Source organism: Pezoporus occidentalis, unplaced genomic scaffold (genome assembly GCF_034315485.1).
Source record: "Pezoporus occidentalis ecotype Australia unplaced genomic scaffold, CSIRO_AGI_Poc_V1 ctg9, whole genome shotgun sequence".
In the NCBI taxonomy this organism is placed as follows: Eukaryota; Metazoa; Chordata; class Aves; order Psittaciformes; family Psittacidae; genus Pezoporus; species Pezoporus occidentalis.
In genome coordinates this window covers 6,070,105-6,214,283 of record NW_026916262.1, presented here as the reverse complement: position 1 = coordinate 6,214,283, position 144,179 = coordinate 6,070,105, and the positions used below count along the sequence as shown (strand labels likewise).

General features: G+C 38.8%; 2 protein-coding genes across 5 annotated transcripts; one reads left to right on the top strand and one right to left on the bottom strand.

Annotated features, from left to right (window-relative positions):
- Positions 1-30,541: 30,541 nt before the first annotated feature.
- HEPACAM2 (HEPACAM family member 2) lies at positions 30,542-53,818 on the bottom strand. Of its 3 annotated transcripts, XM_062605064.1 has the most exons (10): positions 51,103-53,815; positions 47,887-48,237; positions 46,657-46,941; positions 40,576-40,872; positions 38,061-38,186; positions 37,951-37,975; positions 37,790-37,827; positions 36,424-36,497; positions 34,503-34,615; positions 30,542-31,246 (listed from the first exon to the last, which is right to left on the bottom strand). In XM_062605064.1, exons 1-10 carry the CDS (start codon positions 51,170-51,172, stop codon positions 31,237-31,239), a joined length of 1,389 nt encoding a protein of 462 aa, XP_062461048.1. In that variant the 5' UTR covers positions 51,173-53,815; the 3' UTR covers positions 30,542-31,236. The 3 variants fall into 3 exon arrangements, with proteins under 3 accessions (XP_062461048.1, XP_062461049.1, XP_062461050.1); XM_062605065.1 differs by lacking the exon at positions 30,542-31,246 and having other exon boundaries at positions 34,499-34,615; positions 51,103-53,816; XM_062605066.1 differs by lacking the exons at positions 30,542-31,246; positions 34,503-34,615 and adding an exon at positions 35,658-35,744 and having other exon boundaries at positions 51,103-53,818.
- A 144-nt stretch (positions 53,819-53,962) lies between these two features.
- Positions 53,963-143,740, top strand: VPS50 (VPS50 subunit of EARP/GARPII complex). 2 transcript variants are annotated; one of them, XM_062605062.1, is made up of 29 exons: positions 53,963-54,148; positions 56,391-56,459; positions 67,075-67,197; positions 67,798-67,869; positions 69,359-69,412; positions 71,387-71,457; positions 71,881-71,998; positions 72,091-72,126; positions 74,334-74,416; positions 79,571-79,613; positions 83,331-83,429; positions 83,696-83,836; positions 87,042-87,177; positions 93,805-93,902; positions 94,787-94,881; positions 95,515-95,613; positions 99,102-99,192; positions 100,994-101,170; positions 105,846-105,964; positions 107,457-107,563; positions 115,808-115,929; positions 116,899-116,955; positions 119,773-119,853; positions 131,821-131,969; positions 132,944-133,040; positions 133,209-133,367; positions 135,661-135,782; positions 138,126-138,315; positions 142,981-143,740. In XM_062605062.1, exons 1-29 carry the CDS (start codon positions 54,116-54,118, stop codon positions 143,098-143,100), a joined length of 2,961 nt encoding a protein of 986 aa, XP_062461046.1. In that variant the 5' UTR covers positions 53,963-54,115; the 3' UTR covers positions 143,101-143,740. The 2 variants fall into 2 exon arrangements, with proteins under 2 accessions (XP_062461046.1, XP_062461047.1); XM_062605063.1 differs by lacking the exon at positions 116,899-116,955 and having other exon boundaries at positions 53,965-54,148.
- Positions 143,741-144,179: the final 439 nt, after the last annotated feature.

Here is a 144,179-nt window from a genome sequence, read left to right as displayed (position 1 = left end):
TCCCAACCAGTGCTTGAGGAAGGCATTTGATATGCACTGTGAATCCTTGTTAATAGTGACAGTAGACAGTTCAGATGTGTTCAGGCTGTGCTGGATGAAAGAGAAATAAGATGCATGAACACATAGCTAGCTCCTTTTGTTCAATGGATGCACATTTAACCTTGCAGCTTAAATGTGCTTCAAAACAAAAGAGCAATGCCAAATCTGTTCTGTCTAGTAGTACAGCTGTGACTTCCCCTCACAGGTCCCCAGTGTTTCTTTTCTCTTATGAAGCACTAACATAGGCAGTTGCTGAATTGTGAGAGGAGAAATTTTTATTAAATAAAACCAGTAAATTTCTTCTGACACAGAAGACAAAAAAACATATTCTGACCGCATGACAAGGTCTGAGTTTGTGAGCAGGGTACAAGGCTAGCTGTCCTAGTAGGATGGATATATAGGAGTCATAAAGAGATGTCTGCCAGATCAGTTCTACACAAGGGAATGTAGTGATAGGACAAGGGGGAATGTCTTTAAGCTGACAGAGGGGAGATTTAGATTAGATATTAGGAAGAAGTTCTTTAGTGTGAGGGTGGTGGGACACTGACACAAATTGTCCAGAGAAGTTGTGGCTGCCCCATGCCTGGCAGTGTTCAAAGCCAGGTTGGATGTGGCTTTGAGTAACCGGGTTTAGTGGAAGGTGTCCCTGCCCATGGCAGGAGGGTCGAAACTAGATGATCTTTAAGGTCCCTTCCAACCCAAACCATTCTATGGTTCTGTGGTTCTATGATTCTACAATTCTATATTCCAGTCTAATAGGCATTATTTTCTCTTTATGCTTGTATAATCTGGATACAAGCTGTCCCACATGTACCTGTCTCTTTTAATGCTTCCATTTTACTGATTCCTTGTTTTAATCTTGGTTCATATATACTGTTCATGTACAAATAAAATGGTGTATTGCTTCTCTTGTAGAAGTGCTGGTATTACAGCTGTAATAGGAAATCACACCAAAATATCACATCTGTGCATGTTGTATAATCAGTATATTAGTCATGAATCATATACAGATGTAAGGCATGATAAAACTGGAATTTTTCTATTGGTGTGCTGCAGCCTTACATGAAAACTTTTGCCTTGATTTTGACTGTCCAGATGGAACTTCTTGAAGATGTATGGAAAGAAAAGAAAGCACATAGGGATTAAAGACTTTAAAAGAGGTGGAAGTGCTGAATTGTATTTTGTTTTTCAAACATTAAAAGTACTGTGTGCTGCACTCTTCCAATAACATGAAAAGAGGGAAGTTTCAAGGAACTGTCAAAGTTCCAGTAACACAAATGTCAAAAAATCCTGAAATAAACTATTACTAAACTATTACAGGGGTATGATATAATAGGCATCACAGAAACATGGTGGGATGGCTCCTATGACTGGAGTGTTGGAATGGAAGGTTACAGGCTCTTTAGAAAAGACAGGGCTGGCAGGCGGGGAGAGGGAGTTACCCTTTATGTTAGGGATAGGCTGGAGAGTATGGAACTCTGTCTGGGGACAGGAGAGCAGTCCACAGAGAGTTTGTGGGTCAGGGTTAAAGGGAGAACAGCTATGGGAGACATTACTGTGGGGATGTGTTACAGACCGCCTGATCAAGGAGAACCTGCGGATGAAGCACTCCATAGACAGATAGGAAAAGCCTCATGCTCGCAGGCCCTTGTTCTCATGGGTGACTTCAACCACCCTGACATCTGTTGGAAGGACGGTACAGCCCGGCACAAGCAATCCAGGAGGTTCCTCAATTGTGTGGAAAACAACTTCCTTCTGCAAGTAATAGAGGAGCCGACAAGGAGAGGTGCCATGCTTGACCTTGTGCTCACCAACAGAGAAGGGCTAGTTGGAAATGTGACGCTCCAGGGCAGCCTTGGATGCAGCGATCATGAGATGCTCGAATTTGAGATCCTCAGGACAGTGAGAAGAGTGTGCAGCAAGCTCACTGCCCTGGACTACAAGAGAGCAGACTTTGGCCTCTTCAGGAACCTGCTTAGTAAGGTTCCATGGGATACAGCCCTAGAGGGCAGGGGGGCCCAATACTCTTGGCTGATATTCAAGGATCACCTGCTACAAGCTCAGGAGTGTTGCATCCCAACTAGAAGGAAGTGCAGCAGGAGGGCCAGGAGACCTCCTTGGATGGATAAGGAGCTGGTGAGGAAACTCTGAAAAAAAAAAGAGGCTTATAAAAGGTGGAAGCGAGGAGAGGCAGCCTGGGAAGAATATAGGGATGTTGTCTGGGAAGCTAGGGACCAGGTTAGGAAAACTAAGGCCCAGTTAGAATTTAAACTGGCTGGGGATGTGAAAGATAACAGGAGAAGATTCTATAGGTATATCGTAAATAAAAGACAGACTAGGGACAAGGTGGGTCCTCTCCAGAACCTATCAGGAGAACTGGCTATCCCAGTTTTGGAGAAGGCTGAGATTCTTAATGACTTCTTTGCCTCAGTCTTCACTGGCAAAGGCTCTGACCAAACCACCCAAGTCTTGGAAGGCAGATGCAGGGACTGTGAGAATGAAGACCTTGGGCCCACTGTAGGAGAGGATCTGATTCGAGACCATCTTAAGAACTTGCGTGTGCACAAGTCCATGGGACCTGATGAAATCCATCCATGGGTCCTGAAGGAGCTGGCGAATGAAGTTGCTAAGCCACTGGCCATCATATTTGAAAAATCATGGCAGTCAGGTGAAGTTCCTTATGACTGGAAAAAAGGAAATATAACCCCCATTTTCAAGAAGGGGAAAATGGATGACCCAGGGAACTACAGAGCAGTCAGTCTCGCCTCTGTGCCTGGCAAAATCTTGGAGCAGATTCTCCTGCAAGGCATGCTAAGGCACATGAAAATCAACAAGGTGCTTGGTGACAGCCAGCATGGCTGCACTGAGGGGAAATCCTGCCTGACCAATTTGGTGGCCTTCTATGATGGGGCTACAGAGCTGATGGACAGGGGTAGAGCAATTGATGTCATCTACCTGGACTTGTGCAAAGCATTTGACACTGTCCTGCATGACACCCTTGTCTCTAAATTGGAGAGACATCAGTTTGATGGATGGACGACTCAGTGGATAAAGAACTGGCTGGATGGCCACACACAAAGAGTTGTGGTCAATGGCTCAATGTCCAGCTGGAGACCAGTAACGAGTGGTGTCCCTCAGGGATCGGTGTTGGGACCGGTCTTGTTCAACATCTTTGTTGGTGACATGGACAGTGGGATTGAGTGCACCCTCAGCAAGTTTGCCGATGACACCAAGCTGTGTGGTTTGGTTGATACACTGGAGGGAAGGATTGCCATCCAGAGGGACCTTGACACACTTGTGAGGTGGGCTGATGACAGCCTCATGAAGTTTAACCATGACAAGTGCAAGGTCCTACACCTGGGTCGGAGCAATCCCAGGCACAGCTACAGGTTGGGCAGAGAAGAGATTCAAAGCAGCCCTGCAGAGAAGGACTTGGGGGTGTTGATCGATGAGAAAATGAACATGAGCCGGCTTCAGTGTGTGCTCGCAGCCCAGAAAGCCAACCGTATCCTGGGCTGCATCAAAAGGAGCGTGACCAGCAGGTCGAAGGAGGTGATCCTGCCCCTCTACTCTGCTCTTGTGAGACCTCACTTGGAGCAGTGTGTGCAGTTCTGGTGTCCTCAACATAAAAAGGACATGGAACTGTTGGAACAAGTCCAGAGGAGGGCCACGAGGATGATCAGGGGACTGGAGCACCTCCTGTATGAAGACAGACTGAAGAAGGTGGGGATGTTCAGCCTGGAGAAGAGAAGACTGTGTGGAGTCCCTGTGTGGGACTCTTCATTAGGGACTGTAGTGATAGGACAAGGGGTAATGGGTTAAAACTTGAACAGGGGAAGTTTAGATTGGGTATAAGGAGGAAGTTCTTTACTGTGAGGATGGTGAAGCACTGGAATGGGTTGCCCAGGGAATTTGGGAATGCTCCATCCCTGGCAGCATTCAAGGCCAGGCTGGACAGAGCCTTGGGTGACATGGTTTAGTGTGAGGTGTCCCTGCCTGTAGCAGGGGGGTTGCAACTAGATGATCTTAAGGTCCTTTCCAACCCTAACTATTCTATGTTTCTATGATTAATACAGGTGAAGTCCCCATGCCACAGTGGACCAGAAAGACAGCTTTCCATTTTTCTTCCTATATAGACAACACCTCCCAGACTTTGAAATCTCAGCTGGGATATACATGAAATAATGTTTTTCCCCTTGTGATTTCACTCAGGGCTCTGTTTCAGGCTCTCAGTAATGCACAGTACTTCAGCAAGTCACAGTGTATGCAACTGAACAGAATGAAAGTCACAACATCACATGCAGTCTAAGAAAGATAGCATCTGGGTTACGAGTCTGTGGCCATGCCAAGCAACATAAGGTTCATGAGTAGTCCCAATATATAGTGATAATGAGGTTTGTGTAGAAGTCATAAGGCAGAGGCAGATACAAAAAAAAGGAATTATGTTGCCGCAGCCACATGCAAGCTGAAATAGCTGTAGTATTTTCACTTCACTTTGAGCAAGCCTCACTCAGGACTGCTGCAGAGAAAGGATTCCAAGAACCCAAGCACCCGTTGGCAGAAGAAGTGGGAAGTTTAGCTTGTCAACAGAGGATCTAGCTTGCTTTTTCTGTTCTTCTAGCATGCACTAGTGGAAGGACTTTGGCAGCACTGTGTATCAGTGTAAAACAGCACAGTACCTGACGCTACACATTTACAACAACCTGTCTAGATGCTGTTTCCTTATCACTCCTGGCTAAAAAGCTTTGGACCTTTTAGATATATGTGTGGAGAAAATCATCATCACTTTGTTGCTGAATATCTGAAAAAAGGAAGAAAATTGTACTAGAAGTACAGGGTGAATGCAATTTGTTAGTGGCCAGGTTTTTAAACAACCTGTAAGTGAGCTGAAAATCAGACCTCATTATGGTAGTGCTGTTGCTCCAACCTGGAAAAAGTGAAGTTTTTTTCTGGCAAAAGTTTTTGATCCTCCAATTGAAAAAGCCCTACCAAAACAAAACAAAAAACCCCTAACAACCAAAAACCCCACCAACTTAAATTCAGAGCAGGGGAAAGAAAAGGTGACAAACAAAAGGAGAAAAGAAAACTGAGGGAAGAATCAAAGGAATTGAAGATATAACAATAAGATGAGAAAGAAAAATAACTTCAGAAAAATTGAGTCAGAAGATAAGGAGGGGAATACTGAGCAAAGGGAGCAGAGAAGAGAACAGAACTGAAAGTAATATAGCATTTGTGTAATTTAAATTTGCCTTTAAATCCAAAATCTATTTAAAACTTTGCCAGATCTAGAAATATAACAGAGAGAAGTTTGTCTTTCTGAAAACAGTTTGAAAAAAATCCTGAACAACCTCAAGTAGATTTTTTGAACAAATAAGACTATATACTGCAGAAGGTAAGTAACAGGCCTTCCGAAAAGCATTTTTTTCCCCTCTGATTACAGTTGTCTAGAAAGCACACAGTACTTTATAAGAAAAGACATATTTCCTTCTCTCTTGATGTTTTTTTACTGCAAATTTTAAAATCTGCAACTGGGACAATTAAGAAGTTTGATGGAAACAGTCCAGAAGTTACTGACCCTGGGAAAGAGACAAATTCTATTAAACTAAAATCAAAGCTCCAGTATGACCAGAGAGTTTCAAATATTTTGAATATCAATGTTTTGTCTTGGTATTATCATCTCAAGTAAGTCTCTTCTGTATCTAACCTTCACTTGCACTTGTGTGATAAATTTATATATACTCCCAGTTGACTAAAAATTTCTTAATAGTAAAAAAATCTGTAAAGAAAACATAACCTTGAGACTGCATGTTACACACCACCTACTATCTATTTGAAAACAGGTGTAAAGTTCCTGACGCACAGTTGGCACTGATCACTTACTAAGTACAATTGCAAATGATTTCATGCAAATACCTTTACAGTGAGTCTGCAACGTACCTGCACCATCAATGGTGAGGTTTTCAAAGCCTTCAGTCATTCAGTATCCCCACACTAGAATGACATCCCGAAAAAGCCAGTCTGATTCTACAAACCTGGATTTCCAAAGTGATTCTTCACCAGATACTTAGAAATCCCATTCCTTAACGCTATGCTATTTCACAATTTATCCCAACACTGTTCTGATGTATGCTGCATGTTGTTCAGAAGCACACATTCTTTTAATGCATGCTGTTTTCAGGGCAATCACACTGACACAGAAAGAAACTGAACCACTTAAAACATGGTGTTAACACTGAGGTAATCAACACTGTCTGGGATTTATTATTCTCAATACAAAAACAAACTAAAAGGCAGAAATCTTGTGAACATGACTTGATAAGCATTTTGCATGTAGAATTCCCTTTGAAAAGCACCCTCTGAAAGAGGGGCTCATCTTGTCCCTTTGTGCATTAACTGGTGAAACATGTCAAAGGTGGTGACTCTCAATTAGAAATCAGTTACAAGACCACCTTAAAATTAATTGAAATATGCCTTCATGTGTAAAGAATTGCCTTGCTTTCTACAGACATCAATTGTAAAATTGCATTGAATGATCCAGTATTTCCTACAGCCATAAATTATGTGGACACTGTGTGCAAGCTGTGTAAGTGAGCCTGTAAGATTCCAGTTCAAATGCTGAAAAGAAAAGGACTCCCTGTGTTTGTGGAGGATCTCATGTAGCAACAGTCTGTATCTGACTTTCTCTCAAATGGAGAGTAGCCAAAAGTTAAACCATCTGCTGGGCCTATATTTAAGATTAAGCACTCAGCCTGTAAGCTAAGAGGCATGATTGATTCTTAGTTTTAGGACACAAAAATGCTAATGTGATATACATTTTTTGTTATGCTCTTGGTGAACATTTCCCCTTTTAACCTGAGCCCTCTTAGAACTAATGAGATCAGCATGGTTTGTTACACTTGAAGTACTTGTCCTACCTGCAGGCATCTGAGACTATTCTCCTCTATATGGCATGTTCAGAAAGAATCTTTGTGAAAAATGGAAAAATGGTGGGAATAGCATGTTTGCACAGAAGATAGAACTATCAAATAACATGCAAACCTGAGTTAGCTTCTTTTCAGGTGTAAACAGGTCCTTCTAGTGCAGCCTGACTAACATTTATGCCCAGAGGCTATTACATACCTCTCAAAGATTGCCACAGTATACTTTTCAGTTTTAGGAATATTAGAAAAATTCCACTTCTTAACCAGGCATACTATTAATCTTGTTTGCTTGGGAAAAAAAAAAACTACATATCTAATCTTTCTGTAGAATAGTCAACACCCTGTTCTAGAAACAAGTGATTCTGCAATAATAAGGGCTTTCTGTCTCTACAGAGGTACTCAGGTCCTTATTATTGCTTTTGGATAATGGTCACCTTCTGTTTGGATTTGCTGAATGCATTTATCCTGGCTGACAGGCCCTCTGATTCCCATAGAGTTGACTGCAGCATCGTGTGCGTGAAAGCACACATTGATTCTAACAAAACACCTTGTTTACATGGTCTGTCTCTAACCAGCAATGTGCTATTTTCTTTCTTTTGTTCAAACAATCACCACAATGAGCCATTAGACTAAACAACCTTACACTGCTGATAACAAACCGGCTGAAGGAGTATTGACCAGAAATACAAACCCTGATATTTGTCAGTCTCTGTGGAGCTTTCCAGAGCACGCTATTTCCTGCTACAGGAGTATCAGCTTTGCACTGATGTGACTGTGTGGAGCTGTGACTGACTCTCCCACAAGCCACCAACGACCTTGCCAAAGCCAGTGCTCAGACATCTGCTTATCACAGATTTGTGTTTTTCTTGTCATAAGCAAGAACTAGATGAGATGAGAGGAGAGGATTTAGAAGCTGATCACAGCAGGACCTTGACTGAAATGCATGTGTTGACTTCCCCTCTGAGGGAGCCTGTGTCTCTTCACTGCTCGCTAGGAAGCCCTGAGAGACCAGCCAAGTACCTAAGCAACTGGCACTGGAGAATTTAAAGTCCAACCTCCCCATCATGAGTGAGGTGGAGTACTGGGGCCTCCATCCTGCCAGCTGATTTTTGTGGGAGACTCCTGAAAAATTACTAATATTTGTCACTGTGTATGGTGATCCTGTGTAACTGAGTTCTCTATAAAACACATTTTAAAGGTGTTTTGTGCAGTTAGAACTACCACTGCCTACCTGTTACTAAAATAGCACTATAGTAATATAGGCCTCTCTGTAGGGACAGTTACTGAAGAAGAAAGCACTTCAGGCTGACTTACAGGATTAAGCAGCGATGAAGCATTTTGCATGAGAGCACAATGGAGTTTGTGTGTGTGTGTGTATTTGATTTTTTTTCCCCACACCCCAAAAGGAATGTATAAAATTAGGTATCAAAGATATCTATGCAAAGGCATGTTTTATATTCATTATTCTAAACACAGGCTACAGACTACTTTAAAATATGGTGTAAATTAACTTTCACCATTTACTTACACCTAAAACCAAGACCAGTCATAAGGATAGTTTCTAAAGATATTTGATGTGGAAATCACTACAGATAGGTACTAAAAGAATGCATGCCCTCTAAAGTTTTTAGTTCGAAAGCTCAGTTACATATATAAATGCAGATATATGTATGTATCAGGTACATATATGCCTCCATAAATATACAGAAAGAAATTATACGTTAAATAAAAAGTGGCAGTAAGGAGTTATTGAAAAGCCAGAACTCTTTGAGCAGTTTAATGCAAAGATTGAGTTCTAAAATGCAAGCAAAATTTTTGATGTGTGTTGCACAAAATGCAGAAATACTCAACAAATGTTTCTGTCCTGTATCTGGAAAGAAGCTAGATCACACATTTCTCATGCACTGATGATGGAGATTAGTAACTACAGAGGATTTTCAACAACATCTACTACAAATAAACATTTTTAAATCAGCAAGCTAGATAATTAGCCTCCAAAAGTCCCTTAAAGAACTGGTTGAGGAAATGTCTGGTATGCCAATGCTGTTTGTTAGTAAAGCCTGGAATAGTGAGGAAAGTCCAGAAGAGTAGAAATGAGCTAACATTGATTCAATATTAAAAAGAAGGACATAAAGGAAGGCCTGAGTAATTATGCTGCTATGAGATTAGGCCCAGATAGAATAATAGGAAATGGGGTATGCAATTCAGCTAAGAGAGTGAATGGATGGGAATGGAATTCATGTTTTTCAGTAAAGTTCTATGGTCTTTAAATTGAGGATTGTAAACTAAAGTGCTGTCATATTTAAATAAAATTCCAAGTTTGCTTGATGAAGGTAACTGGAGAGGTAAAACAGTATAATTCATAAGATGTTTAAGTCTCATCTAGAACTCTGCTGGGCATTGCCACTGCTCACACATTAAAAAATATGAACAAATTTACCAAGAGTTTTAAAAAGTAATTGACAAATCAGATCATTTTTCCCTAGGGACTCATTCTGTCATTTTCAAGCCTCATGCTATTCAGCAGTTTTGCAAATGATCTGGGGGTAAATATGAAACTACTTGTGCTAAAGCTATCAGGCAAAGAAATGGTTGCTGGAATAACACAGGAGAAATAAGCTGATCCCATTCCAGCAAGTCACATTTTAACACAGATAAATAGAGGACATACATGAAAGAAAAAGACACAATGACAACTTCTGACTGTGTAACAGAAAATTGTATGTGGAAAAGGTTACTTGAGTTGTCCTAATAAAAAGACAATACTTTTCCCTGTACCTTATCTTCCTGATATCCTTAACTAAACCAGGACTGCAAAACTACAGCACCTGTTCACACTGAAACACTCGAAGTTACAGGTCATGCTGCAGATGATATTTCTTATGTACACCTAGTGTGATATATACATCCTTGGCTGTATTTATCTGGAGTACTGAGCAGGACAAGATGATGGCACCTCTGTGAATTGTGATGATGTGTCCAGCATTACAGTACTACACACAGTCCTGCAATGGAATTTGTCTCACTTAATCACACACACTCACTGAGTAGACTTCTGCTTGTGTTAATCTCTAGATAGCTTTCATAATTAATGGAAACAAGTTTACTTAAGGAGATGCTCTTTTCATTGCAAAAGACGTAAAATAGCTTGGACATGGATGTCTGTGGCACACAGTAGGTGCCAGATACTTTAAAAATGTCTGAGAAACAGGGAGAGCATGCAAAGTTATGCCAAGCTGCCTGAGAATCATGTACGAGAAGACCCCGCAATTGTTTTTGTTATAAGAAGTCTAAAAACTCCTTAGAATAAGGGAGAAACAGAATAATGAAAGTATAAATTGGTGGTAGCTAAACAGGGAGTAAAATACTAAAGGGAAATGGAAAAATCTTCTGTCTGAAGAACAATCGGGTATCTTAGAATACACAGTTTAGCTGAAGACAAGATAAAGTGTAATAGCAGCGATGAACAAGAAGCAATTGCCTATGATGTATCAATTAGACTGGCTGATCTAAGGATTTCTTGCCATCTTAACCTTGATGAGACAATGAATTGTTCAGTTTAACTGCAGGAAGGATGATGTTCTGATGTAGAAATGCCCTCAGTATACAAGTGGAGGCATGCTTATTGGCAAATTAACTTAGTTAAGACAAGTTGCAAACCTGTGATTTAAAGTTTATTACAGCATTTTTCTTTCCCATAGAGTTAAATCTCACAGCTTTTTTGTTGTTCTGTTTGGTACTAAAGCTATGGCACAAACAGGGTTTTATTATGAGGTAGGGACCATATAGAAGAAAAATATATGAGTTTTTTAGAATGCAGGTGGAAGACAAGTAATAATAAAAGGCAGGTAATTCCCGCATTGGCCTGTTTTAAATAATTATGACTAGTAACCCCTTGCCTGCATCTGGAAAAGTTTGATTAAAGGTAAGCAGTCTTTTTTGTTGCGAATGCATCAAATAATGTATTACCAAGGCACAGCTTTGTCAAGTGCCCCTAGACAGCTACAGCTGTACCTCTTCAGACTTGCCTTATGATGCAGGTCAGGATGTGTATGTCCATGCAGACCTCCATACTGGGCTGAAGTCCCAGAGAGAGCTGTTAGCTCTCTGACCTTACAATGATTTGGTTGCTTTACTGCTTTAACCTCCTAAGGATCAGCTCTTTCTACAAAACTGCAGCTAGTACTATTCATACCACAGTGCTCATTAAAGTAGTAAGAAAACGTATGGTGGGTAGAAAAAAAGAGCAAACAAGATTTGTAGAAGTATGCTTGCCTTTGTTAACTTCATCACATATACATGCAGGGCCCTGTTAATGTCACAGATTAGGAAATGCATACAGAATATAGCATCAGCACAGAGTGAGCCACTTACCACTATCACTTCTTATAAATGAACAGAACTCTGGTAATAGGGAATGAACATTTCAGCAGTCAGTACAAAGACCAGAAGAAAACACTGATTTACCCTTAACTTACTGCTGCTCCTCATGTACGTCTAGTCCAGAATTCACAGCACAAATCACAACTTTTTTTTTTTACTTCTACTAAATAAACCAATCCCACTCTAAAATATGCTTGAATGTTAATGAAAGTGTTAGTCAGAAAGGAAAAGTCTCCAAAAGCAAGTCACACTGTCCTTCAGCTACTATGATTTTTTTCCCCAGCCCTCAGTCTTCTACTCTTGATTTTCTTGAATGGAGTAAGTATGCACCATTGTTTTGCTAGCTTAAGTAAACCAGCTTCATTTCTTCATTTGGTTCTCCTTCAGACCATGCCAGTCCATCTCTGAAGCTGTGCCATGTAGAATTCTTCTTTCATATGAAGGACCATGGCTCTACCCAGTATTCCTGATGTTAAGCACTTACCAAATGGAGACCTGGTCATGGGTATGATAGAGCTTACTAGCCAGGGGTGGATGTTGTACACTGTGTAGGTACACTAAGAGAGAAGCTCGTCTTCAAAGAGCTGACAATAGACAATATAGCTGAGATGGACATAAGGTGTGATGTTACCTCACTAGGGTGATGTAAGAAGCTGAGGGCTGATATTAAAAAAAACCTTAAGGGTTTCAAGTAGATTTGTAGTAAGAGTTTCAACAATGATGTAGCTGACTAGGCACTTAAATCTTGCTGATTGCACTGGAAGCTGGGTTCCTTATCTGCCAATTGCAAATCCACAGATTTAGTTTAGCAGCAACCTAAGGTTGCCTGAGGTAGCAGAATAAAGCAGTGGATTCCTCACAGTTTCTACAATTTTTAAAAGCTGCCTTGTCTCACTAGCTTGGGTATGACACAGCATTAACAGCCATACATTATAAAACAGAGGTAAGTGTAATGACAAGTGAATTAAGTCCTTAAAACATGAGCTCCTTCCTGTGAGAAAACCTCCTGAAAGCCACCATGCTGTGATGGTGCAAATTGTTGGCAAAGAGCCAGGTTCTAGGCTAAATAGTTTATTTCCTAGGTACAAATACAAGGCATTTCTCTAGAGAGAGCTATCAATACCTCCTTTCTGATGGGGTCATCTCTCAACTCCAGCAATGTTAGTTTTAAAAAACTTTACAAACCATCAAGAGCTCTCCAGGATCAAGGATACTGCTCCAGAATTTTTAGGAAAAATTGTCGTGTGATCTGGCATTTCCAAACTCCTAGTCAGGTGGGTATATATTTGAACTAGCTAAAGTAGTTTGAAAGGGATGAGAGGAAGGAAACTTCACCTTATTAATACAATGCTAACTGTTAAAAAAAAAAAGTGAGCATGCCAACTGTTAATGCAACATTTACAGAAGTGTTTGCAGGTTTTGTCCAAGCTGTATCCCTGCCCAGCTAGCGAAAATGCTGTAACCTCCCATCCAAACATGCCCCTCTAACCCTTACTAATTCCCACATTTTTCTCATTCCTCTGCTGTAATGTTACATTGCTTACTAAAGTGTGGGTACCTAACTTGAGGTCCAGCTGCTACTGTTTGTGAGCCAATCCATAGGACTGTGCATATTTTTGAAACACTGAGGCTGCTGTTTCCCTGTAGAAAGTAAAAGCATTTCCCTGATAATGCACAACCAGCTGGCTGACCAGTTTTTGCATATGTACAGTCAAGGCCTATTGTTCTTCATTTTGCAGTGTTCTGAAAGATTCACCGCTGATTAGAGTCCCAAAAGAAAACTTACCATCTCTTAATTGATTCACTCACAATTCCCAGGAACCCTTAAATTCTTCTTGCTCATCAGATCTTAAAAGAAAACAAGAGTGAAAGATGTATTGCTGTCTCACCAAAAGGTAGTAAAGACACTTTATGCAGGATTTAAAGAACTGTTGATGAAGCAAGATAAACTTTGAAAACAGCAACTTTATATGCTATAATAAATAACTATGGATAAACACTTAAGTAAAAATAAAAGCTATGAACCATGGTATGAAATGCTCCAGCTTTTGTTTAAGCTGAGTTTTAATGTCTTAAAAAGACATTTATGTTGTGGTATGTTTCCTGGACTGAACATCTATGTTATATAAAGGCCACTGACGTCCTCCCTTCCCCCTTCTGTTTATAGCCTTTTTAGTTTAGATCAGTTGCCATCCATCTGAACATGAACAGCCACTTCTGATACATTTCACTCAGTGCTTTCTCTATCAAAGCAATCAATAAAATAAATTAAAAAAAAATAAAAAGAAGAAACCAATGAAATTTTATCAAGCATGAAATGGCGTTTTAACAAAACAGGGGGATTTGCTGAAGTAATGTTTCAGTAAGGAAGGAAATACCATTGACTTTATTACAGCTGCCTAATGTTTTCCACGAACTGCAGAAAATAATTCATTGTATCTTAGTGACCTACAATAACAGCTGACTGCTTGCACTTGATGGAAATGTGATTTGTGCCTACTAAAAATTAACTACTTAACTTCTCCATATTCTTCGCTCTAGCAACACATTAGTTTCCTTTTCATTCTGTTTTGAACTTCTTCCTGAGATGGGAACACCAGTAAACACAAACAGCAATTTCTATGCACTGTTCCTCCATGAAAGAAAAAAAATAAGGGCACACTGCATGTGTGAGCTGTAAAACTCATGCTGGGCTCTAAAAGACTGCACTTAGATGAGGCCCCTTCTTTTTAACAGTCATTTTAACTCAAAGGTCAACAACATAATAAATATAAAGGAACATTTCTGACAATTGCACATGTGCAGACACATGCAGATGCACGCACGCTCAGCAGATAGTTCCAGGGTGAGAATGTTAGAGAAGATGCAAAACCTACAGTAAAATTTCAGGGTTGGTCTGGGTGAAGTGACAACAAGAAAAGAAAAGTAATAATTTGTCTAAGTTGCATGAAGAAAAGTGAGTGGGGATGAGGCAGGAAAAACAGGAACAAAATTTTTGTCTATTGAGACATTAGATCTACTCTCAGTGTTATTGCTGCCTCTGAGAAACAGGGGATGGATGCAAGCTATCCTGCTGCAACTGACTTCGCTGTAAGTTCAACAGATTTCCTATTTGCCATGTAATACTACCCCTTCACTTCACAACTTACACAATGTTTTGTCCTCACTCACTAATAGCACCAAGATATTGTACACACACCTATGATGATAATACTGTACATATACATAGTATCTCTCCACAGAGTGTAAAACTGAATGTGGGTACATCACATATACAGTATCTATAAACATATACATTTACATTGCATGCATATACAGCTGTTCGTGGACGTGCTGTTTACCAGGAAAGAAGAATTTGGCCAGGGATTGCAAGCAAATTTTACTTTAATAAAAGGTGACCTGGGATCCTTCATGTCCATTCAGAACAAACAAGGATGAACATTTCACCTTCAAATTTGACCAGTAGTGTACGCCCCCATAATTTGTGTGAAAAACAGATATGAAAAAGAGATATACCTAATTTGATTTTTATTGTATACTTGAAAAGCAGCTGTATAACTTTGAAGTGTGCTGTCTTTTCTAGACTTACTAGTTCAAATTAGGATAACTAGCATTAACCCAGGATACTTCCACTGAAGCGATGCAACTACAGACAGGTAACAGTAGCACAGGGAGACTCTGGAATCTCCATTCTATGAATCCACACTGGTGGGATTTTGTTTCATTCTTTCAAATGGGTGAATGGAAGAACCACTTCACATTACTGAAATGAAACAAGATTGTGAGCAAGGAGGTGTTAAGATACCACTGGAATTGGAGATCAGCCCTTTTAAACTGGTTGAAGAACTGTTAAGATTATTGTAGAAGCCTAGGCCTTCATTTTATATTCTAGTGAGAAAATGACATAGTGAACACTACAGTGGATCTCATCAGCAAAGAAACTGTTTTCCAACTCACTCATGCATGACGTCAGGGTACCACTCACTGAAACACGAATATCAGTTCCTTGGAAGATTATGTTTAATGTATTAAGCAGGCCTGCTTATGAGATGAGGGATCTTAATATCAGAAGGCAAGAAAACACACCTGTTATTTAATCCTACCATTTCTCTATTTCTCCCACCTGCTGTTTAAAGTACTGGACCCACGTGTCAATTCCCTCTATGCACATCAAGATGTAACTGGGCTCAAAGAATAGCTGAAATATCTAAGTAAAAAGGAACCTGGGGTTGTCAAACCAGAACAAGCTTAAATACTGAAAAGTTTAACTCTCCTGTTACTGCGATGTCATTCAAGAGAGTTCCCTGAGATTGTGCTGTATTTTTTTTTTTGGTCTTTTTATTTGTTTTATCTTTCCTGTCAAAGTGAAATGATTGGGTAATTAATTCTCAGAAGCTACAAGCAGACTTAAGGCCCCCATAAGTATCTTTATATTGAATTCACTTTTACCAGGCGAAAAGAAGCTTAGAGTCATATAGACCTACTTTTTTTCCTTTTTGGGGTTTTAAATGAATGAACAGAAAATATTTAATGTAAACCTTGATAAACAGGTTCAGACTGATGATAGCCATATACTTAGATGTAGTGAAAATCAAATTCTACAGAAGGGGAACACTCATTGAGAGCTGTGCTCTAACAGGCCTTTCAGATCAGTGCACGCCATAGCTAGCTTATGTGGTTCTTACAAACTGAAGGTGAGTGACAGACAGATTTCATCTTTCTTAACCTCACAGAAAACATCTATTTGATGCAAACAATTTTTTGAACGGTTTTATAAAAAGTACTGCAAAACTTTCTGTCTCAGTGGGTTTTCCAATAGCATGCTTTAGGCATTATGTAGAAAACATCACTCACTTATACTCATTCTTTGTTACTTATTTCACTGGATATACTTTCTGGGATATAAGAAGCAAAATACAGGTGCCTAAATTGCTTTCTCTACACCACCATTTTCTACATTTCACCTTCCCTTCTAATATCTTTTCACCCTAAACTAAATTGCCTCAATAAAATTTGGTCTGCCTTTTTGTTCAAATCTATCTCTGCTCTAGTAAGAATGAGTAAGAGACTAAAAATAAAGTTAAATTTACCATATTGTTTTTGAACTTGTGTGAACTTCACACTCAGGTTAGAGAGGTAAAACTGTTTCTACGTGGCAGTAAAATTTTACAGTAGTAGTCTCAATGTTTTTCTCAGAGTGACTTATTTTCTTGCTTGCTTTTCACTGAATGTTTAAAATGGGGCAGACTTTTTTTTTTTTTTTAAATAATACATAGGTTTTCCCATCTGATTTATAGCACATCAACATGCATAGTTTTGATTTCCTTGACTCACCTACACTGAATTCTATATGTCATCATGTTTCTACATTTTGTTATCTTCCCTTGAAATTCTTCACTAGCCTTTTGCTGTTTTACCACAACTTTTCCCTATTCTACCAACACTGGTATAGATTCATAAGACTATTTTTTTTTCTCCAAGTTAAACATCAGGAAAGGAACTCTCACTTACAGTAAGATCGTAGATAGTCCTAATCAAGTAATACCACACTACAGAATTATATATTTTATTTATATTTATTTATATTATGTTATTATTTAGAAAATGTCTTACTGTAAAAAGAAGCAGTAAGAAATCTGCATAAAGATTACTTACACCACCAGTAGATAACAGCACTCCCAGCGGCACCAATGCCATTGGGAATGGCAGCACTGAAGTAAATACAGTTACATGACACAGCTGTATCAGTGCTAAGGCAGAAAAGAATCAGTCCTGTAATCTTTGTTTAAATGTTTGCACAATATTATTTAAAGAGTGAAAAAGAATTTTATTTTTTTTTTCCTAAAGGACACCTTCCAGATGAGCATGTAGTGATATCTTGTACACTTTTTCATTCCTCTGTGTGTATACTTTGTCCAAAAATGTATTTCCTGGATCTATTGTCTTCTACGGTCAATATAATTGTTCTTCAATACAACTCAGGAGATGAGATGTTTAACTGTGCTCTTTCTCAGGTTACAGCCATTCCTAAATACAACCTGGGAAGTTGAAAGATTATCCTTCAATGAATTTACCTTTGAGCACACCAAAGCAAGTAAAAGTAAGGCATGTAAAATTAACCCCCATAGTGTTGCAGACATTTGAATGCATTTCAGTCAATGGCTGCAATTCGTGGTGTTTCAGTATCTGATACATCAACATTTTCCTACTGTTGCTTCTTGACAGAAGCTGGGGATGTTTATCTACTGGAGTTAGATGCCTGTAACTGCAGCTGTCAATTACTGTATCATGGGCGCGTATCAAAACACACCTCCAGTGCTCTGCTTGGCATGCCTTTTACGAGCTGCCAGCTTTCCAGACAAATGTAAAAGTCCAGAGGGTACTGTAGCAGAGAAATCACAGTGGAATGCTACAACGAAAGAGTTAAGATCAGAAACCTTGCAAAGTATAAAACTTCAGTGAAACTAACTGATCTTCTGTGGAAATACTAGTCTTCTCTCAAACTTGTTAAATATATCCAGACAATGAGACAGCTTGCTTGCCAGGTGAAATTGCTTTTCTTTTTTCTTTCTTTTTTTTTTTAAAAAACTTGTGGAATAGTAGAGATAAATCCATGCCTAGATCACCACACTAATTGCTGAAGAGAATGATACAAGCTCATATAAGCGAAATATTTGGTGCTGAGACAGTATTATAAGGTTTTTCAGAGGCCTTAGCTAAAAGGAACTTGAAATAGATAATAAATTGGAGTCCCTTGCAGGTTTGCCTCTCTCTGAAGTTCAGTGGATGGTGGTTTGCATGTCTGACATCAAGAAGTACCTCTGAGTTGTGTCTGTCAGGTTTACTAGGGTGCTCTGACATTTCAGACCCCTGTCAATCCATGCACTTGGTCCTTCACAATGAATACAGGCAAGTGGGACATCTCTTTTTCACATGCTACAACAAGGATGAAAAGTATGTGAAAAAGATGCTTATGCATCTTGCTGCGAGCTGGTGCAGGCAAGCAGTTTCTGGGATGGTAAGACAGCTCATCTGTAAAGCGTTTCTGCTTCAGTTCCACAGCTGCAAAACCAGCAAGCACTAGAGCCATATGAGTCCAGAGAGGAGACTTTTGCTAAAGGCTGGCCAGGAAGCCAAGCCACAGGCAGAGACACTGGTACATAAAATGCATTCCAGTGGCTGGCATCTGGGCCCTGCAGCTGCCAAGCACACCCAGTGTGTGGCCATGGGTGTTGGCTTCAATACTAGAACATTTTGAGGAGGAGGCCAACAACCAGCAACCAGAGAAGACAGTGCCAAGTTACTACAGAAATTACATTCATGTGCCAATTCGCTTGCTATTTCAAAAGACAAAATTTTATCTCATAAGCATTGTTCTGAACATACCCACATGACAGTTAACAGAAATATGCTGATATTTGCTAGTGGGGGAAGGGGTAAAATACTTAAAATAAGTGAAAAGATGCTCCTTGGGGCACTGGTTAACAAAACAAAACCATACCCATTATACTATTCCTTAATTAATGCATGAGTTTCCTTAGATACCACAGCTCTGTTGGGGGACACAAGTCTGGTGTACTTCTTTTCAAGAGAGTGTGGGGAGAACTATATACAACAAAGATAGAGGTGAAATGAAAGATACACAACAAGGCTGAGCCAGTTTCAGCTCCAAAGACAGGCTTTGTGCACTATTAATGTGTGAGCAGAGCATCATGTGAAAACAGAAAGGTTGCATTAAACCTTTAGGACACAATAGAATTGAACACATGGCTTAGAGAATAGTATATCTAATAGGATGCATCTTACCCAGCTGCAAACTGTATCAGGCTGTATATCTGGAGCTCTTTTGGCTGGAGATTATGTCACAAAGGATAATTGCATTTAATAATGTGTTCAGATATATGGTGGTGTCAATGTATAAGCAGAATCTTTGCCTCCCTCCTGGGAGAGTTACCTTTAAAAAATAAAAGCCCTTAGGTACTCAAAATACTTGAGCTGTGGCAGCAGAAACTTCATATAGGCTCATTTAGCAATCACATCCCATGTTAATTAGCCAAAGGGATTATTGTTTTAAACACAGCGTTCATTTTCCTTTGAATGAGGCATGAGCACATTGCTCCTGCATGATTTTGCAGTCCCTGTCTCCCCAAGCCTGAAAGTAATGCTGGGCTGCAGTGCTTCTCCAAAGGAGAGCTCTCTGAAAATGTGAGGGTAAGATCCCGTCTCAATGCCTCTCACAGACCTCCCACCAAATCTTCTCACTTCGCAGCATCTGCAAATTCAGTTAAGAATCTGAATGTCAATCAATGGTTTTCTCTGGCTCAGTAATCATTCACAATAATGATTTTGTTATTGAAACTTCAGCACCAGTGCTGTTGAAGATTTACAGGCCAGAATGGAATCCAGCTCTCTGGCCTTTAATTATCCTAGCTCTATAGTGCTAAAAAACCTAGAAAAAAAATATCAAAACCCACTGAATTAGGAAGACATAACTTTACAAGCTCTTGGGACATATTAATTGAGAAAGACAACATGGCAAATTGAAATAAAAAATTCTAAGTTTCTATCATATATGGACTTGAATAAATAAAAACAAAAGAAGAAACCTCAAATTGCACCAGAAACCTGTCAACAATCTACTCTAACAATTTTCATCTGAGATCTTGGCTTTTAAATGCCTATCTTATTCAGACTATAAATTAGTGGTGAACCCTTCAGCAGTTAAAATGGCAAGATGCAATAGTCATCCTAGTTAACAGGAATGTTTTCTTAACCCAGTTAAAGACTACAAAGTGAGAAACAAGCACCTTAAATCTTAGTTTAACTCAATAATTATTTTGCCTCTGAACACAGCTGCTGCATATTAAGTGCTTGATTTTAATCCCTTTGTTATAACTGAGAATTTACTCGCCAAATTACCATGTTCATGTCAATATAAAAAATATTTTATGTGTATCACAGGAAAGCCTGTGAATTCAAATGGTAATGAGATCTTTTCTTTTCTGTTTCTGTGTTACTGGACTAGATTGTGCTGTACTGGGGCTTCTTAACAGTTTGATGTCTGTGGAACAGATGGCTGAACAGAATGAGTTACTGATGCAGATGCAAAGTTGACACAGAACCATCTCCAGGCAGTGATAATAGAGATGGATGGCTCTGGGAGGGAAAGTTCACACACCGGTGTGTCTTATCAGCACACTGTAGACCCTAAAGTCCTTGGCATTTCAGCTCATTCTCAAGAAAGATTATTTCTTTTTGCATTTATGCTCATTTTGTTTCTTTTGGTACTTGCCTGTTAATGACAATTGCAGGCTGAAGAAATTTTACCATAAAGATTATTTTCATTTTCCTGTTCTGTAGAAACCCTACTTGCAAGACTTCTTACAAACAGTTTAATGAGGCAGTTTTGTTTCTCCTTTTAACAAGACTCTGATTCCTGCTCTCTCTCTCTGCTTTTCACTTGGCTTTTTTGGGGAGAGCAAGTCCGTATACCAATATGTAACTCCTAAATGATCCCTGTGGCCATGCTGATCATCCATTATCTTGAAATCTCCTATTCACTGATGCTAATAGGAGTTTTACTAAGGACTTCAGCTGTTGTTTCATATGTTCCTCTGCTGTGCAGTCCACTGATCGGTCTATCATGAGGTGGTAACTCATGCAAGACTGCATCATAGTATTGAGCATGTCTGAGGTATATTTTCTAACTCTTCCTGCGTTCTATTTTATTGGAGCATATGCATCCCATCATACGCATAAACTGGATCCATCTTGACTGCTTCAAATAAAACAGTTTGTGCTCTTTTCTCATTGCTGAGTTACAACATTTAAATACAGGAATTATCGCTGGGAAGCTAGCACGAGGACAGGTCTCATTTCTTCCCTTCTTTCTCACTTTTTCTCAATATTCTCATTAATTCATAACTGTATTCACCGGTATTGCAACTTTCTCCTCCAGTCTCCCACCTGCTATGAAGCACCTCCTATGAGTAGGAAAGTATGTGTTTTTCATTCTGAACTTTTAAGGAACATCCAGGAACAAGCAAGTGCCTACGAAGAGGAAGTCAAAAGTTGTCTTGTGACAAGCTACATAAACTGGAGTTTTGTGGTTAAAATAGGCAAAGGGAAACCAGAAGAAGCTTTCCGCAGCAAAGCGTCCTCACGTTAAAACAGTGCAGAATTGTCACAGCCAACACTCCTCTTACTGGAGGGTCGGTTGTGCTTCTAGCTGTGATCAACTCAAAGTGAGAAACTCCCTGTGGTGCTGGCTTTCCTTGGTCAATTTGGGCAAGGGTTAAGCCCCTCCAGCTGAGCCCAGCCAGCCACTCTCCTCCTGTCTTTTTCTCTCAAGATGCCTTAGCATTAAGTAAAACACAAGAAGTGTCACCTCTACATGAGGAAGAATTTCTTTCTGTTGAGGGTGGCAGAGCACTGAAACAGACTGCCCAGGGAGGTCATGGAGTCAATACCCTCTATGGAGATACCCAAAGCCCGCCTGGGTATGTTCCTGTATAAACTGCTCTACGTAGCCCTGCATTGGCAGGGGGGTTGGACTAGGTGATCTCCAGAGATCCCTTCCAAACCCAACTATTCTGCGATTCTGTGAACTCCTGCCGCCTGGATCAAGCCCTGTGTGGAGCATCCCAGCTTGGGTGTCGGGTGGTTCGACAAAGTCCAGGTCACTCACTGCAGCTCCATCAGTCTCTGGCCCAGCATCCACCATAATGTATGGCAGCAGAGGAGAGGAACTGCTACTGCGCTGACACAGGTGACACTGTCAGGCAGGCCCACTCTCAGCCCCCTCACGATGACACTGCCCGTGGTTACCCTCGTGTGGGTTCACGATGGTGTGGGGAAGACCCTGTCCCACTCGAGGTGGATTTTGCTCATTATTATTCTTGTGCAGCTTTCTGAGGCAACCTCCCCGCAGCTGTGGGACCTCCTCGCCACGCCTGGATGTCGTTTTCCCTCTCACGCAGGACGAGTCCCTTCTTGCTAAGGCCACCGAAGCGCTGCCGACAGCAGGGGAGCGGCGCAGGGCGCCGGACTCCGGCGGTTCCACACGCGGCCCACGCACAGCCCCGCCGGGCACCGAGCGAGGCCGCAGGCCCACGGGCGCGGAGCAAGAGCTCCGCCTGCTGGCCGCCGCGGGAAGCCTGAGGAACGGCGGGCAGCAGCTCACCCGGCGCTCCCGCCCTCCTGCCATTTTGTGTGTGGAGCTGGCGCGGGGGGCGAGTGCTCGTTTCTTTCAGCTTGTTCTCTACTTGGCTAAGAATTAAACACCCGTTGTCCTTTTAGTTATTTATTTGTTGGTTGATGGATTGTGGTAATACGGGTCGTTGCACGTACCAAAAGCCCCGGGTTTCATCTCATCCAGCATTCATACAGGTGAAGTGTGTGGCGGCTGCTGGACGGGATCACCCTCCTCCTCAGGGCTTTCCTCCCGCAGCCTTCCCTGGGCCGGGGGCTGCGTTAGGTCTGGCCAGCACTGGGTTCTTTTCGGGCTTTCTCTGTTTCTGCATTTCTATGTGAATCCTCTCTGTTCATCCTGCCACACAGGGACAACTGCATCGTCACCTTCCTTGTGGTCCCTCACATAGATAAACCCACCTCTCTTTTGTGAAAAAATTCCTCCTGCCTTATTTCCCCATTCCACAGATATTTTAGTTTGTTTCAGCCCTGAGTGTTTTAGGTCTCATACACAATGGTGTGAGGAAAAAAAAAACAAGAACCCAGAAATAAATGGAAGTGTATTTGTTCTGTGGAAAGCCTCAGGCCGTGTTGTTTTGATTTGAAATTAAATTGTGAAGCATGAGTAATAGAGATACGGGTCCTTCCACCAGACAGAGGCGGGAGGAGGACCATGCAGCAGAAGTGTGAAATGTTAACGTACAAAGATTAAATTACTCTTACATGTTAACTCTGAGTGCATGTGAGTGTGTTCCGTTTTACAGATGGAAATACTGACATAAAATTACTCACCTGATGTCACATGGAGACTAAATGATATACCTGAGGTTTCAGTTCAGGCGTTACCAGATAACGTGTGGTACATGTGGCTGCCCACCTCAAATTTATGAAAACAGAGGGTTTCCTACTGAATATATGTTCGTTATAGAGAAATATCAATTAAAATAATAATATATTTTTACTCATATCTTTCAGAGATATGCACCAATCTCAAAGTGGATAGCTGAAGTTAGGTGCTGTCAAGACCATCACAATGGCCTTTAAGGAGGAAAGACATGCTCGTGCTATATACTTTGACATTGAATTAGATTGTGTAGGGTGAGAAGAGGAAGTCCTTTTGATAGACACATTCTTTGCATAGGCAAAGGAGGGGAGTGTGCCAATAAAGCTCCCTAATCTTTATCTTTGGATATCTAGGGATGGGACTATGGCATCAGCAGGACTTGGCAGAATTGCAGAGAAGAGAACCACCAAAATAGTTTTCAGCTTTGCCTCTAAGGGGTGATTGGAATCTCCTTTGATGTTGAGCATCTAGGAGATGTCCTCTGTGGATGCTTTTCTGGTCTATCTCAGTACATTACTTTTACCGATATCACCTTCCCTCCTCATCCCTCTCCCTGGTATAGTTTGAATCTTCCCTATGGTACGTTTTTACCCTCACATCTACCTTTTTTTCTACAAAGTAAATCCTTTTAAATACCATGCCAAAGAATTCCTGGTAGAGTTGTTTAACAAGGGCGACACATACTTTTCTCTTGACCTCACACTTGGAAGCTACTGAGCACTTTGGCTTTGATCATCAGAAAATACGTCTGAGGCAGATATTTGGCATTGGAGACCTTAGTTTTCAAAATATGAGGCATAAAATATCATGGAAAATAGGAAACACTTGTAAAAAGTAATTCCGCCAGCCTTTGTGTGTGATATGTATCATCAAATGCAGTTCCACATTTAACTACTGAGTGGGGTATTGAGAAACCAAGAAGAGAAACAATTCAGTAAAACACTTAAGAAAATGCCTTCTTTCCCTTCCAACTTCACTCCAACACCTTTCCTTCCTGCTTCCTAGCCTCAATTGCACTTCTTTTCACCTCTGCTCAGACCTTTCCAATCCCCCTGCTGAGGTGACAGGCCTGCAGTGGAGAAGGTTGCTCTCCATGTGTAGTGGTTTACTTCTGCTGCCCCTTGCTTCTGATTATTCCTCTTCTCTGTTGTTCCATCCTTACTGTTTTCTCTGGCCCAGCGTGGGCCACTATGGCTGCAGTCCCTCAAGGGTGTCCCTGCCCTGGCACAGATCATCCATGCACTGCAAACCTCTGGTGGAGGTTTGGTGGGCAATAGGATGCTTGCACTGGTGCTGGAGCTGGCAGGAGCTGGCTGTGACTGGACCAGGATGGTTCATAGCCTCCTGCCACAGGGCACCCCACAGCAACCCGCCACCACACCTTACCAGATGTGCCCAAAGCGCCACTTTATACAGGTCAGCTGAGTCTGAGCACGTAAAAATACTTGCAGATCTTAGGAGATGTGTCTTAGACAAAACCTGAAGTCTTCAATTGCCATGAAGACACAGCAAATTATTTGCGGTAAGTATTTATTTGGAAGGCTAAATACTTTAGTAATCAGTAAATTATATGGTGATATCATGAGGACTAACTAGGACAAATAATGAATTATCATGAAAAGTGACCCTAGAGCATCCTACCTGTAATAAAAGTATACTGCTAGAAACAAAGTGGATACACATTAAAATGCAGTGTACATTCTCACCAAGAGAAATATATTTTGGCTAGAGTTAAAAAAGCAGTCTGGATTGTATAATAAAGCTCCTTATCCATCTTTACAACTAAAAGGAGAGCTGTACTAGAGCAGAATGGTCCGCTGGCTGCTTTCCTCTTTTTCTTTTGTTGATTAGTTTTTACTAATCTGTTGAGATGTCACTTATTTTTGCCTCCTTGCCAAACAGAAAGAGCAAAGTGTACTTGTAAGGTGATGAAAAAGCTGTCCTGCAGACCTCTTTCAGGCACTTAATTGCATTGAATCTTGGTAATTAAAATCACAATGACCAAGCTTTTAAGTGGTCAGTTACCTTATGAAAGATAACAGCAAAGAACAAGGCAAGTCAGGAGCAGTGAGAGCCATTTCATTATTACCTGTTAGACTATTTGCATGCTTTGACTGACATTTCAGAGCACAGAAGAATATGCATACAATTTCAGCTGTTGTTTGCATAGATTTTGGTAACCTGCAAATGCATGTGTTCATACAAGTATGTGGTTTTACAGCACTTCCCACTCTTTGGTCTGCCCTGGGCTAGAAAGGATCTGAAGCAACCTCACAGAAAGCTGAGCAGATCTGATCTCTCTGTAGAGTAAGCTGACATAGTGCTTCAGAGTGCTTCAGTTCCTTGGACCAGCTCACACCACACAATCATACAGTGCAAGAGAAGAGGCCAGAAATGGGGGAAGGATGATACTGCTTCAAACCCCAATGAGATCACAAGCTGCCAGGAAATGTCAGGTTAAGAGACATCAAATGGAATGAAATCTTCTAACTGTCCTAGCCTGCTGTTTAGAATAGTGATCTGGAATAACTGGAATGTTTTGTACTTTAGATACAACTTACAGATGGGACTAAGCATGACAGGCTTAAAAGGCATGGGAAGTGCTTGAAAGCCAGGTTTTGAATTGAATATGATTTGATAAATATGTAAAATAAGCAAGGTGAATTTAAAGAGGAAAGTGTAGCTGTAAGGAAAACACATGAATGACATCCAACACAATTCTGGTTTTCTCCCAGGTAACCTTTGTTTTGAATTAGCAAAACAACTTTTTCCATTTATTATTAAGATGGAAAAAAGTTATATAGAGGTTACTTTTTAGAACTACAGGAGATATAAAAGATGTACCTTGATGAAAATCTCAGTGTTGACATTAGACAGTACATTTCTAACTGAGAATACGTGTTCATTTTTTGTTGGGGTATGCTATGTTATAGAGGTGCTCTAGTTCAGAAGACCTGCCCTAACATTTCTAAATTAAATTTTATCTCAATTATGAGATCCACAGTGACCAACAGCTTTGTACTTTGCCCTGGAATGCAGCACATAGCCTGAAGAGATACATACATATTATCTTTTTAGGTGGAGCAGGATTTCCAACACACTGGTATTTGCATTGCATGTTTAACTGAACTGTGATGCAAATTTATACTTGAATGGATTATTTAGATGTCAAATCTTTTATTTGTCTTCTATGCTCCTTGTTCATTGCTTATCTACCACAGATTCTAATCAGGATGTTCCTTTGGAATTTTTTTCCTTATTATTTTAACAACACATCACAACTGCAATTTTCCATCCCAAGACTGCATCAGTTTCATTGCTTACAATGTGAGCCCATTGTGAGCCTGTGAAGTGTTTGGAAACTTTTGCTGTAGCTCTCTTACTCTCTGGAAAAGCCTTACAGGCTCCACAGCAAGGCAACGAGGGCTTTTCCTCTGTAGAAGCTGGGCTCATTTTTATACACTGAGGAGTCTTTATGAAGAACTGCCTGTTGAGCAAAATTTCTGTATAGGCTGACATGGACTGTTAAATTGTCAGCCAGTGATAAAGATTAGATCCTGCACTTTGATGTTTTCAAGGGGTGCTTATGAAGAACATCTGCAGTTTTTCATGTGTGAGTAGAGAATAGACTCAAAAATACAGCATGAATGACTTTTCAAGGACATTCTAATACAATGGCATAAAAAAAAAAAAAAAGAAGTCTTTGCTTGGCTGCAAAAATATTCCTAATACAACCATTTAGTTACCTAGAAAGTAACTGTTGTAAATCAGGAAGCCTCTTACAGCAAAAATGATTGAGGAATCAATCCCCCTTCAAATGTACAAGTCAGCTGGGACATGTTCAATTTGCATGTCTGTCAGAAAAAGTTGGTGTTTGCTGCTATAAGCTCCTTTCCCTTCTCCTTGTTCCAAGCATAGTTACCCAGAACCTCCTGCCATCTCCTGTGAGAAGCTGTTGCCCTCTAGCTCCAAGAAAGATGTATGATACAGATGCATTGATAGCAGGGTGGTGACAGATTTCCAAAGGAATTGTGCTAACACTGAAGAAAGTCCATACAGAATATGTGACTGTATTTATCTAAGGCAAAAAGAAATTAAAAAATAATTAAGCTACTTCAACGAACAGGAAAGCTTTTTAACCTATGATTATAAAATAGTGAGCTCTTTCTTTTTCAAGGTTCATCTTTCTACAGATAAAACATGGAGGTACATGTGCAGTGCTGTGCTTGTATTTTGCCTTCATATCTAGCTTGTCTGGCCATTCATGTTTCAAGGTGTAATGGAAGCATACATTCATTCTTTTTACATTAACATGAACTCATTGTGCTACAACTGCTAGTGTTGCTCTTGCTGAGACTGCCTACTAAACATCTCCCTCCCTGTGCTCACAGAATCACAGCATGGCTGTGGCTGGAAAGCACCTCTGGAGATCATCTAGTCCAACTCCTGCTCAAAGCAGGGTGTTAGGAAAATCTCATTCTCTAACTATTATACCAGTTAATCTTTATAGTATAAAATGGTATCAATTTGCTTTTAGAAATACATGTAGTTTACATTGTATACTGAATATCCAGGCTTAAGAAAACTAAAGGACCCAACTAAGGAGGACAAAGACAGCCTAGCCCCTGAGATAAGGACCTTACTTCTTGGAATCTTAAAAGCTGTCCGTGAAGGATAAAATATAGTCCTGGACAACCAAGATAACACTAGCATCCTAGCTCCTATAACCTGTCTTTGGAACCCTGACATTGTCTGTCATCATAGATAAGTAACTATAGCAAGACCAACTCCAGGACTGTCTGAACAACAGAAAAGCAGGTGACTCATGACACCATAGAAATACAGTTGCTTTGCAAAATTTTATTATGATTAGTAAACTGTAGTGTGTGTTTGTTAAGTAACAATTAATCAAATCATGTTGCACCTGAACACTTGAAATGCTTGTAGAACTACATTAAGGCTGCCCCAATTTGAATGGGACACCTTGGGAGCATGGATAAAAAAATTACTCTGTAATTCTGTGCTTTGCATCCTAGCCTCAATCCTTACTCAGTATAGATCAGTTGTGAATTTTCCTAACAAGGATCAGCTACAGCAGGTTGCCTATGACTATGTCCAGTTACAAAATCTCCAAGGGCAGAGACTCCACAGCTTCTCTGGGCAGCCAGTTTCAGTGTATAACCACCTTGAAAATAAAAAGATTTTTCTTATATTCATACAGAATGTATTGTTTCAGTTTGTGCCCATTGCCTCTTGTCCTGTCACTGGGTACTACTGAAAAGAACCTGGGTCCAACTTCTTGGAACCCCCCTCTCAGATGTTCATAAACATTGATAAGATCCAACTGAATCTTCTCTTCTTCAAGCTGAACAGTCCCAGCTTTCTCAACTCACCATTGTATGTCAGATGATTCTTCATCATCGTTGAGGGTCTTTGCTGGATTTGCTCCAGTGTGTCAATGTCTTGTACTGAGGAGCCCAGTAAAGGACCCAGCACTCCAGGTGTATCTCACCAATGCTGAGTAGAGGGGAAGGGGTCGCCAGCTGGAACACTTGCTAATGCTATTCAGCATACCATTGCCCTTCTTGATCTTGTAGTCTTAATAGGATTGTGGAATAAGATTGTAGTCTGTTGCCCTTTAAGGAGGGTTAATGTTTCAAAGCCATAATGAAGCCTAAGATAAAGCATTCTCATATGAGCAGTAGTGAATGCCTAGTGACATTCCTCAGTGTTCTTATGGATTGCCTTTAAGCTACACAGTAAGAAAAGACCAAATACTACACACCACCTTGTTGTTCGGTACAAGTGCCTAGAGTTGCTCTGACTGCATTTGCTGTCCCTACACTCTGCTTCTGGTTATGGCTTAAATTCCCTACCCTAGATCTCAAGATCCATAGCCTCACTTCAACAAAAAAAAAGCCATTCTTTATCTTCTTTGGGACAAATAAAGTGACAAAAGCCTCCCCTAAGAGAATGAGAACAAAACGTGACTGGACTCTTTCTAATTTTCTCCCACACACATTTCAAGATTTGAACATACTATATTCTCATTATCTCCACCTCAGATTTGAACAGCCTGATGTGTACATCATCTAGTTTAATGGACAAACTCTCTGTTGGATTTGGTAAGATTTGGAATAGGACTTATGTCAATAAATAAAAGCTTATAAATCTCTTGAATATAGTAGTACCTCTGAGAAAAGGGCAAGAATCCAATATGAAAAGGTTTTCTTTCTTATCCATTAAATTTCTGTGACATTTCAGAGCTGTTTATTGTTTTTATACCTCCACCAAAAGTAGCTAAATGCACCATGCAAACTTTAGAAGAACACTAAATGAGTACAGTTTGAAGAGGAATTTAAACCACTAGAATGTTTTTGTTTAACAGCTAGTAATACCCAAGACATAGTGAAACAAAAATAGATGAGAACAGTATAATATAAGCAGAAGGAAACTTGCCTGTGTTTGCTCTCTGGCCCTTGGAATAACATATTGCTATTTGCAGAGCTGGTTCTGCTGCCACAGCTAGGAGGATTATTTAAGCCTGACAGTAGGCTTTTCTTCTTTCTATAGCACAATCAGTTTCATTACCATTTGAGTTTTTGTCCATAAATTTTGGTTGTATGTGAGGAATAGGAATATGGCTGCCATGACCTGCATACACAGTCATTTCTATAGAGAGGTTGTAGGCAGATGCTGAGAGGAGGCTGAGGGCAGTGGGGGCCACGGGGTACAGTGGGGCTGGGTGTGCTTTGGCTGAACCACTGTGTGGCAGGGGAAGGAAAAAGGCCTGCAGGGAACATCTTACTTGACCTTCCCCAAAGCAACAGGCAAGATTTTTGTTCCTTATTTATAAACTTTATGGTATAGGTCCTTCCCAGTGAAAATGCATAGCCATACATAGCCCACAGAACTATCCCACATTACGCGCTGCATAAACACCATTATTTTATTAAAATATTGTACAGGTATTTTGCAGAAGTTTATAAGACTATTAGCGTGTTTTTTTGTCTTAGATTGCTAAAGTCTTCTCACATTATTGACAAATGGCTTATTTGAAATGGCTTGTTATCGAGACATGAGCACAGATTCTGAAACAAAATGTTTCAGAAGTCGTAGAATCAACTAGTTTGGAAAAGATCTTTAAGAATATCAAGTCTTTCATGGCAAATAGAAAACCAGTTCAAATGCAAAGGAAACAATTTAATGAGAACATACTATATTTGAATAATATACAAGTGTACATTTTAAAACTGTAACTGCCTGGCAGATCAGTTTCTATGTTTGTAAATTGAAAGATAATGTTACATTAAATGAATTAAAAGAATTACTCTATTTAAAATCCCAAATGTATTTTGCAATCTGATACATTGCATTTATTATGATTCCTTCATGCCAGCTATGGAGACCTTCTCTTGTAAAACTCAACCCCAGTGAAAAACACCCATACACGATTTTTGACATTTTTTAAATAAAACAAGCATGGGAAGTGTCTTGGGCCTGATTCCTCACTGTGCCTCCCACCCATTATTGTAATGAACCAAATAGGTTTTATACTGCAATTTTTAAACTGTCTCTTTATCTTTTGTATTCACAAAAAGGAAACACATGTAAGGAATGAAAAACACCATATTTTTCAATAAACTATTCATTAACAGGAAACAAGCAAAGAAAAAGTTAAAAATGGGTAATTTGAAGTACCCAAAGGAAAGGGATTATCAGTCTGAAGAGAAACTGCTGTTTGAAGAATAGCTGGCATAAGCCTTTGCCATTCTTGGAGTTGTTGGCATTTCATTTCAATATATAATAAAGAAGTCACAGTCATATTTTCAGATGCTTTGATTTCCTGTTCCTGTATCTTCATACACGTCTAGGAAAGAACACATATATATGTATTTATATATATATAAATCAGTTGTCCACAATGATGTCTTTCTTTTCTTTAAAAAACACTATTGCAAACATATAAACAAGCCAGCAGTTCTAAACACAAAAGTAGTTTTTCAGCCTGAATGACAGTTTTGGGGCATTTGACTGAATTTTTAGTATGTGTAAGAATTAGAGCTGTTACACATACGAGAGATCTTATGCATCTTGAAAAGATAGGATGGGTCTCAGCCATAAGTAATATAATGGCTAATATGCCACTCCACACTGCTGCTTTTTCAGTACAGATATTTCAAGTTGCTCATATGTTATCAGCGATAATGTACCAGAGCACCTTCTATAGGGTAACGATAGGCTGAGTCAGTGTAATACGCACTACAAAGCCCGCGCTGAAATGCCTGGCAAAGGTTTGCATCCTCATTGCTCTTCAGCAGTTGGCAGAGCAGAAATTTCTGAAATGGTTAATGCTTGAACTGAGAGAAACAGCACATATGTGAGGAGAGGGAGATGATGTAAATTTATTTTCATATGATGTGAAAATGAAACCTAAGTTACAAGCAGTTTCTGCTCACAGAAGAGTTGTAAGCTGTCAGTGGTTACGTATAAAAGCTGCCTAAACTTCTTGCTCATTAACTCTTACGGCCATTTTCAGATTTCTTTCATATGTGAAAGAGCTTGTTGCCCAGTTGCTCGTTGGATTTATATTTAGCTTAAGAAATGTGCATTAAAAAACAGCTTAGAAGAGTGTGTTTAATTAAATGGTTGAGTATGTGACAGTCGTGTAACACTCTGTGACTGTTGAGCCCAAAGATGGAGCAGAACAAAAAAAGCTGATGCTGTGTTTTCCCTTTGATTATTTGGAAGAGCAGGGGAGGCACATCTGCAAAAGACTTTTGTGAACAGGGACTCATATCACCATGCAAATGTAAAAGCGCAAATCCAGCTGTCATCTCAGCTCATTTTTTTTTTACTGCAATTAGGGTATTAGTCTGTCAAAACCAAAGAGAGTTTAAAATAGTTTCCAGCGGTATTTTTACTTTATAGAAGCTGGGCCACATCTAAAAAGTTGTAATTATTCAGAGTGTCAGAGGCATATGTGCATGTGTGGATGAATGGATAAAAAGATTGATAAAAACATAAGGGAAAGTTGAAAGGAAAAGCTATTTCCATAGTGTCAGGCATTCTCTAGTCTGTGAATTTCCTGGTACTGTCACCGGGATTTCTAACAGCAAGAGAGAGACCATTAGCTAACACTGCAGAAATTAGATTCAAAGAGAGGATCTGGAAGATTCTCAGACTTAAATCTGAGAAAGAAACTGTTTTTATTACTTTTCTTTGCACATTAATTCTAACATATTTACGACGCTAGAGCAGTTCCAGTTAGAACCACTGGGAATAAGAGTAAAGTGATCGCTTTACCAACAAACCTGTTTGGTGCCCATAATATCAATTCTTTTGGTGTTTACAAAGAGAAATTCCTGCCATAAGCAGAGTGCAGGCAAGTTCTTTATAAGTTTTCCCATGAATGTTGCTGATTACTGTACAGATGGCTGCATACCAAGCCTGTGGGATCCATCCATAAGCAATAATTACTTTGCACTATAGGAGTTTGGAATTACTTTCCCAGCTCAATTCTCAATTCTGTGGTGTTTTGTTTTTTCCTCATATGGAATGCTGAAGCATCCTGCTGCAAGTACCAGTATCGACTTAGTTGTCATTTATTTACCACTTAGAGTGCTCCTTTGTAGCACGTCAGGAATTGGAAAATTCATGAAAGTGGTCTTTCTAATCTGAGAAGTTTACCTGTTATCATGTCTAGCAGATTTTATTCATGAAAATTTTGTTCCTACATTTCTTTTTTTAACACCTTGATGTATGAAAAAAGCAGCAAAATGGGTTTATGCAAATGAGTCCTTCCCAACTACAGAATATGTTTTGCAAAGTTTGAGTCAAAATCTGAGCTGTCACAAAGTTCAAGCTACCTTTGCTTTGAATTTATTCCTTTTTTAAAGGCGTAATGTACTTGCGAGAAAGTTGAGAAAGAAGACATGTAGGAAGAAGAATAAGAAAAGTTTTACTTTATGAATGCTGTATTTTACATCTGGTTTAATAATCATCTTAAGTTTCAAAGTGAGGAACTCCAGAGCAAAAATGTCATTACTAATTCATTATTGCTTTCTCACTGATCAGTTTGCTTTTACAAGCATAGTTGCATGTTTGCACACATAATTTGGACACATAGTTGAAGATGAAACCTGCACAAAGTTTTTAATAGTGTAAGTACTGAATGCTAATGCAGTCACATAAACATTATCATTACTCAGCCAACTGATTAATATATTGGTAAGAGTGTGTGTTTTCAACCACAAAAGAATGAGAACACATCATAAAAACATGGAAAATGTAATATAAAAGGCTTGTTACCAAATAGTCTTGTGTGCTGTTCCTGATTTGTAAGAAAGGCTGTCGATATTGACAACAGGTTTATGGCAGCTGTACTGCAATTACAGAAACTTTACAGTGTATTCACTCTTCTTATGCCAAGAAGTGCTATGAAGTAGGTGATTTGAACAAAACCAGGACTACCAGACACTAAATGCATAAGCACAACGTTCTGTGGTCTTTCTGGTATTTAACTCAGCAAAAGTGCTTCTGTGGAGTTCCCAGGCAGGGTACTGCAGAACAAGAATCCTTTTCCTCTAAACCATTAGTTAAGATAGAAATGAAGACATTGCTCACTCAGGTGACTGAGCATTGTCCATTAGTATCTCAATGACCATTTTAACAACCAATGGTTACTGATCAGCTGGCCAGTTTCAGCACTACAAAAAAAGCCCTCTTACTCTACTTGCCACATGGCTGGCAGGCCTGGAAGCTGTATTGCTGATTAAGCTGCTTTGATTGATGATTTAACCTGCTCAGTGGAAAGTGCTTGATGTCTCAGTGCTGTGATATTGTAGCCTCTTAAAACATTTGGGAATTTTCATTTGAAATTGTCTGAAGATCTCAGTTTGTTTGGTTTTTTTTTTCACACATGATGAAACAACAGACTGGAGTATTGAGGAAAAAGTAGGGATTGAATAGGAAACAGTGGAGGAATTGATGTGGCTCACACCTGTTTTCCTTCTTCACTCTCCTCTCACTGGAATCAAACACCAGCTACCAAAATGTAAATTGTTCTGGTTGCAAAAGTATTTTTCTTTGAGCTACCACATAAATGCACAGAGCCTCTAACTTACTGTTGATGGTCTTGTTGCAGCTGGTCTGGAATATGCTGAATAACTTCATAAACTGTACTAAGCATATCCTGGCCTGGAACAAAGTCAGAGCCATGAACAGTTTGACTTGAAACCTAGAAGTAGCAAAGAGTATTCCTACTGTAAGTACAAATGGGAAAAGAATCAACAGAATTTAAACTCATAACTGCCTTTTTTTCTAACTTTTGCCTATGAATGCCTTGCATATGGGTTTAACAGTTCATCTGCCAGTTTACATTTAATTTTGATTAAGTTGTCATCATGTTTATAGTAACACAAGCAATAGTTTTAAATTCAATCAGGATCTTAGATTTAGGATGCAGCTCTTGCATTTAATACAGTGAGTATTTCATATTAGTGTACCAAAAGTCAAGGAAGGAACATTTAACAGAGAGAAGCAAGAAAACAGACAATAAAAAGGAGAAAATATCCAGAGAAAGGGTTCAGCATGAAACTCCTACCAACATGTCAAAGAGAGGGAAATGAAAGGAATTTCCATAAATGAAGTAACATGGAAATGTCATTGTTCAGTATGTTAAGTATACGAATCTGCTGTTATGTTAATATGAACCTCATTATATCCACTTATTATTTTTTTCTCCTTTTTCTGCTAACTGAAATGAATCAGTGGATCAATGCTGACTTTATCCGCAATGCTGTAAATCTGAGTAACAATATAAATCAGTGGAGTTTCTCCCATTTCTTGCAATTTTACTGGATTTCATTGCTTGTGCATCCATTCTGTTGTCCTTGTTACTTTTTTGTCCCTCCTAACCTACTAATGGCCTGATTATGTAATAATGTGACTTTTTGATATGACCAGCCTAAGGGGTATCACAGTGTGTTTAAGGCTGTGATGATTTAGGGCCTGATCTCCATGCTCAGTAAGCCTTCTACAGTCACAAATTTTACAGATACAGTCCACCTCCTCTGTTTTCTTGAAGCCTTTTATTTCTGCTTCTGTACAAGTATGTCCTCTCCACTAACCTTTATGATAGCACTGTAGCCCTAGAAGTTTCTATTTCAATCATCTAACCCCAGCAAAGGGTTTATTAATCTATGACTATCTTTGCTAATACATCATGTATTATGCTAGCTAATCATAATAACAAAACAGGTAAGACTGCTAATGTGACCCTGTCTGATCATATTTTAAGACCTCTTCCTTACCTGACCATATGGATGTGCTCCAAAGGTCCAAGATTGTATTGCCAGAAATTTTTCCTAGCAGAGGGAAAGTGCTAAATTTTATGGCCCTGTTTCTCATTTTTTCTTTGTCCTTTTACACACCACATCAGAATGATCTCCAACTGCTATACAGTAATGTCAGCAAAGCCACAATGCAGAGAAACAGCATATGTAGCAGGATTCTTCTGCTAGCAAAATTTGTGTGCTTAAATCCTCCCCCACAATACATGAAGCTAACAAAATAATTCTTCTGAAAAATAGCTAAGCTTTAGTTCACATGTTTTTAAAGTGAAAACTTTAAATACCCCCTTGAGGCTTTCCTCCACTGCCAGAGTTGTATGTTGCATGAGCAGCAACATTATGGTCAAGGGAGAAAATGGCATCAAAATATTTTATTTGCTTGTGTGACACAAGTGGTTCAGTGCTTCCCATCTACCCAATACTACTAATATTCTTTTAATATAGGGTAGATGAAGTGAGATTGTTGTCTTTAGAGGGTTTTTTTGTTCCTTACTGTATGATGTTGATACAAGTACTAAACTAATAACACAGTAAAGAAAGAGTAAGTACTGGGTAAACAACAGCCGTGAATACGGTGTAATAGAGACCAGCAAAAAGCAACAGAGCAAACTGACAGAAGGATTCTAGTACAGATATTTAGTACACCTTAAGAAAGAGAAATGAAACCATCAGTTTATGATGTAAAATCACCTACCCTAGAACGACTGGCAAGATCAGGAATAGCCACAAATTCATATATTCCAAAATCATCCAAAGCACTTTCATGTCCTAAAGTTAGAACAAACAAACATGAAAAAAGGTATTGAGGTTTAATATGAACGTGGAAAATCATGTCTGGCAAAGCAACTTGGCCTAATTTTTGAAACATCCAAATATTAGTTGTTTGATCTGCTTTAAACCACTTCCCTGCCAAGCTCCAAAGCTGGTGTGGATAGATTCAGGACAGCTGCACAGCAGCATGCACAGTGCTTGGCACCTTGGGCCAAATGAGGAGCCTCCTGTAACCTCAGTAACAGTTTGGTACAGCCGTTGGAACTCCCTTTGCTGGAAGGCTAAACAGACTGATTTACTTTTATTTCCCATAGAAAATAGGCATAATCCATAAGCTCAGCACCGTAGTGAGGCAGTACCACTTGAATCTTTTATAATGCTGAGACTAAAAAAAGGGGAATGTAATACTAATAGGTGCTACATTATTAAACCAGTTGACAAACTGTATCTGGGACTTCAGATACAACTTGTAGTGAGGGTGGGAGTCTCTTTCTCTACCCTCCAACTGTCCAGATCTGAGACTCTTAGCTGTCTCTTGGGCATCACTCCACAACAAAGGCTGCAACACTAAAGATGGTGCTGAGATTTCCTCCTCCAATACCACTTGCTAGAGTCAAGGAGCCTCTGTGATGAAGTGAAATTTTTACGTACCTAAGCTTCGTATACTTCCCTACCCTCTTGTATGCAGCAGCTTATGGCCTGCTCTGATGCTCTGGTAGGAAGCAATGGGAGTAAAAGTGCTACCCTTACAAAGGATGGCCGGGCTCCAGCCTCCTTGTGCAGGATCATGTGGGAAGGATTGTGGAGGGAAAAGAGGCAATGAAAAAAACACACTGGGTCCTGATAACATACAGAAATGTAGTACTGAACATGGTAGAGGCTAAAATGTATATACTGTATGGTTATATTTTTATCTTACAATTTTGATATCAGTTGGTGCCATGAACATTTAGAATTGTGATCCTCCCATGCCATATCACCTCTCACGATCCCATAGTAACACTAATTGATCTCATATTGGTGTGAAGAGTGGAATAGAAGTGATCCTAATCCCAGAATAAACAGCTAGATTTCAAGACAACCAGAGTATGTGCTGCTGTGAACTCCAGGCATGTACTAAACTCACAATGACCTGTTGCCATTTTGGTTTTATCTTAAGTAAGCTAGCACAGAAATATGCAACCCAAGTCAAAAACACACTTCCTTTTCTTTGCTTCTTGCTTTTTTATGTGGAGATGCCATTTTTCTGCAGGAATGGATTACGCTCATGCTTCTCTTATTAGCATTACCTGAAAATGTATGCGCCTTTCTGTAATCAGCCTCTGGCCTAGAAAACATAAACATGTTTTTCAGTTTGATGTCATAAGCCAAGGAAAGAAAATCAATATAAAAAAAATTGCAATTCTCTTGATATATATGACTTGACATAAGAATTATTTATTTTTTTTACCTTCTCTGCAGCTTCTGTTGTATCACTGAAAAGAAGAAAAAAAAGAACTATTATTCTTTTTGCCCAAATGGTCCAAAAGAAGAGCTGGAGCGTACTTAACTTTTACATACCTTTATGTGGCTGGTATCTTTTCCATATGAATAAAAAAGCCATAGCTAGGATCAAAAATAATGAAATTCCTGTTATTACTGCAAGAGATGACAGAGATTTTCCCTTCTGGGCCAGCTTTTCCAATCCTGTGACAGAGCAGATGAGTACTGTATTTAGTCTCTTGTTCTGTACAATGTGGTACAATGACACTGAAAAACACACCTTTTGAAATTCATCTGAACCTAGTAAACCTGCACAGAGATACAAAATAGATATACAGTTTGGGTTTGTGTGAATTGGTAATATTTCCTCCCTCCCACCATATCTCCTGAAGTGGAAGAGCAATGATACGCGTATGAGTCCAGAACTGGTTGGCACGTACAGCTAAATGAAGGTCAGTAAATGTAATCCACAAATTGCAGCATCGCAAAAAGGAGACGCATATTCTAATTTTAGGCATAGAGAAACTGAACTACCAAGAAATTAGGTGACACTTATGTGAGCAGTTTGTGCTAGATGGGAGAGAACTCCTCCTAGCTGTAGGAGCGGTAGAGTATCAGGGCATAACTGAACTACTGTGTTTTTTCTAAAGATTTTCAGATCACTGACAGTTTGGTTACTTACCAAATCCATCAGAAGTCAATAAATTATGTTTATTTGTATTCATATCTAAATATATCCAAAGTATTTTTTTCCTCTGCTCAGATAGTTATGCATTAGCAGCAGTTTTCCAGCAGGATTTACTGACAGAACACAAACACCATATGTATATAATTACATATACAAAAGCACGTGGAAAGCATTTGCGTAGAATTTGCAAATACAGCAATGTAAAAGTTAGGAAACACCAGACATATTTTCTTCTGCACCCTCAGTTTCCTCCTTTAGCTCTGAATCATGCAGAAAACCATGTAATTAAAGGCCATGTCACAATCCATACAGGTAAATTAATGTTGTGTATTTGTCAGCAGCAGCTTTATTAATCAATTCAAATATGCATTATTTAGCTGGATATGTTTCCAGTACTTGGATGAACTTCTGTGCAGAGAGCTATCATTGCTCACATCTACCTACACCTCTGTGTAATTCACCAGCAGTTTGCTGGCTGCATGTGCACCTGTTGTACCAAAGATTAAATATGTGGATTTCAAACCAGAGACATCCCAAAGGTATGGGATTTCCTGATGATTTTTAGCATTAATTAGGCTGCTGTTTATAGCATGGTATAAGTGAGTTTCAGTTCCTTAGGTGGGGGAGCTGTGTAAGGTCTTCTGAAATACCAGAGTTCCTGTTGCTGCTGACAACGGGGTTTCCAGTATTTTGAAAGGCACAGTCCAGGCTCTATATCTAGGATTATGGGGACAGGGAAAAGGGCTCTGGAATAATACACATAGTCTTTGCATTTTCTTTCACCAATAACCACAATGTTTAGTTTTAAAGTACAGTTTTCTCAATGTAAAACTGTAACTCATCTTCCTTCGAGCATAGAGTAAGCCATGGATTTGTAATGAGTCCATAAGTCAGCCTGAGTGATGGACATCTGCTCTCCTTGTTTACTTGACTAACAAATGGCTGAACTCTTTGTTCTGCACAAGTGAAATTGCTTTGTTAAATTTTATAAAAGGCAACATAGTCTATCTATCTTATTGAACATTAATAGCATACATTCCTTATCTGAAAATACTTGTATTGATCTGTATTAGCAAGAGATAGCCGACTTCCTCCATATCTTGTTCTTTGATGTACGCTTCTGGAGGCTTCCTGTAAAACTGCTCTGCTGCCGTTTAACATGATCTGATACAGGAACTAATGTTATAATTCATGAGAAATAAAGGTGTTCATTCAGTGGAACCTAGGAGTCAATTCATAGATTCATAAATACGACAGTGAAATAATTTTTATGAATAGATTGTAATAAAACTACTGCATTGTTATCATACACTAAAACTAAGGTTCTTGTAATACAGAACCATACTGGTAAAATATTAAAGACCTTCATTGCTGGTGAGTCTGCACCTGGTTATTTTAGTCAGTGATGTATGCTGAAACTATCCTGTGTACTGGTGAGCCTCAGGGCTCACAGCTCCTGAAAGCTGTGGGACTGCGAGCCTTGGACTAAATCTGCCCTGGGGAGGGAAGGCTCACCTCAGCATTCAGCAGATTTCCGCACCATCCTCTCCATTAATCTTCATCATTTTTAAAGGTAAAAAGTAAGAAAGAGAGTAAGAGACATAGCATTCTGCCATGTTACTTGATCAGATAACGTTTGCCTACCGAGAAAGTTTTTCTGCTCAAGGGATAAAGTTCCAAATGGCCAAATATATTTTAGTGTCAAACTCCCATAAAGCTTCAGCATCTTGGTGGGTCTTGTCCTAAGCCATGTCACATGGTGAGGAAAACCGAGATCCCACTGAAAGGCCAAAATCCCCTTTGCTACATTGTTGGCAAGACCTAACTTCTGATACATATTCTCTCTCTAAGAATTATTTCCTTTTTCTGGGCTTAATAGTTACAGCAATGATTTAATGTTCTTACCTACAGAAGTAACAACAACTGTGAAATGAGTTTCATCTCGTTTTCCAGTCACATTGTTGAAAGCGCGGCACATGTAATCTATTGTCTTCTGGGCCACTTTATCGGATACAACTTCCAGGTGGGGCCCGTATTTGATGACATGAGTGGTATTGTCAGCCCTTTGAATCCATGAGTAAGTATTTGGTGGGTTTGAATCTGCTGAGCAGTCGAACAGTATAACTTCTCCCATGTCCACTGTAAACACTGCCCCTATATTCAGACCTTTATCTGATTTAACCCTAAGTCCATAAGGTCCGTCTCCATTGAAAAAGGAAAGAAAAAAACATAAATAAAGAAAACACAGTGGAAAAAAATAAAATCAAAGCATATAATTTAACTTTAAATAAAAGCATATATCTAAACTTAGACTTTTTAAATTAGGCTAGCCTTTAGAATGTCTGGCATTGGATTCAAGCATTTCAATTAAAAGGCTTTCAGTTCAAGAACTTGGTCTGTACTAGGTTTATGCCAGACTACACCCACTGAATACTGATCTAATCACTGTTTAGGTAAAAAGCACAGGTCTATGCATTGTTCAGTATGATAAAAAGAACAAAACCTGAAAACAGCTGAAAAGCTGTGGAGTAAAGGAACAGGTATTCTTCAGGGGCATATTTGACCCTTTCTATTTAAATGCCAAACTTATTGGTATAAGTAATTACTTTGCACATTTAAGTGAACAAATTAGCCTTGAAATATATAAATATTCACTGTAATACTTTGCAGTATAATAACTATTTGGGGAACTATCCTGCAGGTATCCTAGATTGCGGTGGGCCTTAGAAAACTTCAGAAAAAGTTTTCTATGAATGCCTGCTAAAACAAACTTAAAACTTCCCCCCACTTTAGTAGCCTTGTACTATTTTCAACATCTAGGTCATTTCAGATCACGGAGATTTTATATCTTTACATGTTAAAATCTATTTTTACAAGAATTTAATTATAGAAATTAATGTAGCAAATATAATAATCAAAATGTGCCTTATTAAATTACCTTTTCCAGTCAAAAAAACTAATAATTTTAATGTTGCTTATTCCCTAAGGGCTTACATGCACAATCAAAAAAGCACAGACCTAATAATGACAGAAGCCAAAAGAAGAAAATATGCAGAACATCCTTTTGGTAGGATCCCTGAAGTTCAGTGAAGGGGCTGACAAATGCCTCCACAGAATGGCATTTCAAAAAGGTAAGTCAGTATTATGTCCATGGTACACAGTTCAATCAGGTAATATTTCCACCTTCCTGCAGTTGTCTGGAAGCATTAAGATAATGTAGCTGAGTTGGGATGGGAAATTCCCTGCTACATGAAGTGGCACTGTAACATTTCAGACTCTTTTTCATCAGGAAATTCAGGCTGATGTTAGACCTTCCTCTTAACACACACACTTCTATTTATTGCCTTTTTTTATGAGACTGATTTATTCTTCAGGAACACATAGGCAAACAGCATGCAGCACAAAACAGGCACTTTGTGTGTGCCTCTGGGATTTTTTTGTGAAGGCTTAGACAAGACAATGCAGACTATCACACCATGACCTCAGTTTAGTCTACCTTTAGCCAAATATCCACATTTCACAACCTAAACTTGTCAAACTTTTTTATTTTCTCTACTTACTTCTTAGCTGTAAGCTTTATGCAGTCTCATTTTAAGGAAGGCCTAACATCATACATAATATTTACTTGGGAAATGCAGTACGGAGTCACTTCAGCATGAATTAGTGCTGCTCCCACCTACACTGTGGGGGCCATTCTGAAGAACTGAGGCATCTGGGCTCCTACTTCATAGGCTCTGCAGTTCCCGAGTTATTTGCTTTACTGTATCCAAGAGCCAGCTGACCCTGTAATGAGCATTTCTGGGAACTGCAGACCTATCACCACTACTTTGCCTTGGCAGACCTCACTCAGCTGCATGTTTCAGGGGACAGGAGCCCCGCTAGAACACCAGCTTCTCTCAGGAGCTTGCCTGTCACAGGTATTTACTTCCCTTTTTTTCAGATGGGAAAGGAGAGGGATGTACTGAACTTTGACTATTTCATAACTGAAAGTAAAACCTCTCATGCACTATTTATAGGCAGAAACATGTTTTTTTTTTCTTTTCAGAGTAATTCAGTGGTTCCTCATATCCAACTTTTCTTTCTTAGAAGAATTAGCTTTTTTTTTTTTCTCACTGATAATACAACCCTTGATATAAGTGAAGAGAGATTAATGGTAAGAATAGCTGACTGGTCTCTGTGCCCTCTCACTATAGGGGAAATTTGCCCCAGCTTGCAAAAGAATCAGAACTAACTTCTGCTTTTTTATCAATATCATAACAGTGTAGCACAGATAACACTTAACACCATAACTACACTTCGTGTGAAAGCTCCAAATTGAAATAAATCATTCTAAAAACACTGAGGCACACTGGCTGGGAAAGTACATTTGAAACAAACAAACAAACAAAACAAGAGTTTTCTTAAGAAATAGTTAAATCTTAGCAAAGTCTGAAAAGTGGCATTCCTTGAGGAAATCAACACAAGCATTGGGTAAACCTTCTGCTTCGCCTGGATCTATCTTTTGCCTCTCCTGGGCATCACATACATTGGGATCCCTGACCGCTGGGTAGCTGAGGGACATACATGGCTTCAAGGATAATTCTAAAAGGCAGGTAATTAACCATTTCCTCTCTAGGACTGAATATATTCTATCTCTGAGAAGTCCCAAGGAAGGAAATTCCACTTAGTCTGCTAAATTCAACTCCATCAGCACAGCGCAACAGTTTCTGATGCAGCCTCCATGACAATAATTTGTTTCTGGGTCACGCTAATTTAATAGTCATGTTCTAGGGTGCATTATCACCACAGCTAGAGGGGAAGCAGAATAATATTAATGTGAAATGAAGAACAAAGCACTTTTGAGTCTCAGTCAAAACACAGTGACAGCCTTCATGGATCCCTTAGTTCTACTTCTCCTTTCTGGTATCATTCTCAACAGAAAGCTGCCCCTTGTCTCAGTAAAGCCAGTTAACTAAATGACTTGTAAAATAATAAATCATCTGTTCTGAGTAACAATTTACTGCTCTGTGGGAATATTTCCAATTGCTTCTATTGCCACGAGGCTGTTACTGTTTCCAAGCAGATGGCAGGTATTTACTGTGGTTGACCTTTTTTTTATCACCTCCAGTAACTCCCCCGCAGCAATGACATATGGTACATAGAGATCCCAGGGCCTGCTCTAGGTCATTATTGACAACTGGGAGCTGGGAGACAAACTACCCCTCAGGGAGAGGTTGCACTGTCTTACATGACCTCGTATAGCTCAGGAAGTAAGACTCCAACTCCCATCACCAACTTGGATATGGACAGTAGCGCAAGAGTTGCAGTCTTTCAGCATTGCATTGTTTTCTCTAAATTTTTTTTTTCCAAATTTTAAATTATGCACAAAGCAAATCCTCAGTTCTGATGAAATAAAAAGGATATTCTGAAAATGCAAATACTTTTAATGATATCTCCGCATGTGGAGAAAATCTGAGCCTCAAAGATTTTGGTACATACACAGACTTTCTGAGCTGGATATCACAATAATTCAAACAGCAAAAGGTTCCAGAAATGTGGACACTGAAGTAACTTTTAGATTTCAAAGTTCTGCTAAACAATGGCTCAAAAATAGGTTTTGAGTTTAGATCTTGGACAGATTTTTCAAATTTTCCAGAAAATGCATTCACTTGAGTGAGGGAGAAGGGAGGAAGCAGTACGGGAACTGCAGATGAAGGGCACATACTTTGTCAGAGCAAGTGTCCCAGACACCCATCTGTGGGGCCAGTCCTGTGTGGAACAGGACTGAAATGTGAATGTTGAACAGGCTGTGCCACAAACAAAAGGAGCAGTCCAAAAGGTAGCAAGAGCGGCAGATATTTTTCTAGCCTGACCTGATTTGGTTGCATTGTAAGAAGGCTGCCAGGTTGTGCTGGACAGAGTGTCCCCGAGTTTTGTGTAGGTATTCTTTGAAGAGAGAGGTGTACAAGGCCCAGTCATAGTTCAATAAAGTGAGAAAAGCAGTAGAGTCAGGGCATTCATAGACATGCAGCTTTCATTCTTAGCACTTTCAGCACCTAAGTGAGCTGAGATTGTAACTACAAAAGCAGGCATTTAAAACCCTGCTAACTTAATGTTTTGCTTTTTTTTTTCTTTTCTTTTATTACTGCAGTAATGAAAAGTTAAAGCTCCATCAGTGCCGGTAATTTCCTTGTAGAGCATTTTTTCATGATTCTTCTGTCTAATGTGATGGAAGCTCAGTTCACATCTGCCCTGTTCATGACTCTCTTCAGCAGCTTATTCACCTTCATGTCTGCATTGCTGTCAGTTATATAAGCTGCACCTAAGGGATAAGCTCTCATCTATAAATATCCTTGTTAGCCTTTGCTAATTTAGGCAGTTTTTTTCTCTTTTCCTGCTGCGGTGTAGAGACCCATACACACACTTCAAATGCAAGACACCCCCTTACCCAATTCTTACAGTTGTAATTAAAAATAAGTAGCAGAATGTATAATCAGAGGTGAAAGGGGAAGGAGGAAAACATGACATAGCAAGAGGTGTAGATTCTGAGTATACTAGTGGTGCAATCACACATCTAAGGCATGGTCTCTCTATGAGCTGCCAGCTGCCAGCACCTGGCAAAAGCAGGAGTGAGCCCCAGCCCTTGGCTGGACAGGAATCCTGTTCCAGCCCTTGCACTGTTCCATCCACACTGTGCCATTGGGTAAACTGGTTATGTCTGAACAGGGCTGGTGGCAAAGTAGGTCCTGACCTGTCTGATTCCAGCTCTCCTGAGAAGGCCAGTTTGACTTCCAAGGATTAGATTGCGGTAAGGTCATGTACATAGCACGTGCTACTTGCAAATCTTGGAGGCACTAAGAGCTGACATTACAGGAGGGGTAAGGAAGAAAATGAGGGTGCCCTCTTTAAGATTAAAGTATTATTGTTGAATGCTGATTAAGCCAATCTTCTGTTTTCTCCAACTCATTTAATTCATTAACTCAATCTACATTCACAGTTTATCAGGTGCTTTCATTTCCTGTCAAAATATATGGCTAGTTTATGGCTTACTCTTCTGCCAACATTGGCCTTTATGCAACTCTTCTTGCTCCCTCATGTTTCCCATTTGATGTGGAGAGCAAATACTCCTTTAGGCTCTGATTTTGCTAAACCAAACTGAGTTCTACGGGTCTCTTCTCCATTCCTTTCTGTTCTGTTTCTTTCCAGTTTGAAATCTGTGCTCTGGGATGTGCAGGGACTGCACGCAGTATTCTACATGTGGCCTCATCTTCTGCATGCCATTTCCTTGTTGGAAATATCTTGCCAACATGCCCTAAAGTTACGTATGTCTTTCTCATATCTTAATCACACTATCACTTAACAGACACCTTGTGACAGCTCAATCACCCAGGTTTACTACCTCAGTTATTTCCGAACCTATCTCCATCTTACCAGCAGAAGTTCACGTTTTTTATTCTCTAAATGTGGATGCCCATTTATTTTTACTAACAAATTTCATACCAGTCCTATTACAGAGTCATTCAGTCCTCCTAGTTTAATGTCACAGGTGACCTTCATTGAGATACTCCCAATCTTTATGCTGATATCATTAATGAGGTATTAAAAAAGGCTGGACTCAAAATGATCTTGAGGAAAACTATTAATAACCAGTCCTTCAGCCTGGTAGTTCCTGTACTTAGCTTTTTGACATTCTTTCCTGTCTCCATTTTTAACAATATTTCCATGTATACCCATCTGATGATTATTTTTTTTTTCCTTTGAGTCACATGTCCTCCAAATCTGAAGATATCTGTACTGTGGAATTCTCGAAGTTCCTGTTTGAATTCTGCAGTTCAGACTTTCTTCACAACTATACAACAATTAGAGCTGTTACAAACAAGCTTAATTTGAATGTAAGCTCACATATAATGTTGAATCAACTGTTTTCTTCCTGTTTCCACAGTTAGAGGCACTCTTTCCAGCCAGATCATTTATGCAAAGGTAATTATGAATATTTCATATACTCACAATATATGGTGGGTGCAATTATCTCACTTTCCATTGCACTGACAGGGTTAGATACCAGACAGCTGTAATTCCCAATGTCTTCTTTTACAACAGGAACAATTAGAAGTGTAGCATTGTTCGATGAAAAGGTGTAATTAGGGCCAGCATGGAGAGGCTTCCCATTTTTCATCCACTGGTAAACTACCCTTGTACCTTTACCCATGGTACATTTTAAGGTAATATTCCCTACATACTCCACTACTCCTGAAGATGGTTCAGTATGTACAATTGGCTTTGTGACAGGAACTGTAAAATAAAGTGATACAGAGTTGTAAAAGTGACAAGCCAGTATATTACAGTTTTCCTTGTCAAGATGATATAAATAGCAGTCAACATCCTCCCCGGAAAGTACTTGCATTTCAAATTTTATTTATTAAATGTGGTTAAAGGTTGAAAAAAGAAGGCTGAATTCTCAGCTGGTAACTGTAAGAATTGTTCTGGAATATAAATATTATAAATTTATATAATATTATATATAAATATAAAGCTAGACTGTATATACTGGTACAAGGACAAGGGCTGCAGTCAGGTGTATAGTGACCTCTAGCTCCTACCTCATAAGCAAATCCCTGAGGCCACAGAAATGAAAAGAGTGCAAAGCATGACTGCCCACAGCTCACTGTGGCTGCCCACAGCTTTGCTGACACTGGGCACTGCTGAAATACACTGTCAGTCCAGATGTGAGGATGACTGCAAACTGGGATGGGTATGGGAGTTAAATGACAGCTACAACTTTGGCATGACACCATGCAATTCTTTTCATTATTCCAAGCCCAACAGTTTCAGGGCTCCCTCTGTATAATCCATAAACTACAGTAGCCTCCTGACATTCTTTTAGATCATTCTTTTTTATTCCTCCCCTTGCTTTTTTTTTTTCCTCATGATTGGGAGCACAGCAGAGCCTTATGAAACCTTATTTTTAAGTTTCTCTAATTTCACATTGATGGTTTCTCTACCTCTTTAATTTTTTACATATGACCCAGAGACATTAGTCAATACATTAATTTTGTTTAAAGTTGACATATTTTAGCATTCCCTCCAGCAGTACTAGACGACAACATAATTGTTAGTATTTATTAATGTATGGTTGCATCAAATTATCCAGTATTGTAACTGGATACTAAGAAACAGAACTTTAAAACTATTGCTATTTTATTTTCAAAATGAAGATACTACATTTTACTAACTTACCATCAACAGCTACTTGAATCTTTTGACTGGCAGTTATTGTCCCATTTCCACGGACATTGACTTTTACAATATAATTGCCCTCATCAGTGATACGCAATGGATGGATCATCAAAGATGCATTCGGTGGTATGAGAGTAAACTTGTGCTGGAATTCCAAGTCTGGCACTACTGTTTGATTTACGGAGCCAAGCAAGTATTTTGGATTACTTTGGGGTCCCTCAAAAAGCCAAATTATCTGTATTTCAGAAGCTGTAGCATTGAAATTGTAGTCAACAGTAAGATGGAGTGGTTGCCCCTCAATACCATGGACGGTATGAGATGGAACTGTCAACTTTAAGGCTGAACAAATACCTGCATAAGAATGAAAGAACAAACAAATAAGCAAACCCAAACCACAAATGGAAACCCTGGAAAACTCAAATGAGAAACTGTCACAAAGATTTGTAAATGACTGGTTAAAAAATCTGTCCGTATCCCTATTCTTTCTGCATGACATTGCTCAATTTTGGGGTTTATTTAGCTGTCAGGAAGCAATTGTGCTGTAGAACAAGAAGCCAGTAACAGCTGCAGTATAATCATAAAATATGTATAACAAATATTTCTCACAGATGTGTTTGTGCAGAAAATTAGCAAAAACAGAGCAGGAATAGCAAGCAGTAGGATTACTGGTACTACCAGTATAGAAGGTACCACCATCATAAAGTAAGATAAAGAGAACTGTAAACTTGATTTCTTCTCAGTTAAAAACTGTAATTAACTTTGTTCCATTTGATTCATGGGGAAAAGTGGCTCCATGTAACAGCTTGGAAAGAGACTTTGTTCGGCAGTTAAGGAAATGCTTTCAGCAAAGACCAGAGGTGGTGAGGGCAGAACTAATTCTTTCCTCTGGAGTCTGTTCAGGAGTGGCTTTGGGCGACTGCAGTTTTTATCGCTTTATCTGGGTCTGCTGGGGTGATTTCGTAGGGTGCCATCAGCATGCAGGAGATCCTCCATCACATGCAGAGTGAGGGGCAAAGCAGACTGAGGCTTGAAGAAATTATTAGATAATGGTGCTCTGTCAAAGGCAAGGGTTTTACAGAAGATCTCTTGCTTTCACAGAGATCAAATCTTTTGTAGTCTGGAATGTTCTTCATCAGAAGGGTTATTCTTCACTGAAAGGGTTATCTTCTTCACTAAAAGTGTTTTGCAGCCCTGGAACAAGGTGCCCGGGGAAGTGGTGGAGTTACTACCTGTGGAGGTATTTAAAAGATGTGTAGATGTGGCACTTAGGGACACGGTATAGTGGTGGACTTGGCAGTGATGAGTGGACTTGATGATCTTAAGGGTCTTTTCCAACATAAAACATAGGTTCTATGATTCTCTTCTTCCCTAATTTTGATTTTTAATTAAAACTGAAGACTGTTGTGACTAATCTTTAATTTTAATGGTGAAATCAAGCCAATATGCCAAACTCTTACTTCATTCTCATCAGGCACAAATTAAATATAATTTAAGCCTACATCTATAGCTTTCCAAATATAATATACATTTTTCCAAGACAACAGAATTCTGAAAACTAGTTTTTGTATAATGACCATTAAAGGCTGCACCAAAATGACCTCCATTTGGAGCTCAGTGATCTTTTCTTTGCTTCCATTTTACTTTGCTATCACCAGTACTGGTAAGCAAAACAGTTGTTGTTGACATAAAACAATGACTGCAGCTTTAGTTTAAATAAGAAACTATGACATAACTTTTGAGTTTATGGCATAAACTGAAACCTGCATAGCAAGGTTTTATCATTAATTTAACAAGATCTCCTTGTCAAAGTGAATTTGGCTTCTCAACTGCTTTTCACCAGTGTTCACTCAGCTCTTCAGCTCTTCCAAAACCCCAAACTTGGTGTAAAATGTTCTAGATCAGTGACAATAGTTTTTACAATTTTTGCAAGTATATTAATTTATGCAAAAAAACCCAGACATTATGGACCAGGGAATCTGCAGTTTAAATACCCCTATTTGTACTAGGTAAGACTGAGGCATGCTCTTACCCAGTTTGGGATTTTTGTCCAAGAAAATGTTCCACAGAGTTTTGTTATTGCACCTAATTTTAGCTTCTGAGATCAATGTCTTTGGTGGGCTTGTGTCATGCCTCCAAAGCATTGATTGTTGTCATGATGTAAAGTACAAGCTGCACATTTCCCATACTAAGAAACATGCACATCTGTGTAAGGGTATACAATGAGAATTCCTGGTGAACAAACATGTACTCTAAAGCATTCTGCTTCTACAGTAGCATCTCTTGTAGGATTTTAATAACAAATGTCCAATAAAGTGTTAATGTAGATAAAGTGCATATTCACTGTGTTTTTTACCAACTGGGGGTTTAATTTTTAAAGTAATCCAATAATTTTTATATAAACCTGCAATTATTATGAAACCTAAACTCGTGATGAAGTATTTAGCTCAAAATCAAGGAAACTAGGTGACTGTATATGAAGTTCACAAAGAAGGTAAAAGAAAAATTGTCCTTACACATGAATGTATAGAGGATGCACTACTTCACAGAAACAATTAAATATAGAAAAAGTCAATTACAATAGTTTGTATAAATATGTTTATCTAACATTTGATCACAGGACATTCCTGTCAAAAACATACACTTTATCAGCCGCAAGAATAACAAATACATAACTTAGGAAAACTGCACCCAGATACCAAACAAATGTGCTATTAATGGGAAGACATTCTTCAGTTGATTGAAAGCTTCATTTAGTATCATACAAAGTACCTTTAAATGTTAACTATAAATGTTCTATATTAACTATAAGGCATCCCAATGAAGTGGAAAATAATGTTATCGGCACTGTCTCAACATAATACATTTTTAAAGAGATGTGTAACTGTTTCTATGTAAACTTTGGTTCAGAACCTGCCCAGCCTTACAAGAACACACAATGTATATATTACTCAGTAAAATGTGACAATATGTATGCAATCTATGCCCATGTTTTATAACCAGATTATGTATAGCATTCATCTTTGTCAGCTGCTAAAACTTTATAGCTCCACACATAAACCAAGGTGACACTATCTACTTAAAAGCTTTTAGGCTACTTTCTTGATATGAAACATCTGACTATACAACAGAAATATCTTGAAATTTATAAAGATAAATTTAAAAAAAAAATTTGCATTTTCACAATGACAATCAAATATATTTCATAATGTTTCTTACCTACAAGCAGAAAATACAGTTTGCATTGTAAGTCCCAAAAGAAATTGGCTAAAGGGCTCCATGAAAGCATCCTGTCCCACACAAATGCCACCTTCTCAGCAGTGCTAAGCCAGGGGTTGGACCTGCAGCTGCTCGTTTATTTGCTAGGGAAATCAGCAATGAGTTAACAGGCCCTATCCTGTCCCCTGCCTTATGTGATTTGAATATGTGTATACAAAGAACAAAGGGAGTGGAGCACCTGTTAGATGAGCACCCATCTTCATTGCCTCTGACTTTATCGTAACCCTCCCCTGGCAGTCGTAGCAAATACAACACAGAGTATAATAAATGAGGCAGAGTATACAAAGTACATTGAATTAACAAAAATAAGTGAATGCACCCAGTGTACAGGTTATATAAACATCCTTATTAACATCCTTTAGTTACAGTTTCATAAAAAATACCATACGAGTAGATGGTTCTGCTTATTTCAAGCTAGAATTAGTAGTCAGAATTTTCATCTTTTCCAGTGACAGCCTCTCCTTTTCTCTTATAAAAAATATTAATCAGCTACTAAAGAAAGAGCCTTGCTTACATATTTTTCCAGCACTTTAAAGCCTGTAACTTTCCAGTATTTTTTTTTTTTCCTTAGCATAAGCATAACTCAGCACTGCTTTTGTTCCCTATCTCTTAAATAAGATGTAACATGAAGCATCTATCAGGCATCTTCGAACAAAAAATCCTATGGCTGGAGTGGACAGCTTACTACAGTTGTTGAGTTAGCTGCTGATTACTGTTTATTCTGCATTAACTTACATTGGTTTAAATTAATACTAATGTATGATTTGGATGTTGTCCAAAGTTATCACCCACTATACAGATCAGCAGCAAACCAGGCAACCCTCCCAGTCGCATGTGCGGCAACAGTTTGCAACAGCAAATATTTGCAGCAACAGAGAGGGTTTAATTTTTTGCTATGCAACGTTCAGGCAGAGTATTACGGATTAACAAATGTCACGCTGCATCCTGCCTCATGCAGGTGGGACTGGTGGCAAGGAATTGCCTTCCCCCCTCACTGAGTGGTAGGAGCCAGGGTCCTGCAAAGCTCTAAGCCCCCACCAGAAGGGCTGAACACTCAATTTTTACTTAAGTTAGAGGAAGGTGAAAACACCTAGATCTATAAAGATCAAGTGTGAGAAGCAAGAAGGTTATTTCAGGTTAACAGAAGTACAGTGGTCCCACCAGAAATGTCACCACCTGACACAAGACAGGAGATGAAGAGAGTATTTTGCGTATTTCCAAAGACTTCTCGCATGTACTGTCCTGCCCCTCCTGAATGCTGTTGTTTATAACCTTCTTAATCCACTTAGGTGTAGGGCAGATGCATCAAATTGCAACCTTTTGTAAAACCTGAGTTAGAAATTATTATCTGCTTGGTTTCAACACATAATAAAATATTGGTCATAGGTTCCAATTATTTTCTAACTGAATGACAGGAGCCTTCACATTGGGATAAAGCCTATGTGAGCACTTCTAATGTCGTATGTGGGTGAAGACAGTAATAAAAAAGATTAGGGTAGTTATATTGTTTAAGTAACCGTGTCCTCTTATTTCCAGCATTTGCATATAAACTTGATGTCATTAATTTGCTGAAACTTTTTACACTGACTACCTCACACAGAGGAAGTGGATGCTAATAATTTGCATTCCTTTTCCCTCGGAATTCTAGCTTGTTCTGGTTGTTAAATGGCATTTGGACTCAATACAAATCAAACTTCACTCCTTCTTAATAAAAGCAACTTTATTTGCAGCATTAGTAATCTGAGCACTTTCAAGTATCTCTGAAAATGTTATTGCAAAGTAACTTTGTTATGTGCTAAACTTGTCAAAGGTTTTCCACAGAAATAATTACAGATTATCTTCCCAATGGTAGCCAGAAGTAATGAATTCCTGCTGAAGTATGCAGGGAAAGGACCGTCACTCCTGACCTTCCCTTTGCACTGTGTCAGTTCAAAGGAAGAGCAGCGTGCCTGCTTTACCTGACTACCCTGCAACAATGTACCAGCCAGCTAGGAGGCTAAATAAAGCCAGGATTAGGAAAAACACGCTGAGGTGAACTATGGGCAGATTCTGGTAACACCAAAGGGAAAGGTAACGTTTTCTCCAGGTACTGCTATGCCACAGTGGAAGTGTTGGTAGCCCTATTACTGAATGTCATCTCCTGTGAAGCAAAGATTACAGTACAAATTCTTCCATTTCCTGTCTGGATATAAAACAAATCTAAAACTCTAACAGCTTTTTTTTTTTAGTTGAGATCTAACGGCCAAATTACACAGACAAACAAGCCTGTTCTGCGGATGCAAGACTGCACATCCATGAACAGGCCAGATGCACTAGTGCGCAACACCTGAAATAACCCAAAGCAAACAGAAAATGGTCATGGACCAAGTGTATCTTCCAGTCTGTCTCTTTAGACAAAGCCTCGGTTTGTCCTCTCAGATAACTGCTTTCAAACTCTAAACTACAGTGTTCAGATACGAACATTCCCCAAGCTCCACTCGAGGTATTCACGGACACAGCCGTAACGCGGAGGCCGAGCCCGAGCACGGGCTGTTCCGACATGCGTCCAGCACCGCTTCCCGACAGCGGGCTGCCAAACAGCGAGCTCCTGCACGGCTCCGGAGGGTGCTACGGCCGTACCTGGGCCCTGCCTCCCCCGGCTGACGCGCCTCCCGCAGCCAACACGGCACCCAAACCCCCACTTCCCCTCACGGCACACCCGGTCACCCCCACGCCGCTGGAGCGCTGCCGCCTGCGGGCTACGGCGGAAGGGGCGGTCCCACCGGCTGCCTCCCTGCCGGCCTGACGGGAGCTGTAGTTGGGCTCCGCCGCTTGAGGACTACTGGTCCCAGGGAGCAGCGGGCGGGCGCTGTCAGGTGGCGTCCGATATGGCTTCCCTGTGCCTGCCGCGGAGGAAGTCTGCCGCCGAGCGGGGCTGCTGAGCGCTGACGGGGGTGGCGGCGGTAGCACGATCATGCAGAAGATCAAGTCGTTGATGACCCGTCAGGTGAGCGGCACCGGGGGTCCCCCGGGCTATTGGGGGTCCCGGGCTCTCCCCGGGGGGCGCCGCCCCTTGGCCCACGGCGAGGGGGCCTGGGCGGGTGTGTGCAGCGGTGCCCCGGCACCTTGATGGGCCTCCGGGGCGCGGGCACCGCCCGCAGCCTGCTGTGGGCAGAGGGGAGTCGTGATGTGTATCAGATATCGGTGCGAGTGCATCCAGCTTTTTTTTTGCCTCTTTAAATCAAGAAACGGAAGCACGCGTAGGTGCCAGCAGGTGGATTGTGACAGACAAACCAGTGTGCAGGCTGACACGGTGGTCTGTGCAAATTTCCCTTTCCACGTATGATTTTGGGGCGCTGGGCCAAGGCACTGTGACATAGCGTTGTCTCTGGCAAAGCTCTTGCTCAAAAGGGAGGTGAGGCTGTGGAGCGGCTGGGGAGGTGTTTGGATGGCATATACTGAATGTGTCCAGGAGCACTCCATGTGTTTCTGTTAGCCCACTTCTTTGCACCAGTGGCCTCTAGGGTTATGTAGGTCTAGTCTGTGTTTGCCCTAGTATTTCTGAGGTTGTGAGCCTTTGTAAAAGAGTGGATTAGAAGAGCATTTGAGTCATTCGTGTATACAAAGTACTTCTAAAATGAAGCCTGTCTGCCTGTGTGTCTAAATTTGAGAACTTACAAAAACCCACTGGAGTAACATCCCCCCCCCCCCCATATATTCTAGGTAGTTGTAGGAAATGATGGGAAAGTCAGAAATTGAAGTTTGGTTATTTTCCCTAACCTCTGTCCTCAGAGTTGAGATACTTATGCGGGAGGCAGGGCTTAAACAGGACACCAGCATGGAAGTTGAATTTCCAAAACTATGTTCTGCTCCCCTTCAGTGTAGGGGTAAGCGATCACTTTTTTGGCTTAACAAGAGACGTGGCAAACCTGCAGAGCGTGGAAATCGTGGTCTGAAAATGATGTGATTTATGCAGTTTTCAGCATTTGACAAGGATTAGGTCCCACTTAGCATTTGATAAGTGCAACATTTTACTGCTTCTGAAGGCAAGCTGCTAGTACTGTGGATTTTGAGAGGATGTGTGGAAGGTTTTCTGTGACGTATGAGGAATGGCAGCAGTTGCTTTGGTTGGTTGTTACTTTGAATGTCCAATGCATAGATGTGAGTCATCTTTGGTGTTGGTAACTGGGAAGCGAGGATGTTTTGAGATGATGTGCAGGGGAATCAGAATCAAAACCCAAATGAAGAACTTTTGCATCTTAGGAAGATGAAACAATTGTAAAATGTAGTTGTTATCACAAAAGTGCGGAAATCATAAAACACTGTATCAAAGGATAAATGAACATTTCCATCATAAACTCACATAGTAATTGCATGGGTCCTTTTGTTTCAAAGAAAGGGTAGGTGCCCAGGGCCTGAAAGGGGCTTAGAAGCAGTACTTTTAGTGTCAACTGCAAGAGTAGGAGGGAAGTCTGCCTGGAACTCGTGGCTCACATGAACACATTGAGGTCTCAAGGGAAGCTCAAGTCAGAACCACGTCTGAAACTTGAATGTTTGGATTCACCTCTGCCTAGGAAGTGGATAGAAAACATGCTAAGCAGCATGTTCTATGGTGTTGTGTCATAACATTGTGAATATGTTGGATATTTGGCAAATAGTGGGCTGGTTAATTGCTGCTTCGTGGACAAAGTTTCAGTCTACTAGAGCATATTCTGTTTCTGTGGCTACATGCTATTTAAAACTACATTTTGTTATTATAGAAAACATATAATGTGGATTATGCATCTTTTTCAGTTTGTTATACCATTAATGAAAACCAGTCCTAATAGTGTTATATGGTAAAGAAGAGAAATATGCCAATCCAGCAAAAATAATGCTTGTTACAGAGTAACAAGCTTTGCACTTAACTTTAATTCATTTATTTGATTCCATTAAACCATGAAGGTAGTGGAATGAAGTATGTAAGGGTCTAACTGAACCTTATGAAGGGAATGTTAGTGAGCTGTACTGAAAAGGTACATAATGCAGCATTAAGTTGGAAATGTTTTGATGTTTGAGGAGCATAATTTATACACCAATGGTCTTGTTTAAATGTTTATAGAATAAGGTCTTAGCCTTCCAGCCTCATGTCAGTGTGATTTATTGAAGTTCTTGTGGGTGTATATTCAATACCAGGTAAGACTTGTGCAATCTGATCTCAAGATACATAAAGTAATCAATCTTAACTCAGTACTGAAATTCTTTTAAAGGGTCTAAGAAGTCCTCAGGAGAGTGTTCATGACCTCAGTCCTATTGAAAGCTTTCGGATTCCTAGTAAGGTATGGTGCACTGTCCCTCCACTCCCACTCCTTTCATTTTTAGTTTTTCATTTTACAATTAGATTACATTTGTTTCTTTTTCTTTTTTTCTTTTTGAAGACTAGGTTTGCTGTTGTTCTTTTTGACAGTTTTATTTCTTGCTGAAAATCTTTTAAAATAGTGAAAGAATTAAGAGCTGTGAGGCAAAACAGTTCACTGACTCAGAATGAACTTGTGTTGAAATTTCTTTCTTGAAATTTTTGAGTTGTCACTGGATGCTGATCTTAATACTGTCTAGGTTTCCTGCTGGAATGAACGAAAAAAAAAAAGAAGGAAAACCAAAAGCTCTTTTCTTTCTTATTTTACTTTGGAAAGTAGACACTCTATGGTTGCTTGTATAGGTCTATCCTTGATATTTAGTCTCTTAATTGTTTTGGTAAAGCATATTTTGTAGTTTCATGGTTTTAATCTTCAGCATATAGAATTAACTGCATGTTCTACTTTCAGTGCTACAGATTTATAATAATAATAGTTTTCTGGCTTTTTGGGGGTCTTACTCGTTAAATGAATGCCAGCTCACTCTTGTCTCACAAATCATGCTGAATCATCTTGGTGTCAGGGAACAATTGTCACTGTATTTGACTGCTCCTTATATCCTGTTGATCTGAGTGGATGACTCACAAAACTTGCTGTAGATGCTGTTTATTATTTTCCCCTAATTTGTATTTTTCCTTTAACCAATGAGATATTTAAGTTAGTAACTTGAATTTGGATGCCTTATTTTACAGTAGTTTTAAGAAAACAAAACAATCACTCTTGGATTCTGTCTTTATACAAGTACTGTCTAATATGCTGCTTGTGCTGAGGCAGATCAGAAGATGTGTTACTGTGTATTTAAAAATCGAGGTACAGTCTCTGAATTGGTACACAGTACTCTCAAACAGTGGCCAATATGTTGTTTTCAAAGAGCAAAAGTATTCAGTTGCAGCAGTGTGAAAGAACTGTCTCATATCCACAGCTTGGATTTCAAAATTGCAGATTCCTGCCACCCACAGAGCATACAGTTTCAAACTTTCTTGTTTTACTCTCCAGGTAAAAGTAGATGTAGGGTATTGTGGCTGGATTTCCATTCTATAATGGAAATTCCTGATGTTATGTGTGCTGGTAAACCTACATCTTGTATCAGTAACAATGGGAAGTCAAATACCTCTCAATAATTTGTATTTTTTTTCATACATTTATGTCAAACATTTGTAACATGAGAACATTTGTCTGCAACTGTTCTGCAGACAGAATCTCATTGCAGTTTTGAATTGTGTGCCCAAAAAGCCAAGACTGTGTCAACATTAGAACTTTTCACCCGATGACTTTTTTTGTAAAGTTGATAAAATCAATGTTATTCTCTCCTATGACATAGCATAAAACTTGGATATTTTTCAGTCTGTTAATATTAGTTTTTCCTCCTTCTGAAATATTTTAGATGAGTAGATCTCAAAATAACTACTACATTAAGTATATACTCTGTACAGTAACAACATACATTCTGAGTTACTTCCATTAACTTTTGCCTTCTCAACAAGCTGTATTGAGTAAAACTCTTATGAATTTGCCTTGTTACCTGATTATCTGGATGATGCTTTTAGTAATATGATTTAGTTTTGGGTAGTCCTACAAGAAGCAGAGAGTTGGACTCAGTGATCCTTATGGGTCCCTTCAAGTGTAAGATTTTATGTGGTTTTAAGAGGGTGTTGAATAAAATTACTGTGGTTTGATCAGCTTAACTTCCTGGCTATGGTCCCAAGCCATTTGTCATGGTAACTTTATTTCTAGCCCTTTTCTTTTAGAGGAAGGATTTATATTGTCGTGCCTCCTCAGCTTTGCTAAAACCTTGATTGTAGGTTTTTACTTTTCAGATGAAACGTTGGATGAGGCACAGTAATATGTCTCCTGTCACTGTGAGCATAGACTCAGATACGCTTGCTTGAAAGCTAGAATTCTGGGAGGTGGAGAGAGAAGGTGATGTCTGTGTTTGTGGTATGAGTAACTGGTGAGGAGATTAGATTTCAGTACTGCACAGAAGTTGAAAGTCACTGAGCTTTTGAATATTGGTATTTGTTTTGAACTGACGCTGTATTCAATGCCATGGTGATGTACTGATGTCACAAACTGGAATTGTGTTATAATTACACGATCAAGAAGCTTTGCTGGGTATAAGCTGATGCACCTCAATAATTATTTTAATGAACAAGTTTGGTAATGGGAATTTGCTTTTGAGTGCAGAAGTGAAGACTAAAGAAAAGGTGCAGATTTTTAAAGGCGATGGGTAAAAGCATAACTTCAAACTGTTGCAAGCTATTTGAACACATACATTGTTCTCTGATGCCATGTTTTAATAACTGTTTTTGTTTACATCTTGAATAACACAATTTTCAAGCTCACCAGCCAAATACTGTTTTGATGATAGAATAGTTATGGTGCTTCACTTTCACCATCACACTTCTGCATTCACAGTAGTATCTCCAGATTCATTTAGGGCGAGCATTACTGAAAGTTTCAAAAGCTGAGTTAAAGCAATAGAGAGGTAAGCAGAACGAGAGAGAGGCTCCAGAGCCAGCATGAATTCCTGGAAAGGGCACAAGCCATTGGTAGATAATGCAAACTCTGGGGGCAAAACCATGGTTTTGAAATGGGGGACTGTCACACTAGTTTGGAGGTCAAATGGGAAATATGGAGTTCAGGAAGCATATGTTGACATTGCATGCCCTGAGGGCAAACCCAGCAGAATTGTTTTGGGTCTTGATATATGAAAGCTGTTGATTTGCTGACTGGTGGCTTGCTGTCAAGTGTGTTAAAGTGATGACTGTTCTCCTCAATTTTTTATTTTTAACAATTATATTATTTGGTACCTGAATATTTTAATGAATACCTCTGAGTGTATGCACTCACATTAATCAGTACTCCCAACAAGTTCTGCAACTGACTTGAAAAATTTCATTTTGCTTCTGTCTTATAAGGGCAAGTCACCAGCAAATTTACTTTATTTTCTGTTATAATATGGACTTGTACTGCCAGCTCAGTCACAGAGAAATAATTGTAAAGTAGTTTAAGCCTATGATATAGTCTGGAGACAAGGCAAATCTGAATTGCGAGTCCATATTTCTAGAAGAGAAAATAGTCTGCAGAGGGATTTCATATCTTTTTGTACTTCATCTGCATGCCCTGATCGCTCTGGGGAGCTGTATTCTTTCTGAACCATTCTGTTATTGTCAGCTTTGTTGTCTCCCAAGCTGATAACCGTTTTGGTTAGTAGATTCTATCACATAAGGGTGGCATAGGTATTTTGTTCCCTTGAATTCAAGTGTGTAGGGTTAATGATGAGTTGGCTTTGAATTAGGTTATGTTTATCTTGATGATAACAAGCTCATACACAATATACAAACACTAGTTGACTTTGTTGCTTATGGTGGCAAGCAATGCTGGAAGTTGGGGTTTTTTTTTTAACAATGCTTTTCCTACAGATATAGAAGTGTGGTTTGCTTAAGAACGTGTGGCTTTCTGTTTCCCCAACAGTAGCTGAGCGCTTTTCAGGAGTGCATTAAGCAGTGGTGTGCATAATAATCTATTCTGTGGATCAGCTTTTGTTGTTCTCTCCACTAGGAGAATTGTTTTCATAATTTAATGTTTGTTTTGGTAGAGTGAGGGCTTTTTAATAAGTATATACCGAAGAAGGAAAGATCAAAAGAAGGTTGTGGGCATTTTGTGTGGAAGATAAGAGAATACAAACTTCCCTGTGGGACTGTCTTCCCTAACTGTAGATTAACTGGCAGAGGGAAAGGGAAAAAAATGTTTTGAGGTGAGTTTATAGATATGGTTACACATACAAGACATATATAAATACATCTTCCTATGTAAATAAAAGATTGTATGTGTGTGTATATATATATTATATAAATAAAAGTACTCATACATTATTTACTTGATGGTGGTAGGATGTTGCAACATACCTCCTGATTGAATCTGTTGAGCAGGGCCTTCAACCTGGTATTTAGGATTAACTTTTAACATAGGTGTTATCCACATTCAGAATAGAGTGATATAAATCGACAGTGTGTGTTCATTGGTGTATTTCTGGCTCGTAACAAAACAAGAGAGCCTGTGTCCCAACAAGTACAAGAAGACTTGGCCCCTGGTACCTTCTGTATAGAGGTGCATAGACTATTGCTGATCTTCAGCTTCTAATTGGATTAGAAACTTTTTAGATTTTATTTTTCTCTGAGTAGTAATAGTTAGCTGTTGTGGTTTTGGGGGTAATTTTTGGTTTTTTTTTGTTTTTTTTTGTTTTTTTTTTCCCCAGTGTCTTTGCTTCCCAAATCTTTTGGTTGGTAGTGACTGGGATGCAGAAGGTGTTTGCTTCAACTCTCTCAGTAATGCTTCATTCAACAGAGCGATACTGTTTGTTTTGTTATAGGCAGTGTAGAATATAAGGGAGAGTGAGAGTATGACGCACTGGGAAATAGCTGGGTAAGTCATCTAAAACTTGCTGAACTGCATTTCAAATGAGTCTGCAATGACATGACTCTTCTGAAAGACATTTCAAGGAATTGCCACACGATCCTAGGCAGGTAAACTTCTATTTCCATGGAATGGGAAGGCAAAATGAAGTCTGTGTGTAAAAATACTTTTTATTTAGCAGTGGCTTCTTCAAGTATGCAAATCTGTGAGACAGGTAGTTGTGGGGTTTTGTTTATTTGTTTGTTTTCTTCCCCAGAAACTGTCTTTCACTCATCTATTTAGGTGGCATTATGAAGGAGGCACCTGCTGATTAGGGTTGCAGTAATTGTAACCTGAAAGGAAGTATGTTTGACGGGATAAACTGTCTTTCCAGGAAAATATGATCCAAAGTACTGACACCCCCCCCCCCCAAACGCACATTTGGCACCACAAGTGATGCAAGTTTTTTTAAAGGGATATATTTAAGTTGCAATAGTGAGAGAAGTTTTGAGGTGGAAAAGTGCCTTGAGGGATTAAAAGGAGCTTCTCTCTGCCTCTGCAAAGTGTGAGTACTAGCTCCACAGCACTAAATCTGGCCTTCCCTGAGGCCCCTGAAACTATGGACTTCGTATGTATGTAGTAAAATTTTGTTTGCATCTTTAGTTGATGGGACGAGGAAAATTGAATATCAACAAATAAACTTTTGCCAAGGATATTTGCTTCCTTCAGTGGTGAGTGCATATACTGGCCTTGAGCATGTTAATTATTTGAAACTAGTGGAGCATGATGTACTGGAAGTTCCAGTTTATCATGACATAAAGTGTGGTAGCAGATAGTGTAATTGATATGGGAGCTCAAGTTTATCCTGGAGTTGTTCTCACTAGACTTGTTTTTCTAGAAAGAATGAACAAGATAAAGAAAACCCCTGTCCATTTAATAGATATTTTTCTAGGTAGTCTTCTGGCAAGAAACACTGAGATGAACGATTTTTCTTAGACAGGATAAAATGGTTTCTTAGTAATTTTCCTAGCCACATCAACATCAGCTTTATTTTCGTGCTGAAAACTGTGGTCTTCTACAGAGCCAAAAATGTCATTGGTTCAGCTTCATTGAAATGCTAATATTAAACCCAACACTCCCAATTTATAATTGGGTGGCCTAAATCCAGAGTACATGTCCACAGTGGCTTTCTTAACATCTTAAGGGTATGTCAGTCACCACTGACCTGTCGTTTCACCAAAATGACAAGGTGTCAGTAATCTAAAAATTCAAATGATCCTAAAGATTTCTTTCTGTAATTAGTTTTTCTTCTTTTTTTTTCTTTTAAGAAACAACTGTGCTGGAACTTCTAGCCAATTATCAGATGATAGATAGGGTGAAATCGGTGTGCTCAGCTCGCTCCCTGAAATGTCTGTACACCAATGTGCGCAGCATGGGAAATAAGCAGGAGGAGTTGGAAACCTGTGTTAAGTCAGGAGACTATGATCTGGTGGCAGTTACAGAGACGTGGTGGGACAGCTCACATGACTGGAATATAGTCATGGAGGGCTATGTCCTTTTCAGGAAAGACAGGCCAGCCAGGAGGGGTGGTGGGGTTGCTCTTTATGTGCGGGAGGAACTACAATGCACCGAGTTCTGTCCAGGGACAGATGACGAGCGAGTTGAGAGTCTGTGGGTGAGAATTAAGGGGCAGGCTGGCAGGGGGGATACTGTTGTAGGTGTCTGTTACAGACCACCAGATCAGGGTGAGGAAGTTGACGAGGCCTTCTACAGGCAGCTGAGAGCGGCCTCACAGTCACAGGCCGTGGTCGTCATGGGGGATTTTAACTTCCCTGATGTTTGCTGGAAGGACCACTCGGCAACCCAGCCGCAGCCCAGGAGGTTCCTCCAGTGTATGGATGATAACTTCCTCCTGCAAATGGTGGATGAGCCGACCAGGAGAGGAGCGCTGCTGGATCTCATCCTCACTAACAAGGAGGATCTGGCTGAAGCAGTAAGGGTTGAGGGCTGCCTTGGCTGCAGTGACCACAAGATGGTGGAGTTCAGGATCTTGTGTGGTAGGACTAGTAGAATACCAAGTAGAATTGCAACCCTGGACTTTAGCAGGGCAAACTTTGGCCTTTTCAAGCAATTGCTAGGGGAAATGCCATGGGCAAGGCTGCTTGAAGGTAAGGGGGCCCAAGATAGTTGGTTGACATTCAAGGACTGCTTTTTCCGTGCTCAAGATCGGAGCATCCCGACATGTAGGAAGTCAAGGAAGAGGGCCAAGAGACCTGCGTGGCTAAATAGGGAATTGCTGGGTATGCTCAAGTGGAAGAGGAGAGTTTACAGGTCATGGAAGGTGGGGCTGGCCACTTGGGAGGAATATAAGGCTGCTGCTAGAGGATGTATGAAGGCAGCTAGGAGGACTAAAGCATCCTTAGAATTAAACCTGGTGAGAAGGGTCAAGGACAGCAAAAAGAGCTTTTTCAAATACATGGCAGACAAAACTAACACCAGAGGCAATGTAGGCCCACTGATGAATGGGATGGGTGCCCTGGTGACAGAAGATACAGAGATGGCAGAGTTACTGAATGCCTTCTTTGTCTCTGTCTACTCTGCTGCAGGCAGTCCTGAAGAGCCCTGTACCCCTGAGACCTTAGATGAAGTCAGGTCGACGGAGAGGTTTGCCTTAGTTGATGAGGAATGGGTTAGAGATCAGTTGAGCAATCTGGACATCCATAAATCCATGGGTCCAGATGGGATGCACCCGCGGGTGCTGAGGGAACTGGCGGAAGTCATTGCTAAGACCACTCTCCATCATCTTTACCAAGTCTTGGGAAACGGGAGAGGTGCCTGAGGACTGGAGGAAAGCAAATGTCACTGCAGTCTTCAAAAGGCGAGGAGGACCCGGGTAACTATAGACCGGTCAGCCTCACCTCCATCCCTGGGAAAGTGATGGAACACCTTATCCTTGGTGCCATCTTAAGGCATATCAAGGATAAGAGGGTTATGAGGGGCAGTCAACATGGCTTCACCAGGGGGAAATCATGTTTGACCAATCTCTTAACCTTTTATGAGGAAATAACACGGTGGATGGATGATGGCAGAGCGGTGGATGTGGTCTACCTTGACTTCAGCAAAGCATTTGACACAGTCTCCCACAGCATCCTCACAGCTAAATTGAGGAAGTGTGGACTGGATGATCAGGTAGTGAGGTGGACTGCGAACTGGCTGAAGGAGAGAAGCCAGAGAGTTGTAGTCTATGGGGCTGAGTCTAGTTGGAGGCCTGTAACTAGTGGAGTGCCTCAAGGGTCAGTACTGGGACAGGTATTATTTAATATATTCATCAATGATTTAGATGAGGGAATTGAGTGTACTATCAGCAAGTTTGCTGATGACACCAAGCTGGGAGGAGTGGCTGACACGCCAGAAGGCTGTGCTGCCATCCAGCGAGACCTGGACAGGCTGGAGAGCTGGGCAGGGAATAACTTGATGAACTATAACAAGGTAAAGTGTAGAGTCCTGCATCTGGGCAGGAACAACCCCAGGTTCCAGTATAGGTTGGGAAACGACCTGTTAGAGAGCAGTGTAGGGGAGAGGGACCTGGGGGTCCTAGTGGACGACAGGATGACCATGAGCCAACACTGTGGCCTTGTGGCCAAGAAGGCCAATGGCATCCTGGGGTGTATTAGAAGGGGGGTGGTTAGTAGGTCGAGAGAGGTCCTCCTTCCCCTCTACTCTGCCCTGGTGAGACCCCATCTGGAATATTGTGTCCAGTTCTGGGCCCCTCAGTTCAAGAAGGACAGGGAGCTGCTGGAGAGAGTCCAGCGCAGGGCAACAAAGATGATTAAGGGAGTGGAGCATCTCCCTTATGAGGAGAGGCTGAGGGAGCTGGGTCTCTATAGTTTGGAGAAGAGGAGACTGAGGGGTGACCTTATAAGTGTCTATAAATATATAAAGGGGGAGTGTCACGAGGATGGAGCCAGGCTCTACTCAGTGGCAAACAATGATAGGACAAGGGGTAATGGGTACAAACTGGAACACAAGAGGTTCCACTTAAACTTGAGAAGAAACTTCTTCTCAGTGAGGGTGACGGAACACTGGAACAGGCTGCCCAGGGAGGTTGTGGAGACATTCAAAACCCGCCTGGACACATTCCTGTGTAACCTTATCTAGGTGCTCCTGCTCCGGCAGGGGGATTGGACTAGATGGTCTTTCGAGGTCCCTTCCAATCTCTAGCATACTGTGATACTGTGATTCCTTTTGCAGTGGTGCAGTGGACAAATTAAGCTGACCCCTTTGCCTGTCTGGTTAATATGAGTGCATACCTCAGAGGTATTCAGTAGAACATCCAGGTACCAAATACTTTAATTGTTAAAAATAAAACATTGAGGAGCACAGTCCTCCGTGTCTTACAGTTATTTATTGTTGCTATAGTGTTATTTTTGTGTGTTATTTCTCTTACCCCTTTCGATGCCCTCTCCTCGCCGCTGCCCTCCCTTGCTCGGCCTCCTGCCCGGGCTGTGTACGGTTGGGAGGTGGGTTGGTGCAGTCTCGCCGCGGTGCCCCGGAGGTTTGTCCGTCTCGCTGCATCTCAGCCAGCCTCCTCCGGGCAGCGCTGGCGGCAGCGGCTGAATGGGGCGTTTGCCGAAGGACCCTCTCTGGGGATGCGAGGCACCCGGGGTCTCACGGAGAAGGAAGGCCGCTCTTCGACGGCTTTTCTCCGGTTACCACCCTTGCCACATGTCGGCTCGAAGCGCCTGTGCTCCAGCGGGTGGCGCCCGAGCTCCGCCCGGCAGCAGCCGGCTGCCGTCGCCGTGCTCCCTCGTTCACCGAGGCGACGAGAAACCCGGTGGAAATCCGGTTTTCTCTGTATCGAAGCCACTGCTTTTTGCTCCGTCCCCGTCCCCGTCCTCCCTCGTTTGTTTTCCCTTTTCATTTTCTGATGCTCTTACAAACTTCTGTCATCGCTCGGCTGCCTCTGGTTGAGTAGAGAAACAGCACTTGTTTTGTATTTAAACTGTCGCTTTGCCTCCTAACATGTACACGTTGACCTTATTTCAGTTCACGTACAAAATAAGCAATTTAGTTGTTGTTTAGTCAGTCTAAAATCTGATGCCTTTACCCCATGAAAAAAGCCCTTGAGCTCCTGGTGGTGAAAATACTAACACTTTCTCCTACTGTAAGAACTTGTCGTTGTTGGGAGGCTTGGGGTCTTCAGGGGACATTCAGTCTGCTGGGTTGCTTCATCAGGAATAAATTCCAGTATCGAGCAATTTGATCCATGTCATGTTGATTTTTTGGTGAAAGAATATCTTGGCGCTTCTTCCTTTGAGTCCCTGACAAAGGACTTGGGTGGGAACAGCCTCCAGAAAAGGGGGGCTAGTATAAGTTGAAATACCTGGTGTAGAAGGGAAAGAAGAGGGTCAGGCTCAGTCCTTGGCTTGTTGCAACCAGTGGAAGCAGCCTGGTTGTTGAGAAGACCTTCCAGGGGGGAACTTGACAGCAAGGAGGGGGTGCTTTTGAATGGTAGCTTTCAGAAAGCTGGCAGTGCATTTCTGCTTAGACCACCCTGCTTGTCCAAGAAAATCTGAAATTTGTTAATTTTGGGTAAAGAAGGTAGATCTGCTCTGTTTTGCCTATAAAAAATTCAAGTGTTTAATGACATGATGACGTGACTTTTATTACAGTGAATTGTGAGGGCTGAATTGACAAGTTGTATGTTTGAGGTGACACTGTCTACCTTACGTTTGCAAAGATGGTTCTTCTGGTTTAAAAAAATTCAGGTTTTATTGTTTATTTTTGTTTGTTTTGGGTTTTTTTCTTCTGGAGAAATAGCCTGCCAATTTGTTTTTAAGTTACTGTGAGAATTTCTTTTCAGGAGGAAAAAACTGTGGGCTCGACATGCATTCATGCCATGAGTGTATTGATGAAGAAGTGTTTAAGTGATCTGCATCATCAGTCTTCACTGTGTGCTTTGAAAAGTTTTAAATATCTCACTGTTTGTAGTGAAAAGAACAAGCCAGTGTACTGATCATTCTGTTCTTTGCCATTGCTTCTTGCACTGGTGTTGGAAATGGCTTTTGAAAAATACTTGTTCTGGTAAAACATTGTCTGGTAGGATGAGATATTACATATAGAAATCCTTTTTTGTTTTGTGAAGGAGGAGCTCAGAGAACTACGTGAAGAGCCAATTGACCCTCAAGCTCAGCAAGAAATAATTAACAGCATTGAAGAAGTTTATTTTTCCAGTGATTCCTTTGATATTGTGAAGTATGAGTTAGAGGTAAGCTGTCTTCTTACAAGACAAGACAGTGATGTAGCAAAAATAAGGGTAAAATGTATGCTTTTCAATAAGCTATTTTTTTGGTTTGTTTCTTGTAGCTTGTATTAACACAAACCTGCAGCCTTCTGCCTCATAGTGGAGCTTCTAGCATATAGTATTGGTATGGAGCCTCTTCTTTTAATGTGGTGGAATCAATACGTTGTTGGTTGTGTTAACAGGCACTTCACAATGTAAACCATAGTGAAAAAAAAACAAAACGGAGGGAAAAAGAAATGATTCTCTGTTTTGGGTATTTTTTTAGCAAACTGACTGAGACAATGATTTTGGTGATTAAGGGGGTTCTGTGTGTATATATATATATGGCTTAAAATAAGGTAACTTTGAGGTAATTATGATACTATATGATGCAATTATGATAATGCATTGTTTATCTTAACACTGTTTTATTTCCATCATTTGAAATAATGGATCAATTCTGCAAATTAGATTACAGAAGCAATAAGAATGTTTCTTTAATGGAATTGATTAGTTAGTTCATACTACATGTCAGTTTAACATCCTTTAATTTCCCCATGGATATAATTTATTGTGTACGTGCAGAGGCTTCCTCCAGTACTTAGTCTTCAAGAATTGGAAGAGTATAGAGACAAACTGAAACAACAGCAAGCTGCTGTGAGTAAAGTTGTTTTATCCTATATTCTCAGACATTTGGTTGCATTGTCTATAAGTCTAGCCAGAGGTGTAATTGAAAAAAGTTTTGATTTCTTAAACACATGAGCTACTAAGCATTTCTTCCCATAATATTATGTTGTGTGCTTTTATAGTGGAAATTGATCAATAAATAATATTCTAGGAAATTATGGAAGTAAAATTGGGTGATAAGTTATTGTTAAGAAAGAACAAATGTGCTCACTATTTCTTTAGAAACTTGATTTGTTGAATGTTCAGCTTTTCCCATGTATTGCAAGAAAAGTCATGTTCAACACAACGCTGAATAGTGTGGTAGTGGCATTTTTTTTTTTTTTTTTTTGAGGGATTTCTGGCAATGTGGAAGGAGTTGCTTTTTTCTCTTCTTTTTCATTTGCCAATTTGTTAATCGCCCACAGGGGTTTGTAGTGAATATTGGCACAGTGTTATTATATAATAAACCAATGAAATGTAACTATGAATAATAACTATAATTTATGGGGGGGAAATGGGGTTGCAGCTTCTAAAAAGGTACTTTAATTTCGGGCTTTTTTTTTTGCGTTCATAAATCATTGATTCATTGCTCTTTAAAAGATGAATAATATGGTACAGGAGATGAATACATTAACTGTGGCATTTGGAAAGTATCTGCAAGTAAAATAACAGTAATAATCCTAATTTATGTCTTTAAATGAATTAAATGTACAGGAGGAAAATATTGGATTGTTAACAATTCATGAAGAACAGATTGCTTTTGCCTAAGACTGCTTTTTCCAGAATAAACCTATGAAATTTTGTAAAGTATTAGTGAGCAGTTAACCAAATGATTATTCAGTGTTTCTGTCCTGTAGAAGGAAAGAAGTTGAAAGTGGGTAGGTTTTTTTGGTTCTGTGTTTTATTTTTCCTCTTTTTTTTTTTTTTTTCCCTGTGGCAATTTTATGTTTTTTGAGTTTAAGGGGATATCTGGTGGTGACTTAGCTTTGCAAGGAAATACTCAAGACTGAGAGACAACTTCATTGAGAGATGCTGGATAATTCTAGTACCTGTTACCAGTCTCTTGGCCATTTTGCCTGCACAGTGGGAACTGGCTGCAGCCAGGGAAGTAGTTTCAGTGCATGGCTGCTGCTAGAACATGCAAACTGGAAGGTGCACGCAGCTGATGCACTTGCAGTGTCCCATATTATTTCTGTTTTTTTTATTCTAGCATGTTTCTTAGCGAGCAGAGAGGTAAGGGATTAATTTAAAAATGCCCACTAGTTCCTAGATGCAACTGTAAACATTTTTCATATCTTGCTCCTAAGGAAAGCTGATTGTCATTTGTAGGACTATTTTACCTGGCTGTAGCATATTTTTTAATAAATTTGAAAACTACGGAACTAAATGATACAGAATCACAAAGTTGTAGGACTTTAGTATAGGGATGGCCTATTAAATTGAGATTGTTATGTATTACATATAATACTCTTTTTTAAAGGTATCTAAGAAAGTTGCAGACTTGATTCTTGAAAAACAGCCTGCGTATGTTCAGGTAAGATAACTAACAATCACTGTTTAAGAGTAAACCACTCCATTTTGTGCTGTTATAATGCTGTACTTAGGGATTAAATCTAGTAATTTGTTAGTAGAGATGCTAGTGCCTGGTTGGACCTACCTGTCTATATATGCTAATTCTGTATCTGCAGACTGAAAAAAACAAGGGCATATTGAGCTAGAGGCCCTTAGGATGATACAGATTTTGGCATATGATCATTTTCAGAAGCCTTACTGAAAACATTGTTTCACAGGCTTGACTAGTACCTGCAATACAGTTGAACAGTGTTTGTGTTTAGGAATGGTTTCACACCTTTTTCTGTAGGAGAAAACAGTAATGACCTTTTTAAGAGTGCTTAACTAGAAACCTGCCACTGATCTTAAGCGCTCATGAGAAGAAAACTTCTGTGTCATACCAGTGATCATGACAATTTTAATTTTGGTCAAGAAGCTGGAGAGGTAGCTACTTCAGGAACAGGTTATTAGGAGAAGCAAAAATGCAGCTGGCTCTTTGTCTCCTGAACACCTTTCCACTGTGCAAAGAAAAGTGTGGGGAAGTCATGGTTTGCACCCCATTCCTTGTGTGAAAGGCTAGTCTAACAGGCAATACTGTGGGCTGAGAGGGGGATGGCACAGACACAAGGCAAGGGTTTTTAATTTTCCCTTCTTCTTAGAAGGAAGAGCTTTAGGAACAACTAATGTGTGGAAGATTGTCTTTGAGACGATTAAAAAATGTATTCAACCCTAAATGCTGGACAGAAGACTTCCTGTCTGGGGACTACTGGTTGCATGCTCTTCCTGTGCCTATCCATTTGGTCACGTTCAAAGGAGAGATTTTACAGAATCTTTGCAAGAGACGAGACTGGAATGGAGTTGCTCCTTCTTGTGTGTGCTCCCTTGTAAAAAAGGGAACAGTGACCTTTTAAATACTTCTGACATTTGCCAAATGTGTTTTTAGTGAGAAGTAGTTACTGAGGAAAGTAATGTTTGAATTCAGTTTCTTAGGATATTATGCATATCAGTAACTAAGCTGTCATTTTTTTCAAAACCTGTACTGGTATCATAAAGGAGGAGCTGGTTTGGTGAAGGATGTAGCTCAGTGGTTTGTCAGAATCGTATCTTTGAAGACTGACGGAGCTGATCTTAAAGTGAACCAAACTTTAAACTTGGTTTTGCTTGTTATGTCTTTAGAATAACACTAGTTTTCAAAGTGAAAATCTGACTTCTTCCCAGGGAGAACACTTTATATGTTTTGAAATGATAAGCAGAATAGAAAAACAAAAGTTGCTTTATTTTTATTTTGTTTTAATGTGGGGAGAGTGTTTTCTGCACTGCTGTTCCTAACAAAAGAAACCTTAGTAGTTATATTAACATTTTTACTTTTTTTTTAAAGGAGTTTAGATTATGCTAGGCACTTCATGAAGTCAAAATCAAACTAAAGTCAGGTCACCTGTGCTGAAGAGTTTTCAGTCAAAATTCAACAGGATACAATTAACGTTCATTGTGAAGTGACATCTATTGAATTGGTAGAACACAAGTGCTTCTAAAGAAGAAAATGCTGTATGAAACATGATTGTTTGTTGTTGTTATGCCGTTTCTTTTTAGTTGTTTTGCTGTTGTCTGGCATATTAATGTAGATTAAACCCTGTGCTTCTGTACCTGAAGCTTTGATCATTCTGCTGTGGTGCATTAATAATACAGAGATTCGTGGACTGCATGTAAATGTAGAGGGTCCTACTGCAATGAAAAAATGGATTTCAATGTCTTTCTTTGAAAGGGAATTGTATTATAAAAGATTGTTTAATGTTACATTCTAGTGGTTAGCATATATAAAATGATGAAACAAGTATTATATAAAATAAATCTACAAAGTCATTATAACATCTCAAGAGGAATGTGCTAATTACTAGTTTTTGCTGGTGTGTAGCAAACTTTAACTTATGCATTCATTTAACCTGTTGTCTCTCTGCAGGAACTTGAACGTGTCACATCATTGCAGGCTGGCCTTCAATTAGCAGCTGTTATTTGCACAAATGGAAGAAGGTATCTTGCTTAAATAATGGCAGAGATTGAAAGGGGGAAAAAGTATTTAATAAATATGTAAACCCAGGAAGTTTGTTTGCTGATGATATTTCCTGTTTAGGTGCTGAATGGAATTAGTAATAGTAGTTAAAGATACTGAAACAAATACCAGCTTTCTCTCTGGGAGCTCTGACTTTTTCTGTTGGGAGTTCTCTTTAAAACAGGAACCTTTACAGATACACCATTGATCCTCAGACAAGTTCTGCAGACAGGAAAACATAACTTCTTAGTAGTTTATTGGCATTGTCTCAATTTCTGGATTTCCCTGACAATGCTGACAATCTTATTTTCTAGCATATAGTCTGATGGACATGTTAGAATTTATTAGAAATCAGTTTTATTTTACGTATAGTTGAAGATTATGTTCATTTTTAATTCTTGCAGACACCTGAATATAGCAAAGGAAGGCTTCACACAAACTAGTTTGGGGCTTCTTGCAAATCAAAGAAAGAGACAGTTGCTTATTGGACTGCTAAAGTCTCTGAGAACAATAAAAACACTGGTATGTACAGTTGTTTTTCTTCAATGGCAAAATATTTTCTTCATTGCTGTGTAGTTATCACACTTTTTTTTTTTAATTTTTCTTATTTTTAGCAAAGAACTGATGTACGCTTGAGTGAGATGTTGGAGGTAAGTCCCTGACGGACTATTACAGTTTGAAGCTATTCTAAGTCTACTTTTGTCAGTCATCTAAATTTTGTCCCTTCTTTCCTTTCTCTTGCGAACAGGCTATGGGTGTGTGCATGTGCTGAAATTATATTGTAATTCTTTTTTTAAATGCTGTGGGAAATATTTCATATCAAATTAGATAGCTTCTGTGCCAGTGGGGAATATTTTCTGTCAAAAACTCAATCCTACATTTAGATCTGGGCACTGAGACTTGAATTAGTTCAGGAAGAGTACGAAGTCTTCACTCCCCTCCCTACCCTCAACTTACACTTCTTTTCTGGCCCTAACTTGATATTTGGAAGAGAAAAGAAGGTGGGATTTAGCTGATTGTCGATATGCTCTGTTTGGATAAAGAACTTCTACTGGTATATTCCTGTACAAATTTATATACTTAATATTTTATTTGCAAGTATAGTAGCTTCTCTCCATATTCATTGGGTTACCTTTTAATAGATGTAGAAAACATGGCAGCATGCAGACACTGAAAATTCTACTTACACAAACTGCCAAAAAATGCAGTAGATACTGCAGAGAGTGAAAATAAGATCGTGTCTTAAGGTGATTAATGTATGAAAGACAGCTTCAGGGTTTTATGAGCAAGTATATTTTAAGCATGTAGTGTAACAATTTTGACTTGCTAGTTTGCCAGATATTTCCAGCTAATACTGGATGTACCATCATTATGATCATTCGTTCTTAATACATTTGGAAATTGAGTCTTAATAATTGTAACTCTTAAGATTCTTTGAGTTTAATTCCACCTTGGGTAATACACCTTGTCTCAGCACACTTTCTTGTGAAGGACGAATATATTAATTTACAGGCTGTATAAACATTGTCTTTTGCTCAGTAAGCCCTGTACAAAGATGAGCTTTTAATTTCTGTGCTATATTTTGTTGCACAGCAAATGAGCTCTTCACTGTCTAATGGTAGAAGTTGTTTTGAGACAGAGGAAAGGGTGTTACATTTGCGCACAGACCCTAATGTCTGATTATCATAATTTGCCAGTTATTTTTGAACATGAAGGGCTGGAACCGCTGTTTCTATTCTCAGTGTCTGCTCCCAGTAAGGTATTCCAGATATTGGCTAATTTATTGTCTTTAGTCCAAGAAGAAGTTAGCCGCTTGGAATGTGCATGGCCACATTTAGATACGGTTCCCAATTAAAAAGAAGACCAGACTTTTTCACCAGAAGCAGGGGTGAGCTGCTTCTGGAAAATATTGGCAATATTATGTTATGTAAGCAGGCTTTCTGATTTGAGCTCTGTTAGACTTAATGGAGCAAGTACCAGGTTTCCAATGGAGAAAGATTCAAGAGCTGTAAATGCAGCTATCATTTTAGACCAATGTGCTGATCTGTTTTCATTTACTCGATAATGCATGTGGCTTCTTTTGTGGTTTTAGTTAAACTTGATCTACATTTGAATGCTGCTGATAAAGGAGTTTCTGAAATTAAATTTGTTTTATGATAATAGTTGAGTATAAATTGCCCCTGTGTTTTTACTCTTCAGTCAGTGACTTCAAAATTCCAGTAGCAGCTTTGAATTTGAGCTCTCTGAAGTACATAATACAGCCAATGTAGTTAGGACAAAAAAAGGGAATCTCTTAGCTATTAAAGAGGGTTTTCCTTCCTCCAAGACCATTTCTGGCCTCATATCTAATAGAATACAAAATCAGTAATTATGCTTAAGGCACTGCCCGTGTTCTGTTGGCAAGTCCTCGACTTTCACATTGTTGTATGTTTTTGTTTCGGTTTTCTTCTGGCATCTTCATGTACTTTGTGATTGATCCTGATTGATACAATAGATCATATTGTATTAACAGAAGTTTGAAAGTTAACTGGGAAGATGTTAGTTGTTTTGTAATAAAAACTTTCTGATATGTTTTGTATGAATGCATTAGGAAACAAAACAGCAAGTCATTTGCATAAGGTAATGTAATACATTGTGTTTTCAGGTGTTGCTAACATGTTGTCTGTTCCTAATTCTAAACTGCTTGCACATTAAGTTTTGCAGTAGACCCTTACTCATTTCCTTTAACTTTACTGTATAGATGTAAGAGGCAACATATTTTGTTCTTAGTGTTTATACATAAGCATGCAAGCAAAAGTGGGTGTTGAAGCTTTTGCTTCAAAAGCCAAATTAGATTTCCATTATATTTTATCCTAAGGAAGAGGACTATCCAGGAGCTATTCAGCTGTGCTTGGAATGCCAGAAAGCTGCCAGCACTTTCAAACACTACAGCTGTATAAGGTAAGGTGACATTGTGCTGCTTTCACCTTCTTGTATGCTTTTATTTGTAAAATCATAGAATCACAGATTATTTGAGTTGGAAGGAACCTCAAAGATCAACTGGTTCCAACCTCCCTGCTATAGGCAGGGACACCTTCCACTAGACCAGGTTGCTCAAGGCCTCATCCAGCCTGGCCTTGAACACTTCCAGGGAGAGGGCATGTAAGTGAAGTGAAACAGTGAACATTAATTCACATTCTCTAAAGCAGCTTTGATTTGAAATGTAATTTTCTGCTTAGAAAAGTAAACCTGAAGCACGTATAAAAGCATAAGCATCCTCAGTGGTTTCCCCCTTTCTGACCCACTACTAACCGGCCTTCACAATAGTAACACTGTATAATCTATGTTTGGACTATGTCATTGTTTTGTAACTATTGTAGTATGTTGGCAGGTATAGTTTCAAGTAAGACTGAATTATAACTGTGCTACAACCTGCAGCCTTGAGATACCTGAGCTACTTTTTAATAAGAAAGTTTATATTCTGGAATTAATTCACCTACAGCAAGATGGCTTTTGGAGGATAACTTACCCAGGTTGTTGGCAGTGGAATTAGCAAGTGCAGAGATTCATGCTGTCATGGAGAAGCTGCTTTCAGAACTGAACTAAATTGAGTGTCTGTCGTCCCTAGCATAGATGGACTTGATGTTACCACTGATTTTCAAAAAGAAAAAAAAAAAAAGAAAAAAAAAGGGGTAAACATGAAGTTCAAAGTCATAATAGATACGACAGTAAAGGAATCGAGTAAATTTTCATGTTTCCTGCACTAAAATAATTAAATTAAATAGATTGTTTTTTGGTGTTATTTTAAATTAGGATTTTCAACTTGCGGGTAAAATTCTGACATCGTTTCATCTCCTGTGAGAATGCTCTCTGATTTAGGGCCAAAATCTATGAAAGCACATGCTTTGCCTTCCTCTGTCCTCTAAATGTGTGCTTTGTTGCAACTTCAGAGTAATTACCCATAATCCTCGATTTTAGTTTAGGATCTGCTTTTGATCTGTAGCTGTTGCAGGATCCAAAGATGCACCAAAAATGTGTGTGAAGTTACAAATTGTACCTGTAAATAAGCCCCTCTCTATTCTGAAGTCAGATTTGAAAGCTGCTTTTTGCTTTTTTCTAGTTCCATGAAACTTGTGTATGGATATAAAGTGACTGTACAGACAACATTTGCCTACATATATTAAAGTTTTGAATCCCTTCCTTATATAAAAGTAAATGAAAACTGTATTTATTTGAATGAGGAGAAATGACTGTGATTTCCTTCAGTCCTTGACAATTTAGTTGTTTAGAAGCAAGATGACTTCTGAACAACTTTTGCTCTGCTCAACTCTTCTGTAGAGAGATGGGTCCTGCAGTCTTCCATACCCGTGTCTCATCTATAATTGTTCAGTAAGCTCTCCTTAGTATTTATTGCTCTTTCAGAGGCTCTGTGGTTCCAAACATTAATCTGATATAATCTGCATATCTCTTGCTCCTTTTTCTTCTAGAGAAATGAGCAACATTTGTTCACCTGGAAAAGGCAGCTTAATTTCTTTGAATCTTGCAGTGCTCATCTGTAAAACCTTGCTCTTTCAAGGTTTAGGTTAAATTACACCATTTCTTTGAGTTAAATTCTGTTTTGTGTAAATGACATGAAAGCTTCTGTTTAATTTTAAATAACTTCAAGCTTTTATTGCAGCTCCAAAGTTTATCTCCACTTACACTATGTCCAGTATAACAAAATTTGAAACATAAACTAATAGGTCATGTTTTTGCCATTTGGAATATTTAACTGCAAAAATCATACTATTTTAAATCTCATAACATACTGACAAGATGTGTGATGAATAGCTGTGAAGATTTACTTTCTTGTTGCACTCAAAATAATATCCTTGCATGCAAGAAGACAGTTTCTTGAAACAAAGGGTGGTGACAGAAAAAAATCAGCCCCGCTTCTTTATTCTGAGAGAGTTTTTTAAGCTTGTTTTTGTTTGCATTGGAAGAGCAGAAGGAATGCAAATCCCAGCCCCAGTGCTTACATTTCATTCTCTGTGCACAGTTTTACTTGCAGAAGTATCAGAGAATATTTATTGTATGGAATAATGTCTGCCTAGCAGGGTATTTGGCAAAATTAATGAATCTTTTGCATTTCTGTTTAGGATTGTAGTAAAAACCAGGTAGCTGAAAAACAAAAAAAAAGAGATGTAGTAGCTTTTATAACACGTGCTTGTATGAGGCATTGCCTCTGTGTCTTACCATGAAGTTTTCACAGTATCCTTTTGCATTACCCACTGTCCACATGACAAGAATCGGTGCCTTCCTTTGTACAATAGTTCACATTTTTCTTGGGGATGGTGATGAATAACAATTGGGTGTAGCTCTCAGGGATTTAAACCTTCCTATGAAGCACATAATGTTTTTATTTTGGTATATTCATAATCTGAAGAGGCAAATATTTTGGCCTCCCTGCAATGACTTGTTTTTCAAAGCTGCTCCTCACCCTCCTTTGAAATGATAGGCTGGATGTCTATGGTTTCTGTTTTCCATTATTTTCTTCCTAGGGAATGCTTGTATTATGTGATTAATTCTTGTTTAAAAATATAAATCAAAGACTTTTGCCTTTGATCGGTTCTGATGTGAGAAGACTCCCTTGAGAAATCTGTAGAAAATACATTGTCAGATAATAGGATGACTCTGTCTATTGCATTTGGGTCAAGATGTTACTTCTGTTAATTGCAGTAATGTGGTTCTAAAAATGTGCTCATTTAGATTTGTATGGATGTGGATTAAAAAAAAAAGAGACTTCTAATACTTTTTTTATGAATGATATTAATCCCTTGAATAAAATTCTCAATTATGGTAAATGGGCTTTCATAATAATCATGTAGTCATTATGTCCAAACACTACCTTTATAATTCTGACTTAGAAAATACATGCAGATTTAGCTGGACACTACATTTCTTGATCAAAGTAACTTTTCTTGGAAAATTTTGTGATTGCACTTTCTTCTCCTAAATTAGTCAGCATAAATGTAAGCTGTGTTCTAGCAAAGACCTCCATGTATCATGGCTTGGTTGAATAAATAAACAATGAGCATGTGTATTTGAAATTGGTGCTTGAGTCCTTACTTGAATGGGAAGACACTGCTGTCACAGGAGTTGCATTAAATAGTAGGGGTAAGAAACACCAGGCAGTTTTACCTTGGTTGTGTTTCATATGGAACAAGATCTTGCTTGTCTTCCAAAAGAAAAGAAATGTACACCATTCGGTAATGGCCCTGATCTTGAAGCATTTGCTGGGAATGGTCTCATGAGGATTCAGAATGCTGGGCTGACCAAGCCTCCTGTCATCAGCTGACTGTAAGCTGAGACCTGACTGGCATTCAAAATAGTGAAAACAAGGAGCTAGTTTTTGTGAGGATCTTTGCTGGTGTACAGGTGAAATTAGTCAAATGTGATCACCTGCAGTAATCAACAAATGGTTTCTAGAGCCCAGGAAATTTTTCAGCCCTACATTGGAAGTAGTTGAGCAAATTCTTCATGTGTGTGAGTATGTGTATTGCCTGGCTGAGGTGAAAAATCCGTGTGTGTTTCTGATTTAATTAGGAGAGGTGAAAAAACTTGGCCAGTAGGCACAACTAGGGCACCAGCATTTCATGACATTTGCTTGAAAGGAGTGATAGCCTTATGTTTATGTGCTATCTGCTACCATAGGGCTTGTTGAATTATCATAGGACCTGCAGTGGTACATTTGCTTAATTAGTTCAGTCTGTGCAGAGGCTACCTGTGTGTTGCATCATTTTTTACTAATGTCAGCAGCTTCTGTTTTTTAGACCAGTTAATTTCAACATGTAAATGAACTACATGCTTATATGCAGGGCAGGATGGTCTATGCTGTACATAGTTCTGAAACCTGAAAAAAAGGAGTGATTCTGTGCACAGCGCAAGGTTCTTACTCTTGCTCTAATGTCTTCTTGCTTGCTAAAAAGACTGGAGTGATAGGAAATGGTTATCACCTGCAGCAGCAGATTTACTAACATTAAATTGTTATGGAGGCTTTTATGTTTGAAGGCTTGTTGCATGTGTAGAAACAACAAAGAAAAGTGGCTACTCAATTCAGTGTCTAATTCCAGCTCTTTCTGATGATTTTTTTTTTTTTCTTTTGTATTTAAACCTTTCTTTGGGGGGTGTTGTATTCAGGTTATCTAACAGAACTGAAAAAGGGGAGATGATGGGCATATCATTTTAGTGGAGAGAACTAGTAAGGAAAGCTAGAATCTGTCTTTTGATAGTTGACAGTTAATGTAGGCCCCTTAAGAAAAGATACAGAGCATAGAAGTAAGTGGTGTAAAATCAGGTATGGTGATTATCCCATGAAAACGCTGTGCTTTCCATGCTTGAAGAGAATATCTTGCCTATTTTTTGGTTGCTTTGACCTTGCCAAACACAAACATAGTAGTCATACTTTGTGTCTTTCTGGCTGGTGTTCTTAAATTTTTAAAGCTGATTGTTGGAAAGGAGCAGTTGTGCCTTTCTTTGTCCTAAATAGTTTCTCTTATGGTAGCTGTTTTTGTTAATATTTCTATATGAAATAAAGCTCAGCGAAGTGAAATAATGGTCTTAAAAAGTCTTTCTGAGTGTAACTGTAAAGGGTTCCTGAACATCAAATGAAAGTTACTGTACCATAGTTTGCAAAGATTTGACAGCCCTGACCCTTCTGGATATGTTCTGCTGTAGACCACAGTGCCAAATGAAAACATTTACAGCAAGAGTTTCTTGAAGTTTGGGAATGTTGTTGAACGAATGCTTGGCTAAATCCTATCAGGATGGGATCTTGCCTGGGCCCTCTTAACACAGGTGCATTATAAACCTTCGATGGTGTGCTGCTGCAGAAGGTATTTTAATATGAAGTGTTAGGAGCACTGCAAATGCCTGCATCAAGTGCCTTTCAGTAAAAACAAGAGTTGGGTGATCCTAGCCTGACACAGTAACAGCAGGTTAATGATTTATGATAAATTACTATATTGTGGCTTGGTAGTGGGCAAATGTGGGCTTTTTGGAAAAAAGAAACGTGGTGTGAAATTTTAGTAAGATAAGTAGTTTTTATTTTAAACATTTTTTTTCTTTCATTACTAGTGAGCTGAATTCAAAACTGCAAGACACCTTGGAACAAATAGAGGTAAGAACAAATGTATTGATGTTCAGCAACTGTTAGTATGTAATCTCTAGGTATTAGAGGTATCTAGTCTGATGTTGTTAGCAACTACAGAACATGCACATTTCTTTCAAATACTGTCTTTGGAATGCTATAGTCATTGCTATTCCTGTGGACTTTTGTGCTGCAGTCAACCTAAATAACTGTATAATGTGTTCTCAAACTTATGAGCCTAGCTCAGTAATTGTGCCCATTGTAAGTGTTAAAGCAGTAACATGACGTACTGGAGCAAAGGTACACTTGCCGGATGATGAAGATGTACAATTTTAGAGCAAATTCTGCTCCTACTAAAATCGGGTAAAATATGCCATGTCGGTTGGCAAAATCAATTCACGGCTACCTTAATGATCGTATTCAGGATTTTTATTACTTGATAATTTATAGAAATATTTTTGACTAATTTACGTCTGTGCATATGGGAGAAATGTAAGTCATCCTGGGGTTCATAGAGTGTTCTCTTTAAGTACATGCTCTAATGAATATAGACTCATATTCTGCTAATTAATATTTTAATAATTAGTCTTCTGAATAGTTGGGGGCTTCAGCTTAAGTCCATTCCTTTTTTTTCTTTTCTTTCCCTTTCCTTGTAATTTAGGTTTTAACATTTGACTTTGCTTTTATATTCTGTTACAAATAAAATGCAAAGGGATATAATGGAAGGAGCCATTGAAAAAATATAGCTCAAAAGATTTATGTGCTCTGAGTTTAGGAGCTCTGCTCATGGGCAGTTTGACAGCCCTGTTTCTCCCTTTGTACAGCTGTTCTGCGTGAAATAAAAGAAAAATTATTTTCTTTTTTAATCAACATATGATTGAAATTCAGATTGCTGAGTAACCTTTTAAAGGAGTTTTTTAGCTTTAGGTTACTTGTCCTTATACAGTTTTGCTTAGGAAAAAACCCCACATATTTTCATATTTTCATAGAATCATAGAATAGTTAGGGTTGGAAAGGACCTTAAGATCATCAAGTTCCAACCCCCCTGCCCTGGGCAGGGACACCTTACGCTAAATCATATCACCGAGGGCCTCGTTCAACCTGGTCTTGAACACTGCCAGGGATGGAGCATTCACAACCTCCCTGGGCAGCCCCCAGTGCCTCACCACTAACAGGAAAGAATTTCCTTCCTATATCCAATCTAAACTTCCCCTGTTTAAGTTTTAACCTGTTACCCCTTGTCCTGTCACTACAGTCTCTAATGAAGAGTCCCTCCCCAGCATCCCTATAGGCCCCCTTCAGATACTGGAAGGCTGCTATGAGGTCTCCACGCAGCCTTCTCTTCTCCAGGCTGAACAGCCCCAACTTCCTCAGTCCGTCTACATGCAGGTGGTGCTCCAGTCCCCTGATCATCCTCGTGGCCCTTCTCTGGACTTGTTCCAACAGTTCCATGTCCTTTTTATGTTGAGGACACCAGAACTGCACACAGTACTCCAGGTGAGGTCTCACAGGAGCAGAGTAGAGGGGCAGGATCACCTCCTTCAACCTGCTGGTCACGCTCCTTTTGATGCAGCCCAGGATACGGTTGGCTTTCTGGGCTGCAAGTGCACACTGAAGCCAGCTCATGTTCATTTTCCCATCGACCAACACCCCCAAGTCCTTCTCTTTAGGGCTGCTCTGAATCTCTTCCCTGCCCAACCTGTAGCTGTGCCTGGGATTGCTCCGACCCACGTGTATGACCTTGCACTTGGCATGGTTAAATTTCATGTGGTTGGCATCAGCCCACCTCACAAGTGTGTCAAGGTCCCTCTGGATGGCATTCCTTCCCTCCAGCGTATCAACCGAACCGCACAGCTTGGTGTCATCGGCAAACTTGCTGAGGGCGCACTCAATCCCACTGTCCATGTCAGCGACAAAGATGTTGAACAAGACCGGTCCCAACACCGATCCCTGAGGGACACCACTCGTTACTGGTCTCCAGCAGGACATTGAGCCATTGACCACAACTCTTTGTGTGTGGCCATCCAGCCAGCTCTTTATGCACCGAGTGGTCCATCTATCAAATTGATGTCTCTCCAATTTAGAGACAAGGATGTTGTGTGGGACAGTGTCGAACGCTTTGCACAGGTCCAGGTAGATGACATCAACTGCTCTGCCCCTGTCCATCAGTTCCACAGTCCCATCATAGAAGGCCACCAAATTGGTCATGCAGGATTTCCCCTTAGTGAAGCCATGCTGGCCGTCACCAAGCACCTTGTTGATTTTCATGTGCCTTAGCATGCCTTGCAGGAGAATCTGCTCCAAGATTTTGCCAGGCACAGTGGGGAGACTGACTGCTCTGTAGTTCCCTGAGTCATCCATTTTCCCCTTCTTGAAAATGGGGGTTATATTTCCCATTCTCCAGTCTTCGGGAGCTTCACCTGACTGCCATGATTTCTCAAATATTATGGCCAGCGGCTTCGCAACTTCATTTGCCAGCTCCTTCAGGACCCACGGGTGGATCTCATCAGGACCCACGTACTTGTGCACATTCAGATTTGTAAGATGGCCTCAAACCAGTTCCTCTCCTACAGTGGGCGTAATTTTGATTGTATTCTCGTGTCCTTTTTTGTGCTTAAAGAAAATACTGAACCACTTAACACAGTAACACTCCCCTCTCCTCACCCCAACTGCAACAGCTTGTTCCCCAATATCTAGAGTTAAAATTCATAAATATTTCGTGACTTACGAAATAATTCATGAAAATTTTCCAGTGGAGTAAGTAAAAGTATGTAGAGGCAAACCCACCATTTCCTCTGGTTTCTGTTTGCAAGAGCAAAGCTACACTGCAAGATCATTAAACAATAAGAATTGAAATGGCTTTAGTGACTAGCAAAGAGAAAAAAATACCTGCTAGCTGTCTATATTATCATATATTGTGTTTGCTTTTTCATGCATTTTGATTAATAATAACTAGAATTAGGCTGTGTATCTCTGAATATATTATGGTGTCTAAGTGATAATTGTGCTCTTAAGTTACATGGTCAAATTCTTGGAAGCTTTATTGGTTACTCATTAAGTATATGATCCCATTTTAGTGTTTTTTCATTCAGCGCACATAATAGGGGAACTTCATTTATTACAAAGCTGTTCAGTGTGCTCAGACACAGCTCTGATGGCAGAACTAGTAATTCTGTGTGTGTGCTTACTTTCTTTTTTCTCCTTTGGTACTGATCATTGTGCTGGTATAGTACTCCATAAATTACTTATTTCACAATGAACTTTAAAGTCAGGTAGTGTTTATTCCATTTAACAGATGGCAGTGAGAGGGTTGAGAAGTCTGTAATTGAATTGCTTGTGCTGAAACACCAGGGGAGTATTTTCTTTCTCTGCAGATCTGGGTTTTTCTTAGGAGTGGAACAGACAAAGTTAGAAATCCCAGCTCTCCCATAGTGGGGTGCTAGCCTTTTGCAAAATATACATCACTTCAGAGAAGTAGTGTAGCTTTTAGTGTGTTTGTTCTTGGAAATGGTAGAACTGTTTGGCTCACAGAAATACAAGACTGAAGTACTTTAGGCTGCAAGAAGTAACATTTGAGTGCCTCAAAATAGTCCAGTAATGTACAGTCTTGGGTATTTTACAAGCATAATTATCAGATTGTGTAAATAAACGTATTTTCCTCACTTGCTGTTGTTTAAGTAATGTATTACTTGGCCAGTTTTTATTAAGTGTTTAATAGATTTCTTTTTCTTTTCTTGATTTATATAGGAACAGTTGGATGTAGCACTCTCCAAAATATGCAAGAACTTTGATATCAGTCACTATACAAAAGTTCAGCAAGCTTACAGGCTACTTGGAAAAACACAGGTTAGTACTTATCTCCTGAGTAAGACACATAGTGAGTTATAGAGAGAGGATGACAGGGGAAAATGATTTTACTGGTAGTATCTGAACTCTTTTATGTTACCATACTGTAATATTATGTAGTCTTAGATATTTTTGAAACAAGGATTGGAGGTCATGTTTATAATCTCCTGTATTCAGTGCTGAAAAAGACTTGCATTAAAAGATGATGGCATATGACAAATTGAATTTTACTATTTAATTTTGTTATTCCTTGTTTTTTTTTTCAGACAGCAATGGACCAATTACACATGCACTTCACTCAAGCCATTCACAACACTGTGTTTCAAGTAGTCCTTGGATATGTGGAGCTGTGCGCAGGAAACACAGACACAAAGTTCCAGAAGTTACAGTATAAAGACCTTTGTACAGTATGTATTCCTTGAATATATCTATAATTTTTAATCTGTTGTTAAGTGTACTTTATGTAAGTAGGGACTCAGTTATTAAAGTAACTCTGAAGCTACTATAGTTTCTTAATACAACTCATAGGCTAATTGAGAGATTGGATATTCACAACTTACTGCTGATTTTGATTGCATTAGATCTTAGCTCTTTGGCGTTAGTGTACATGCCATCTAAGTAAGTGTAAAGAAGTAAATTTTAGGATTCAAACAGGAGAATAACATTTCACAACCACCATGTCTTCAGTGTAATATGCTACTTTGGGACTACCACGTACTATGAATGCTGCTGTAACTTCCAAAAATATACTGATTTTTTTCTTTTTAATATTTCATTACTCTCTTGGTAACAATCGGGTATTTAGGGACAGGCTGCAGATGCGAATTTTTGGTCTCTATTGCTGACCATGCTTGTCAGTGTTAGTTGTGAACTATTGCAGTACATTTGTGAAATCAGTGTGCTGAATAGGCAGGACTATCACAGCAATTCCATATCTAACTTCCCATAGAAAAAATACCAACAGATTTTAACCTCCTGCATTCAGTTGTCAGGGATTAACTTGCTTAAGACTAAAATATGAGCCTTCTTTTTCTGTCTAGTTCCAGTGAGAACCCTCTTCAATCTGTCTAAACTGTTAAGACAGGATGCTCTTAACGTATTAAGTGGTTATGGAGTACTCACTAATTAAAACAATGGAAGTAATATAAAATCAGTGTTCCTTTTGGGGCAGATCTCCTGTTGTGTGTTTCTAAAAGTCTTTCTAAATGAAATCAGTCAGCTCTTTCCTATTTTCCTGGGGGAATATAAAGAGTTTTTCTTTGGTTTATTTTTTTTGTGTCTTTTCTGGAAGTCAGGTACTGCATTTTATAATAATGTGGTGGGGTTTCTTTTGTGTGTGTGTGTTTTGGTGGTTTTTTTTTAAGAATAATGTTTTCAGTAATTCTCGGGTATTTATGTAGCTTATGTGCCTGTGCACTGTAAGTCACTGTTTCCTTGTTAAGGATTTCTTTTCCTAGCAACATGCCATGCTATTAACTCTTGCATCCTTTCACCTTTTGAATACTCTAGAGCAAGAGGGAGTTCAGCTGCTTCATCTTCAAGTTTTGATTTTCTTTCTTCTAATATAAGTTCAGAGAAATTCAGTTATTTCCTTGGTCTAAATGGAAGTAACTTGGTAAATACCAAGCAATCCTTTCATCCTGGCTACCTGGAAGCCAATATGTCTCTTCAAGTATAGTGATCTGCACAACTGAAGTTTGATTTTATACCTACTAAGCCCCTGAAATACAGTTAGAGTAACATTGCCTGATGAGTTGGCAGAGAAAATGGTTGAAACAGCAGTTGAAATGGCAGGACAACTTGCTGTTTAAATGCTAAACTTATTACCCTATTCTGTTCCATTGTCAGCAAAGATTTGTTGTACCTGAGATTAAAATGTCTCAAAAATGCAGTCTCTAATGTATATCAACTCTCTAATTAGAGGGTGTGTTAGAAAAAAGTAGTGTTCTCAATTGTTACTTTTCTGTACAACTTGACCTTTTTTCTGTTTTTGTTAATTTGTCCAGGGTCTCTGATTTATATTCCTAAGGCAGTTCTGATTTGTTAGGTAACAGAACCATAGTAATGATTCATTAAAAAAAAAAAGGGCAAGCAAACTGAAAAGACATATTAATATGCAGCCCCCAGATACTTTTGCTAGTGACATCTATTAATGCTGAAGAATAGGTTTTTTGAGTTCTTAATTATAAGCAGAGTGTAGGAGAATATGGCTTAGATGGTATATGCTACTGACAGGATCATTATTTAAGCTTAGGAAGCCAGAGAACATGAATAAATAGAAAATAAAGGCATGCAGTTTATAATTTTTTTTAACCTGAAAGCTGAAAAATAGGAGGGATGTAAGTGATGCATGTGCATTTGCAAAGAAATCTGTCCAGTCTAATGTTATTCTCCAGCAAATGTACTAGTTAAGCTTATTAAAGTTTTATTGCAATTTGTTGCTCAGGAAGGACATACGGTGTTTAGAACACTGCAGGTAACATCATTGGATGAGGATGCAATTCAGAGAGAATTGCTTGCTTTGATTAGGGTTTGCTCTCCAGAGAATCTGTGGTTGATAATTTTGGTGGCTATGTGGACATCACTGTTGCAGAAGCTGTTACTGTTTTTAAAGAGTTTTGTTGTAACTCTAATGCCAAAGCTTTCGTTATCATTTTGGATATTCATTTTTGGATTAGCAAGTAGTACCGCATGGTAAAAGCTAAGTAGCCTTGCAGAAGTCAAATGTGGGTGCTGAAGCAGCAGTAGGAAATTGTGAACTGTTATCTACTACAGTGTTAGTTTGACATTCCAGACTTCTCTAAGAACCTTTAAATAATAATGTAATTGAAATCACACTTGCGCAGCTGGACTTTGCCCTTGTTTATAAACTGTGAGGCTGTAATTCTTCACAGTAGGTGAGATGAGGGTGACTTACCATTGCCACTCAGATAAGCAGTATATTTTAGGGTTTTTTCTTCATTCAGCAAAACCCCTTCTCAAATTCATCCCTTTACCTGACAACCTCATCACAGATATTTCTACTGCATATCTATCTCTCTGATATCTAATGAATATCTTAAATTACAGTTGGCTCTTTGGAGCAGGGTGGATTGTGGAGGTAGGACAGCTGCCATCTAAGTTTGTTTGTTTATTTTAAAACTGAATTATTTATACAGCATTCAATCCATGAGGCATCAGGCAGGATGGCTGCTATGTACTACTGAAGTACAAGTATATATACCATGGAACTGATACAGTGTCTGCATGTCACAGGGGTGGCTGCATTCCTCTTTGATAGTAAGAGGTGCTCATCATTAGACAGTGTGGTGTTACTTCTGTGTCTGCCTTGCTGTTCCATAAATTTAAGATGTGGTTACCATGTAGGCTTATTGAAAAGGAAAAAAGAGAGAAAAAAATAGTTGCTAACGAATAAACTTTGCACTTTTAGACAGCATTTGATCAGTTGACTAAAATCAGGCATCAGCTCTCAAATACTGTTGAAAATGAAGCCGATATGTCAGGCACCTCAGCTGTATAAATATGGAAGTTTTTGTTATTATTTTTTTTTTTTATTTTGCAAAACAAGAATACAGTTGTTAAGTTTCACAACATTATTTTGTTTTTCTGTAGCATATTACGTCAGATAGCTACATTCCGTGCCTTGCTGATCTCTGTAAAGCCCTCTGGGAAGTCATGCTCAGTTACTACCGAACGATGCAGTGGCATGAGAGTCATGACCAAGATGAGGTAGCAGCTGTATCATCTGGTAAGAAACTGTTCTGGATGTGAAACTTACAGTAATTGAAATAACTTTTCTTGTCTTGAGTTGTTAATTTGTATGTCAGTACCTTTGTGGTCTTGACTCAGTGCCTTCCACATTATTGCCTATAATGTGCAGTAAGGACTTAAATACTCGCTGGATTTTTGTAGTCTTCAGTGTAAGGTTAATTTTTAAATTAATATATGTATGTGGCATTATGCAGATATAAACAGTTTTATTTTAAATACTGCTTATTGTTGAGTGGAAGTCAGGTGTGGTAGATGACTACAAAATCTGAGGATTTTTTCCCTTTAATATAGAACCAAAGTGAAAGTCCAGATTTTTTGATCAATGTTGAAATTTTCACTGCATATTAAGTTTAGTAGATTAGGATACTGGATTGTGTACTAGGAAAGGTAACTGAAAAAACAGGAAATGAATCTGTTGCAAATCCGTTGTTGTGATTTTTAGGAATCACAGGATTTTTAGTGAATCCATTATAAGTTGCTGTCACAATTTCCTTGATACCCTTACAGGAAAAGGCAAATATTTTATCTTAGAGTATAATTTTGATTTATTATTGTTGTTCTAGTTGATGTTTTTAGGACAGGAGCACTAAACCTTCATCTATTGTCTGCTGTCCCCACTAACCCAAGATGCTTGTGGCTGGCAGAGAGCAGAGTGTGAAATTTATAGCATTAAGATTTATGCAAAGCTCCCATTTATTGGAATCAGATAGGTCTGCTACTTTCAGCCGAAGGATGAAGGCTATGGGATTGCTGCTGAAGTTATTCATCCTTGCCTGATTTGCATAAAACTTGTACCCTTTATGTTAGATAATAAGAAGAAAGGGGAAAAGATAAGAAAAAAAGGGAAAACAATTGGAAATAGAAGTAAAGAATAGATAGTGGAACACTGCTTCCTACAGTGTGTTGAAATCCAACATTTCTGTCACAATCAGATTTATTACAGAGCTTCAGTCTTAAAAAGAATGTAATTTATGCTCATTAACATTGTCTTCCTACTTTAAATTTGAAAAGTCAATGAAAGTATTTTCTTCAGTGTCCTTCCCATATTGTGTGGAATCTTAAAAAAATAAAAAAAGAGTGGATTTGTTGAAACTGTTATTTGAGATGGAGCTTTTTATAAGTCTATCGGAATTAAAATTCAGAGTGGAAATATTTGATTTTAAGATGCACCATATGAAGGAAGATACTGAGGTTTTGAGTGGATTGCTTATTCTCAGTAATATTTATTTTTAAATTTAAAATCATTTCAGATAATTGCATTTCATTCTCTTCATAATGTTGTGATCTTTGTAAAATAAAGCAGGTTAAAGAAGGTATCATAAAGAGTTTATTGCATGAAAACATTATCACAGTAGTAGACTACTTGCTCAGCTCCAGATGTAATTTTAAAAGTAGGTCCCTTTGGTCTGGTTACTTGTGATATCCTGAAGAAAGAAAATCATTTGCACTGCAAAGTCATTTAAAGGAACCATTAAGCCTAATAAAGTGGTATGTTCAGACACATGAGTAGTTTTAAATGCATTGATTTTTAAATGCATGCTAATCCAGTAAATCTTCTGTTACTCATTTTTTAAGTTTCTGGAAATGTGGCTTAGCTGTAATATACACCCAGAATATATTTGTGCTACTGAATCATTTTTTCAAATGCCTCAGTAATGATAAAGCACACGAAAGGGAATTTCACAAGTATAATTTAATTTCAGAGGAGCTATAAATATCTGCCAGATACCTGTTTTTTCTAAAAGTCATTGCTTATGCTGTAATAATTATTAAACCTGTATATGGAAATATCATTTTATATTTATCAATTTAATAGCTTTTTAAAGCCAAAGGGCAGAATTCCTGTAGAAAGGCAGGTATCTCAGAAGGAACCATGGATGCAGTTCAGAAGATTATGCTAAAATTGTTCCCTCAATTAAACCCCAGTATTTTTCTCTCATTGTGCCAGTTAATGTTAACACCTTAGTACCTTAAATGGGGCAAGGGACTCTTGACCTTAGGGCACAAACCCAGCTGTAGAAGTAAGAAGCTGGGCCTAGATGTGAGTTAGATAGCTCTATTTTAGTAGTGAAGCTTATCCAAAAGAAGTCCTGCATGGATTAAGAAAAGGAGGTTGCACTTCATCTAGATCGTGTGTTGTGTATTTGTGATTATTAATGCCTGTTACAGATGTTAAAATGTACTTTACATAATTGCTCTTCTCCGTTTCTGAGGAAAGGGGTGTGCCTGATTTATATTGTTAATTATTCTGTTTATTTGTTTTCTGGTTTGTTTTTTTTTTCCCCTAGAATTGAGTTCAGAATTTGCAGTTGTTCTTTCAGATACAGTGTGGACTGGTATTTGGGGATTACTGTCATTTAAGTTAAATAAAAAACCCCTTATTTGGAATAAACTAAATAGAGACAGATAACTAGATATAAATGTAATCCTAGAAATTTTTAAAGCATGAGACAGTTTTTAGTACCTTTCATGAAATAGGAAATACTGATGAGATTAGTTTGCTGAAATGTTATAACAGAGGAGCAGTAGATCACAGTGAAATGAATTGATAATTTTATGAATCATCAATAATAACACTTAACTAATTGCTCTAATATATCACTGGGAAGATATAATTAAGTGTTCATATGTAGGACTTTTTTAGTCATACTTAAAATAAAATTAGTGAACTAAAAGTATCAACTCCATAGCATGAAATTAATTCTATGTCACATGTAGTGAGCTGCTACTTAGTGTGATTTTGGCGTTTGTATCTAAAACAGCAAATTACTGTGGTATGCATTTTCATCCGTGAAAATAAATGGTTTACTGTAACATTTTCCCTCGCACTGTTGGTCATGGTCAAAGCATTGTTTCATCGTTTCTGTTTGTAGTGTAGAATCAAATTAAAAAATGAGTTTTCAAGGACCTGTCAGGTCATTTTGTCTTCCCTGCTTAAAGCAAAGTGAACTTAAAAGTCGCATTGGTTTGTGTGAGGCCCTATCTGGTTCAGCTGGATTTTTACGTACCATAAAATTTACTGTGATGTTAATGTAATTCACATGCACTCCTCAGACACTAACTTAACAGAAGAGCTGAAACTCAGCAGTAAAATGATCACTATAGCTTTTAAGTTTCTGATTTCAGTAGTGTAATTGTAGTGGTAGAAGTTTTTAACAACTGCAATAGCTGTAATAGATTCAATAAAAAGCAAGAAGAAAATGATGCAAGATGTAAATTTAATTTCAACACTTTTAATTTTCAAAACATTCCATTTATAATACTGCATAAATTCTCTGAAGACCTGCTTGGTGTTCAAAGAATGAAGAAGATAGAGGACAGTGATTTGATTGATTTCTTTTTTCTTTTTCTTTTTTTTTTTTTTAATCTCCGCCTAGCAAGGATTAAACAAAAACCTTTTGTTGTGGCTGAAGGCTGATTTTATGACTTTTGGAGAAATACTAAGAAACCTGAAACATTACTGTATTTAAATTGGGCATCCAGAAGAATAAGTTCTTATTTTTATGTGAAATTATGAGTATTTATCTATTTTGCTACCTAATCCAAATTCTTCAGCCTGATTCTTAAGGAAATTAATTATCCTAAATTCTTACGTTTGCACTGGTGGTATCAGTGCAATTCATTCAAAGACTCTGGAAACAAGACCTCTTAGTGTGACTGGCCATAAACCAGGAGCACCAGGAGATCGCCAGAGACAATACTGCATGGATTTTTATTGAGCACTAGCATCCATATGACTCTCTCCAACCATTCCTTCATAAACAGCAGTTCATGAAGACAAGGGCTATGGTCTTTATCTTGAGAATAGTTCAAAGGTTTATTAGGTGACTTGTTTAGGCTTGGTTTCACTCTGCAGCAGTACAGAAGAGAGGAGGTGGCAGAAACTCCTAAAGAGCGTGCAATTGTTAAGATAGCTGCTTTTGTTTACTTGTACAGTCAGAGAAAGGATACAGATCTGCTTAGTGTTTCCCTAGTTGAATTCTTATTTATGTTTATATTTTGTTTAATATTCCATGATAAATCACTTTTGACAATGCACTTGTGTTGTTAACAAAATTTTTTTGGCCCTGTCAAATGGGCTTCTTTATGGTTCTGGAGTTTTCCTTAGTAGATAGCAAAATTAGAAGTTATTTTTCTTCTCAGTAGCTGGTACAGTGCTGTTTTGGCTTTAGTCTGAGAACAATGCTGATAACACACCGATGTTTTAGTTGTTGCTAAGTAATGCTTACCCTGATCAAGGACTTCTCAGTTTCTCGTGCTCTGCCCGTGAGGAGGGACACAATGTTATAATTTCGTTGTTCTTTATGGTACTGGTTTATGACACGATAGAATCGCTGGTCGCGAAACAGATTCGGTGTGTGTGCTCAGCATTGTCGTCACCTCTGTACTTCGGGAGCCATCTAGAGGGAACTATTCATAATTACACCTTTTGCCATTTATCCACCGGGGATGGAGTTTGGAGGTAAAGGGGGGGAAGAGTAAGCAAGCGGCTGCCTGGTACTTAGTTGCTGGCTAGGATTTAAAGTACAATAACATGAAAAATTGCTGCTGTCTCTGAGGAAAGCCAGGAGGCTTTTGGGGAAAAAAATATGAAGCTTAGTCATTAAGAACTGCCAAGGTCAGTCTGGGTTAGCTCTCTCAGTGGTCCTGGTACCATGTTACCATCTAAGGAACACTGTTGTAACAGGGATTCGGTTTGCTGGTGACAATTTTGCCCTTGCTCGTTTTGGGTGGCCATGTAAAATCCTGTCCCTGCGTTGATGAGATCGGCTCATGAATGAAAAGCTTCTGGAGATGCACCTGAGCCATCTGTCAGCATCACAGAGATTAACAGCAGAATGTGTTTCACAGCCTTTGTGCTGTCTCCCTGGGTAGAAGCTGCGTGTGATCCCTCTGAGGCAGGCTGGTCCATGGCCTTGTATTGCTTCTGAATTCCTTGTTAATGTTAGGAAGATTCGCCCCCCCCCCCTTCCCCCCCCAGTGTGTTCCACAAGTTAGTGCTGACCACGACGCTACTGCCAGTCACTGAGGATTACTCTTTCTTTTACTTCCCTGTGTGCATTGTCGCACTGATGCACCTACCTGGTCATGAAGCCAACAGGTTAAAAAACAACCTAAGCCAAGAATGTTAGACGTGCCCTTTTTCTCTCCAGGTAGGCCCAAATTATAGATAGGGACTGTTTTTCTCATGATATCGTTAGCAACTGCTTTAATTTATTTATTTAGTTTTCTTTAAATCCCTCTGTGTGTTCCTGGAGTATCTGGACTTTGTACTTCCTGTTCCTGTGACATGCAGGCAGCTGTGGGGAGACTTCCTCACATGGGTGCAAAATGATAGTCTGGGCCTCAGGGAAGGTTTTGAAAGGAAATTTTGGGATCAGGAGTAAGGGAAAGAGATGGGTTTGAGTTCGGAGCCTGTGTGTGATAGAGAGATGAGACCAGATGGGCTAGGAACAAGGGAGTGAGTAGTCCACTAAAGTACTGAAAACTAGCTGAGGGTTTCAGAAGGGATGGAAAGACAGATCTGAGCTGCATGGCAATGCTGGGATTCTAAAGACATTCTTGATTCTTCAGCAACCACTTGAATGGTAGGGTGGAAGGAGGACTGTATGATTTGTAATATTCTGGTGTAATATTCTATGTGAATCTTTATCTTTTGTGTAAAATCACTAGATGGTTTGGGCTTTAAAGGACTTGCATAGTTTTTCTTCTTGACAAAAGCAGCAGAGTTTTCTTATCATGGGGTAAGTTTGTATTTTTAGTCTGGGTAAGACAGAGCTCTCCTGTGATCAGTCGTTGGCCGTGAAGCAAATTGTGTGACAATGGGCCATGACAGACTGCAAGCATAACCACAACTGTATGCTCACAGACTGCATGTAGAAATGTTACCTTCTCTTTTTTTTTTTTTTTAAATGAAAATAAATATTTCCTCCATGGGGAGAGAAAGGGCCACATACAGAAGTTTACCGTGCATTACAGTGCTTTCTTGGAAAGTGGTTCACCACTGTGGGAATGAAGGTTTTGGAGTTAAATAATTGGGAGGAGTGAAAAACGCCTAATTATATGATTGACATTATTTTGTGCATAAACACAGATTAGTATGAGAGGAGAAAAAAAGAAAAACACATACTATGTTGTTTGCATAGCTCATGGGAAGGGTTTCAGTATTTTTCTTCCTGTTGCAGACAGAATTTACTGGGGCAGAAAGTTAAGAATCTTCTGAACTTTTCAAGTTCATGATTCTTGTCTACAAAGGTAGAATATCTTATGTTGTAGAGGATGAACAGTGCTCACTTCAGCATTCAACTTTATCTTTTGTGTTTGAAATACCATTATCTGTTGCTCTGGGTTTTTTTTAAATTTTTATTAAATGGGGTATCTCATTTACATAAAAGCAGTCAGAAGCTCTTCTGGTCTGCATTTGCATGTGCTATTTATATTGGCTTTATTTGTTTCCTCTCAAAAGTGTAAGGCATTGCAGCTCTCCTGGATTTTTACATAATGGATGATACGAGAATAGCTAAGGCAGAAGTTTCATTAGGGGTAGAAAAGTAGGATACATTTCAAGGCTTTTGGAAATATCGACAATACCTTTTACCTTCAGTTTCAGATGGTGACAATGTGGTTGGAACGGAAGAGAACAGTTTTGACCGCAGCTATGTAAAAAAGAAATTGGAACATGGCCTTTCACGAATATGGCAGGTATGTTTTGGGGGTTTTGTTTTTTTTTTGTCCCCATCTCCCGTTTCCCCCCATAATATTTATCTCCCTGCCTCCCCCATATACAGTTGTATTTATAACATATAAATATATATATTACACATATATATATAAATATGTAACATATAAGTATATATATTTATATAAATATACAGTTATGTTTGTACTGATTTCTTAAAGAAATCTCTGCAGGGATTTTTATTTTTATGTGATTCAATTTGAGCTAAATATATCAAAACAATGGAAATATGATTTCCATGGCTCAGTAACTACTTAGTCTCTATGCTTACAAACTCAGTCAGGATGCTAAAACATAGTAACAGAATTTTCAGCCTGATTACACTTCTCCCAACCTGCGTGCCACCTCACGATCTATTCTCTCCTAATGGGCTTTTCTCTGCTAGCACAGTCATACTGCTTTATGTTTCTGATATAATCATAGTTGTGGAGAACCTGAAGTCTTGTGAACCTGCCTGCTTTCACAGTATTCCTCCTCTGACTGCTGGCTCAGTTTGATGTTCAGTGAGACCCTAAATGTATGATGAAAAAGCTGTAAACATGGCTGAGTTGTAATCTAGAGTTCTGTTTTTGCAATGAAAACAAAGCCTTTAGGATTGACCTCATGTTTAGAGTGTTAAAGAAACTGTTTATAATAATATTTTAGAGGATCAATGGGAAATCTTGATGTTACAGAAAAATACAATTCTACTCTAAATGTCAAGAAGTTGTAAGTGACAAACAAAAAAGTTATAAGACAAACAAAAAGTTATAAGACAAACAAAAAAGTGCTGATAAACCAGGCATCTGAGCCTTCACCTTTTGTCTTCAGTGTATTAAGTATACAAAAACTTGCTTGTGTTTTGTAGGATGTTCAACTGAAAGTGAAAACTTATCTTCTAGGAACGGATCTGTCTAACTTCAAATATGACGACTTCATATTTGTGCTTGATGTTATCAGCAGGTATACTGATGTGGTCATAAAAGCGCTTAATACATGTGCACAAATTTGAACTCTGATAAGTCAGCACAGTTAATTAAGGCAGATACTTAAATTCAGGTGCCAATTTTGTTCACATTTACTGATAGTTCTAAGAGCACTTCTTTATATGGGAGTTTATGAGGATGTCTTTGGGAGGAGTAGCATAGATTGCTGCTCAAATACTGCTTAAGTGTGGTATGATTTCAGTATTGTGCAGATTTGACAATTTTGATGGTGCTACAAGCTTTTAAAGGGGTTTTGTCATGAGCAATAAAATACTGTAGTAGTACTGCTAACCTGTACAGTATTATAACCATCTGGTTTGATAATAAAACGATGGATTCAGATGGTGAGCTGTACAGCATTCCCAGCATAATGGGATCTCAAAAGATATTTATTTTGCTTGTGGCTCTTTGTGTGTATGGGACATTATGGTAGGATTTGGAGGCAAATGAGACATGGACTTTTGTGGAATGAATGAAGTGTTTGCAACTTAACATTGGTGCTCTGCTTCTAAGGAGAGAGATATATGCTCATGGTAATGATTGAGACTTGTAATTCACATTGGAACAGCAGTATTAACAAATAAACATTTCTAAACTTTTATTGTTATAGGCTGATGCAAGTTGGAGAAGAATTTTGTGGCAGTAAGTCTGAAGTTTTGCAAGAATCTATCAGAAAGCAGAGTGTTAACTATTTCAAAACATATCACAGGTGAGACTACTAAGTGTGCACTAAATGAATCTAATGGCATCTTTTTTTGTTGGTGGTTTTAATTTTCAATACTTCCCAAAGTAATTCCACTGCGTAATGTTCCTGCACTGAGGTTAGCAGATTGTAGAATGTTACATGATGAGAATAGGGCTCTGGATCTGGAAAAAGGGAGAGGGTGGAGAAGCCTTTGCTTTCACTATGGTTGTGGAAAACTCTAGTTCTGCAGCAGGTAAGCCAGATAAAAATGAAAAACTTCTTATGTAAAATTTTAGTATTTTTTTCAGGCTACCTCTTAAGCTGTCTCCTGGGATCCTGAGGATGAATTCCTCTGAAGTCCATACTTCCTACCAAAATTGTTACTAGTTTTTCTATACCATTACATATAATGAGCTAATCATAGAATAGTTAAGGTTGGAAAGGACCTTAAGGTCATATAGTTCCAGCCCCCCCTCCCATGGGCAGAGACATGTGGGCCTATGAAACTTTTTTTTAATACACAGTTTTATCTTGTATCAGATGAGGTGTTTAGAACTGAGTTCATCCTTTTGAGTCATGTTTTCATGGGTTTTTTTCATTGGCATTGTCTAATTATGTTTCAGTCTACTATCATATCTGAGGCCAGTCATACATGCTGTCATGTGCAGATAGTCTCTGGCCTCAGATATGATATATGACTATGACAGCTTCAGGACTTGTCTGTCACTTTAATTGTCTTGATTTTCCAAATGTTTTGTTTTAGAGGGCTGACAGCTCTTTTATTCTAGTTATCTAGCATTCATCTTTTTTTCTGGGTGAAAAGATGGGAGATACGGGAAGAAATATAGTGTACCTTGCGCTAAGAAATTCTTACTATCCCAGTCTTGATCTGTTACCGTTTGTTGTATCGATAAAGTATAAACATTAAAACAGGAGAACATGAACAGTGTCTAAATTCAGAAGCTGAGAATGTGGTTTGGAATTTCTTCCAGCTTTGGTAGTTTGTAGCTGGGATTTCTTTTTGGACATCTGATGAAGACATCAGTTCCAGCTGTCTGAAAAGCTTGAGCCTTAATCAGATGCACATTATGTCTTGTCAGGAGATATGTTGGTTAAGATGCCACCCACCTGCCTTTAGTTGTTGAAAGCCTTTCTGATTCCTGATTTGGAAACTGAACTTGCTGCTCTAGGTTCAGAAGAGCTGTGTTGGTCTACCTAACCATCTTTTACTACACTGACTTAACTGCATAACGCTTTATTTGGTTAAGTAAATATTGTTTTGACCATCGTGATTTTGCTTAATTAATCATAGACTAATTTTCTGAATTATCTTTGAGTAAAATAAAGGCTAAGAAACATTGATGGAATATATATATAGAAATAATTTTTTTTTAATAATTTGTGGTTTTATTAAAGTAATATTTCTTGGAATCTTGTGAAAAGAAAAGGAAATATACTTGTATGATTCAGATTATGGGAACCTTTTAATACTTTTTACATATTTTATGCTGTGTGGTTATTGTAAAGATTAATTGGCTGATGTTTTTGTCCTCAGAAGGGAAAATACAAAAAACCCTCTCTCCCAGCTCTATCCCTTAGGCTGATTTACATAAAAGCTTTAAGCATCTTGCATTTTCAGATCAAGCTAATGTGGCTTTCAGTTCCCTTGTGTATTTAATTGGGGGTGGTGGGGAGGGGGGAAAGCTAGGGCTTTTAAAGATTCATTAGTACATAAAAGCTACCTAGAGCGGAAATGCTCAGAGCCCAGGAGTAATCAGTTCTTTGATCGTGTAATTTGACATGAGCCGCCATTCTGGAGGTATTTAAAAGACATGTAGATGTGGCACTTAGGGACATGGTTTAGTGGTGGACTTGGCAATGGTCAACATAATGGAAAAGGTAATGGTTGGACTCTATGACCTTAAAGGTATTTTCCAGCCTAAACAATTCTGATTCAGTGTGTGGTTTCCTGGGCAGCATGGTGTTTTAGAGAGCTGCTAACACAGAGAAAGCATTCAAAGGAACTGGTTATGCCATTCAGAAAGCGTAGAGGAGAGTGCAATACTAGAGCATACATGAAGCCGTTTTTGAGTAAAAATTGATTACTTTGAACAATTAGAATGGGCTTTTGGCGGAGAACATCAGGAGAGAATTTTTTCAATGCAGTTTACTTTTTGTGATGGTGCATTTGTAAAACGTGTGTCTGATCAAAGCTTCTCAGAGAACAAATCAGTGCATCAGATCTTCTGTGTGTGCTGCTTTCTAGACTTGCATGCTTGTGAAAATGAAGATCATTTGTTCAAGTACTTTGTCAGAGCCTTGAATTCAGATTTGAAATGATAAAAAAAATGGTACTGTCTGGCTTTTAAATACTTCCTTTTCTAAAACTCTTTCTCTTCAGTCTTTCTCTAATCTTTCTTTAATCTGTATCAGTGGTTTTCACAGCATTACTGTTATTGTTGGCTTTACTGTGAATTTGCAACTACATGTATTCAGTGCGTTGAAAATAGCACTTGAGGTATGTTTGCATTTAACTGGCAAATTTTAATAGACACAGCAAACTGTGGTCATAATTCAACACATTACTCATCTCTTTGGGGCAAGAAAATTTTAGTTGCAGTGGTGATTGTAGTTTGTTATTGAAATAGAGGTATTTCTAGACTATTTTACCACCTAATTAGAAACCCAGTGAATAATTTACAGACTGCTACTTATTAAGCAATAAAATATACCATATAGTAAGAAGAAAATATACAGCAATGTGACCTCAATAAGCGCTTGTTGCTGTCTTTTCCTATGAGTTCCTGCTTATAGGCAAAAAAATTTTCTTTATTAAAGGTATTTCTGCTTATGTCCGAATGGTGGCTTTTCTAATTAAAAATATAACAGAAACCATGCAGAGATATAATAGCTTGATTATGGTTCTCTAATATGTTTTCTATATTAGCACCAAGGTAAAGTTAAGCTGTAAAGAAAAATATAGTTTAGGAGATTAATAGCCATTCTTCTTCTCTGAAAAGTTGAGATGTCTGTAGAACATCAGTTCTTTCTACTTCCCTTTGCTACCTGTTGGCTTCAGTGTGTTTGAAAAGAAGCATCTGTCTTGAGTGGGCTCACAGATGCTTTTGTACTGCTACCAGAGTGTTTATATATATATTACATTGTTTTCTACAGTATTCAATGAAGAAAAAAAGTCCAGTATTACTGCATAAAATCATAGATGTTCCTCTATACTCTTAAATTGTTTGACAGAAAAGTTTGTTTCCAAATTTTGGAGATTGGCATTATTAGAGAATTTCTTCAGAAGTGTCATAAAATATACCCTGTATTAGTAACCACAGGTTTTAGGTGGTCTGTCAGTTGAAAGAATGAGTTAAATATCTGTTTTCAAGTGTGACTTCTTATACAGAACACCTTCTTTGAAGGTGTTTTTCACTGAGTAAGTTAAATAATTGTCTGCTTCCTTTATTACTCTTGCTGTCAGTTAAGAGTGTTAATTTGTTGTATTTCAGAACTCGTCTTGAAGAATTAAGAATGTTTTTGGAGAATGAGACCTGGGAACTTTGTCCTGTTAAATCAAGCTTTAGTATTCTGCAGCTTCATGTACGTTCTATGAATAACACATAAAAATGTATTAATACTTTAATAGCTAAGAATCTGGGTGTTCTGAGAAGTAGTAAGATCCATGAACCACTGTGCAAATGTTTTTAACAGCTGCTAAAACTCCCTGTTTTTCACTTTATGATGTTGGAAACTTAAGATCCAAATGGCATAGTTTCAGGCAGGTGTAAATTTACAGAAGATGCTGGAGTTGTGAGCATAATATTACCCTTTATTTTTCATGTTTTAATGAGCTGTTATTATGTCAGTTTCCATTTCTGAATTATTTATCTGAGAGTAAGATGCAGAAACTAGTCATGATTATTTACTAGCTTGTACCAATTTTGGCATCTGTTTCTGAAAATATGGGTCACACCGGCTCGTTCGGAATGGAAAAAAAAGTTAATTCTTCTGTGGTGAAGTGCAACTGAAAGCAAGTAATTGGTGTGTTCACCTGCTGTTCTAAACTGATTTTTATGAAGTTTAGCACATGGTGGGTGAATTTCACTTGTTTTGCCAAATGAAATTGTGGGTGCCTATGATTAAATCTATCACTAAAATGCAAAGATGGATATAGCTGAGCAATCTCAAGCAAAGATAACTTACAGCTTCTGTAGAGTTAACTGCAAAAGTAAGCGGCTACCGGGGCAGTAATTGTATGGAGGCAAAAGGAAGGAGGACCTTTAGTAGCATCCAGAATCAAAAGAAATAAAATTTTTAATAGATAAATGTGGTTATAAATCCATTCAGGTGGCTGCTCTCTTTTCCCAGGTAACAGGTGATGGGACAAGAGGTAACAGCCTCAAGCTGTGCCAGGGAAGGTTTAGACTGCATAATAGGAAAAATTTCTTCACTGAAGAGGTGATCAGGTGTTAGAACAGGCTGCCCAAGAAAGTGGTGGAATCGCTGTCCCTGGAAGTGTTCAAAATCTGTGTAGAAAAGGCCCTCAGTGGTATGGTTTAGTGGTGGTCTTGGCAGTGCTGAAGTAATGGTTGGACTGGATAAACATTTTTCAAACCTAGTTGATGCTGTGATTCTATACATACTATTCAAGGGACAGGAGCAGCAGAAAATGGTGGAAAGTAATATTCATTTAAACAAACAGAAACCTACACTGCTGTATACATTTTGATCTTTAAGCCTTTAGATAAATGATAGCATATATTTTGCCATTTATGAAGATCAGTAGCTAGGGTTTAATAGATAAAAATGGTACATCAGCTGAGAGAAGTCAAGGTTTTTAGAAAAAAAGGTATCTAAAATCATACCTTATGTGTTCAGTGTGTGTATTTTCAAGTCTCTGCACTTACCCAGTCATCATTAACTTCATGTGCAGTGGGTTTGAGAAATAATATATTTTGAAAAGAACTTTGTAAAACTAAAATATTTAGAAAACAAATTCAGCTTTAGTAAATTACAAGGTAACTTGTGCAAAGAATACATTTTTGAATAGAATTTAGGACTTGTTTTATCTCCTAATTTTTGTGAAATAAAACCCCATGTAATTGGGGTTTTCACCTTGTTTTAGACAGTGAATACTTTCAGATGCAGGAGGTGTATTGCATGCCATAGCCAAAAACTGCTAAAATTAGGAAGGTGAGCAGTGTAAGATTGCCAATTTCAAGGTTAACTTGAGCCAGCATGAAAAGCATGTTTAAATATACAGCAAGCTTTGGATAAAAATTTTCCTGTCACAGTAGTTGCTCACAAAATTTGTTTTTATGCTCTGTTTTTATGGAACTGGAGTAATAATACTACAGCTGTCTTGTTGGTGATTAAAATTGTACTTTATTTCTATTAATAGGAATTTAAGTTCATGGAGCAGTCACGTTCCCCCTCTGTGTCACCTAGCAAGCAGCCTGCTTCAGCAATTTCAACAGCAGTAACATTATTTGAGCAGTACTGTAACGGAGGAAACCCATTTGAAATCCAGGCTGACAGCAAGGATGATGAGACAGAAGATGTCTTAGCTTCCAATGGGGTATGAAGTGTTTCAGGAAAAAAAACAACAAAACAGAAAAGCAAATCTTGTGTTCAGTAAATGATTTCTTTTTTGTGTCAGTAATGGCAAAATGCCTTAGGACAAGGATCAGTTAACTGCGGTAATTTGTAAAATCTCAAGCCACTTTATTCCTGTAATTATGTAAGTTCTTTTGCTTTTAACAATGCTAGAAGGCCAGGTTTCCTGTTCAAAGTGTAGTTTGTTTTGCAGTGGATCAGTATTCTTTTTGCACTGAAGTCAAGTGTTGCTGAAGGCTAATAAGGCAAGTTCCACCTATATCAGTATTTTTCCATGGGTTTAAGTTTGTGGAAGTAATTTTGTCATTTTAGGACTGCCTTTCTGGCTTAGGAAAGAATTATTGTGGGTTGCTCCTTCTGTTATATTTGTTCACACCTACATGATTTGCCATGCACTATCTGATGTTTGTTAGGCAGTTTTTAATTGTAGTTTAAATGCTCAGAACCCTTGCTTTACAGTAGGATCTACTCGCCTGTGGTGTGGTCTACTATAAAACTGAATAATAACTTTGTGTAATTTTTTTTCTTTTTTTTTTCCTTTAAATTCAGAATTCTGTCCAAATCTAGCAGTGGTCAAATGTGTTTTAATGTAAAACATTGACCATTGTCTTAAATGCTACAGTAGCATATTATTGGTAAAGCTTTTGGTGAGTAATTCCTTTTGATGAATAATGTTTTTGCGGGTTTTCGTTTTGTGATAAGGTTGTTGAGGTTATTTAATCCAGCCATCACACTAACGGCTTTCTGGTTTTCAGCTTTGTTTTTCTTCCTTTCTCTGTGGAACTTCAGTTGGAAAGCAGCTTGATTGATCTGTATCTCACACACCTGAGTGTGATATGCAGTCTTCTTCCTGCTGTGTCACTTGAAAAGAAAGTACAATTGATTGACATAAAATATTGTTGCATTGTGCTTAAAGGAAGCTGCTAGAGAGCCGGTTTCCTGGTGGTAGTTCTTCCCCTGTCATGAGTATATGTCCTGCCTTTTTGTATCAGTAAACTGAGAAAAGTTGCTTGATTATTGCTGTTAGACTGATACACAGACTTCAAATGAGCGTATTAAACAAAGATAAATACACTTCAGGGCATGCTGAAAACTGCAGAATTACATGGTATTTTGTAGAAACACACTCAGAAATGAAGCTTTTTGGGAATCTGAGCAACCATTTGATAGGTATGTGCTAAATGGTTCTTAATGAAATAAAGATTAATGATAATACCAATAGTACTTTTTAGGTTTTCAAACTGAAACCTCCCTCCACTTGGTGAGTTAATTTCCAATTTTTTTGCGTGCTTCTGAGTAGTTTTGCTTTTAAAAATATTTTTGGGAAGAAAAAAGGACCAAAAAATTAACTTAAATTTGGGTTTGTTTTGTTGTTTTTTTTCTTGTGAAGGTTTAAGTCTGAAGCAAATAGCAGATGTGTAGAGCCGTCATGACCTGCACTGTGAACGCAGAAATCCATCTCAAAAACTGCAGGATATTTCTTGCCACCATTTGCATTTAGAATAATTAGGAAGGTGTGAAATTATTTTCCAAATATTATATTATTTGGAGCTGCTGAGACTGGATAATATTTCAAGAACAAAAAAGAACAATTGTTGAAACATGATTTCAATTTCTACTGATTCCTTGCAGGTCACTGCTTGCAAATGAGTGCATACCCTGTCTGCACATTTTTGTTCAGTGGATTGTAGGCAGTATACTCACACTTGTAGAAGGCTAGAGTTGTCTTCCATTTCTTACTGTAGATATGTTGAGGAATTTTTATCTTCACAGTCGTATGATATATGAAAACTTTGCACACAAGTTAAACAGCTGCTTTGTTCTTTCCAGTTCTAACATTTTCCCCTTCAGAATCTGTTTCTTAAGTAAAATTTAAATGACGCAAAGCTCTGCACTAAACTTTTGCTTCTGTATCTGTGAAATCATTTGATGAAAAAATTAAGTAGCAAATGCTGGTGTGCATGTTGGAGATGCTGTTTAATTGGCTTTAGCCAGCCTGAAGTGTCTTACTGCTGCCAAGCAGGCTGCTATTAGTAATACCCTTTTGAATTGAGGCACAGGGTGGGTTAATTGACTTGTCAGTATTGTACAAGACATCTAACCTGCCTGGTATTAGAACCAGGGTTTCTTGTGACCCAAGTGAGTACAGTCTCCAGGTAACCATCCTACCTTCCCGTTTCACATTTTTCATCCCCTCCCTCCATTACTGGCTGGTCCACACCTGGAAAGAACTCTTATTTTAAAAAAGAAACTAAAAAAACCAAAACGTTACACATTTGGTTGTCCTTTACGTAGAAATAACTTGCTTAGGTAATTGGGGATAAAATTTCTACAGAGGTTTTATGTTTCATATTTTTGACTGACCAGTTAAGGTGGAGGCACATTCTAGCACTTAAAATTGAAAATACGTCAGATGGAGTTTGCGAAATTTTGTTTCCAGAGAATGCAGACATGTTTCCAGATATTTCAGGAAATAGCATCACAAGGATGTAAGCAGTTGATTTTCCTGTCAAATGGTCTGTAAGACGGTGAGAGCTGTCAGGATTTCTTTTGAGAATTTTGAAGTCTTTTTAACTGCTTAGTTGTTGCAGTTCTGGACAAATGAAAACAGGCCTCAGGATCCAGTCACCTCTGCTCTGTATCTTGAGCTTCAGTGGGATGCTTTGTGTCACTTTTCTGTAGCTCCCTGAAATATCTTTGTTGAAATACAGTTAACTTAGTTTTGTAACGCTTTCCAACTCTGATGATCTTACCACTGTTCTATGGGTTTGTTTGGGCCAATTGCCTGAATGCTTGTGAACTGATTATTGCTGCAAGGTATCTGAATACTTTTCAGCACTGCAAAATTTTACTGCAGACTGTGCATATTTAAATGGATTTATAAGGTCTCTTCAGGTTGAGGTCATGGTTTAATAGTTGTGAATTACTTAGTGCATACTTCAAAATGCAGATATTTTAATCTCATCAAATAATTTTTCAATCTCATTTTTTTTCAACATTTGGTTGAGGGGACTTAATAAAATATTTTTCCATGTAAAAAAAATTTCTCAAAATGCTTTTTATCTGTGATGTTAAGACAGCTAATGTCATCCATCATATTCTTATGTCAGTATGAATTGTAATTAAAAATTTGTAGTCAATTCATCATTTTACTATCACTGGATTTTAATTGAATTGGCATGTCATTTATTATATATTAAAGCATAATAATTAGCGGTAATTCTCCATCCTACTATTCCAGCCAAGTTAGTTAAACTGTACCTCTCTTTGTTCTTAATCAAGCAGGAACTCAGCTCATTTTTAAAATAAACTGAGCTGCTTTCATTATAGCTTTCCTTTTTCTGAAATGTTCATGAGGCAGAAATTTTGCCTCTCAATACTAATGATCAGGACAGTTCTTTTTAGTCTGTGTTTCAAACTACATTCTTCTTTCCATCTGAGCTGTTTTTGCTTTGAATTTGTACTGTGGGCTTCTTGCTTTTCTAGCATAGTGCTTTCATAGTGCTAGGCTTTAAAGCCTCCATAATCTGGAGCTGGGGCCAGGAATTGCCATGCACGACTGAAAAAATATATTACTTAATGTGTTTTGGACGATTGAGAGACTGGGTTTTCTTCTCTGGAGAGCAGTCATAACCTTTAAAACCCTGCCATTTCTTTAGGATCCTGAAACCACACTGTCTTTGTCATTATGTGTCATTAATGATTCCGTGGATAAAATGCTTTCAGAGCAGTGTACACATTAAGGTACTGTGTTCTCTCCTGAAGTGCAAGTGTATTCTGGAGCCTGATGGATATGCTTAATGTTGTGTTAGCTGTGTAGGTGTTCAGGAAGAAGAATTGTTATTACAAAGTGTCAAGTATTTGTTTTCCTTTAATCTTTTAAGTGGAATGAAATAAGATTGCAAATTTCAGGTATTTAAAAAAAAATAAGCCTAATTTTACACTTTTAATATGTATGTGTGGTTTCATAATTATAAAAAGCATTTAGTATCTGTATTTGTGAATAATATTTCTCCATATAACTCGCACCATATTACATGTCTACTGTGGAAAGCTCGTGTTGTATGTAGCCTGTGTTGCTTATTTTTTCCAGACATCACGTTAGACTTAAACCTTCCATACTTCAACTGAAAACAGTTATCTTGCCATCTTTGGAAAGTAATTCGACAGTTGAACAGTTTAAAAAACATTAGAAATGCAGTGTTTACAGGCAGTAGTTGTCTGTTACTACTTGAGGGAGCTTCTTATTTTCAAAAGATGGAATTAGCATTAGATGTTCCTTAGTATAAGAAACCTTGTCTCAAGGCAGGTGTACATGGTTAATTTATCCACGCATTCATGTTTTTCATAGGGTTATTCTGGAATAATTTGTGGCTGTTGTGACAAATGAAGCAAATGGTGCATGAGGCTTTCTTCCATCAAAGAGGAATTGTTTCACTGATAATTAGATAAATATTTCAAATATCAGGATCTTGTGCCTTTAGTTAGATAAAGGATTGTGTACGTTTCAAAACAAAGCCAAGAACCAGCACACAGAAATAATTACAAGCAAGACCCAAAGATTAATGGTTTATGTTGCCAATGTGTCTCATATGGAAAATAATGAAAAATTGTTTTTTTTTTTCTTTTGCTAACAGTATGAATCAGATGAACAAGAAAAAAGTGCGTATCAAGAGTATGATAGTGACAGTGATGTTCCTGAAGAGTTGAAAAGAGATTATGTGGATGAGCAGACGGGAGATGCCCCTGTGAAAAGGCAAGTAGACTGTGAGTCCTTGGCCTCATTTACATGCTTTTCACCTCAGTACTCTAATTAGTTCATTTTCTGTTTAATCTATAACCTGTGACAATGGAATAATAATCAGGTGATCTTTATGCTACCTGCACAGTTAGAAAGGCTTAGCACTTAGATCTCTGGAATGGGGAGGAATATTAAACTGCTCATCATTATTGCAGAAAGAAACTTTGGAAAGCAGGATTTTGAAGGAGGATAAAAGGCTCTGTGAAGCAGGTAGTGCAAAACTGATTAGCAAGAATTAGAAGGTAACTGAAGGTTCTTCTACAGCTGCTGTTGTGTATACATGTAATTTTGTTGTGTCAAAAGCAGTTGTTTGCAAACAAATAGGTTTGAGGCTTAGGCTCCTGCTTTTCAGAGCAACAGTAAACTTTTACAAATTAAAAAAAAAAAATTCTTCCACAGCTTGATGGCAGTCATTAGGAATTTTAAATTATTTTCTTAAGAATATTTACACACATACATATATATGTATAAATATACATATTTTATTTTGATAAATATATGAATATTTTATTTATATATAGTCATACAAACAAAAGCCAAATATGTAGACTTTAAAAGAATTTATCTGTGGCAATTTCTATCTAGCCAAGATAGACAAATTTCTACCTAGGGCGCAGTAGTACTTAGGTGTCCATTCAGACTTTGTCCATTCAGGCTGACATTGTTTCTATTTAGAGGATTACAAGAGAACTAATAAGCCATTGCTTTGGTCAAAGCAGGGGAATGGTATTTTTACAAAATAGCTCTTTAGGATAAAATGTTGTTAGCATGATTTCATAAGGTACATCACATAAACTGCTTCATTTCAAAGAAATGATGGTGATATCAATAAAAAAACTTATTAGAACACATCACAGTCATTGTGCTTTGTGCTGTGAAATTGAACTATTCTGGATTTTTAGACGAATATAGTTTTGAGGTATGGTAGCTGGCATAGGCTTCTCATAGAGAATCATAGAATATCTCAAATTAGAAGGATCCATAATGATCATAGATTCCAACTCCCTGCTTCTTGCAAGACTACAGTTTATGAAAAATTTAATGCTTTCTAAGTTTCATCTTCCTCAAAATTGTTTCAATTTCCAGATAGCCTTTTTTTAAGCTGTAGCTTACTGGGCTGCCCCTATTTTGTTGTGGCTTGCATTGTTTCCATTTTCTTTACTTCCTAAACTATCAGCTTGAGTCAGAGCTGTTAAAATGGTTACTGAGGCCGGACAGAGGGATGCAGAACCTAGGCCTTGGACTACAACTCAGAAACAGTTCTCTAGCACAATTTTATGTAAGTTAGGCCAGGCTTCTCTCTTTAGATGTTAGAACAAACTGCACTGGAAGACATACTGTCATGAGAAAGAAGAGGGGTGGAAGGGTATCTTTTCTACTAAATTTGAATGTCATTAAATATAATAGGGAGTGACATTTAATGTATTTTGTTTTGTTTTCTTTAAAGTGTTTCTCGAGAAACTCTGAGGAGCAGAAAGAGGTCAGATTATAATCTCAATAAAGTGAATGCACCTATCCTGACAAACACTACACTGAATGTAATAAGGCTTGTGGGTACGTAGAGCAATTGTAGGTTTGGTTTTTTTTTGTGATTTTTATTTTAATACAAATGTATGGATTATAGCAGATCTGTTAAATGAATTTTAAGGCTTTTAAAAATAGACCTAGTTGGGCTGTGCTTCCATTCTCTGAAAATGTTAATAAAATAGAACTGAAGCGCTAAACCCACGTATTGTTTAATTAAATAGAGATATTGGTTATATCTTGTGAGTTATTTTCACTTTGAAAATGAATTTGCATGCATTTGATTTTAACCAATAATGGTGGTTTATTTGTCTGAAATACTGAATGCACAAACCCAGTAGAGATCGAAAGGAAACAGATTAATGGTTTATGTTTCCCATGTGTCTTGTATGTCTTGGTGGATTAAATGTTTCATTTTAAAGTAATATAGTTACAAAAGTAATAACTTAAACTTTTTTTTCACTTTCATTACTCAAATTCCCACACCCAGAATAACTATTTTTACTACTTGGAGGAAACATAAAAAAAACAAACAACCCTGCCCTCCCATGCTGGTAATTTCAGTAATTAGAATACATTCTAGTAATTCCCCGAGAATTTAGGGAATCTCTATCCTTGGAGGTGGTAAGGTTGTGACTGGACAAGCCCCTGAGCAACCTCATGCCCTGAGATATGCTCTGAGCAGCAGGTTGCAATATGCAACCTCAGGAGGCACTTTCTAGGTGAAAGTTTTCTATGAAAACAGTCACTTCCAATTCTAGGTCTAACAAGACTGATGTTTTGTGATCATGACTTCCATTGGATTATCTAGATAACTGTGCAGTAACAATTTTTTCTGGTATTGACTTTCATTTTATTTATATAGAATGGGAAGTAACTACCTAAATTTATCAAATTAGGCAGAATAGACAGGAATTCTGTATGTGATATATTAGTGAAGTTTGTTTTCAATGTTTATGTGCTTGGAAATGATTGTGGCACTTCAGAGTAAGCTGTTTTTAAAAGAGGCTGCACTGACACTTGGTTAGTACCTTTTGCTTTCTTAGAGTGCAGCATATAAATCAGAAATTAATTTTCTAAACCCTTATTGCATCTTTTTCTCACTATTGGAGCATCTACAATACAAACCTGAAATAAGGATTGGGGTTTTTCTGTTATAATTTTTCTCGTATTGGTCTGTGTTTTCCTCTAAGAAAATTTAGGGTTGAATCTAGAAGTCACACATGGCACTTTGATGCTGGCCTGGTTTCAGCTATAACAGTTATTTTTCTTTGTAGTAGCTGCTCCAGTGCTGTATTTCAGCTTCAGCCTGAGAACAATGCTGGTAATGCACCAATGTTTCAGTTGTTGCTAAGTAATGCTTACTCTGATCAAGAAACTTTCAGTCTGTCATGCTCTGCCAGTGAGGAGGGGCGGAAGGAGCTGGGAGGGAGCAGAAACATAGAAGACACCTGACCTGAACTAGCCAAAGGGGTATTCCATACCACAGCATGTCATGACCAGTATATAAACCGGGGGAGGTTACCCAGAAGGACTAATGGCTGCTCAGGTTGTGCTGGGTATCGATCAACAGGTGGTGAGCAATTGTGTTCTGCATCACTTAGTTTTCTGATCTTTCATTTTCTTATTGATATTCTTTCTATTATCACTATATTTTACTTTTTATAATTGTAGTTACTGGGCTGTTCTTATCTCAGGCGGTGGGGTTTACATTCTTTCGATTCTTCTCTCCATCCCACCCGGAGAGGTGGGAAAAGGAGCAGTGAGTGAATAGCTGAGTGGTTCTGAGTTACTGGCTGGGTCTACACCATGACAGATGCAACCTTCTCAGTCTTCCCCCAGCCTCTGCTTCTGGCCTCCCCGTGCCTTAATACGGTATACAAGTGGTGGAGCTGTAGTTCTAGTTCTCCAATTTTACATAAGGAGTCTTTAAACTTGTGGATTCTTGCCATAACCCCAAAATTAAGCATTATTTTCAAAGCTTATATATGTGCTTTTTTCCCCTGCCTGGAATAACATATAATTTTCATTTTCTCTGCTATTGGGGATGTTTTATATTGTTTCTTTAATGACCAATAATAGCACTTGTTCCCACCACTCTAATAGGAATTCTGTTCCAGAAGCTTTACCAACTTAATGGTTAAAATAAAGAAAAAAAGAAATTATCCACCTGTTTTCTCCCTGCTTGATCTTAGACTAAAATAAACTTTTATGTTTAACAGACTGTCTTGTTCTTTGCTGCATGCTACTCTGCTGTTTTTACAGAAAGCAATCTTGTTTCTTCTCAGTCTTTGATTTGCTAAACAAAATGTACCAGGCTTTTTAGTATCCTCTGTATTTCTCTGCCAGAAGCTTAAGTCCCCTGCTTTCTTACCAGTTCTTTTTTTGCTCTTCTTACAGACTTAACCAAAATCATGTGCAGTACTTTGGATGAGATCTCGCTGCATTGTATCACTATTATATCACAACATCCTCGTCACAAGTGCCTCCCTTTTACACCTCTTTAGATTTTTCACAGCTTTTTTGTACTGGCAGTTCAGTCCATCTGTAATGAGCTTGTACAGCGAGCAGGTCCTCCACTTTTCCATTTCTTTCCAGGGGATGAGCTGCTACTTTATAGTAGAAAGATGCATGGTTTTAATTAATTGGTCTCTAAATGCTTTAAATTTTGTACTACTGAATTTCATCTGATTTTTATTATAGCAAGTCATCAAGGACCTCCAGTTCCTTTTGTATATTGTTTTGATGGTGCCTCCTTTTTCTTTTTCCATTATCACACTCTTATTTTTGTGCCAGAGTCATTCATGAAAATATTAAAGAGGCTGGTTGCTGGGAACTCCACTTGTAGCTTTTCCAGATACCTCCCTTTTCAACACGCTTCATTCTATCTTCTCTTTCGTTAAACCCTTATTCATTTAAAAGACTAGCTTCGTTTGTTTGCTGTGCAGTAGTGTTAAATTAATACTTCCACTAAATCCCAGATAGGTGAAATGTACTGTGTTTTTCCTCCAGAAAATCATCCAGGTTCCCTAGCAAGAATATGTATCTTAGGTTACAGTTCGCTTCTGGGAGATCCATGATTTATCTTAATTTTGCTTCTGTATTTCTGCTTCTGTCATTTCCATACTTTCTTCAAAACTTGATCCGAAGTTTTTTATTCTAAAAATTGAAATAACGGATCAATAATTTCTTCGATGACTATTTTTCCTCTTATTCAATATGCTTTTATTTGCCGTTTTTCAGTCATAGTGGTACAACCCATGCCTTGACCACTTATTGCACATACATGTTACTACACTGATTACCAGACTGGTGGTTTCATGGCCAATTTTGTTATGTCCTGATTCCATCACTCCTGTAACTTGTCTCTTTTAAGGTCTTTTCAGCTCGTTCTCGGTGTGGCTGAAAGTGGCCAGTTCAGTTCTAGTAGTCACCCTGTTTCCCTTTTCTGCACTTAGTGAAAACTAAGGGAAAACATTAATTCTTGCTTTTTTTGTTATTTTGTCTGCAGTTTCTCACCTGTCACATCCCCCCAGTCTGGTCTTCTGTAACTGGAAAACTAATTTTTACTATCTCTGGAAATCTAGTTTTGGCAAGACTTTTGGTACTTCTAGCTCTTAATGTAACTTCCTGAGCAAATAGGTCTGTTTTCACCTTTGTCCTTGTCTTAGTAATTCTTTGCTTCTAGTGTGTTTGCAGTTTCTCATGTTTCTAATACACAATGACCTCACCTTACTTTTACCTTAATTTGTATCTCTTTTTGCAGAATACCAACCATTTGATACCATAAATGAAACAGGGTGTTTTGCACTGTGTTTCTGTTAGAGCTGTAATATGCAGTTTATGTCTACCACAGAAGCTGAAAATGCCTTCATCTCTTGTCATGAGTTTTGCCCTTAGCATAAAAATATGCCATTCACTTCTTCCAGGCAGCATCTCCAAGGGCATCAGATATACATCTCTTTAATGGTTAGTGACTGTGGAAACAAGAAACAAATAAGATACCTCTATTTAGCCAGACTGGTCTTGATTTTTTTTTCTTTTTTTTTTTTTTTTCTCCCTTGTCTCTTAAATTGTCCCTATTAAATGTGGAGATAAGCATGTGGTTGCTTGACAGATTTGGCTGGGTGTGATGCTAGGTTGTAGGAGATCTAGGCGTAATCCAATCCCCTAGATTTTCTCCCTTCAGACAGGAATGCTGTGGAGTGCACCCATCTTTTGACAGCAGACTCTGCTGATGCCTTGAAAGGCTCCAGTTTGTCACGCATTGTCTCAGATATTTGGCTAGGAAAATGCCATGGTACTTAACAGTAATTTCATGGAGTATAACTGAGATGGTTGTCAAGGATCCCTTCGCTATCACTGGAAAACTGTAGATAACTCCAGAAGATGATAGTTTATTGGTTGTCTTGGATGTCTGCCTGCGTGTCATTGCATAGATGTCTTAGCACTTGTTTTGCTTGCCCTCTGCACAGGAGATCGAGACAGCCAGTACAGAATAAAGGTCTAGTTTTTAGATGAAGTTGGACAAAGTGGATTACATATGCAAGACTAGTGATGTGGCACTTCAAAAAATAAGCGCTTTGCTACATTTTGTCAGTGATACTTCTGCTTCCTGCATGTTGCATCAGAAGGACTTCTGGTAGATCTAAATCAGCTCCCCGTTCTTAATTAAAAAAAAAAAAAAGGAAATTAGATTTAAAAAGGAAAGTCTGGAATTAGCTGTGGATTTAAATTGCTGAATCGAGGAACAGAAATTGTTGCATCACTTTTTAGGAATGTTATGCAAGTAGCAGTACTCACTGAATGAGTAAAACAGTGCTCAGAATCCATTCTGAATTATTTGAATGTGCTGTATGTGTTTATGAAGGCTAGATAAATAAAGTGAAGTGTATCTTAGTATTTATAAATGACATAAATAAATTGCTGTGTGTAACTGAAGTGGGAGCTGCTATAATTTTGTTTGATTTGAATTTCAAGTGAACAGTTCAGTTTATCTTGTTTTCCCTCACGTCAATAAACCAGGTAATTATTTCTCTGTTTCTAGTACAAAGTAACCACTAGATTAATTTATAAGGTTACATTTTTCCTATCAAGCTGTTGAATGGTGACTAAAATGTAAAAGAAGTATAAACCTGTGCTAAATTTATGTGGAATATTTTGACCTAGGTCCTATACATCAACAAGAATAACTAATGACTGTGCCATTGGATTTATTTATTGTGTGAATCCTTATTTTAATTACTGTCTTTCTGACTTAAGAAGTAGTTTAATGGGTGTTTGTCGAATTGGGCTTTTTAATGTCGGTCCTTATTTTTACTTTTGTTGCTGATGTTTTTGGGGAAGAAACTTAAATTTTGCTTCCTTTAAAACCCATTAACTTTGAAGAAAGTAACAATGGTGTTGACAAATCTCACAGCAGAAATCTTGTAGCTGATACAAGTGATTTGTCACGTAGCATAGAACCTCATGGGACTTAAAACCCCCTAAATTATACAGTCTTTCAAAATGATATTACAACAGGCTTTTCACTTTTTCCCTCAAAGTGGCGTTAGCTCCTAATGTATGTCACGGGAAGCTGCATGTTTGGAATCATGAGACTCCGTAGGAAATAATTTTGCTAATGACCACATATATATGAAAACTCAAATGTATATTATTCAGGAGGCTTTGTGTTTATTTACTTTTTTGGTTTTAGTGTTCAGTTTTATATAGATTAGTTTGATAGACAGTACTCTCTACTTACTGTCTTTAAGGACAAAAGAAGTGCTGGAGAAATAATACTTCAAAAGAAATCTGACAAATGTTCTGCAGTTTTAGCTATTAACAGAGAGCCTCTAGAAAGTTGAGCTACTTTGAGTTGCTGAAACTCTTAAGTGGTGTTTTCAAGTATTTCTGGAAGTTTCTAGGAAGGGGTAGGTTTGGGCTGTTGAGTGCTGTTGGGAAATGTTCTCAAGTATTTATTTTCCACCTAAAATAGGAACTTTAGTGCAAGTATGTAGCAATGTATAGAAGTTTAAAGTTGGCCTGTTAGAGAGAACAACTAGGAGGAAATGTTCTTGGAACATGTGTTGTGTTGAGATGCTCAGTGATGTAGTAATAGAGAAATGTTCTTGGCGTAGAGAGTTTTATAGGGACAACACTTGGGCAGCGTGTACAGTGTACAGCCCTTTAGAAAAGCATGAGATACTGCCCGAGAGATTACCTTGAATATTCATGCCAGCTGCACAGATATTTGGAAATCCAACTGCCCAGAATGTGACACATCATATGTGTATCATGTATGGGTTGCAGGAGAGTTTAAAAATGTGTTTATCACAGAATTAGTAGAAAAAAATCAGTCTGTGACAATACAGAATATTCAGATGGCACACATGAAGGTGACAGCTGCTTTGATTAGAGTACCATTCTTTCCCAGAATTTCAATGTTGGGCTGCATGCGGTTTTCCCTTTTGGAAAACAAATAGAATTTAATTCTGCTTTTCAGTTTGTACATAATAATATGGGTAAAAGCATTAATAATTCAGCATAGAGTTAACAACTGGGCAAAACTGCCAAATATTAACTATTACAACCTGCACTGAATCTGAAAAAAAAACCCAAATATGCTTGCATGTGTTAGCAAACTAGGGCACAGATGCATAATATTCAAGCAGGGAGTCTTGAGCTAGATAGAAACTTGGCAGTATCAGGTAATTGCTTGAGTCTTGCCATAGTACTCTATGATCTTACCAGGTATGTAGCCATGTCATGTATTTGTCAAGTTGATGTTATCTTTACTGAGCTACTCAAGTGATTGCTTGAACAAATTCAAGTAACTTCCCCAATGCTAAGAGATATTTTTGTTTCTTTGTACTCAATTTCTCTACTTATCATAGAATCATAGAATGGTTTGGGTTGGAAAGGACCTTAAGATCATCTAGTTCCAACCCCCCTGCTTAAAACATTTTCTGTATCAATTAGTAAATGACTTTGCAGGGCATACCATTAACTTGAAAAACAGTGGTGTTAACTATAGGAAAAAATAAGTTAATTTAGCACCCTCATTTTTTTCCAACCTGTCACATCAAAACATGTTTGGAATATGACAGTTTCTTAAATTGTCTGCTATATCGCATATGCCAGGTGGACTGCATTGATTTTGGTTCATAAATTGCTGCCTAGTACTGTAATGACCCAAAGCTTATTATCTATTCTTTGTTTTCAAGATGTTAATACTGCAAGCAGTATGTCATTTTTGAGCTAGCCAGCAGGAAAGGTAGGGTCTCTGCAATATGAGGGTTTTCATGAAGTGCACATCTTGTATGGCCCTATGAAAAGCGCCATGCCCTGTGCTGGAAAACAAAATAACTAAAAACTATAGGCCCTGTGAACTAGACCTCTAGGCAAAATGTCTTCCTGAGTTCAAATCCTCTGATCATTTTGATTCGGCTAACCTATAGATAGATGCAGGTCCTGAGTTGGGTTTTTTTTTGGTTGGTTGATTTTGATTTGGGTTGGTTTTATTTTTTTTCCTTTTGTTTGTATTTTATTTTGTTTTATTTTCCCAAGTCAAACAACAGCAGAGAAGGAATTATTCTTCTCCCTGGATGTGCCACAGTCCCAGCATCCTTGTTTTCTGTCAGTCTCTCCTCCTAGAAACATTTCAAACACACATCCTGAAACTATTTGGGTTTCTTACCCCAGGATAAAAAGGAAGGAGAGCAGGAACTGATATGTCGCTGATGTGAAACACGTTATTTTGAGTGGGTGAGCATATTATTCCTAATTGGGCAAAATCCAATCTTGGCCATATTATTTTTATACTGTGCTTGTATATTGCTTGAAAAATAGCCGTGTGTGCATATATAAGTACACACTAATGCATAATATCTTCAGTGGCTCTATATATAATTTGCTAGAGACCTACTTTAGCGGATTATTTTTTTTTTTGGCTAAATGAAGCTGGAACTGGTAGAGGATCCAGAAAGTTGTATGTTTTGAATTTAATACCAGAAGGCCAAGAATGGTTCAAGACATTTTGATATGGATTAGCAACCATATTTAGAGAAGTCTTGAGTCCTTTGTGGTGTCTCAGTTATCATATTTAGCTTTATTTTTAAGCCTCCCAATCTCAAAAATATTACTAAGTTGTTCTTCATTAATGTTCTTAATTAATAAATATTCAGGGCTAGATAATAAACTTTGTAAAGCTGGTTTTGAGTTTGTCAAGCTTAACATTGTCTCTGTATCACTTATGTTGAGGAAACTGTTCTTCTCTATTTAATTTTTAAGGAAAATACATGCAGATGATGAATATTCTGAAACCAATTGCATTTGATGTGATCCACTTCATGTCCCAGCTCTTCGATTACTATTTGTATGCAGTCTATACGTTTTTTGGCCGAAATGACACGGTAGGTAGAAACATAATTCATTTCCAAGTAACATTGTGCACACAGAATGAGAATACAGAGGAGTTGTCTTTACCTAAAATACTACCTAATATGTAACCCACAGAAAAAATTAGTGGCAGCAGAATATATTTGAAAGCAGGACTATGAAAAGGCTGATTAGATCAGCAATAAGGGGAGTAAGTACTGCGAGTATCATTATCACTGGGATATGAATCTTATTATGTTTTGAATATATTCTGTACTCTTTATCCAGTAGTATTTTGAAAGGGAGGGAAGACAATGTGAAGTACCTAAAAGTAGTGGCTGAAAGTGGGGAGCAAAGGAGCAGTCTGCAGAAGGAGGGTTATGATTTGGAGCCTACAGAGTATGAGGTGTTTTAATTTTCCCACATGTATTTCTCTAACTTAGATAAGAATAGCAAAAGGAAGAGGAGAAGAAAGCCATGAAAGTTAAGTAGTAACTCAGGTTTAAGAGGTTTGAAATATACTTTTTCAGATCTAGTATTTCTTTCATCAAACTAATTGCATTAATGAAAACAAGGGGTTTTGGGTGATCTTGTAGTTTAAATATATGCTTGTTTGGAATGTCTGTACATAGCATAGATCAAATTACAACAGAATTGTCTTAAAGCATTATGAAAAGCTGCATGTAAAAACAATCTTCTCTCTTGGCCCCTAAATTACTCCGCAAGTAATAATATCATGGGGTTCCAAATTCATCATCATCTGTTGGCAAATTGTAATGGATTTTCAGACTCAACATATGGTTCTAAATGGTTTTGAGCTGTTCTCTTTGGCAGGACAAATGTATTTGTAATTTGTTTGTGTTTAGAAGAAGAGTGTTTTTTTTGTTTTGCTTTGCTTTTTGTTAACATAATTGATTTCCATAGGCTTAGTCAGCTGCTCTGCTATTCACATGGGTTTGCATTTGTTTTTATATTTTTGCACCTCCTGTTTTGTGTTTTTAAAGCCCATACCAAGTTCCTCACTCTCTGCTTCTAACAGAGAACAGCACAGTGCTAGGCAGGTAAACATTATAGCAGATGGATGGTGATGTTTTTGTAGTGTGCCTATTTTTTGTTTTGACAGGTGACTTTCCCTGGGAAATACAATGCTTACAAAGGGTCTGTGAATATAACAAACCCTTTTGCAATGCTGCTTAAATGTCTTTACTCTCCAAAGGGTTTATAAACCTTTAGAAAGTAGAGATGGGTGATGGTATGTGATTTAGACCACTGAGAGTGTTTCTGTTTTATTTTTATCTACAAAACAGCAACAGGTGGGATTCTTAAAACTACGCTTAAAAGTATAACTTCCTTAAATGGCTGAAACTCATTGTGAAAATTCTGCTTACCTCCTGTGTGAGAGTTAATACATAAGGAGAGTGATTAACTGTATGGAGTTCATTGGCACTTCAGTGAAAGTCAATGATTAAAAATACACATGTTGCACTCTGTGTCTCGTCATGATACTAAGTCATTGCTCTGTCCAGACCTCTTTAGAATCATTATTCTTTGTAGTCACCATTTGGCTTTTTTCATGACCAAAAGTTACACACCGTTGTAACTAGGATTGCTGTTTCAGAACCTTTAATTTGTGGGATGCAAGTTAAGGCTGCCTTTCCTCCTTGTCTCAAATTATGAAGAAACCTAAAATGAAATTATAATGAATTGCCTATATTTACTATCTACTTACTAAAGTGTATGGCATTCATAAACATGCCACTGAAAAATCTTCCTTAGCAGAATAAATCTGGAGTGAGTTTTAATTTTTTTAGCAAGACATTATGGTAATTTGTAAACCAAAGGCCATTTAACTATAAAGGGCTATGTAGAATTGGTGATGAGTAAAATTATTCTGTGTACTGTCTAATGCTCTGCTTGCTAGCCTTACTAGGCCATCAGCTTATGAAATTTAAATAGGTACCATTTTGCATATAGAAATAACATAGACTTTTGTGAAGCAGAGCAGTAATATTGATGAGTGACATGTTCTGTGTGAAGTCATGAGGTTTTTTGGGTTGCTTGTTGGTTTTTTAGCTCCCTCATATATATGGATGCACAGTTCTGACTTCAGGCTATAATTGGTTGCATGATAAGTCTGGAGTTCCCCACATGTAATGTTTTATGTAAATTGAAGTTTGTTTCTATTTTCAGATATGTTTCAAACGTGAAATTGCCATTTTTTAGAAAGAAAGATGTCATTATAGAATAAATAAGTGAAAGTTTCTGATGGCTATTGAAAGTTAGTAATTGAAAGGCAGAAAGAGAAGGAATTAGTGGTGGACTGCGTGATGTGTAGTTTTGATGGTGCAGGTGCAAATTTCCTAAAATGAAATTTAGTGGCTGAAACTTGCAAATACTTTTTTCCTTTAATATGTATATATTTTTCCATTTTTCTGTTTGTTCTTACCTTAACAGGGAGAGTAACCAGTCTTGAATTTGCAGTCCTTGTGGCCTTGAAAAATTGCTGTATGACATTAAGGAGGAAAAAAGATTGTTTGGAGAATTAAGGGTGTGTTTTTTAAGGGGAAAAAAGTTATTTTCTTTTTCACCCATATATCTGCAAAATACAGGCAGTTCAGAGCTGGTATTTCTATGGTAAAATGTGAAGAAAAATATAAGCTAATTTTGTAAAAAGGCTTACTTCACCTGCTCAAAAGCAAGGGCATGAACACTTCCTTTTATCAAATGTAGACACTAGGATAGTGATTTATGATCAGGTTCTAGATCTCAGCAGAGTGTACTCCAATTGGAATTTGGCCCAGATGTAAATTTTCACTGAATATATAGGATTATTGAGGCAGATGGACATCTTAAGTCAGAATTGTTGGGTGCACTAAATGGGGACCTAGATTATACCATTTTGTGTTTAGAAGGAATGGAGGATATGTCACGAACTCAAGCACTTCCTTCCCTGGTTTAGTGCACTGAAAGGAAAGGAAGTCTAATAATACAGTCTACAACAGTGTTCCAAATATTGTTCAATAAATTGCCTTTTGGTGTGAATCACATACCAGAGCCATATTCAAATACATATTATTGATACAACGTGTGTTTGTGAGCTGTCCATTTCCACTTTCTTTGTTGTGTTAGTTTGTTCTTTGGTTTTGGTTTTGTTTTTTACTGAAAGTAGAAGGTAAGTAGGTACAATAACTATGCATGTCAAATCAGACCCTCAGCTGGTATAATTCACTGCATTTACTGGGAAATGGGTGTAGCTCTATTGATTTATCCCAGCTGAACATCTGCTCCATAATACTCCCAAGCAGTGAACATGAAGATGGCACATTTCTCAGGTAGATCTTTATAAGCATTAAGTAATGAATGTTTTATAAATTGATATAATTTTATGATGTTTTAACAATTGATATAATTTTGCATATACAATTTAGATATTTAATAAGGAATTACAAGAAATGTTATAGGTTGAGAAAGGTTAAGACTATTTGGCTTGGTTGTGTGTGCCTGCAAGTCTGGGGGCATTGTGGTGTGCCATTCTGGACTCATAGCCCCAGTGAGAAAATCTAGAGTCCTGCACCCAAATACAGAATTAGAACAATAAAGAATACTGGTTGCTTATTGGTATGAATGGTAAGCTGTCATCTTCATGAAGGATACTCGGGTCATTCTTCACACCAGTGCAATATTGAGTGCCTTGTCCTCTGTTGATTTTCTTTTTATTTTGTGTGGTTGTGATTATGTGCTGAAACCTTAATGTAAGTAAATTGTAGCCAGTCTTTACAAACCAAAGATCTGGTGTATCACTGCTGGATGCAGCAATTTAAACTGTAAGGTTTAAACCAAGGAGTTTTCACAACTTAAATAGTATTTATTTCTTCTAGTTTGAATCAACAGGACTGGGTCTCAGTAGCAACAGATTACGCACCACGCTGAACAGGATCCAGGAGAGTCTGATTGATCTGGTAAGTACTTAGATTTTGCTAACGTTCAGTGGAATAGAGGTCTGTGTGGGAAATTAGGAATTGTATTTCATCATGGTTTTCTGATTTTTAACTCTCTTCACATTCAGTGTCTGTAATGAAAAAGGCTTAGTTTCATGGTATATCATGATGTAGAAATCATTATTGTATGAAATCACTTGTTTCTATTATACAACAAAATTAGTTTAATAGCTTTTGCTAGCTCTATCAACAAAAAAGCTTATAATGTATTACAGTTTATCTAATAGAGGCATTCCAGTATTATCCTTATTAAAGGAGATGTTTCATTAAAAAGACCCCAAACCAACACAATAGATGACTCATTTTTCTTCAGTAAAAGAACAGCAAAACAGTAAACCATCCTGAATATCATTCACCTTACAGGATAGTAGAAGAGTGTACTGAGTCCTTTGTTAAGTCATTTCTGAACTATGGGGAACTTTCCCTGATGTATTTTAGATTGTATCCTATTGGTCACTTTGTGAGTTATTTTCAAATTATGAAAAGTAAACGCAGTGCTCATATCACACTGATAGTAGATTACTGTTCATGTCACAGTACAACAGAAGTCTTCAGGTAGATTGTGTGGTTTCAACTGAGCAGCAGAGTTTATAAAGAAATATTTCCAAGAGCTACAGAAAACATGGAAATTTGAAGTTCTTTTTTTTCCATGTAAATATAAACTTCTTGAAACATTAGGAAGAACTTTTCTAAAAGTATCATAAATGCTTGTGTACAAGTAAATAAAAATAAATATCATGGATACTGGAGGAAGAATTTATTTTCTAAGGCTTCTTTCTTAGAAAGAAGTAGAAGACACGCATTCTATTCTGACTTTCACAAGGATTTTGCACTCCACAGAATTGTACTTTTTGACTTTTTAATTCATTGCAGTATTATATCAAGTCCTAAATTGTTCTTTCAGAGAAGCATTTTACAGGATTTTCAGGCCATTTCTTATAGAGTCAGTAGAGGGAGCATACGATAACTAATAACGCAGACCTCTATAAAATGGAAGGTGGCGAGTCACACGGATACTCATCTCAAAGGCAGTGTATTGAGAAAGAAAAATTACTTCTGGGAAGGTCTTGCAAACAAATCAGTTCAAGATTATGAAAAACCAGCAAGTTATGGAATTAATTTTTTTTTAACTTAGTAGTCATAGTTCCAGACAGTGCTTTGCAGCCTTGATTTTTTTTTTTTTTTTTCATCACTCAAAATAATTTTTAGCAAATCTTTACTAGAAGTAAATTGGAAAAATAACTGCATTTCTTTTTCTTCCTTAGTCATTTAACAGTGCTGTTACAGATAACATTAGTGTCAGTTGAAATTAATAGCTATGTTCCAGGTATGCTTTGAAAGGAGGAAGAAATCTGAGCTAACTGCCATTAACTTAAGTGCATTCCATGAGGTTTATTAATATCTTATGAATTTATGCTGGTCTTATACTATAAATGGAAATTTTCCAGGTTTTGATTCATGAGGAAGAAAAAGTCTTCTGGATATTTTTATTGTTTGCTTATTTTTAAGGGTTTGTAAAAGTCAAGATTAATCTTTACTGTGTTGTAAAATGGGATTTTCTCATGATTGCATGGACTGTTCTGGACTGCTCTCAAAATTCTTCTCTCTTATCTTTAGATTATTGTAAATTGCTATCTGAAAATATCCATGTCTGTTGTGGGGTTCAGCCTCATGGCTTGTTGGGAATTTGGGGCCTTTTGCATAGTCTTCTATTCATGGTAACATTATTAAGGGCTATCATTTCTGCTGCCTTTCAGTTCATTTTATTTTAATGAAGATAATCTGAATCTGATAGTTCTGAATCTGTAACTAAGGTTTTGCCAGAATTGCATGTAGATCAGAATAGTTCCTCTAATCTATCAGTGCCTGTGGAGGTTAAGTTCTGTCATCTATGTCAAGACTCTTTGGTAATTTAGACTGGATGATTCTTAGCTTTCCTTTTGGACTTTGTCTATTCCTTTTTTGAGATAGTAAGTGGATGAAGGCCTTTTACTCTATATTATTGTCAGGAGGTAGAGGAATAATTGAAGGATTTAGAGGCCGTCTCCTTTCTGTAGACTTTCTGTAGTTCTGTTTGGGATTGAATTAATGCTTGCTAATGCTTGCTAATGCTTTACACCAGATACCTTTTTAGGATACTGCTTTTATTATTGTTTAGCTGAATTGTATGTTTCCTTTGTGAAGGAGAAGGCAAAGTGGAAGGGGTGTTCCAGTTCTGGCAAGGTAAAGCTGAGCTGCAGTTAACATTCTTTCTTGCATTTTTGTAGCATCTTCAGTATGAAGAATATGGAGGTCAGTTGGAGGCATTCCATGTAGTTCCTCATGGAGTTCTCTATTCTAAGTTTATACTCCACAATTAGTACAGTGCAAGAAGTGTCTGTCCTTTTAATATACACTGTACTTACAGTATACTAAGCATACTTGATAAAGAAGTACTGTCCTGATTTTCATTTAGACCACTGAGAGGTAGAGTCAGGTTTCTTACAGCGTCTGAGCAAAAAGGATGCAGCAATTTAAAGAGCTTTGTCTCCTCTTCCCTGCATCCCTCCTCATGCATCACATACTCTCTGCTTCTGCTGGAGGGTCCTTGTCCCCTCTAAGTAGTACTCAGCTGTAGCTGAATCACTTCTCTGCTCTTTCACAATCTAATATTTCATAGCAAAGCCAACTTCATAAAACTGCAGTCCACCTGCAGTTTAAATTAATGTTTTAGACTGTGAACAGGAAATAGCTGAGATATGAACATGTGTTCAGTTGTGTTAACTTCACCACAGGGCAGTTATGTGACACCTCAGCTGTGATACATATTATTCATGTCTCTCTGCTGCTCCTGCACTGATGTAATAGAAAACATTATAGTAAATAAAAAAGCCAAAACAATAAACAACCACCAAAGCTCACCACTTCAGTGGGAAGTAAATGTGGCACTGCTCCTTGTATTTCTGGTACAAAACCATGTTTGTAATTTGGATTATTTTTTTTTTTAGTTTGGATGTTTTGTATGATGTAATCAAAATGACAATGATGAAGGGACTTTAAGATGAAAATAATGAAAGGGCTTAACTCTTTACAGGATTGAGCAAGCTTTTTCTTTAGGTACTACTGCTTTAAATTTGTTTCCTATTTCAAACTTTTATAAATATTCCAGTAATGAGGTTTTGTCCAGCGATGGCTTTTGTTCATCTCTGCGCCACTAATATAGATACTAGTTTAAGTATGGTCTGAAACTTCTTTTAGAATCATAGAATAGTTAGGGTTGGAAAGGACCTTAAGATCATCTAGTTCCAACCCCCCTGCCATGGGCAGGGATACTTCACACTAAACCATCTCACCCAAGACTTTGTCCAACCTGGCCTTGAGCTCTGCCAGGGACTTCCTTGGGCAGCCCATTCCAGTGCCTCATCACCATTACAGTAAAGAACTTCCTGCTTATATCCAGTCTAAACTTCTGCTGTTTAAATTTTAACCCATTACCTCTTGTCCTGTCACTACAGTCCCTGATGAAGAGTCCCTCCCCAGCATCCCTATAGGCCCCCTTCAGATACTGGAAGGCTGCTATGAGGTCTCCAAGCAGCCTTCTCTTCTCCAGGCTGAACAGCCCCAACTTTCTCAGCCTGTCTTCATACAGGAGGTGCTCCAGTCCCCTGATCATCCTTGTGGTCCTCCTCTGAACTTGTTCCAACAGTTCCATGTCCTTTTTATGTTGAGGACAGCAGAACTGCACACAGTACTCCAAGTGAGGTCTCACAAGAGCAGAGTTAGAGGGGCAAGATCACCTCCTTCAACCTGCTGGTCATGCTCCTTTTGATGCAGCCCAGGATACGGTTGGCTTTCTGGGCTGGGAGCGCACACTGAAGCCAGCTCATGTTCATTTTCTCATCGACCAGCCCCCCCAAGTCCTCCTCCGCAGGGCTGCTTTGAATCTCTTCTCTGCCCACCCTGTAGCTGTGCCTGGGATTGCTCCGACCCAGGTGTAGGACCTTGCACTTGTCATGGTTAAACTTCATGAGGTTGGCATCAGCCCACCTCACAAGCGTGTCAAGCTCCCTCTGGATGGCATTCCTTCCCTGCAGCGTATCAACCGAACCACACAGCTTGGTGCCATCAGCAAACTTGCTAAGGGCGCACTCAGTCCCACTGTCCATGTTAGCAACAAAGACGTTGAACAAGACCAGTTCCAACACCAATCCTGAGGGACACCACTCGTTACTGGTCTCCAGCCGGACATTGAGCCATTGACCACAACTCTTTGTGTGAGGCCATCCAGCCAGTTCTTTACCCACCGAGTGGTCTATCCATCAAATTGATGTCTCTCCAATTTAGAGACAAGGATGTCATGCAGGACAGTGTCGAACGCTTTGCACAGGTCCAGGTAGATGACATCAACTGCTCTACCCCTGTCCATCAGTTCTGTAGCCCCATCATAGAAGGCCACCAAATTGGTCAGGCAGGATTTCCCCTTAGTGAAGCCATGCTGGCCGTCACTAAGCACCTTGTTGATTTTCATGTGCCTTAGCATGCCTTCCAGGAGAACCTGCTCCAGGATTTTGCCAGGCACAGAGGTGAGACTGACGCCTCTGTAATTTCCCCTTCTTGAAAACGGGGGTTATATTTCCCTTTTTTCAGTCATCGGGAACTCCACCTGACTGCCATGATTTTTCAAATATTATGGCCAGTGGCTTAGCAGCTTCATTCGCCAGCTCCTTCAGGACCCACGGATGGATCTCATCGGGTCCCATGGACTTGTGCGCATTCAGGTTCTTAAGATGGTCTCAATCCAGATCTTCTCCTGTGGTGGGCCTAAGGTCTTCATTCTCACAGTGCCTGCGTCTGCCTTCCAAGACTTGGGTGGTGTGGTCAGAGCACTTGCTGGGGAAGGTTGAGGCAAATAAGTCATTCAGAACCTCAGCCTTCTCCAAAACTGGGGTAGCCAGTTCTCCTGATAACTTCTGGAGAGGGCCCACGTTGTCCCTACTCTGTCTTTTATTTGTAATGTACCTATAGAATCCTTTCCTGTTATCTTTCACATCCCTCGCCAAGTTTAATTCTAACTGGGCCTTAGCTTTCCTAACCTGGTCCCTGGGTTCCTGGAAGGAAGTTGTCTTCCACACCATTGAGGAACCTCCTGGATTGTTCATGCCGGGCTGTACCATCGCCCCAGCAGGTATCAGGGTGGTTGAAGTCCCCCATGAGAGCAAGGGCCTGTGAGCATGAAGCTGTTCCTATCTGTCTATAGTGCTTCATCCGCAGGTTCTCCTTGATCAGGCGGTCTGTAGCAGATCCCTTTAACCCTGACCCACAAACTCTGTGGACTGCTCACCTGTCCCCAGACAGAGTTCCATACTCTCCAGCCTATCCCTAACGTAAAGGGCCACTTCCCCTCCCCTCCTGCCAGGCCTGTCCTTCCTAAAGAGCCTGTAATCTTCCATTCCAACACTCCAGCCTTGGGAGCCATCCCACCATGTTTCTGTGAAGCCTATTACATCATACCGCTGTACACGTGCACACATCTCTAATTCCTCTTGTTTGTTCCCCATGCTATGGGCACTTGTATAGAGGCATCTGAGCCAAGCTCCAAATGAAGCCGGCTCATTGGCTGGAATATCTCTACGTTGTTCCAAGCATTTATTGTAGGTGCTGGCAACTGACTGGCAGTGTTGGGATGAATCGATGCCCCCCTCCCCCAACACATCTAGTTTAAAGCTTTCTTGACCAGTCTGGCAAGCCTCCTACCAAAACTCCTCTTCCCTTTCGTTCAGACTAGCTCCATTAGCCTCCAGTAGGCCTGGCCTCCCAAATTGAGTCCCATGTTCTAAATACCCAAACCCCTAACTATGGCACCATTTTTTATGTATAAATGAAATAGGTTTAGTTAAAAAAAAGTTAAAGGGTCCTACTAATTAGCTAAACTGTCTTTATTTGCTTTCTTATAGTTAAGTTATATTTACTTACACTGGAAGTGTGCTAGGAGCTTAGCGATTAACTAGTTTTCTGTGTCTAAGCTACTTGCCTTTGCCTTAACAAAATACTTGTAGGCTAACTCAAAAGGATAAAAAATACAAGCACTTTGAGTATTAAAGTGTGCAGTTTAATTTCTAAGAGGTAAGAGAACCATATGACTTTTAAAGATTTGTTTGGCTATGTTGTACTGAATTTCATATTGTGTATCTGAACTTCATATTCAGGCCTTTCCACAGCTAGTGCAAAATAGCTTCAGCACAGATTTCTCCTATGCAGCAGCTTCAGAGCTAATAATTTGGATCCAGAAATAGCATTCTGCAAGCTGTGTTTCATTCATACCAGTAGGATGTATTAAAAGGAAAACAGAAAGAGAAAAATGAAAAGGGGAGGAAGTGCTATATTTTCAGCCTCACTATAATGCTAAGGTGGGGTTTTGGTTAGGCAAAATACATCAAAACAAGTGCCTTTTTCTGAGCCGCCTACATCTCCTCACTGATAGTTCTGCTGACTGGGGTATGTAGAGATACCTACACACATTTGGTCTTTGTAATTTCTAACAGGAATGTGGTTTTGCAACAGTAATGTTTGTATTAGTCTGTTGAGACCAGTAAGCCCCAAAGTAGGTACAAGGCATCAATCAAATTTATGTGATCTAAGATAACTAGTGATTCGGAAGGGAAATTTCTACTTCTGATTCCTTGCTGTATCTGTCTCTAAGCAGCTTCCTTATCTTCACAAAATGTAACGTAGTCATGGTACTGCCGTTACCTAGATGTTTGTGAATGTCCTGTGTATGCAAATAACTGCCTTGAATGATACTGCTGCTTCCAAAAGTGAGATTTTTGGGCAGATAACCGTGGAATACTCATAAATATTTCATTGCAAACTGGATTGATCAAGTAAAACTGAGATTTAAAATGAAGTTTGTCAGAGTTACTGTGCCCTACAGCAGTAGAAAATAAATCACTGCAGTAAAACAGTATATAAGCATTGCAATGCAATGCATAGAAGAGTAGGAGGGAGGAATCACTGGTATGAAGAAGTATCAGTTAATGTATTTTAGGTTCTGCTTTTGCTTTAGCTTTTGGGCTTTTTCCCCCTTAAAGTATATATCTTTTGGCAGACAGTAGCTTAGAGATCTAAGGTGCAGACATGGAAAATGTAGATTTTTCATCTGTACAAATAAGATAAGGATTGAGAGGAAAGCTTTTTTTCTTTGTGCTTGTCTTTCCGCCCAGTTTTGGCTTTGACCTTTCAATGCTGTGGAACGGTATGGCTCAGTTACACTAATCCCAGTTCTGGAAACAGGCAATTTGGTTTTATTTAAAATGTCAGCACATAGTCCTGCGTGGACATATACCGTTTTATATCCTGGTTTAGCATCCCAATGGCAAGCTCTGAAGAGTCTTGGCTGTGGGATTCTTTACTCGACATGGCAGTGCCTAGTGCAGGACGCTGCTCCTAAATACATAGCTAAGCTCCTCACTGAAATGGTAGCTGTGGGCTGTGATTCTTAGTGAAGTCTTGTTTAATCGAAGATAATTTCTCCAACTTTTACAGTCCTTGCTTGGTCTCCTGCTCCTTCAAAGAAAAAAGCCTGAAGGAAAAAGGACAATTTGTGATTTATTTATATATTTGTTTGTTTTTCCCTAGAAAGATGTGTACAACATACATAATGACAATATGTTGTGTGAATTGCTTGTCAAGGGGTAAGAACTTTCTGTATACAAAAGGAAGTTCTGTCATGAAAAGCACTTTGAAAACATACTTGGACTTCTGCAACTGTTTTGCTTCTTCACATTATTAATCTAGAGCTCTTGATATAACTTCCTATTTATTTGCTTGACTGTATTACCCAAGTAGACTGGAATGATTTAGTGAAGCTTTCCAACTTACTTCCTTGGATAAGTTTTCTGGGCTTTGGCAATTGCTTTGTCTCTCTTTGGGCAATCATTGAGCCATCTCATTTTAGTCCCTTCAGGCTCTTCTTGCTGGGCACCCAAAGCTTGGGCTGATTCCTAGTCCCAGAGAACTGCAGGTGTCCACAGAGTTACAGTTGAGCGCCTGGGAATCATCATCAGCTCCTACTGAAAATCTTTCTTTGGATAAGAAAAATGCTGCAGTAAAAATGTGTGTGAATGTACCAGATTTGCTTACGTGAGTTTGTAAGGTAGTGGTTTGGGTTCCCATGGGTCTGAGAGCGTGTGTGCTTTTGTGCAGAGGCTCTTCTGATACTTATTTTCTGAGGCATAGTTAATAGCTTATTTCTAAGTTGTCTATCAACACAGAGTGATTCCTGATAGAGGCCTTGTTGCATTAGGCTAGATGAGATAGCAATAAACTCACTAACCTTTGGTATTTTTTGATGCAGAAGTCTGCCACTTAATTTTGAATGCTAAGAAATGTATGAAATGCAAAGATCCAAGAAATTTCTGCACAGATTTTATTGAATTCTGTTCCTGAAGTCAGTGGGACTGATCTAACTGAGGTTTTGGATGTGTTTTTTGACAAAAACCACATGGTCATTTAATAATTTCTATTAATGAAGGCTGGAGGAAAAAAAACACATGCATTATGGAAGCCCCATCAGAGTGATCTTGTGCTTTTCTTGGGGTTTGGCACACTGGCTATTTCCTTGGGTTTCATTTTTGCTATCAACATGCTTTTTCACCACTTTCTTATTGGAACAAACCAGGAGAATTAAATGCTTGTACTGTGTTTGGCCAGTAGATTTGAACTAGAGTTTGACTCCCTGGTTGAACCCTAGTATCCCTTTGACTTAGCCAGTTGTCTCATGCACGTTTTGTGTCTTCAGGTGCAACATGACTTCAGCATTTAAAAGGTTCACAAGGTATTTAGCTTCATAGGAAGCAGGGAGATAGAAAAGAAAAAGTTTAAAGTGTATCTCAATACTGAAGTGATGGGCAACTTTGGAGTGCATAAATACAAAATTAAGTCTTTGTAATATTTGGGTTTTACATAATTTGTAATTAGTCTTTGAAAGAAACAAAGATGCTTAAACCTTTACCACTGATACTGCTCCCCCAGCTCTGTGGCTGAACAGAGCTTTAGAACAGTCTCCTAAGACTAGAGAATTGGTTGATGGGCTGTAGGTTTTGGTGGTTTTTTTTTGATAATGTGTAAACAGTTCAAATCTTCTTTTTGTTTGTTTGTTAACTTTTTGAGAATGACTTGAAAAAGAGAAAGCAGATAAAGAGTGGGTTTTGGTAGTTAAGAGTATCTTTGATTCAGTCAGGATTTTTAGAGAATTGACTGTTATGCCTGGATGGTTAGATTTTATTGCCTGTCTGCAGTCTGCTTGTGGATGTACTAGGTAGGTATCTTCAGAGCTGACTAGAAGAGGTTACATGAGTTTTAGCACATACCCAGGCCTTTTGGCTTGCAAAACCATTCTGATAGACTCAGCAGAATGCAAACTTCATGGTATTGTGAAATGTCAGGCCTATTTAATTGCAGATTTATCTGGCTGAGCCTGAACACAGATCAGAACAAAGAGAATTCATTTTTCAACTAACACAGTGATGTGGCTAGTCTTTTGTAATCATTCCCGTGCTCAGTGCAACTTATCTGATAGTATTTACTGTAAGCTTCTTTTAGAAGTCTTTTCTTCTGCTCCTTGATCTCTTTATGTGAGATCTTTTAGCGCTTCAAATGATGTGTTGATGGTATTGCTCAGTCATCAGTCTTTGGTTTTAATGTCAGAATTTCTGCGAAGATCCTTCAAGGCTCCCTGTTTATCTGTTTTCTGCTTCTGTAACCTATTATAGGGATGGGGTTTTTCTTAGAAGTCTGAAGATAACTTCTTCACCCTTGATAGTGAGAACTCTGCTTTCCCAGTCTGTGCTTTGTTCCATCTGCTGTACCCATTTTTATGTTTGTGTTTGAGATTTTTGGCAGACGCAGAACTGAAAGAGCCTTTCTGATTTAGGAAATCCACCTCTCTGTTGCCTCGGACTGTTATATGATAGGAGGTAACTGTCAACTAAAATTCAAGATAAAGTGGAACTTGTGATTATTTTTTTTTTGTTCCCCCACACTTCAAACCATTTTCAACAGCTTGGACACTGTTATCTTCCCCACTTGTCTTATATTCTTAATGTCACTTTTGGCTTGGTTTTCATCTAAGCAATAAACACATTCTGTTGCTGCTTTGTCTATAGCAGCAAAGTGTTGATCTTTCTGCTCACTCTGTATCACTTAAATTCTCACCAAGTCTTTACACATTTTGACATAATCTGTTTTTGCCTGCCCTGCCTTTAATTGCTGCAGCATAATCACAATGGATCTGTCAGATATTTTGCTGCCAGAATAACCTCCCTATTGTTTTTTTGCTTTTCAGCTGGTCAGCTGTGCAGTACCTTTTCTCTTGGCTTTTCAAGATCTTCAATGCATATTTTTCCTTGTCTCAAGCCTGGTATTTAGAATGAGTTAGACAGTGACTTAGTTCCATTGTTGTTTCTAATGCTCACTGATCTCCTTTTCTTCTTAGGCAAAACTGTCTAAAAAGCGTGAATAGAAATACTCTATTTCATGGCACTCCTCATAGTTGTTCACTGCTGTGAAGCCTGAAGAAACTGCTGGTGACTGTTGTGGTCAGCTTGAGTCTATTTTTCCTCCTCCTTCTTTAATTATGTCACTGCAATTTATTTCTATCTCCAACTGGAAAAAAAAAACACCCCCCCCCCCCCCCCCCCAAAAAAAAAAACAAAAAACCCACCACCCCATTAAAAAAAACACCAGAAACACCCAAACCCAAACTGTAAAGCTGCTATATTTATTATCATGTTTTTGACTTTGTCTTTGTCCAGTTTTACAGCAATCTGAGAATTATGCTAATTTGTTTTTTTGAGTTGAACCATAAATGTCATATTAGGCATTATTGTTGTCATATTGGTTGTGTTCATATCTTATTTTATAGCGGACATGTTGTGCAGCTGATCTTGCTTTTGAAGAAATTAGTTTTAGCACTACTTTGTCCCTATGTTACTACCCAAATTTGTTATGTATGTTATTTTTTATGTATTCTGGGTTCTATATCACCTTCGTTTCATAGTATTTCTTATATTTTTATAGCCTTTGTGTAAGCAGTAAGCATGATATAAGTGATTAGTCTAAAGCCAGAACTACGTTTATGTTTTCATGTACTGATATGGTTTTGGTAAATAGCTAAGCTTCAGATGGGTGTCTGTTTATACATCTACTTAGACCAATATGATAGCTCTGGGAATTTCTTTCTTCTGTGATTCCCCTTCTAGCTGTAACATGTACTTAATATTCCTCAAATGCAGAGGTGAGGCTTTTTTCACTTTGTCACCCCCCTCATTCTGCCCCCCTCCCCCCAGTTTTTTTTTCCCTGGTTTTTGGTTTGGGGTTTTGTTGTTTGGTTTTTAGTTTTACAACAGCTGTAACCTGTTTCTTATTACAGATTCTTTTCCTCTGCTATGAATATTTCCTTGCATTTTACATTTGAGATGTTTGCAGGATAGAAGTTTTTATGGAATGAGAACTTGTTTAGAAACATCATTTGTATTTTACTCCAGTTAGCTGCAGCTCACATAAACAGTAAAGCTCATGTATAAGTAATACTCCTTTGATTTGTTGCCTTATTTGGTTGCTGTCAAATTGAAGATATGATTTCTGAGGGTGAGAAGTCAGTCTCCCAGTAGGCAGTTGGGCTAAAGCCTGTATGAGCAAGAAGGTGGAGTAAGAATTTTGTTCTGTGCCTTTTTTTCTTTCCCCTTAAATACTGACCTGCATGAGATGATTTTTTTCCACCTGTTTAAACACCACACAGTTCAAATAGAAAATTCTTTTCATTCAGGCTTGATTAAAATTACAACTTAGAATTAGAACCATTCCTTCATCTGATCTGTCATCTGAAACTGCTCAGCTGGAGCCATTCTTGCCGTCTTTGTGGTTTTTCATTTGTTTAATTCTTTGTTTTAGGACATCTCTGCTGATCCCACAGGAACTCTCACAGCTGCTGAAGAGAGAAAGGAGAAGGTGCCAAGCCCACATCTCAGTCATCTTGTAATTTTGACATCTCGCAATTCGCTGTATGGTTTGGCAGAGAGAGTGGTGGCCACGGAGTCTTTGTAGGTTATTTACTATACATTGCATTTTGTGGTCACTGGAAGCTATGGATTGTTTAAGAGATTGTGATTACAAGCCAAAACATTCTCGAGAGGTCAAAAATTCCTGCGTCTCAATGTGATTTTAAATATGAGTGATAGAGGTAATTTCTTAATTAAAGGTAGTGGAGCCTAACCATCTGGTCTAACCACCTGCAAGCATGAGCAATGAAATTTTACTGCAGCTGGTCCAGTAATTTGTGACAGTACAAGGCCAAATCTAACAAGAGAAAAGTTTAATTTTAAAGAGGCTGATGGGAGTATTTAATGTGTATGGTTCATGTAAACCTTATATTAAGTCCTCAAATGGTGATGGCTGAGACTCAGAACTGCTTAGTTCATATTGGTTTGGCTTGGATTGCAATGTTCTTTGCAATGTGTGGAAATGTACCTATGAAGAGGAGATTATAACTAGCAAGTAACACAAAACTCACAAAATAGGTTTTATTTGGTCAAGAATAGTTAGAATTTAGTTAGAAATTTATTTTTTGTTATGATGTTATTAACCAATGCTACCCCTGAGAAAGAATGTGATCTCATATTCTATCTTTGAGAGATTGCCTTATATATATGTAATGAGGAACGCTATTTTCGAATTCTGACATAGATTTGTTAATATTGATACTGACTGCCCTACAGTATGGCAATTACGGGACACTTTTCCACTGACTTTACTATTTGGATCAGAGCTTTGCAGTGTATCCTGCGTAAAACAGAAATATGAATTGTTGGTATTCAAGCGTTAGTGTCTTTATTCATGCATTTTCTTGTTTGCAGTTATATTTTAAAATTGACAGAATTGAGGATACTTGCTGATATATTGTTATGGTTAGGACTAAATATTCCAAGGTTACATATCATTACTGGCAAATATGTCAACTGTAGAGTAAAAGTTGTACAGAGACATGCCAAATGTTACATTTTCTTTGCTTTCAAAGGGTATTTCTGGCTGAGCAGTTTGAGTGTCTTCAGCCTCATCTTGATGCGGTGATGCCAGCTGCCAAGAAGCCTTTTCTTCAACAGTTCTATTCTCAGGTCAGAATTGTGTAATTCACAGCTGATTTTTAAACAAAAGGTTTGAAACTTTGTAGAAGAAGTTTCAAACTTGTACAATATGGTGCAAATACTTATACATTTGAGTTATATATTGCTTTTATTAGCCAGAAATTTACTGAATTGAATTTTATTTCTCTTCTGTTTCAGACAGTGTCAACTGCCAGTGAGCTACGTAAACCTGTTTATTGGATTGTTGCTGCTAAAGCAATTGATTATGAACAAATGCTGCTTCTCATGGCTAATGTGAAATGGGATGTGAAGGAAATCATGTCACAACACAATATATATGTAGATGCTCTTTTAAAGGTGAGTACTTTCTGGGAAACAGCGTGCAAGAGTTTATGTAAACATTAAATTGCTGTAATACTTCACTAAAACTGTGAAGGTAGCATGGTTAAAGCAATACAGCGTCCTGACAAATGGGAATTTGTTAAAAGCAGGTCAGTCCAGAATTTTTATTGTTCTTGCTGCTAGCAGATTGCTTCAGTGATGATTTGTTGACTGCATGGTAGTTGAAAGTGACCATAAAAGTTTAATGAGTTTCCTGTCTTAGTCTTGAATGGTAGATGTATGTGTCATAGCCAGAGCAGCAGTGAGGAAACTTCAGTGACCTGAGATACTGTTTTTTGTTTGGGTTTTTCTGTAGGGTAGGGATGGTTTGGGGTTTTTGGGAGGGGTTGGGGGATCAGTGGAAGATGGGTTTTGCTTGTTTGTTTGTGTTTTTTTTTTAACAAAGGCTATTTGCTGTTCTGCATAATGTTAGTGGTTATCTTTGAGATCATGGGGACTATAGGTCAGACCGGAACTGAGAATGACTGTGCACTATCCAATTGAAGTTGCTGTATTCAGAAGTTAGCATTTGAAAAGGAAGGTAGAAGGGAAGTTGTTCACCCAGCTTCTTAATTGCATTCAGTAGAAGTGGCTTTACAGTTGCTGTGTCTTACACATACAGAACCTGTTCTTGGAAGAATCCCTCTCTCATCCTTTTCTATGTGCCTAAATGATGTTTCTAAAGGTCGTTAAAAGGAAGTTCTGGCAGTGGTAGAATTACACTAATTCTTACACAGAAGCTGAAAAAATATTTTAAGGTTGTGTGAAGTATATATCAGAGAAAAAGTTGTGAATCTGTGCTGAATAGCAAGTTTGATTACACCTTGGTACTTTGTAGCTGTTCTCTGCTTAAAATAAAACAATGCAAAGAAGGAAGAATCTGTTAGAGGATGTATTATTGCACTGAATTTGACTGAATATTTGTGATTACCATTCTATATGCTGCCATGGCTTTTTGAAATCAGTTTGTGCTTAAAACATTTGGTCTTTGCAGTAGAACTTTCTCCTTTCATGGATGTGGAACTGCTGAAGAATTTGCTTCAGGACAGTCAGGGCTAATACCATTTAAAACCATTTCTGGCTTCTGCGTTATATAGCTAATAATGGTTGCTACAGAAGGTTTGAGATTACTGCTGAGCAGTAAGTCATTTGCTGTGTACCCTGGAACTCCAGGAGTGTCAGATGTCAGCACAATGCTTAATTTAAAAACAAACTTATTTTAGCCATGTCTACAGTTACATGAGATTCTGTATTTAGAGCCATAATATGTATGGAAGCAAATGAAGTGGGGAAAGAGAATTGTTCAAGAAATTCATTAGCATGGAGTGTTAGGCACCTTCATCTTCAGGAATGGGTTGCATACCGTTGTGGTACCCTGCTTTCTCTTGCCAAATTCCTCTTTTAGAGAATTTGTGTTAAGCATCAATTATGTGGTCAGATACTAGGTTAAACTGATTGCTGAGATTCCATCCTGATATTTTTCACATACTGGATTTTTGAGAGGCAGGGGGAGAGTGTTTGATACCTTTTTAAAATGGCAGAGGCATTAGTCACTTGCAGCAGACTTATTTCGCTTGGTGTAAGTCACAAAATTACAGTAGCAGTAATTACGTTCAGTTGTGACTAGTGTATCACTCATAGTAACAGCTCAAATCTATCCAGGCTGTTGATGTTTCATGTGGAAACAGGTGCCTTCTCTCAACCTGAATTGTTATCTTGTGTTGCAGTATGCTTTTGAACAGTTAAGATTTGGACTCTTCAGTGGGTGCTCTCAGCTCCTTTTAAAGCACCAGGGAACTTATCTAATGTGAAAGGTTGAAGAATGAGAAGTGGTTACGATATTTCTGAGCTTCTGTTTGAAAGCTGATGGGGGTGGGTATTTAGAAGGATAAAGAAGAATTTTCTTTAGTGGCTGTATATTGACTTTAAAAAAGTTAAAGATGAATTTAGGGAGTGAAGCAATGAAAATGGCATTTGAAGGATTAGCTACTGGGTTAATTTTCAGAGGTGTAAGTTTCTGGGCAAACTGCACCTCTGGGGAACAGAGCAGTATTACTTGAGGTAATGTGAATGATATACTAGAAAGTGGTATGCTTTCTACTTCGTATGTTAAGCTTGTCTCTGCAGTCTGTGCCCATTAAGCTTCTCTGCTTTGTTCTTACTTTTCAGTATGCTCTTTCATGTGCATTTTTAATTCTTTGTTGTGGTTGTTAGGGATGTATAGAGTATGATCCCTTTTAAGCTAAAGGAATCTTTCATGTTTCATCAGGAGTTTGAAGAATTTAACAGAAGGTTGAACGAGGTGTCTAAGAGAGTCCGTATTCCTCTGCCAGTCTCCAACATCCTTTGGGAGCACTGCATACGCTTGGCCAATAGAACTCTTGTGGAAGGGTAAGCAGTTCATGAAACTCTTGCTTTTGGGTAAATATGTCCATAATGATAATGTCTATTTTATGCAATTGAAAGTTCTAATTTTGTAGTGCACTGGTAAGTTCTTGTGCTTTTGGAGGCCTAAAAAATACCAAGCCGTAACATAGTCCTTAAGCAGTTGTTTCATGGAGTCTGGTACAGCATTAAGTTTAAAGGGAATGTTTAAAGTACCTGCATACTGATGAAGAATGACACCGAGTGTTTTACTGAAGCATTTGAAACAACGTATTTTTCTTTCAAAGAAACTTCTATATGAAAATTGTAATTTCCCGACAGAACAAAGAAGAATGTTGAAGTGTAATTGTCAGTATCTCTATGGTGATGCCATTTGTCTTTGCCAGGAAGAAGGATGGAGTTGTCAACCTGAACAGTTATTTTAGAATAGCCACAAAGCAGGATTTTTCCAAATTCACCAGAAGCAGAGAGGTGTCTTAGTTGGCTTGATCAATAGAGGCTCAAGCACCTTAATCAAGAACTGCTACACCTTGCCCATCCCTCCCTCCTTAATCAGTGACCCAGTCTTTTCAGAGTCAGTATTGGAGCCTGAGTATTGTAGTCTTTTCATCCACTGTATTTATTTTTGTGTCCTTGTCGCCTTGCTACATATGTCTGGGCTCTCATCGCAACTACTTCTGCATTATAGAATACATGCTGTCTTCCACTCCTTCTGCATATGTTTCCATATTTCTTTCTTGGTTATCTTTACCCTTTGCACTCCTTACTACCTATTTTACTACCTTCCATCCCACTCTCCTGCTGTCTGGTCTAATTTAGGACCTCAACAACATGCTGTTTCTCCAAATGTTAGCTGTCTGTTGAGGATCGACAGCTTCCACTGCTTCCATGAAATGATCATTTTTATACTCATGCCCATTTCTTTTTATGCCATCATCCTGTTGCAGTCTCTTAAGAGATCAATTTCATTTTTCAGGGAGACTAAATCCAGCCATGAAACTCCCTCTGGCTTCTGGGTTCCCTTGTCTGACATGACCTATACAACTGTCTTCTCGTTTTGAAATTTTGTTTTCTGTTTATTGTGCCTCAAGTCAAAGTGGAACAAAAGCATCTTTCTTCACCCCCTGGCCCTTTTCCTTTCAAGTGGGTAGCACCATTAGTCACTATGCCCCAACCCTTGTGCCTGTTTTGGACTTGTTTCTTTTTCTTGACAATGTTACTCATCTTTCGTGACTGCATTGTTCACAAATCACTTAGTTCTTAGCTCCAAACATCATCACTCATATGTCTTGCTCCACACTGCATTTTTGGTTCCTGCTTGTGACTAAGCATGAAACTTTCACCTTTTCTTTCACCTAAACATTTCACTGTCTGGTCAGAGTGGACTGGGAATACCTTTCTGATACGATTTGTCCTGTGCCTTTAAATTTTGCCCTGCCCTATCTCCTAGTTCTGTGTTCTTTCCTGTTTTCCATCTGGCTTCTTGAAGTACTTCAGTATGTCCTATTGAGAATCATTGTCCAGTGGTGGGCTGGATTAAGTCTATCAATACGCTGTGCCTCATACCAAAGCTTTTTTATTTCCTGTACAGAGTTGAAATTGGCACTGCTAAGGGCATTGCAGTGTCATTTCCTTTGATCTTTACAAATGCAATTTCTTATCCATTTAAAAACTGCAAAAATAATTTTCCTGATTTGCTGCCTAACACCCCATTGTAATCCTTCCTGGTGTTACCCTGCTCTAAGCTCATCTGCTGTTTCTTCTTTGAGCTCAAACCTGTCGCCAGTTTTCTGCCAATCTACTCTCATTAAAACATTAATCTTTCACAGAGATCAGCCAGTGCCGCCACCCTTTATCCTCTGGTTGTTCTGGGTGTTTTTGAACAAACAGCTTTGTGCCTTTCTCTGATGTTGTTCACTGTTGATTCAGTAAGCTCCTGGGGACCATTCTTAAAGCTGTGTGTTACGTTTCAGACTTCAGTGGACATTGATCACTTGACGCCACTGTCTAGTGCACTGATCAGCACTGATTTAATTTCCTTTAACCCACTTCTAGTAAGTTGTCCAATGTAGGATTTTTAGTGGCTTTTGGTGTGGGATGGTGGTGGGTTTTTTTTAAGTATCAATGGGTACAATGCGGCTCTAGTCTATGAGTGGGGCTAAAACATTGTACTAATGTAAATAAAACCCTTCATCAGGCATTCTGAGAGAAGTTCTTGTATGCTTTTAACTTAAAACCATAGTTATGTTCCTCCTCAATGCTTGAAATACTAAGTTAAACGACTTTGAGAAGTAACATTCATTTTTAATTCCTTTGAAGTTTTACTTTCCACTGTGTTTCTCTTTTCAGTTACGCCAATGTAAAGAAGTGCAGCAATGAAGGACGTGCCTTGATGCAACTGGACTTTCAACAATTCTTAATGAAACTAGAGAAGTTAACAGACATTAGACCTATTCCAGATAAAGAGTTTGTGGAGACCTACATTAAAGCGTACTACCTAACAGAAAATGACATGGAATGCTGGATAAAAGAACATAAAGTAAGAGTTAAATTTGCATTCTTTTACTGTCAAAAAATATAGAGAAGTAGAGCAAAATTAAGTTTAAAACGTTTGTGTGCTGTTCGGAACATGCCAAAGTCCACATCTTGATCATCAAAAAGTATGGTTTGAAACCACACGAGGAAGTTTTACTTCACCTTTAGGAGTAGATTGCTTAAACTAAATTGTAAAGCACAATGGATAAGACCTTTTTTCTAGATAAGAGCTTATTCTTCCTTCACTTAATAATACTGCATAACATTGCTGTCCAAGATGAGACTGCATTTGTGTTTTGAATGCATTTAGCATGTTTTCATGATAGCATAACCTAACAATTATAACAGGACTGTATAAGTAATAGTCACATGCTGTTGGAGCTGCCCATTGTTGAAGTGAAAAGTCCTTTAAAATGGACCACTTTGAGATCCGTATTTTGGGATTACTTGAAATCATGTTAGAGATAGATGAATGAAATACATCTTTAATATAGTTTTCCTTGTTTTACCTGGAGCCACAAGAGAGCTTGTGAGCTGTTGTTTGGTGACCTGTGTGGAAAAACTCTTGTTTAAATCTACTGGTGGAAGCTATGTTTTTGATGGTGTTGTGTATAAAGGTAGTACTGCCAAATGTGGTGTTTTGTCAGGTGTTAAGAATTGTAGTCTTGACCTTTTTTGCCATTTTTTTCCTTTATCATGTACTGAAATTAACGTTGTTTGGAAAACCTGTAGACAGAAGTATTTAGAAGTTTATTGGAGCTGAGAAGTTAAAAAAAGATGATTAACTTTCATCACAGTTTGTTTAGAAAAATGTAAAAAGAGTAAAAAAATTTATCCTATTTGCATGCCTCTGTTAAGAAAGAAGGAAGGGTCATTGTAGTAGGGGATTCCCTTCTGAGAGGAACAGAGGGCCCGATATGCAGAGTTGACCCTTATCATAGGGAAGTGTGTAGTCTGCCTGGAGCCCGGATCAGGGATATCACCAGGGCGCTCCCCAACCTGGTGCACCCGACAGACTACTACCCGCTGCTGGTCTTCCAGACAGGTGAGGAGGAAGCTGCTTCCCGCAGTCTGAGGGGGATGAAGAAAGACTACAGGGCCTTGGGGCGGATGGTGAAAGAGTCTGGGGCTCAAGTGATCTTCTCCTCACTCCTTCCATCTTCCACTGATGATGTGGGAAGCAATGGGAAGATTCAGTTCATAAACGATTGGCTTCGAGACTGGTGCTACAGGCAGGGCTTTGGATTCTTTGATAACAGCTGGTTTTATAGGGCACCAGTCTGGACAGTGACAAGTGAGAAAGGTTTGTCTCACAGAGGCAAAAGGATGCTGGGGCACGAATTAGCAGGGCTCATTTGGAGAGCTTTAAACTAGATTCGAAGGGGGATGGGGTTGTAGCTGGGCTTGCCCCAGTGGGGCAGCGCTCCAGAATTAATGAAGACTGGGAGGCCTCCTATAATCCTAGGGTGAAATCAGTGTGCTCAGCTCACTCCCTGGAATGTCTGTACACCAATGCGCGCAGCATGGGAAATAAGCAGGAGGAGTTGGAAACCTGTGTTAAGTCAGGAGACTATGATCTGGTGGCAGTTACAGAGACGTGGTGGGACAGCTCACATGACTGGAATATAGTCATGGAGGGCTATGTCCTTTTCAGAAAAGACAGGCCAGCCAGGAGGGGTGGTGGGGTTGCTCTTTATGTGCGGGAGCAACTACAATGCACCGAGTTCTGTCCAGGGACAGATGACGAGCGAGTTGAGAGTCTGTGGGTGAGAATTAAGGGGCAGGCTGGCAGGGGGGATACTGTTGTAGGTGTCTGTTACAGACCACCAGATCAGGGTGAGGAAGTTGACGAGGCCTTCTACAGGCAGCTGAGAGCGGCCTCACAGTCACAGGCCGTGGTCGTCGTGGGGGATTTTAACTTCCCTGATGTTTGCTGGAAGGACCACTCGGCAACCCAGCCACAGTCCAGGAGGTTCCTCCAGTGTATGGATGATAACTTCCTCCTGCAAATGGTGGATGAGCCGACCAGGAGAGGAGCGCTGCTGGATCTCATCCTCACTAACAAGGAGGATCTGGTTGAAGCAGTAAGGGTTGAGGGCTGCCTTGGTTGCAGCGACCACGAGATGGTGGAGTTCAGGATCTTGTGTGGTAGGACTAGTAGAATAGCAAGTAGAATTGCAACCCTGGACTTTAGCAGGGCAAACTTTGGCCTTTTCAAGCAATTGCTAGGGGAAATCGCATGGGCAAGGCTGCTTGAAGGTAAAGGGGCCCAAGATAGTTGGTTGACATTCAAGGACTGCTTTTTCCGTGCTCAAGATCGGAGCATCCCGACACGTAGGAAGTCAGGGAAGAGGGCCAAGAGACCTGCGTGGCTAAATAGGGAATTGCTGGGTATGCTCAAGTGGAAGAGGAGAGTTTACAGGTCATGGAAGGAGGGGCTGGCCACTTGGGAGGAATATAAGGCTGCTGCTAGAGGATGTAGGAAGGCAGCTAGGAGGACTAAGGCAACCTTAGAATTAAACCTGGCGAGAAGGGTCAAGGACAGCAAAAAGAGCTTTTTCAAATACATGGCAGACAAAACTAACACCAGAGGCAATGTAGGCCCACTGATGAACGGGATGGGTGCCCTGGTGACAGAAGATACAGAGATGGCAGAGTTACTGAATGCCTTCTTTGTCTCTGTCTACTCTGCTGCAGGCAGTCCTGAAGAGCCCTGTACCCCTGAGACCTTAGATGAAGTCAGGTCAACGGAGCGGTTTGCCTTAGTCGATGAGGAATGGGTTAGAGATCAGTTGAGCAATCTGGACATCCATAAATCCATGGGTCCAGATGGGATGCACCCGCGGGTGCTGAGGGAACTGGCAGAAGTCATTGCTAGACCGCTCTCCATCATCTTTACCAAGTCTTGGGAAACGGGAGAGGTGCCTGAGGACTGGAGGAAAGCAAATGTCACTCCAGTCTTCAAAAAGGGCAAGAAGGAGGACCCGGGTAACTATAGACCGGTCAGCCTCACCTCCATCCCTGGGAAAGTGATGGAACACCTTATCCTTGGTGCCATCTTAAGGCATATCAAGGATAAGAGGGTTATGAGAGGCAGTCAACATGGCTTCACCAGGGGGAAATCATGTTTCACCAATCTCTTAACCTTTTATGAGGAAATAACACGGTGGATGGATGATGGCAGAGCAGTGGATGTGGTCTACCTTGACTTCAGCAAAGCATTTGACACAGTCTCCCACAGCATCCTCACAGCTAAATTGAGGAAGTGTGGTCTGGATGATCAGGTAGTGAGGTGGACTGCGAACTGGCTGAAGGAGAGAAGCCAGAGAGTTGTAGTCTATGGGGCTGAGTCTAGTTGGAGGCCTGTAACTAGTGGAGTGCCTCAAGGGTCAGTACTGGGACCAGTATTATTTAATATATTCATCAACGATTTAGATGAGGGAATTGAGTGTACTGTCAGCAAGTTTGCTGATGACGCTAAGCTGGGAGGAGTGGCTGACACGCCAGAAGGCTGTGCTGCCATCCAGCGAGATCTGGACAGGCTGGAGAGCTGGGCAGGGAATAACTTGATGAACTATAACAAGGGAAAGTGTAGAGTCCTGCATCTGGGCAGGAACAACCCCAGGTTCTAGTATAGGTTGGGAAACGACCTGTTAGAGAGCAGTGTAGGGGAGAGGGACCTGGGGGTCCTAGTGGACGACAGGATGACCATGAGCCAACACTGTGCCCTTGTGGCTAAGAAGGCCAATGGCATCCTGGGGTGTATTAGAAGGGGGGTGGTTAGTAGGTCGAGAGAGGTCCTCCTTCCCCTCTACTCTGCCCTGGTGAGACCCCATCTGGAATATTGTGTCCAGTTCTGGGCCCCTCAGTTCAAGAAGGACAGGGAGCTGCTGGAGAGAGTCCAGCGCAGGGCAACGTAGATGATTAAGGGAGTGGAGCATCTCCCTTATGAGGAAAGACTGAGGGAGCTGGGTCTCTATAGTTTGGAGAAGAGGAGACTGAGGGGTGACCTTATAAGTGCCTATAAATATATAAAGGGGGAGTGTCACGAGGATGGAGCCAGGCTCTACTCAGTGGCAAACAATGATAGGACAAGGGGTAATGGGTACAAACTGGAACACAAGAGGTTCCACTTAAACTTGAGAAGAAACTTCTTCTCAGTGAGGGTGACGGAACACTGGAACAGGCTGCCCAGGGAGGTTGTGGAGTCTCCTTCCCTGGAGACATTCAAAACCCGCCTGGACACATTCCTGTGTAACATTATCTAGGTGTTCCTGCTCCGGCAGGGGGATTGGACTAGATGATCTTTTGAGGTCCCTTCCAATCTCTAGCATACTGTGTGTGTGCGATACTGCCCAACGTATCGAAAATACATTAAAACTTGATTTATATACATATGTATTCACAGAATTACTTTCTGTGAACTCAGTCCAGCACTATTAAAGTTGTAAGCGTTTTCTGTTATAATCCCCCATATAGCAAAATACAGTTTTGTCCTCTGCCTCCACTGTGTAAACTATCCAGACTTGACTTAAATACCACTTTAAATCTCCGTTGCATACTGACTGCTTCTGTCAGCTGAAAATCCATAGTTTTATGCCTGAGGTTAATTTTCAATGTTCGTCTCATGTTTTATTCTGCCATAACATGATTTGCTTTCATTTGCCAGGAATATTCCACTAAGCAGTTGACCAATCTGGTGAATGTCTGTCTGGGCTCCCACATCAACAAAAAGGCAAGACAGAAGCTGCTAGCCACTATTGATGACATAGACAGGCCTAAAAGATAACTGGAGAAAGCTACCTTTCCCTGTGGCTTGTACCTTTTTCTGTTCACGTGAAGCATGCAGACAAATCTCTCATGGACTAATGACAACATTCTCTTAAAAAGCATTATGCATGACCTTTCTTACCAGCATTGGAGGCACGCTGAAGTGGCATAATGTTCTAAAATATGACTTTTCTAATCTGTAGAATTATTTTCTGTTGTATTTCTTCCTTTTTTTCTTTTCTTTTGTTACATGCCCTTAATAAAGGGCCACTTGTTTGTGTATCATTGGTGAGCTGTATATTTTGCAGAGATGTATACTGTAAGTAATATCAAAGTCAGAGAGAAATACATTGGCTTAATATATAGATGTTGCTCTTTTTTAATAAAAGGGCTACTTGAAAAACTTACTTCTTTTCTCCCTGCTTTCACCCTCAGAATTTGTGCTTAATAATGGACCGGTGTAACATGTAAGGAACTGTACAATATTTGATCGGTGTATCTTGCATGTAGATTAAGAGTGCAGATCAACTAAATACTCTTCTGTTAAAGCCTCTTTTCTTCATATGTATTTAAAAATATCTGTTTATTTCAGAATTAGTCATATCAAAATGATTGACTTCAGATTAATAGAAGGTAATAAATACTGTACACTAATATGATTTCTTTGTGAGACTTTGTTTTCCTACTTCAACAATGCAAAATGTCATTTGCAGTAGAAGTTTGTACTCTTCCTTTCATAGCGCTTCCCTTTTGACCTTCTGCCAGTTTTCCCTGTTCCAAAGCAATAATGCCATGGAACAGGAATAATCAGGGCTGGGGTTTTTTTTGTTTTTTGTTTGTTTGTTTGTTTGTTTTTATGAAGGTTTCAATTGATATTAAAATAATTTTACTATTTCCTGTTCATCCTAAGCAAAGCAACATTGCTTGGCTGCAGTTTTATCCTAGAAATCAGTTTGTCAGAGCATCACAGTCTCCACTGAAGTTTTCGGGTTTGCCTTTGGTTTTCAGTACATAAGGTTTTAGACTTTTAATTTTTTTATTATTACATAATAAGCTTTTTGCAGTACTCTGAGGCCTGTTTAGAGGAGACATGCAACC

Bases quoted from the DNA above. Each gene is read 5' to 3' on its own strand.
- HEPACAM2 (XM_062605064.1), bottom strand. From the start codon at position 51,172: ATGCTTTCATGGAGCCCTTTAGCCAATTTCTTTTGGGACTTACAATGC. The intron at 48,238-51,102 runs GTAAGAAACATT...ATTCTTATGCAG, and splicing joins ACTGTATTTTCTGCTTGTAG to GTATTTGTTCAGCCTTAAAG. The intron at 46,942-47,886 runs GTAAGTTAGTAA...TTTATTTTACAG, and splicing joins GATTCAAGTAGCTGTTGATG to TTCCTGTCACAAAGCCAATT.
- VPS50 (XM_062605062.1), top strand. From the start codon at position 54,116: ATGCAGAAGATCAAGTCGTTGATGACCCGTCAG. The intron at 83,837-87,041 runs GTATGTATTCCT...GTTTTTCTGTAG, and splicing joins AGTATAAAGACCTTTGTACA to CATATTACGTCAGATAGCTA. The intron at 133,041-133,208 runs GTCAGAATTGTG...CTTCTGTTTCAG, and splicing joins TTCAACAGTTCTATTCTCAG to ACAGTGTCAACTGCCAGTGA.